This window comes from Poecile atricapillus, chromosome 15, assembly GCF_030490865.1.
Source record: "Poecile atricapillus isolate bPoeAtr1 chromosome 15, bPoeAtr1.hap1, whole genome shotgun sequence".
Lineage (NCBI taxonomy): Eukaryota > Metazoa > Chordata > Aves > Passeriformes > Paridae > Poecile > Poecile atricapillus.
In genome coordinates this window covers 5,967,939-6,109,672 of record NC_081263.1, presented here as the reverse complement: position 1 = coordinate 6,109,672, position 141,734 = coordinate 5,967,939, and the positions used below count along the sequence as shown (strand labels likewise).

At 45.6% G+C, this 141,734-nt stretch overlaps 4 protein-coding genes across 8 annotated transcripts in view; 2 read left to right on the top strand and 2 right to left on the bottom strand.

Moving 5' to 3' along the window:
- Window positions 1-10,662, bottom strand: part of ARFGAP1 (ADP ribosylation factor GTPase activating protein 1) — a 20,157-nt gene extending 9,495 nt beyond the window's left edge. For all 3 annotated transcript variants that reach the window (XM_058850440.1, XM_058850441.1, XM_058850442.1), the window contains exons 1-10: window positions 10,439-10,662; window positions 10,083-10,220; window positions 6,526-6,589; window positions 5,587-5,696; window positions 4,421-4,592; window positions 3,420-3,520; window positions 2,674-2,760; window positions 2,083-2,179; window positions 700-756; window positions 474-506 (exon numbers count right to left, since the gene is read on the bottom strand). In XM_058850440.1, coding sequence (XP_058706423.1) covers window positions 474-506; window positions 700-756; window positions 2,083-2,179; window positions 2,674-2,760; window positions 3,420-3,520; window positions 4,421-4,592; window positions 5,587-5,696; window positions 6,526-6,585 — 717 coding nt within the window. In that variant the 5' untranslated portion in view covers window positions 6,586-6,589; window positions 10,083-10,220; window positions 10,439-10,662. The remainder of the gene's footprint in view (window positions 1-473; window positions 507-699; window positions 757-2,082; window positions 2,180-2,673; window positions 2,761-3,419; window positions 3,521-4,420; window positions 4,593-5,586; window positions 5,697-6,525; window positions 6,590-10,082; window positions 10,221-10,438) is intronic.
- Window positions 10,663-20,473: 9,811 nt separating this feature from the next.
- Window positions 20,474-69,955, top strand: NKAIN4 (sodium/potassium transporting ATPase interacting 4). Of its 2 annotated transcripts, XR_009278860.1 has the most exons (8): window positions 20,474-20,819; window positions 44,915-45,052; window positions 45,545-45,625; window positions 53,864-54,061; window positions 60,711-60,771; window positions 63,823-63,907; window positions 67,640-67,712; window positions 68,163-69,955. XR_009278860.1 is itself a non-coding variant. In XM_058850792.1 (7 exons), the coding sequence occupies exons 1-7, from the start codon at window positions 20,766-20,768 to the stop codon at window positions 68,170-68,172; spliced, it is 627 nt and encodes a 208-aa protein (XP_058706775.1). In that variant the 5' UTR covers window positions 20,474-20,765; the 3' UTR covers window positions 68,173-69,955. The 2 variants fall into 2 exon arrangements, 1 of the variants encoding a protein (XP_058706775.1); XM_058850792.1 differs by lacking the exon at window positions 67,640-67,712.
- Window positions 69,956-72,442: 2,487 nt separating this feature from the next.
- Window positions 72,443-77,472, bottom strand: BIRC7 (baculoviral IAP repeat containing 7). Its single transcript, XM_058850711.1, has 7 exons — window positions 76,953-77,472; window positions 75,860-75,959; window positions 75,178-75,259; window positions 75,043-75,088; window positions 73,916-74,134; window positions 73,141-73,206; window positions 72,443-72,645 (listed from the first exon to the last, which is right to left on the bottom strand). Exons 1-7 carry the CDS (start codon window positions 77,470-77,472, stop codon window positions 72,443-72,445), a joined length of 1,236 nt encoding a protein of 411 aa, XP_058706694.1.
- A 10,052-nt stretch (window positions 77,473-87,524) lies between these two features.
- Window positions 87,525-102,670, top strand: YTHDF1 (YTH N6-methyladenosine RNA binding protein F1). 2 transcript variants are annotated; one of them, XM_058850429.1, is made up of 5 exons: window positions 87,525-87,910; window positions 88,299-88,323; window positions 89,773-89,852; window positions 93,662-95,188; window positions 101,162-102,670. In XM_058850429.1, exons 1-5 carry the CDS (start codon window positions 87,884-87,886, stop codon window positions 101,186-101,188), a joined length of 1,686 nt encoding a protein of 561 aa, XP_058706412.1. In that variant the 5' UTR covers window positions 87,525-87,883; the 3' UTR covers window positions 101,189-102,670. The 2 variants fall into 2 exon arrangements, with proteins under 2 accessions (XP_058706412.1, XP_058706411.1); XM_058850428.1 differs by having other exon boundaries at window positions 93,662-95,265.
- Window positions 102,671-141,734: the final 39,064 nt, after the last annotated feature.

Sequence of the window (141,734 nt, the reverse complement as noted above, 5' to 3'; positions counted from 1 at the left end):
AACCCCAGTTTGGTAAATTAAATCCTTGTGTCAGTGCTACTTTTTAAAACACACATAAGCAAGCTGATTTATTAATAGTATCAGGCAGTTCATATTTGTAACATCTTATTAGGCTTTAGCCATGGGAAGATGGTTTGCTTTGTATAGTATTACCAAGAAAACTACTTCAAGCTAGACCACGTTTAAGATTCACAGAAGTAAAACAGGGCTATGTTAAGTCTGCAAGCTCTGGAGCCTCTCCAATACATCCAACAGGAACAAACAGCAGAGTATCCCTGTTTATCTCTTGCTTAATTTGATCACTGCAGCTGATAGCCATTCCCATGGAATTAAAAGCTAGAATTAAACACTACTGTGCACTGTGAAGGCAAAACACACTGGTCTGTTGATGAGCAAATCTAAGACAATTGGTGCAGGCAAACACATAGCACTTAAAGACAATTAGACTGAGTAAGAGCTAAATCTATAATCACCTTTTGACTTGCTTGAGATCCAAATCTGGTAGCCTGTGAAGAGAAGCAAATACATGCACGTTTACCTGGAATAAACCCTTTGATTTTTAAAGACATGCATTTAGAAATGCTGCATGATCCTCTCCAAGGTAATGGAGATTTGACAGAATTTCACAGTGAAAAGAGAATATCCAAATCACCACTTCTAGCATTCCACTGCTAACTAAACCACATTTTATTTACTTACACCCTCTTTAGCAGCTGAGGCAATTTTGCTTGCTCCAGTTGTAAAACTGCTCCATCCCTTTAAAGAAAGCAATAAAGTTGTGAGCTACATGTGAATAATAATAGCAAATAACCAAGTTTTCATTAGAACAGATTAGCTTAAGTCAAAATGCTCTAATACAGCTTTTTCTGTAGTTGTAAGAACTACCTGCTACTGAGAAAAATTAGAGCCTCTCATTTAACTGAAATACAGAAATGAACTTTCAGTATTTGTGTGGATTTGAGCAAGCCAGAGTATGTCAGAGGTTACTCTGCTAAAAATGGCTACAAGTGCGGAGAAAAATCATCCCATGCACTGGAAGGCAAATTGTTTTCCTCACCCATGCAAGGAACTCAGCCTCCCAGAAATACAGGATTTCAGGGCACACTGCAATGTGTGTCTGTGCTCACACGAGGGCATTCCAGCCAGGACATTGAGGGAGATCCTGGTCTCAAAGAATGGCTCACAGGAACAGTGTCACCTCTCCTTGGCTGTCTTAGCTCACCTGCAATACACTGCAGATGTGCCTTCTAATCTGAACTCTCTGGCCTAAAAACTGTGAGATACCTAGAAAATATTTAGCTGATCTATACCAAGCAGCCTATGGGATCACCTGGAATACTGTGATCAACCTGTTCAAAGGCTCAGGCATTACATTTCTCTGGTAAGTTTTTTAAATAAACAGTAGAACCTGGTGTGAATATTTAGGCCAATGAGGTTCTACAGAGAGCTGTTGGCCACTAACCTTGGTAGGAGACCTTACTGCCTTTCCAAATGACTCCAAACATCAAATATTGCTCAGCACTGTGACTTTGCAGCCTGCCAGTATGGCCCAGACTGCCTCTGACTTTATTCACATTTTATTTCAACAATGCATCTTTCACTATCTCTGCTTGAATCATGACAACTGTTCAGCCATATGCTGTTATCTCTTCACACCCTGTCACAAGTATTTCAAATGTTTTCATCACTGTTCAGGGCTTCTGGCACCCACATACACACACATTTCAGTTGTTTTCCTCTGAACATTGCTAATAGGGTTAACAGATTTAAACCTACTCCCTACAGGTAATTATTTTTTTTTCCTTCAGCCCTGTTGATTATTATGTCTTAATCCTTTGCTGTATCTTCAGTTATTTCTACGAACTGATACCAGACATAATTCTTAAATTCTGCTCAAGTTTCTCCATTTTGCCTTTTAAAGTCCACCAATATCTTCTTCACTCTACGACAATACAACCAATACTCTGCATCTCTCCATATCCACCTGCAGTCTTTAGTTTCTCCTCTCCACTCATATTCCCCCATAACAGGGGCTAAACCAGAAGAAAATAGTAATTCAGAAAGCACCAAGCAATTCCTTACCGAGTACAACGAGGACATGGCATTATTCAGGAAGTCATCCTCTTTTTTTGGAGGGTTTACTGTGTTCCCAAACCCCACGTAACGATTCTCTTGGCCACTGCCACAGAAATAGGAATAAACAGCACCTGTATCAGCATGCAGCCATTAAAAACATTGAGCAAGAACTGAAAAGTATGGAAGAATGACAATTGTTTTTTCACCTGGAAAATAAAGTCCTGTAACACCCAGCACCCAAAATACAAAACTACTCACTTCATAAAAACACCAAGGATCCACTGAGGAATCCTAGCACATTACAATTTCCTCTGTGCAAGCTAATGTGGTCCTAATGATTCTCCAGGTTTAACAGATCACTGACATCAGAAAGCTGAGTAAATCCTAATAAAGTGATACATGAAAATGAGAAAAGGAATAAAAGAAGCTTTATAAATGCCTGTTTTACTCAAATCACTGTAAGGTACAACATACAATCAGAATTCCCTGGTTTGGAACCCACCACAATATCTGGAGTTACAAACTTTTTCTTCAGTGCTTCAAATATTTTGTTATGCTAGAGAGAGAGGCACTCAAAGTCAGTAAATATTGCATTACCCTTGGTAGGAGCTGACATCATCATTTAACCAGTCTTCAAAAGCCTTGTCAGAAGAGGCAGTTGCAGTCTGAGATTGTCCAGCAGAACTGAAATAAAACATTGAAGAATCAAAGCCATGTTAAGCAAAACCCACTAGCTCAGCAGTACAGCTTGATTTATATCACCATAATACAGGTTAAAAATTGATTATTTATTTCATCTATCAAGAAGGGAACTCTAATGCAACCACTAAAAGGCATGAAGCTCTTGTTCTTTTGATTTACAACTGCTTTTGCAGTTAACTTGGATCTCTAGTGCACAGAGTAACAAGCACTACATGCAAAAGCAGAACAGAATTGCTGTGGTACAGAGCTTTGATGCTCTCCTGGTAATTAGCAGCAAAAGGGAAAAGTCTGTTTCTTTTTCCCTGGCATTGAATCCTAAACTGGCACAGCACCACAGTTAAGATGAGGATGTCACACACTACCTGTGTGTAATTTCAGGTGCATTACAAGTCAGGGTAAAACAAGCATGGTTGCTTGTCCCCTGCTCTTGCTCGCTTCTCTCTGCCATGGCTTAAGGCTCAGGTGCAGGGAGTGAGAATTATTACAAAAACAAAGCCCTGTTACCTCATACTCTGTAACTTCAGCTTGTTCAGACAACCAGCACCAACAGGGTAAACCCAGCAGACATTAAACCATCAGGTTCTGATGTGTCTGTGTCTGATGCTGTATCTGTACCAACATCAGGTAAGCAGGGCACATACCGGTGAGCAGAAGACAGAGACATTTTAGGCTGAGGTGGAGTCCAGTTCCTGGCAGGAGAAGTTTCAATGGACCACTCCTTGCCTTCAGCTACTGTAGCTACCTACAAGAGGCAGAACAGTCAAGTCAGAGATTTCATACAAATTATAAACTGGTTCTGTAACATGAGGACAAGTCATTTTTCCAATTTGCTACTGGATCAACTTTTTTTCACAAGAAACCGTTTTTTTTTTCTGACTCCCAGGCTGTGATGTTGAATTGAACACTGGTTTTATTTCAGGCAACTGAAATAGAAAATTAGACAATTTCCTCAAGGAGACGGGTTTGGTTTGAAGACTGGATTAATGAAGAGATGTAAGCACTCATCAGAGTCATGGAAGAACAGAACTACATTATTGTGGTATGTTACTACATACACTAAAGATTTATAAAAAATTCACTTTGGATAGAACTGTACAGCTGAAGTAGTGAACTGCAGTGAACTGAGGACCGAGACAGCTCCACTGACTTAACAGTTGCAACAAACTGCAGCACTGAAAATCAGAGCTACCTCAGCTAAATGCAGAAATGAAAATTTCAATAGAAAACTCTTACACAACTTGGGAAGAAGCACTCTAAGACCTTTAGGGTACCAAGAGGGCAGTCCTGGACTGCCAGCTCTGAGGTACCAGACCCTTGGGATACCCTTGGGCTAAATTAGAGAGTTAACCAAAATAAGGAAGTTAGTCCAGAAAAGCTCCTGGCTGCCCAAGACACTCTTTTCTAACCCCACCTTATCTCCCTGGCAGGACAACATTCCTTTTCTCTTCTGCCGAATACTTGAGCCATGAACTCATTCAGGTTTACATTAACTCTTCCAGCATTTCACTCTCTCACATTGCTTATCAGGAACCACTGAAGTTCCAAAAATTGCAACCTTCCCTTCTTTCAAAACCAAGTGCTTACAAAGCATTTTGATATTTTCAGATCATAAGACTAAGGACACACCTAAAACTGAGCTTACCTGGTCTCTAAACAGAGCAGCAGCTTTGCTGTTGTATTTCTCTTGCATTGTCCAGCATGGATCATAATCATCTTGAGACTCCAAGAACTGTCGGAATTTGCTGTTACCTCCAGCCTTCATTTTCTCCAGCTCAATATCCTTCCACTTGTCCATGGTTACAGAACGCACAAAACTGAAAAGCAGGTTTAAAAAAAAAAATAAAATAAAAATTTAGATCACAGCTTGTTTTAATTTCCTGCTGTATCAACAGTGACAAAAAAAAAAAAAAGCTTATTAGAACCTATCTCAAAAGTTGAGAGTATAAACATGTTAGAGAACACTCTCCAAGTACAGAAAGACAGATCATCATAAGAAGGTGGGCAGATCTTCACTGAAATAAGCCAAAATCATGTCATTTATTGGCATTTAAGGGAGACAGTCAACAGAAGGCAAGTGACTGAAAAAGCATCTTCCTTCGAAGTCCAGAAACTAATCTAGACTACTATGTAACAGGAACTTTTCCCATACTTCACTCTGCAATTTTCTTTTTCTGTATATTATCATGTATTTTGATGGTTGGACTCGATGATCTTAGAGGTCTTTTCCAACCTTGGCAATTCTATGATTCTATGTCCTCATCTCAGAAATTTCACCTTTTCTTCCATGAAAGATACAGAACAGTTCCAAATGCTCATTTCCTATGCAACTCCTACTCAATAATGAGCTTCAAATCACCCCTCAAAAAGCTAAGAATGTACTTCTGAACGGCCTCTTTGCTTTGGTGATTTCCCTCCTCTCTCCTTTCCTCATTTGAGCAACTGTTCCCTGCTTTGGCCCTATTACATACACACTGAGTCTCCAGAACCCATAACAGCTCTTACTCCATAGACCCTCATCTCAGCTGAGCATGCTTCTTGGAAAACAACAAAAACTATCATTTATATTACAAAGAAAAAAGAAATGTCCTGAACAGAATAAAGCTGTGGTTTAGACTGGTTTTATACCTAGCTAGTTACAGACAAGGCACAGAGAGCAAAGGCCACTTTGGAGAGGAGCATGAAGCAAAACTGCCAGTGAAATGCTGGATTTGAGACATTCTATACATTCCAAACCAACACATGCTGCTCACAGCCATAATGAACCCTGAGGTAATGCAACTCAGTCCATGGTCTGTTGGAAAGGCTGACCTGAGGTGAACTCCCAAGCCTCGGTGTTTTCCTGAGCACTCCAGACAGATCCAAATTCCATAGGTGACACTCACCCACTGGGGGTTAAATGCACCACATTCAAAACAGACCTGTGAGAGAAAAACAGTTATCTCTGCAGTCTGCCATCACTGGCCATGGGAGTTTTCACAGCTCAAAAAGGCAAATCATGAAAACATCACACACCAAAAAAGAAAGAAGGGATCTTAGTGTTTGGAAACAACTTCCCTGACATCGTAAACTTCCTTCAGGTATTTATTTATGCTGCTTGGATTATAAAAATTACTGCACCAACTACCAAAAACCAGTGAGGAAATATGGACAAGCAAATGGAAATTACTATGCAAAGAATTAATTTTGATTTCATTTTCATTGCCTTGAAAGAAAGTAATCAAACTGAATTCTTAGGGTTTCCTTGGCAAAATAAAAATTCAGCATTTAAAGTCTGGAACACTTTTTCAGTCACACTACAGTTTGGCAGTAAATAGCAGCAGATCTAAACAGAATTTTTTCTTTAGAAGTAGCTTTATTGCTCATACAGTGCAACGACTTCAGTTTTATTATCAGATTAATCACTCAAAATTTAATGTACTGATATAAATAAAAGTGAATCTTTCCGTGGCTATCACATTTAACGTATTATCAAGCTACTTGAAATGGACCATTTTAAGTTGTGCCCCAGACACCAGTTATTGAAAAGACCCCAGGGGTTCCAGCATTACTATAACTTCTGAAACACTTGTGCCAGATATGCAGCAATGTATTGTAATGCATACATGAGATATCCAGATTTCTACATTAGCATTAGTGAGCCACAGCAGAAAGACAACAGCAGCTGTAGAAGACCCCATTGTATATTTGGAGTAGGTAAAAAGCAAATTAAATTCTACAAAACTGATCTAAAGATCATAATTTTCTCACATTGTTCTCATCTTGTGCTCTGACTTCCTTGAGGACTTTCCTTGTTCTTGGACTTGCCATGATTCTGCAAAGGGAGAAAAAGAAAAAAACTAAAAGTCATGATCACAGATTTGATTTTGGTAGGATGCTCAGTACCTCACAAGCACAGCTCTGTGACAAAGAGCCTGGAACCTATACCACTGACTCACAACCAGCTGCAGAGGAAAAACACACAAACCAAACCACCATAAACCCCACAATCTTATTTTTCCAGTTACTTTGCAGTTTTGGGGGGATTTATTCACCTTAACTCCATCAGTGGAAAGCTGTAATTCAGTCATGGCTGAAAAGTGGGTGAGGGGTGATAAACATGGGAATTCTTCTATGTCACAAGAGGTATTGAAACAGACTCTACTGGATGCTGCTCCCAGACCCATCCACTACCCTTCCTGAAAGCACTTCATAACACCCATGATTTCACAGGATCACATGCACACAACTCATCAGACCTACGCAAAAAATAGCAGAAACTCTTACACTTCAGAGCACAGAAGATGCTGCTAAAAGAACCCCTTACTAGATGATACAAGAACTTGTAATTTTCCAGAACTATTGAGTTTGTTTGTCAACTGAATTCTAAGAAATTAAGGCAATTATTTGGACCTTTTACACAAAATAGAATTGTAATTCAACAGGCATGTCTCACTGGCAGACCACATCATCTCACTCTAAATTTTATGACGCAGAAAACAGCAGGGAGCAGTGTCAAGCTATGGATAAAATTCACATTAAGACAAAAAAAGTGATTCACACACAGTACACAGCCTGGAAAAATCTGAAGTACATGAAGCACTCATGGTTTGAAGAACTATAGCATAGGGTGCAGCATAAGGCTGCAGTTTAGATTAAAAAAAAAAATCCTATTACCAACTAACAGCATCATATTTAAATTAACTTTAAATAAATAACATCTATTCTCTGTTTTAACTTCCTCTCCATCTCATCATTTCTACTCCAGAAAACAAACTTCTAAGAGGTAATAAAAGACAGAAGTCACCAAGCTGACTGTTTCTAGCTGACTAGAAACAGCACCAACTACTAAATGTCAAGATTATTGGCCAGTCAAGATACAAAGCATAAGAAAAGCAGGTGGATATTTTCACCAAACACTGGTGTGAGAAGCAAAAATGCCTTTATGCAACTCTCTAACACTGGTTCACTGTGCTATTTGACTAAATAATCAAAAGTCCTTAAAACATCAATAAAATTAACAATCTCACAATAATTTTATAAGGTGAATGATTGTTACATATGACTGTCACAGCCCTAGGTATGGAGGGAGGATGTATCTTTAAAAAGTAAAGGAAAGGTGTTTAAAAAGGTAAAATGCTACAGGTAAGGAAACATTGCATTTGTGACTGACATCAACTTCTTAAGAGATCTATAAAGCAAAGCAGTACAATAAATAGTTCTGTGCATCATCAGCTAAGATAACATGACTCAGAGAGGAAAAAAGCTCAGTGTTGTACCTACGTGTTGCCACTGCTAAAAGCAGAAGGTGTTTGCAGCAGAACTCACTGCCTTTTATCTGAAGCACTTATGCCTCTGTAAACATCTCAGTGACAAATGCTTAATTCTGTGCAATTTAAGGGGCAGTGTTTCCACTGATGTTTAGAATGTGCTACCTTTTCAGCCTTAATTACTTTGTATTAGGCAAAACCAGGTAATTGTGATGAAAGTGTTTTAGACTTAAAAGGTTACTGCAAATAGTGGTGAATAAAATCTTCCTGTCCTCCTGCATTAAAATAAAATTGAGCACAGTTATTTTTATCAATAATCTAGTAAAAATTGTGTAACTTTCAGAACAGGAGAATGAAAGTGTGGCAAACGACCCCTCATATAATGAAACACACTTTTTCCAATAACATTTCCATAACATTTAACCTTCCTTAACTTACTCATGTGCACATGAGCAGGGCAGGAGATAGCACTACATACATTTATCCTAAATAACAACCATAAACACATTTACATGGCTCCCAGTCCACGTCTTCAATTCCACTATTTGTCCCTGGTGAGATAATGGAGAATTCTTCCTCCGCAGTATAGAAATTAAGTAAATAACTCAGCAGGAATAGCCAGCCAAACAACAGTGCACCCTCTGGACTCTCCTCTCTGCCATTGCTGCTGCTTTATCTTTGCATGTCGATGCCTCTTCCACAGGAATGAATTTCCCCAGCACCTTCTTGTACATTACTGACAGCTTCCAAGGCTTCTCTCTTTGGCTGGACATCCAATCCTCTTAGCCTTACCCTTCCTTTACCATTTTTTCTCCTTTTTCAATCAGAATAACCAGCAAAGGCAGTCTACATGCAGAGGCCTTCCAGCCTCAATGGCAGATGAGCACTGCTGGAGCTGAACAGAAAATACTCTTCCCACTCCAATTCTGCATGTGCCAGGAATTGTCTACAAAGCAGAAAGTTACACCCATCCTGCAACAGCCAATATCCAGCCTTCTTCCATGTTTATACACAAGTTTCAGATCTCCAGCTCCAAGGTGAGAGAGGAAGCAATTGCTTTTGGTTCTGCCACAACTATCTTTTTTTTAAACAAAAACTGAAAGACTTTGGCCAACCGCAGTCTGAACATACATCCATTCCAAACGCACCAAGTTCCCAGCCCAAACCATCACGTCTCTCGGGTGGGAAGGCAGAGCTTCATCCACACCATGACATCCAAGAAAAGGAGGAGGTAACTAAAGGCACCAGCTTTTCACCTTGTCCTCCTCCACCAAAGCATTTGGAAATAAAGGACCAAGTAAAAATGTCATGTTCTAAGCTTTCTAATAGGTAATGTCTTTAGAGGTACCTATTTTACTTTTAATGATTTTCCCACAAAGTTTTAAGAGTTCTATTATCATTGATTACCACCAAAAAGCTAAGCTCTGGTAGCTGACTGGACATATAACCACTGTGCTGTTCAAGTTTCATGACTAAATACTGAAGAAAGAAGCCACCTTAAAGAAATATACATTGTTTTGATCTAATATAAATGGACATAAGCGTGAAAAAAATGTTCCCTTTCAAAGTATGTTTCCATTGAAGAATATAAATATTTCTGACAAGGGTTCTAAAGTGGAAAGAGACAGCTTCATACAGATCAATCTCACATTCTTATTTCCCAAACAATCTGCTCCCAGAGCAAAAACTAGATGTACACCATATGAGTTTTCTGGTTATGAAATCTGCAGTTGGCTAAACAAGCAAAAAGGCAGAACTGAACTAAAAGTGGAAATAATACGTAATAGGACTTTGCTCCTCTGATACAGCAGCAAATTCAGAGCCAAACTACAAAGGGCTTTGCAAGTTAGTACACGAAGAGTCAGTGGGTGACGTGGCCTGGTGACTTCATGGTCCTGAAGGCTCCCTGTGAGAAGCACCAGCGCAAAAAGGCCACAGAGGCTGAAGAAACCTTTGGAATCACACACTGCGCCCACTTCCACGGAGCTGGCACGGTTCTCCTTCACAAATACATCAAGACCGGTGCATACTTTCAAAGCGGCGCAGTTTCCCACTCACCCGCCTCAGCCAGCGCCTCGCAGGGCCGAGAGAGGGGCGATTCCTTCAGGCACACCTGCGGTACCCGGATCCCAGCGGCGTCCTGCAGCCTCCCTCAGAACATGGCCGGGTTCCGCCAAGCCCTCCGGCCTCTGCTTTCTGGGCAAGAAAATAACGCAGAAACAGCTGAAGTAGCGGGCAGGCAGATGCCTCCTGCCCGCCACGCCAGCCTGGCACCCGCACCCCGCCCGCCCTCGGGACCGTCCTGTGTGACAGCGCGGGGGCCGGGCCCGAGTGCCGCCACCTCAGCGCTGGCCTGGGGGGCACGGGCGGCCCCGGCACAGCGAGCCCCAGCGCGGGGAGCCACGGGAACGCACCACGACCCTGAGCAGCTGCTGGCCCTGTCTCGGTCCTGGTCCTGATCCCGATCCCGATCTCAATCCCAATCCCGGTCCCGGCCGCGGCCCGGTCCCGCCCGGCGCCGCCGACGTTGCAGAACGCGAGGCATTGTGGGCGCTCGGCTTAACCCGCTGCGGGCCGGGCCGGGCCGGGCGAGGAGCGCCGAAATCAATCATGCGGTTATAGCCAGAGCCGTGTGCTCCAGCCAGAAGTTTGAGGGATTTGTTTTAACCGAGCAAAGCTGAAATAAAGCTTTAAAGCGAACCTTGCGCGCGCGCTGCTCTCCGTGCCGTTCCAGGCTGCAAAAACGACCCCCAAGGATTGTCCCTGAGGGGAGGCTGCCCTTGGGGCTGAATGAAATGGAATTATGTGATTTTTCCGCACACACTTACTGATGTGAGCGAAGCAGGGTTAGCAGCTGATGCCCCGTGGTTGGACCCCCTGGCCTCCCCCAGCTCAATAATGAGGAAGGGTCTAGGGAAAGCCATTAGAGGAGTAGCTGAGGGGCCTTGGGTTCTTCAGCCTGAGGAGGAGACTGAGGGGAGATATTGAGGTCTGTGATTCCTCAGGAGCAGCTCCCATCTCTGCTCTCTGGTGAACAGTGATAGGACACAAGGGAATGGCTGAAGCTGGGTCAGGGGAGGTTTAGGCTGGATATTATGAAATAGTTCTTCCCCCAGAGAGTGGTTGGGTGCTGAACAGGCTCCTCAGGGAATGGTCACGGCTCCAAGGCTGCCAGAGCTCAAGGAGCTTTTGGGCAATGCTCTCAAGGATGCACGGAGTGGGATTTTGGGGTTCCCTGTGCAGGGTAACCCCAAAAAGCCCGAGTTGGACTCGATGATCCTTGTGTGTCCCTTCAACTGAGGATTTTGTTTCCAGAGATCCTCCCCAAGGTGAGATGGAAAGAGCCCCCAGAGTTGCTTTGTGGTGCTTGGAAGCACAGGCCAGGAGAGCACATTTATGCTATCGGTAACTTCTTTTTAATCATCAGCTGTAGGCACAGGGCAATGATTTAGTGTTTACATCTGAATCCCACAGAGACAATGCACCGCTCATTTCAGTACAACTCCTAGTCTGGCCTCTGTACTTAATAAGTAGGCTATTATCTGACTATCAGCGCACAGGAGATTAACAGGAGCCATTTTCATTACCATTAATGGTGGCTACACACATAATGCCCTCACATCAATGAGAAGATAATGGGCCCTTAAGTGTGCGTGTGTAAGGCTGACAGAGGAAGGGATATGAAATATAAAGCAAACTTTGCTTAAATAATTTGCTTTTCCAGTCAAGAAGAAAGTAATCTCTTCTCATAAGCACCATCATTGTCTGGTAAACGTGAACCAACAGGCAGAGAGGTTCCCATTACACAAATGCTGTGTTACAGGGCCTAATGAGCATATTAATCCTTGTTTTTCCATATAATTGGTAGATAATCCAGGGATTTGTGTTTGCGTTGGCTCTGCAGTGGTTCTGGGTGAATGTGTGTGCTCACAGCCTGAGCCAGGAGTCATCCTCAACCCCAGACACACAGTGAGAAGAAAAGACTCACCTATGTGAGGGCTGCAGGATGGGGCTGTCTGGTGTGCAGTAGGAATGAAGGGATGCCACAAACATTTGTCTTTCTCAGCAAGCAAATAAATGTGTGCCATTCCCTGGCAAGTCCAGTTTGCATCGTTGCTGGAATTTGGGATGGGTGCATAGCTCTCTCCCCATCTCTGCAATGTGTGGCAAATGTCTATTCTGAGATAATAGATAATGCCAAGAAGAAACATTTGCAAAGTCAGCCAGCGCTGCCTTCTCTACTTGTTCCCTTTATCTTCTTATGAACTGTTTCTAGCTTGAAACTAAAGGACATAAATATTTTTAGCACAATTGCCATTGTTAGAATTGTTATGCCCAATGTCAAGAACATATGAAACATGATGATAAGGAACAAATTACAGGATAAAATAATACAAGGCAGTCACAGTATCCTTGAGCTGTTTTCCATGTTGAGATTTTCCAGATAGAAATCATTTTGCTTGGCTTCAAAAGGACAATATGCAAACATGTAAAGGTCAGTCTGAGAGCATAGAAAACAGCTAGAACCAAGTTCTGCAGAGATTTCATGAATAAGTTCATCATAATTGCAGTGAAGAAGACTAATAGCAAGTAGAAACTTACTAAGATAAGCTACCTGTACAATTTTGCTTGTAAGTTAATTATTTTGTATGATGGCTTTGAAACTTCTTAGGGGGAAAAAAAATCTCTGTAATAGGATTTAAAACAAAGAGCATTCATTTTCACTTTTTCCTGTTTTACATATTTGCTAAATCCTTTCTAATCTATTAATAAGTCTAGATTTTGGTTATTAAATATTTCAGTCCCTGACATAAATGAAATGGCATTACCACTCAATTCAAATCACACAAAAATATCTGAAAAAATCTCTTCTAGAATAGCTGACAGCCTGAGCTTCAAATATTAAATGCAAAAGAGATACCACAAAACCCTGTTTGGACTTGTTTACTGATGCCTATGTGGGCTGAATTACAACCCTCACTAGTAGCAGCACTTGTCATGGACCAAGAAACTGAATTTTTATTGCCTTTTTCCCTCCCAACACACCTGAGATGAGCCACTATATCAGGATGTCACAACACTTAAATTGAGGGGGAACAAGAAGAAATGCAGATCCCTTCTTAGATAAATCTACTTAATAAATCTGAGGAGCAAGGAGCAAGGAATTGACCTGTTTGCATGATAAATGTCACCACTGGAGTTCTGTGTTGTCACTGTGTGTGACTTATGTAACTGTGTGAATAAAGTACAGCCTTGAATGTAACGTAGAACTGTGTCTGTATCACAGAGCTGTGTCTGTAACTGTGTGAATAATAATGCAACCTCAAACTCAGCTCTTCTAGCTCCAGGAGAAGTCCTGTTAGCTGATGGGACTGTGGTAGCACCCATTTCCTACAGGGATTTTTGGTACTTCTGTGTGTTGCATGCTCTGAGTAGCACCCTGGGAACTGCAGGTTGTCACCTGAGCCACCAAAAGCTTCACCTCATTTTTATCTTCACAGGCTTGATAGTTCAGAGTGACTTTGAGGAGAGTCTTATCTATGTAAATCTCAGCAGAGGATTCTTACTAATGTTATGACACATAAAAAAATACTAGAAAAATAGTATGTGAAATATTTTCTGCCACGGGATGAAATACCAGTTGTTATTAAATGTTTATTTTTATATTATTATTTATTATGCTGAATGAATAAGATTTATTTGTATTAATCATAGCACTCGGGGCTATTGATAGTCATTGCATTTGGCAGCCACAATCTAGCAAACCTAGCCAGCTACAATGAATGTTGTCATTAAGCTACAGAAATGTCACGTGTACTTAATAAAGCAGTCTCTTCCCTTTCCTTGTACAAGGGAACATTACTTTTTTCCTTCCTTTTCAGCTGAGAAACCTGTGTTTTCTGATACATTTCCTCAGTTAACTTGACACTGACACAAATCAGTAGTTCCATCTACTGACCAGCACAGCCCTGCTGGTGATCAGGCACCAGAAGCCAGAGTTTAGGCAGGGGTTTAGTCCTACAGCTAAATCACAGAGTCCTGCCTATGCCATGACCACACACCACAGGCTCCAGCACTGAATTTCATGTCCAGCTCTTCAAAGCACAGACAAGATCAGGACAGTAATCAGCCCCCATCCTTCTTCTGCATATTTATAGGGAATTTACTTCTGATTGAGCTCCTTGTGCCCACTCTGCCACACAGCTGGGAGGGCATTTTAATGTATGTATTTATATTACCCATCAGGTCACTCAGACATCCTTTCATTATATTTTTCCACCTCAGAGCTAGAGCTGAAACAAAACTTAAGCAGATACTTGTATTTATAAACCTCCCCCATCAGTCCTTCTCCCTGTGCACATTTTTTTCATTCCAAAAACAGAACAAAATTTGGAAAGCCTTATATGAGACCACAAGAAGCTTTACTCTGATATTAAAACAGCAAACAGAAAAGCAAAACCTTTTATTTTAAAAGCAGCTGTTACTCCACACAGCTTTAACTTTGTGTTAATGTCACATCCATGTGTGTCACATCACATTTTGTAACACTGCCAATCAAGGCTGTCAGAGTGGCCAGCTTGGTCCAGGAGAGGGGAAAAAGCCATGAAGTGCTGCTTGAAGCTATCTGTGGATATTCAGAATGAACTCTGGGAGGCTGGTTCAAGTGGCTTATTTCCAAGGCAATTAAGTCTTTCTTAAGTAAATGTGTGTAAAAAATGCTCTCTCAGCCTGGTGGCACCTGACACTGCTGACTTCTTAATACGCATTAGGTCTCCCTGGCTGGAACTGGAGAGAATATCACTGAAAACACAGCAGAAAAAAAGGCTGGGTTTTGTGTGTATGTGTTGGAATATCTTCAGACTGCATGTTCCATCCCCTCCTCAGGGCAGGACTCACAAACGCTGGCTCCTGACACCGCACACCCACTCCGCTGCAGATGTCCTTCAAGAGACATGCTAAAAGAAACTCTTTATTGATTTCTTCTCCATCACATCACTCGAGACTTGTTAAATTGGCTGGGGAAGTTAGTAATCATTTGAGAGGAAGAAATGATTCCTAAGCAAATGGGGAAGCAGCTTTTTTTAAATGAGAGCGCCTTAAGCCCGTGCCTGAAACTGGAGACTTCTCTCACCCTTCAGGCTCTCTTTTTTGTCCTATCATTTGAGAAATGCAACTGTTGCATGGAAACCTTGAATAATCACTTGGTATCAATACCCAGGGACCTTGGCAGCTGCACTGAATTACTCCTTGGTCACAGTGCCTAGTGAAACTGCGGCTGGAAATGTGGCTGCAATCATGCCAGCTACTCGGATTGCATGGCTGAGGTGCTGGGGTCTCAGCTGTGCTTTTCCTGCAGGGTTTAACCCTTCAGGAATTGCCTCCTCTCTGCTCCTGGCTGTGCCTGTTTTGTCAGGAATGCTGACATACAATCATAGAATATCCTAGGTTGGAAGGTACAAGGATCCGTCAAGCTCGTGGTCCCACACAGAACAATTCCTTCATGTGCCTGAGAGCATTGTCCAAACACTGTGTGAGCTCTGCCAGCCTGGGAGGCAAGACCACTTCCCTGGGGAGCTGTTCCAATGCCCAACCACCCTCTGGGGGAAAAACCTGTTCCAAATATCCAATCTAAACCTCTCCTTACTCAGCTCCATGCTGTTCCCTGGGCTCTGTCCCTGCACATGCCATCCCCAGAGCTACTGTGACACTAGTTTGAGCAGCCTTTCTCAAGTTCAGTAGTTGTTACATGTTTTTGGTCTCCAGACCAGCAAGACAGCTGCGGGATTTCAGTGGATGAGGGAGGATTTTCAGTGCTGCTGCTCGGGTGAAGTGGTCTGTGGCACAAGGCACCCCCTCAGACTAAGAAAAATTCTGGCAACTTCCAGTGTCTGTCTGTCTCCATGTTCTTCCTTTATAGCCGTGGAGAAATAGAAAAAAGAGGGTTGTGAGTGGCTGTTTGTGGGATGTTATGGCAGGATTACCACATTAGTAAAGCTGTAAAGGTGTGAATTCAAACCTTGACTCCAGTGTGGAGGTAAATGGGTGCTGCTGATGTGTTTGATCCAGGGGAAGAACGATGCCTGTCAGGTTTCCTTCATACAGGCCTAGATCACACAAACAAGGCAGCTGCATCAGCCAGATATGGACAAATTTCACTTTGGACAAAGTTCACTTTGCTGTTACTCTGACGTACCAGACAACTTGGGGAATCTGCCTTCTACCTCTGCCATCCTCTACCTGCTCATCAAAGAGTGATGAGAATTTGTTGTGCAGCTCAGCAAGTTAATATTAGAGAATTACAAATGTGAAATGCAGATGATGGTGGTGTAAAAATGGCAGAAAGCCCTGATTAGGAGCTGCTTTTCCCAGCATTGGTGAGTTCACAGGGATCAGAGAGAAAATGACAGATTTCACACACCAGTTCTGATGAATTTTACAGATCGCCCTGGGCTGCTGGGAAACCATTTCAAAGCGTAAAAGTCATTGAGAATTTTTCCTTTCTTGTGCAGTGATGAGAACAATTTTTGAAACACTGTGCTTTGCTGTCACCAGGCTGTTTTCCTCAGCAATTAATTCACCAGGCTGCAAAAGGAGGGGAAGGTCAGTGTGCGGTTCCTCTGGCCATGGCCTGCTGAGGGTGTGCCGCTGTGATGCTGCTCAGTTTGGCTTCTCTGCCTCCCTGGTCCCTCTGGAGACAAGAAGGACATGTCTGGGCTATTGCCACCTCTCTTGGGTCTTCTACAATGATGGTCTTGGCTTCAGATGACTTCAGTCCCAGAGCAGCAGTTATTAGCCCAGGGTAATGGCAGGTTTAAAAAATTACAAGTTTAAAATTAGACAGTCAAGAGTTCTTGTCCTTTTGTTCATACTGTCTTTCTAGCTGGTTCAGTAATATTTCTCTATGCTGAAAGCCTTCAATAAGACACATGGGACATATCACAGAGTCCAGTTTTTACAGCCAGAGCTGGCTGCCCAAGGTGACTGGAGGCAACCTCAGGTCACCAGCAGTTATATCCTTTCCCTGCATCCAGTGTTAGTCTTGAGAAGACAAGAGAGAACTCTTTCCTCCTCCCATGCAGGAAAATGATTTATCCTAATTCAGTTGTACACTTTAAACTTCCACATTGTCCTGTGGCAGGAAGCTTCACAGCTCATGCACCTCGCATGTAAAGACTTCCCAGTAACCATTTTGGATGTGTCTGGAGGAAATCCTGCTGTGTGCAGTGCTGAGCTGCCACCACTCAGGCCACTGGCAGTGGGGTTTATTTCTAATTGTGACATAGAAATAAGAAGTGACATGCCACCTTGGGAGGGCTGCTGTGTGCCCTGGAGTAGGGGAGTGGGCTGGCTGATTAACTCCTGGAGCACTGCTTTGCCTTTGGGGTGTGCATGGAAATGTTGGAACACTGACACCGCTGTGTTTGATCAGACATCTGCCAAGGCACCGTGACCCAGCTGCCATTATTAAAATGGAGAGGAGGTGGATGTAAATGAATTGAGTGGAATAAAGCACCCCATGGTACTGTGGGATGTAAGACCATCTCCAGCCTTCAGCAGCTGTGACAATTACAGGGTTTGGCTGTGAAGAGACACGTCCCCAGCTGATACTTTTAGCCTCTACTGCTCCTCTTGATCTGTCAGAGCGAGGAAGCTGCAGGTATTAGAGATAACAAGCTGTGGTAAGGTACTGCTGCTTTGTTTCAAGCGTGCTAACTTTGTTTCCTCATTTCTTCTAAAGTTAACCTGTGACTTCTCCCAGAAATTTGGATGTAATCAGGTGACAATAAGGTCCCAGTATCTAAGGCTAATCACCCCTGGTAATGCAGCTGGATCCATGTAACAATACATTTGGATGGGAAGAAGCTCTTGATTCAAGCACTATCTAAGAATAGGGACATTCAGCCTTTGGAGCATCATTTGAACCTGAGGCTGTTTCCCATCCCATGGGGGGATTCCATTCCCTCCATGAAGTCAGGATATGCATCAGAATGTTAAATTACAGGCACATCCTCAGGAATTAAAGGAGGATAAAAGAAACAACCAGGATCTCTTAAATATCCCTGTGGCCTGGTATTTGGAGAGGGCTGCAGTAATGACCGCTTGACCAGTTCTTTGTCCTTGGTCCTCTCCTGATGGTGAGGGATGCAGCTGCCTGTGTTTGCCCTGCTCTGTGTACACATATCCCTGTGCACCAATATCCCTACTAAGAATCCCTCAGACACCATCCAGAACCCCTTAATCAAGCAAAATCCGTCTTAATATGCAGACTGGACTATTGAAGCAACATTTCATCTGTCAAAAGCTGAGGGTGAGTTTATACTTAAGGAAATACAAAATCCAGGAACTGAGAAATTTCAGTTGTCTTTCTTTTTTTGCTAAATTAAAGTTGTAATTTGTTTTATGAATTAAACTTTCAAGGCAGATGTGTGGTCCTGCAGTACTCGTGCAGGAACTCAGATGGTCAGATACACAGATAAGAAATCATATGAATGAAGATTACAGTATCAGGCTCTGGGAGTTTTAAGTCTCTCTTTGAAATACAGGTTGTGTTATTCCTATATATGTGTTATTTAATAAGGTCTCACCCTTATTAAAAAACTCGGGAAAGTCTGTGTTTTCCTTCACATGCATGTGGAGTCCTAGCCAAGCCATGCTTGGTTTCTGCAGAGCTTACCAAGATAAAAGTGCAGGTGGAAAAAAATCCTATTTCTGTCAAACTTCTCCTTTCAGCAGCAATACCTTTCAGTCTCACACTGTGTCTCCTTTGTGGTACAACTGAGCTGGAAAATAGCAATGCCTACAGGAGGGTTTTAGAAGCAGGAGGTGGAACAAGAGATACAGAAAACCTTAAGAGCTGGCACGAAAGCCAGGTTCTGCCCTGCATGGCTGTATCCCAGTTTTCCCCTGCTGATTCCAGCAGTTTCCGGAGCATGTAACAAGTCCAGCCTAACCCCAGGCTTCTTTTGCCTGACTTGAGCTCCTGTTCTAATTCTGATGTCAGTTGCCTGACCCTACAGTGCAGAGTGAGACCTCCCTGTGCAGTTTGTAAGGAATGTTTTATCTGCATTCATGAAAAAATAAACTGATCTTTGCTCCGTTGCCTTTTCCATTCAAAATCCACCTTCTGGGGAATACGAATACTGCCAAAGCTTCCTCAGTCCACAGTTTTCTGGGTGAAATAAATTGGTTTATTCTCTGGGTGTTTTTCTTTCACCTGTAATAAAATTGTGTTTTATTGTACCTGACTGCATTAATTGATGCCTTGGTTATGCACAGTGCACAGGTCAGATAATCAATATATTTTACCATTTAAAACCAGAAGGATTTGTGATCAATTCAGAGTCTGCCTTCTAATCTCAGGTATTCAGACTTTGTTTGTTTGTTTGTTCTGTTTCTCCCTGTGGCTGATGTGAATAACAATAATGTTGTTAATATAAGGTTTTAAACATTCCTAGCACTTGAGAACCAATCCTGCTTCCTTAGGGTATAGGCAGGCAGTTTTCCTCGGGTGAAATGATAGAGCTGCTATGATTTCAGCTGCCACCTCCTTCTCACCCCACTGCAAGGAGCAGCGGGCTGTGCTTATTTAGAATGAAAGTGGAGCTGATCGCTGCTGGTGGGGAGTCACACCCGGCTTTGGAGGCAGAAATGAAACCCTGACTTGTTTCAGAGGAAGAAGGGACAGCCAGAGGCGACAGAACAAACTGTTGTGCAGACGCCAGAGCCACCGGAGGTTGCAAAGAGACGACCTTGTCACCAGATGAGGCTCTCCCAAAGCTTCTTATCCTGTTGTGCAGAGCTTAGCAGCAAGTCTGTCCCAGCCAGGGCGTGTGGTGTGTGACCTGCTCCCGAGGCTGGCATCAGCCGTGCCTTGTGGATCCTGCTTCTCCTTCGGGAGGGGTGGCAATGGGAAGGACTCGGCAAGGAAAAGCTTGTGGGTTTGCTCTGCTGTTCACAATTAAAGTCGACTGACTTGCTTTTCTACAAGTGCAGGGTACAGCGAGTGGTGCTCAAACAGAAGCACTTTTTGGAAGTAGAGCGATGCTCTCCTAGCTCCCTCTGCTCCCAGTCAGCTGGGATTTCTTCTCAAGCCTGTGTACTTTAAAATACCCACAAATGTGCATTTGAAAGAAACCCGTGTCTTATCGCCCTTTAGGAGTTTGTCTTCCATGTGCACCTTCTCTGGCAAATTTTTGGGAAAAAACACTGCATTTTAGGTTAGTTTGGGGCATCGTAACGTCCAGGGTGAACGCAGCAGGACCTGTACGGGGGAGCATTTGTGAAAGAGGAGCTCCACAGACCGTGTGTCCCGCACGCACACCTGCCCAGCACAGCCCTCTGTCCCAACACGGACCGCTCAGCCCCTCGTCCAGCCAAGAGAGAAAGGAGGGGCTGCCCGGTCCGGGGAATCGGAGCTGCCCCCGCCTCCCGGGGGAGGGCCGGCCCGGGCCCGGAGCATCCCAGCGCGCCTGCGGGGGCCCGGGGGGCGCATCCCGGCGTTGGCGGCAGCCCCCGCCCCGCCAGCCCGCCCAGCCTGCGGGACAGCAGCGCCGCCGGAGCGTTGCCCTTTTAAGCTGTGGCCCCACTCGCCTCCTCCCCGGCTCCCGGAGGGGCTCCGGCAGCCGGCACCGAGCGAGCGACACCGAGCGACCTCCGCGGGCGCGGAGCGGGCAGAGCCGAGCCCAGGGCGGCGGCGGGGCCGCGGCCACTGCCCTGCCCTGCCCCCGCTGCTCGGGGACCATGGGATGCTGCACCGGCCGCTGCACCCTCATCTTCCTCTGCACTTTGCAGCTGGTGAGTGGAGGCGCTCGGGGTCGGGGGGAGCCGCCGGGGACCTGCGGGTTCGGCTCCCCGGGACCGGGAACAAAAGCGCCTCGGTGCCCGCTGCCCCGGGCAGGGCTGCGCTCCTCCGCAACTTCGGCTCGGAGCAGCAAGGTGGAGGCATGTCGGGCTGCGCTTCGGGAACGCTCTGCTGCGCCGAGGGGGATTTACTGATGCTTAAAACTCAACAAAACGGGGGGGAAAATAGTTTTCAATTAATAAGTTTGTTCTTATAAAATACAACTGAAAAAAAAGAAGAATGTTACTCTGTGAGAGGAGTCTCGGCGGCTCGGTGGCGATGTTGCAAAGCAAACCAAACTTCATCCGTGCCAAAACATATCGGTACCTTCAGCCTCTTTCATGGAGAGGTCCGCCCGCATCCCACCCTGGTCACCCGCATCCCACCCTGCTGGGGTTTGTGTTGGCTTGGAAGGAGTTATTTCAAACCTCCTCGGGATGAAGTGCTTAGATAGAATGTGCCTATTGACGTGCATATATTTCTGTAGGAATAAACTTCCCAGTGTGTGGAGAGTGCGGTCCCTGGTGGGCACGGGTCGGTCCCTGCTGGGTGCGGGTTCCTGGTCCTTATGACATCTGCATAGATGATAAACAAAGGTCTGGTTGTTCCCTGAGTGTCTGCGCATCCAGCCTGGATCTGGAGGGTCCCCTTCTTGTCAATAGCTAATGGGCTCCAGGGCTCCTCCAGTCTTAAAAAGGAAATGACAGCATCCAGGATTTTAATTTCATTGACTTCTCCCAAATTTGCTTTATTTTGGAGCGCTAGCAGCGCGCAGGAAAGGGCACAGGCTTCCTGCAAAGTTCTTTTGAATAGTTTGCTGGTGCCAAGGGGTGAGTTAGTTAAAACTCTTTGTTTTGGAATTGGGTGCTGTGACAACGTTTCTTTTTCTGCAAAGAGCCAGGGAGCAAACACAGGACTGAAGGTGGGAGAGAGACACTGAGAACCTGCTAGTTTTGAAATTATACCCATCAGCTTAAAATTGAAAGGAAAGAGGGTGGGAATGCACCCCTGTGAACCCAGACTAGCACAAAATCGGAAGATGAGTGTGGAGGATTTGACTCATCGTTAAACAAAATACAGAATAGAAGTGATGAGGTTTTCTTGCACAAAGCGTCTTGCTCAGCATATTTATGAGTGAGTTGAATGGCTGGGGAGTGTATTTAGTCTCCTGGATTATTTCTTTTGATTTTTCACCCGTGATCACACAAGAAAGAAGCTGTACCCTGTATTACGTTAGAAATTGGCGTCTCAGCACTCACTGTCTCTTAAACCCATCACTATGTCATCCTGCTCTAAGCACACACTCACACACTGGGGGAAAAGAAAAGGGGGGAAATGAGAAAAAGAAAAAGCCATGAGCTGCTGGTGCTGTTCTGATTTCTGACAAGCGTGGGAGTTTTCTTGTATCCAAGATACAGGGACAAAGAACCCCCAGCATTTTATTTTCCTTAAGACCCTCCTCCTTGAAGAAAAGAATCAGTTTGGCTCATTCTTAAGCAAGTTTGGATGCCTCAGCTGTAGCAATTTCCCATGGCACTTGCTGGGTGAATTGGTAGAGCTGGAAAAATGTGAGCTATGGTGAGGGAATTTCTGGAGCTGTGCTCTTTTGAGGATGAGGAAAGGAGATCCTGTCCAGTTCCCAGCAAGAGCTTGGGTGAGGGTGAGATCCAGCGTGATGCTTTTTTATTTACTTTATTATTTAATGAAGCAAACTTTGTAAATCATCACATCACTTCCACATCCGCACGGCCAAGTGACGTGCAGGACTCGCTGCTGCCCAGGGTTGGCTCTGCTAAGACAAAACACTGAAGCAATCAGGCCAAGATCATCAATAAATTATAGTGACGTGAACTTCCTTTGTTCCTCTCATGTCTCTGCTCAGCTTCATTTGATACTTTGAACCCTTCACAGCCTTCCCTGTTTGTTGCCAAGCTCTGTATCTCCCACTGCCGAAGTCCCAGGGGTGAAATTCTGGCTCTCGTGTGGACGTTTTGCCTCTGACTTAAATGGGGAGAGGATTTCGGTGCTGGGATCTCCCACTTCAGTTCTGCAGCATACCCGAGATCTGCTACCCGTTCTCGTGTCTGCTCCTCAAAGCTTCATAGGGCTTTTTATATAAATGATGAATGGAAACACAAACAACCCCCCAAAAAAACTCGAATCAGGGATCTGAGTTGCAATGCTTCATATAGATTGTTTTGTTATTAGGTGCAAGTAGTTGAGTGAGTGTGTGGGGAAGTGTTTGCACACTGCAGTCAAAATGTTTCCCTGGGAAAAAAAAAAAAAAAAAAAGACAGAAAACAAACAAATTCATCATTTGCAGTGTGTGCTCCCAAAGAAAAAGTTTGTGCTCCAGCCGGAGAGCAGAACAACGTGTGAATTGAAGGAGCTGCTACACAATGCGAATACCAACGAGCTCCTCAGCCCCCCTCGGGCTGAGCTCGTGGCACAGGGAGAGGAGGAGAGCGTTTGCATCTGTCTGAAGAAAATCAGGGCTGACTCCCCAGCGGTTTGCTAATCAAGGGGGGAGGGAAGGCTGTAGTTTGAATAAATAATTTGCCGTGTTCCAATTTTAGATTATTGTTTCCTTGAGGCGTCCACGTTGGGCTCGGTGCTTTGCTGAGCGGTGCTGCAGGAAGCTGCAAGAAGGTTCTGGCTCTCCCTCCCTCTGTCCTGGTGTGCATCCCTGTCCCCAGTCCTTCCCCTTTTCCCTGTCCAGCCCTACCTCCAGCAGCAGTTTGGGTGAAAGTTGGCCGAGGTCAGGGCTACCCTGCAAAAGGGCTTATCCTCAGCAATGGATGGCATGGAGGAGGACCATCAGCAAAGTGTTGGGATGTTTTTCCAGGGTTTGTGATTCCCAAAGGGGTTGTCACCTCCCCATTCTCACTTTTTCCAAACACCTCTGCCATGCAGGAGCTGTTGTCACCTACAGCAGACCACCAGCCCTTCCTCATCCCTCCCAGCCTTTGGGCAGGTGCATATTGAGAAACAAGAGCAAAGTTTAAATGAGCCATAGGCCTCCCCAGGAAAAAAATCATGAGGTTCTCTATCAGGGAGCCTCTGTAGTGGGTTAAGGAATGCCCCTTGTAGGAATTAGAACTGACAAAGTTTTGCCAAGAGCAGGATTTCTGAACCCGAGTGGTATGAGGCTGTCACACCCACCAGTGGGCTGGGTGGGTCCTGGTGAGGAGCCACAGACCAGGGCTGGGTCTCGGGCAGGGAGATATTAAATAATCATTGATTTGCTGCTTTCCTCTTGGCCAGTGTGAGATTGCACCCAGCTGGTGAAATTTCTGGAGCAGTAAGTGCCTGTGCACCGGAGGCACTATGTGAATTTATTTCCACTGAGCATGGAAAAATTCCCTCGTTCCCTGTGCCCTGTCCCTATAAATCAAACAACTGTAGTTTCTTTACATTCTGTCCATGGATTGAGAGCTCAGATCCCAAGCAAAGCCTGGAGACAATTTTACAGATACATTATAAATCCCTCTAGAATAACAGCTTCTAATGGAAAAAGTGACTAATACTTCAAATGAGCACTGAACAAGGCACCCTGGGACGGGACTGCACATTGAGACTAACCAAAAGTAACTATATACATTTATTTATTTATTTCCTCTTGCTATCTTTCTGCCTCGCTCCTTTCTTAGTGATTCCTTTTTAATCTCTTACAGAAGAGGGTGACCAGTTCTGGAAGCTATTTGAAACCAGCACAGATCCTTCCCTAACTACTCTCTTGAAGTGGTTGTATTGGTTTGATTGAGGCATAAAATGATGCAGAGCACATGAGGAGTGAGGGCAGAAGGGGAGTGTGGCAGACTGGCAGTGGGATGCCATGGGAAGGCCAGATCTGGGCAAAAATGAAGTGTAAGTCAAAATAGTTGGAACAGGGATTTTTTACAAGGGCGTGTTGTGATAGGGCAAGGGGGAATAGTTTTAAATTGAAAGAGGATAAGCTTAGATTGGATATTGGGAAGAAATTCTCCCCTGTGAGCTTGGTGAGGCCCTGAGATGCTGTGGGTGCCCCATTCCTGGAAGTGCCCAAGGCCAGGTTGGATGGAGCTAGGAACAGCCTGGGATAGTGAAGATGTCCCTGCCGGTTGGAATGAGATGATCTTTAAGGTGTCTTCCAGCCCACACCACCCTGTGATTCTGATTCTGTCACTTGATCCATCAGCACACGTGGGCTGCAAGAGGGAGGGTGGCAGAGCATGTCCCTCTCCAGGGTAAGGAGGACACAGGATTGCAGTGTCTGGGCGCTGTAGAAATGCCTTGCTTGGCTTTCTCCTCTCCTCTCTGGGAATCGTTTGGGCTGGAGGTTGGGAGAGGAGAGCAGAACTTGTCTCTCCCCTCCTGTGCAGCTGCCTGTGGAGCCAGGGCAGAGTCAGACTGCCCTGGGGGAGCTGTGAGCCTGCACAGCTGCGGTGTGGCTGAGCACAAAGCCTTGGGGGGAAGAGCAGGTGCAAGGGGAAGCACAGCGTCCCTTTGCTCATCACGCTGCTCAGGACCCCTCCAAAATTACCTTGTGCTCTCCCCAGCTGTTTATCTTCTCCATGGCTTATGCTTAAATTCTAACCCCTCCAGGGAAAGGGCCGTCTTTGGTGGATGTGCACAGCACCCAGCTCTGTGATGGCTCCAACCTATCCTGGAGTCCTTGAACAATATTCCAGTCTAAATAATAACGTAAGACTGAAGGCTGCGTCTGACAGATGCTGTCTTCTCCGTGTCTGTTCCAGACAAAGGAAAATTAAAGCTGTACCAATAATAGAGCTCGTCAGCATTTTCCACTGAAGCTGACTTTCAGTAGAAACCTGGGGATTTGACTAAATGAATATTTTCATGAGAAGTATCTGCTTTCCATAGGCAATCCTGACTTTTTCTCCCAAGTTTTGGCCAGAATATTTTGGCGAAAAGTCAAAAATGTGCTGGCAAATGTTTGCTGTGCTGGCAAACATTTTTAATTTTGGAATGGTGGAGCTTTTCTTACAAAAAGTTAAATTTTTGTATGAGATTTTTCTTTTCTTCCCCCAGTTTTCCTGAGCAGCTGGAGTCAGTACTCTGCAGCACAAGGGAAGAACGAGGGAGGAGCAGTTTAGGGTCTGTGTTTCAGACGTGCCCAGGTCTCCTGGCTCCCCACATCCGCCTTTCCTATGATGGTGCTGGAGATTGCAGATGACTCACAGGAACTGTGTCCTCTAACCAAAGCCACTCAGACCAGGAATGAAACTTGGCCAAAGCCAAGCCAAAAAAGCAGCTGAGGGCAGGGTGGTGTTGAAGTCAACTCTCCTTGGAGAACTGGGATTTTATTTCAGCTGACACAGTGTCTTTGTCAGTGTCTCTGATTTTTCCCAGTCACTCTCTGCTCCTTTGGCTTCCCATTTTCCTCTCAGTAGAAGAAGACAAGGAGCTGATTTTCCCTGATGGGGACCCTCTCCCTCTGGCTGGTGTGGGGTTAAGGGAGCTGACGTTGCTCCATTGTGTGCTAATAATATATGGAAACTCGGATCATTTTGGCTGGGGTGCAAAGTGGAGCTCTTCCAAGAATCTGCTCCAGGGGCCCTCGAGTATGAACTCTTGGAGAACAAACTGGATAACAAAGGCCAGATTGTGATCTCTTTTCCTCCAGGAAAACCTTGGACTAGCCCATTGCTTTTTGAGCACATAAGAAAATACGTATTATCCAGTGAGCAGCAAGTGCCCCAGCTGTAGCCCTGCCTTTCCCATTAACAAAACGTTGGGTCTGAGGTCAGTAGAACTGAACCTTTCTTTCTTGTTAACCCCACCCCCCTGAAAACCAGGGATAATTTGTGATTTAATGTTCCCTTTGTCCCCACTCCTCCCGCAGTTGATGTGATGAGCACACCCAACTGCACAGGTCGTGTCTCTGCATTTCAGTTTGGTGGAAAGAGAGTTTTCTACCAAGTGGAAACTTTTGTCTCAAAAGCAGCACATTCTTCACCCCTTCCCTGTCTCAAGAACACGAGGAGGGAAAAAATGACATTTCTGGACAAAGAAAGAAGAAAATACCTTGGCATTTAGCAATGTTTGCTGAAAATGATGGGGGTGTTTATTGTGCCAAACCCCAAATATTTTGAACTTTTACAGAAGCTTGAAAACACTTCTGAAAAAAGTTGAAACGTCTCCCCAAAAGGAAGCTGGTTTGTTGTAGTTTTGTTATATTGGGGTTGTGAACCCTGGAGGTTCTCACCTTTCAAATATCTCTGACATCATCATGTCTCCCCCAGACCCAATTCATGGTGGGGTTTAAGGAGAAGGATCCTCAAAGGGAAAGCACAGGTTTGGGTGTTGCTCAGGGTGGTGCTTTGCTGCAGTGACTCATCTGCTCACAGTGGTTTGGGGTATTTTTGTTGCAGAAGGAAACTCAATGAATAAACGCCCAGTGGAAATTGGAATCTGAGATATTTCGAAATTGTTCCAGAGTCACAATATTACCTTAAAGTTCATGAGATTTCAGACTAAGAATAAACAACTTCTGCTTCATTTGTTTATTGATCTTTGGTAAGAGTCAGAATCTTATTTCACCTTCTTCTTGCCAGGGATAATAGTAGGGATTACAAAAGTATCGATTAACAGGAGTAAAAAGTTGAGAATCAGTAGTAGTAAGGTAATAATAGGAGAGAGGGTGGTAATAATAAGGAGGAGAAAAACGGAAATGATTGAAATATCTGGCAGAAATCTCTGAGATGATGTTTCAGCAGGGTTGCTGGTTCTCATCAGCATGTCAGAATTGTGTCTCACCTTGAGCGCAGAAAAGTCAATGGTGGTGTTGCTCTGGCTCCTCCTGCCTTAGCGAAGCCCTGGCCCCACATCTGAGAGTCCTTGTGAAGAAAAGAAGTTTTATTTTGTTCTGTGTTCTGAGGCTTCACAGGCTGTGGAGGAGCGAGCAGCAGATCTCTGCTGGGGCAGGATCAATATCTCCTCCCTTGACTTTGCTGTAGCTCATTAACATCAAATGTCTTTTCCAAGGGTTGGCTTTTGGTCTATTTTCCACAAGGACCTAATTGCCATTTTCCTGGTGTCGGTGGCTCGTTCTTAGCACAGCTGCGTTTGTGTCAGAATGTTGGACACAAATATGTTGTTTATCAGGGAAGCACACTTCCCAGATTTTCTCTCAAAGGTGAGAATTCATGGAAATCAGGAGCGCAGCTTTTCTGGTCCCCTTTCCCCCATCGTCCATCAGGTGCTGCTTGGGTGATTCCAGGTTTAGTAATTGAGATGTCAGATTCCCTGACACCTTTGGGCTGAAAGGATGATGAGGTGGAAGCAGTGACCTCAGCTGCCATCTGCCTGGGCCTAATGAAAATATACTGTGGGAATTGTGGCAACAGCTTGTCTCCATCACCTGCTCGAGGCGGGCAGACGTCACAACTTGCTGTGCCAGCTTCCTTTGCCACCTCTCAGCGACTGGCCAGCCCTGCAGGCAGCTTCCCACCTGCTCCCCAGGCTCTCTCTGGCTAGAAAAATATCTGCTTTCTTCCCTTTATTTTTTTTTTTTACCCTCCATTTTTCTCTCCAGTGCTCAAAACTCAGGAAAACAAGGATCCTCATCATGCTCTTTTGAACCAGCAGAGCAAGCACACAGAAGTGTGCCCAGCCCTGATGTTCAGGGGTGTGGGAGCACAGGTTGTCCCCGTTGCAGCAGCAGAGCCATCCCAGTGCCCAGCAGTGGGGTGCCCTGTCATTGTGCCATCCCTGTGACCTGGGACATCCCTGACCTGAGGTCAGAATGATACAGGACACACTCTGGCCTTCCTTGGGGAGCACTTGGCCAACTGCTCTCCTGGGCTAAGAGGAAAGAACAAGAATTGAACAGTACTGAGGATAGCTCAGTTTCATTTCTCCTGAAGTCCTAAGACCTTATAAAAATGGATTTAGGTGCTCAGATGAATACACAGTTATAGCAAATATACAAAACCTGGGAAGATGCTTCCTGTGACCCTTCTCAGGGGACCAGGACCTGTCTTGTGTCTGTGGTGACCCTGACAACAGCCTTGGACCCATGAAAGCATTTGGTGCTGATTTATATTTTCCAAGTGCAGTTCCCTGGGGATAGTTCATCTGTGAGCACCATTTCATCTGAGCAGGAAGGTGAGATAGAGGACACTAAAGAAGGGGATGGAGCATTTTATTACCCACACACAACTTATAAAATATTGAGTGTAGCCTTGCATGGTGTGCTCTGAGTGCTGTGGTCATCCATCATGGAAAAACAGGCTCCCCACAATTAATAGTTTGTCACTGTCTGTCTTCAGCTCCACCTGAACATTACCTCTGTGGTAACCAGAGCTCAATCTCAGTACCAGCATGGTTGACCTACTTGGAGATCAGGAGGAATCTTAAGTCCTGGCCCTACTCAGGTTTGTTCATATTTAGGAATCTTGGATGTTATTCTACAGTACTACAACAAGAGCATTGTCCTGCATGTTAGAAATGGCTTCTTTGAGTTGAGAGTACACTGGGTTCTACTCTAAGGTCTCCAAGCAAACTTCTTCCCTGCCTGAAGCTCAGCAGATGGATGGTGTTTTTGCAGAGGGAACATGGCAGGGTCTTTGCTTAATATTACTGCTATGGTCCAGTTACTTGGGAGAGTGTAACTCTGTGCTGTGAGGGTTGGCAGCAGCCTTTCCTTCTTTGAGAGATGCTGGATCATTGGCACTCCTTTAAGAGCTCCCATGAAAGCACCACATCCAAATGCTCCTTGAACTAGGATGTGTGAACCATGAGTATGGGCACTTAAAAAAAACCCCAAATTTCTTCTTCTTCACTGAGAACAAAGTATTGAGTGAAGCTGGCTAGAGGAAAATCTCTTTAATCAAAGATCCACCTCAGCAGGACAGGAAAGAGCTGGCCTGGCCTGACTGTCTTGGACCTTCTTTTGAGGTCATTAATTTCAAGAGAGCTTGGAAGTGGCACAGACCAGAGACAAGTGGTTGCCAGCTCACAGGTTCACAGAGACAAGGACCAGGCCCATGGGCTGATGAACCTGCTGGAGAATGACCAAGACCTGAGTCCTGAGTCTTGGGCAGACTCCCAGAACCTCCCCAGAACCCAAAACAGTTCTGAGGGCCAAGCACCTGCTGTTCACCTGCAGGGATCCCTGATCCCTGGGGGACAGTGAAGGGAACATCTGCATCTCTGGCCAGATTTGAGGACTGTGCACTTAGATAACGTGCATGAACATCTGAACTACTGGTTGCTTAGCCAACACAAACCCAGTTCCCAATTCCCCATGGCTGCTGGTAATCCCAGATTTCCATGTGGGAGATGGGAATGGGCTCTGACAGGCTGCTGGCACCCCTGGCTCCAGCAGACAACACTCTTCTTGTGCTGCCATTGTGGGAAAGGCAATACACCTGCTTGTATTGTAGATGTACAGAATTAGGGGAGAAATCTGATTATCCTAATTACTCAGAAATGCTAAATATGTGCAGAATACCGTTTGGCTAATTAGCCTGGGAGATTGCTGGCTGTTCAGCAGGGAGCAGAGCGGGTGCTGGGAGAAGTGTGATGGGAGTTCACAGGCTGTTTTGTGCCCTTTGCTGTCTAAGCATGTGGAGAAAAGTGAGCTTGGATGCTTGGAGATGTGATTGCCAACCTTAAAACAAATTAAAAAGCTGGGAAAGTGCAATTTTTTTTTCAGATATCTGGCGCTTTTTAGGATTGTGGATCTCCAAGTTTCCCATCTCATTATTTTGAGCAGAGACATCCAAGGGAAGGATGAATTTGCCTTACTGCAAACATCTGGTGAGAGCTCCTGCACAGCACCTTCTCAGAGAGGTGTGTTCTACTCCTTGTCCTGCCTTGTGCTGACACAGGCTCAGCCTCAAATGCTCCTGAAGCCTGAGGAGACCCTGATGTGGTTGGTTCTCTGAATGGTGCTGCTTTCTTTGCATTTAACAGGCTCATCTGCACCACTGAGGGGGTCTTGTGGCCCCAAATCCGGCCCGAGGGGGTCTTGTGGCCCCAAATCTGGCCTGCTTTTCCCAGAGGCATAGAGCAAGTCAGGCAGATGCTAAGCAGGTGGAGGGTGGTTCATGTTTGGATCCCAAGGTATTAATCCCCAGATATCCAGATCCAGAGAGCCAGACTGGTTCCTCCAGCTGCATGCTGGACACAGATCCCCCAAGAATACCCTGAGGCTGTTTGGGAGGGCTGCAGGGAGGCTGGGACAGGTGATGTGCACAGCTTGGTGTGTCCTACAGCCAGCACAGCGCTACCATCAGGCCGGGGCCAAACTCCAAATCTTCTGGGAATAATCAGTGCCCAAAACTCACATCCATCCATCTCTTTGTGTAACTGTGCTTCCCCATGTCGTTAAATAACCCTGCCTGGCTTTTACTCCTGACTTAGCAGAGATGAATGTCCACCTCAAGCTTTTCTGGAAAGGTTTCTCCTTCCTGCTCCTGCGAGCTTGGGGTCAGTCCAGCACAGCATTAGCTGGGCACTTCACTGGGAGAAGCTACAAAACATTTGGGCCTCCAGGGCTGCCACTGAGACAGCTTAAAGCTGAGTTGTGTGACAGCGAGAAAGAATAGATAGGGTGATAGAAAAACTGCCATGGCTTCAGACAATAAAGACTGTGTCTCCCTTGTGATGAATAATGGCTCTTTGTTTTATTCCTTAGATGACAGGGGTGTTAGAACTGCTGAGAACTATCCCAGTGCTAAATATATGGGTGTGCAATAAAGGCTCTGCAATCCATGAACTGAGACTGAATGGATACTTGAGTGAATCATTTCGAGTACGATGAATTTCTGGAGCAGCTCACAGTGACAGGAGGTGGCGGCGCAGTATCCTGTAGGATGCTTTCCTTGCATGAGATGTATCCCAGGTTTCATGGCTGCCAACTTTTTTTCCCTATGAAGCCTCCCTTGGCCCTGTAAAGTTCCTCACTCCCAGTTTTGGCCGCTAACCTCTAAACAAAGGGTATTTCAGATGGAGCTCTGGGGTTTGGTGCTGAGACACTGTCCAGATTTTTTATCGGAAATCCCAGGATCCCAATCCTGGCACACCCAGTGGGAATGAAGCAGTAAACCCCAGGTTCAGCTGTAGGCCAGGGCTGAGAGCTCATCAGAACCCATCAGAAACAGGGTCCTGCTACAATAAGGAAGGAAATGCTGCATCTTCCTGCTGCAGTGTCACCAGGCTGGAGGAAGAGGTGGTGCCCAGATGTTGTTGTCACTGTCTGGAGTCACCTCTGAGTCCTGCCAGATTAAACTTCCTTGAAATTACTAAATGTAGCAGCAAGGATTTGAATTTCCATAATGTGGATTAGCAGTTTTCAGTTTTAGCTAATCCTTGCAGTCAGACCCACAAGCAAGAACATGGGAGGATTTGGGGGTCAGAAATGGCCAGGAAGTTTGGAGTAGGAGCAAACCAAAGATGCCATTGTTCCAGGGATGAGGAATCATCTCACACCTCCACGGAGAGTTGTGGATGAAGCTTTGGTGTCACAAGCTAATAGAGGACAAGTGTTTGTCCCTTTCCATGGCTGAAGGAGCTACAAGATTCTGTGGGGGCCCCATGTGTGAGCTGCTGGTTGGGACTGAGCCCCACAGGGTCACCAAACTCTTGCCCCATGGAGATACGATCACAAAGATTTGCTGCAAGTGAACTTTGTTCTCCAGAGCTGCCAGAGTGGCATCTATTGACCAGCCTCTATTTTCAAAAGGAGGGGAAAGTGGAAAAAGAGAAGGAAAAGAGAAATTCAGCTTTGCTGTTGAATAAACCATGAGCCATTGAGGAGCTGTGAGTCTGCAGCAGGGGAGGGGCAGGGGCAGTGCAGAAATAAGGGGACAAAAATGTCATGCGAAAAATGAGGCACAGGAGGGGCCTGGCCATTGTGTGACACTCCTGGGAACTTGGAGGGTTGGTTGGTGGGAGGCCAAAAGATGTACACAATGAAAGAGAGACACTTGAGTGGACTGAAAATGCAAACAAATTGGGTAGCACAACGGAGGAGATAAATTATGCTCATAAAATAAACAATGGCTGAGTGACACTGGATAAACAGTTACATATAATAACACCACTGTTTGTCCCAGCCACCCTAATTGGGAGGCTGGGCAGCATCCGATGAAAACTCTGCGTTGCACATTTTCCCCTTTTAATGAGGAAGATTTTCCCTCCCCCCTGGAAGCCTCCTCCCCCCAGTCCCATTTAGCAGCAGACTGAAAGGCCTGGTTTCATTCCACTTTCCCACAGCAAACTCATCCTGGCAGGAACTGCATTAAGGAGGACAAGTAGAAAATGATAATAAATTGAGGACTTGCTCTTATTTCACCTTGTGACAAATCTATCCAGTGGGTGACTCAGGGAGGGTGATAAGAGCATGGACTGGGCTGCTGCTTTCCTTTTGGTGCTTGGTCATGTGGAAAATAACCCCATTCTAGCTCTCACTCAAAAGGGCTTTCCTTTAAAAATAATGCTTTTTAAAAGGCACTGAATCCCTATTTACCCTGTTGGAAAGCCAGCAGCTCGCCTCCATCAAAGTGAACGTCACGGCTCTCATTTCATCATCCACTTGGGCTGAGGAGCAAAAACAATGGGCATGCAGCACCAAAAATGAGGTGGTCAATGCTATCAGTGCCAGTGGGAGAATTCGGTGAACCTTAGTGGGTTTTCAGCATGATTCTGTATTCCTGAGAAATCCCTGATGAGAATCTTTGGTTTTGCTGAGCTCCTCTCAAACATAGCAGGAAACAAAGTGGTGCAGGAGACAGTGGGCATGAGAAAACCACAGTGACTTCCCCCACAGCCACTCTCATGCTGTGAATCCCAAAAAATCCACCCTGGAGCCCTGATTCCCAGCACTCAGACCATGTTTTGCAGCAGAGCTGTGCTCTCACCCTTCCACGACTGCCCAGAGTGGTTTGCAGTTCCCAAACTACTCTGTCACCCGTGAAAGAGGGAGGCACATCTTCAGCCTCAAATCGTGCCTAAACTTTTTGCCAGCTCCCTCTTGAGATATTTACTTGACTAATCTGTTTGAGCACTTTGTGTGTCTCTGTTTTCTTGCTTTTATGTGGGGAAAATAGAGCTGGGGTTCTGCTCTGCAGCCTGTGCTGCTCATGGGGAGGTACAGCTCAGGAAGAAGCCCAGGAGCTGCTCAGCCTTCCTCACCTCTGAGGGACCGTGCTGAGGGTGCTGGTGATTCCTGAGATGTGGGTGACAGCTCAGAACTCATCTTTGATCACATAAAATTGGCTCTGAAATGGCTGGAAAACTGGAATATCCCTCGTTTACATGCCTTGAGGGAGGCAAGGAAAGCCAGGGTTTTACCTGTAATTGCTAAGGTAACTAATCAATTGCTTAAGTGGGACTGATATTCTTCAAGAGGAGCAATCAGATGATGAAAATCAATAGTGATTGATTCATTTTCTATCCATTTCTTAGAGGGAAGTTCTTTGTGGGGATTGTGGTTATTGGAAAATTCCTGCAATACCCTGAAAGCCTCTGACAGTCCCTGTTTTGAACAAAATCATTGTTTTCCTGTTTGTTCCAATTTAAAACTCTTCCTGTCAGAAGCATTTTACTGGAACCAGAAGCTGAACTGCTAAATGCTTTTCATGCCCAAAATACTATTTTCTTCCCAGTTCTTTTTCATTTCATGCTCTGATGACAGGCCTGGAAATTTGCTGGTACATTCATTAGGGGAGACTTGGTCAGTATTTCTTCACTGATATCTATTTTTCAGCTGACAAAATGGCTACATGTTTTTTCAATCATAACTTTTCATTTTGTCCTTTTTTTTTTTTTTTAACTGATATAAACACATTTTTTGTGTTTTGGTTAGGGTTTTTTGGACAAAGCACAAACATCAGTGTTACTGGTGATGATTAAAACCCAGCTGTCACAGTATGGGTCACTTTATATGATGATAGTGTGGATGAAAAGCAAACAAACCGCTTGGCCTGTTTGCAGCCCAACTCCTAAAATACCTCCAGCTTCTCATTTGGGGGATGCAGGCATGGGAGCAGGGGGAGTTCACCTCTCTGTGCTGAGAATGTGACAGTGAAGGGAAAGCTGAGGGTTAGGGTTGGTGCTGCTGTCATTGTGGGAAGTTCCCAAGCTGCCTCTTTTTGCCACCACAGGCAGGTGGGCATCCAAAAAACCACAATGGCAGTGAAGATGCTGTTAGTGCTGAGGCAGGACTATTGCTGTGGAATGTTACAGAAGCTTTTTACAAACAGGACCCAAGTTTCCAGAATTCTCTGTGTAAAACGATGCAGTTACTCCTAATTTCACTGTTAGATGGGAAGACAGTCCCCAGTTGTGCTTGGGGGTGTAAGGAGCAGAGCAGGAGCTGCTGCCCGTGGCATTACAGGGGGCAAAAAGCATCATCTGGAGCTGTTGGCAGGTGGAAAGGGAAAGCTGCAAAATAATGGGAACTGCATCCCTTTGGCTTCATGTTGTCTCTTCCAAACACCCCCAAACTGACAGCTAGGTGATAAGAGCACTTCTCTGTGTCCTGGTGGGGTGAGAAAGCCTTGTCTATGAAAAAAAGGGTCCATTTGAACAGTAATTGCCTTGGAAGTCTCTGGGTGACTGTGCTGTGTCCCCTCCTGCTCCAGGCTGATTAGGACAAGCTTTCCTTCGAGGAGCAAAGCTGCAGCAAGACCGTGGCAGCTCCCAATTTCCTAGATTATTAATAATAACAATATCATTTTCTCTCTCCCCTATTTCTCACCCACCCTGCGCTTCCCTTTTAATGAATTCTCCTCTCTTGCTGTAGACTCTGCAGTGACACCAGCCTGATTTGTAATGTAAATAGGCAGCCCAGTGTAAAGGCGACCTGCAAGAGCACCGCAGGGCTCTAATTATAATTTTCATTAAATTCCTTCTGTTTACGAATATCCAGGCAATCTGGCATTGCAGCAGAAGCAAGAGGAAATTAAAGCACTGCTACCACTTAGCTCCAGTGTCAGGGAGCAGGGGCCCAGCTGTCGAGCAGAAACTGAAGCAAGGCTCCTACGGACAAAGTTTTGAAGAGTTATTTCAGCTTTGGCATCTTTCCTCTCCCGAGCTTTTACCCCAGTAGCAGGGCTTGCGTGTTTTTCCTTCAGAGGACCTGGCTGGTGCAAGTGTTTTACACGTGATCCATTTGTGACCTAATTAAGGGGATCAGCTGCTGGAGCTCCCAGTGCCATGTGCAGGAAGGAGCTGGGGGAGAGCGGGTGCTGAGCCGGCCGGAGCGGGGTGGGAGCTGTGGGTTCAGGCAGAGGGACAGAGCAGGGGCCTTTGGCTCACAAGGCCCTGGAGGATTCCTAAAAAAGTCCAGCAGCACAGGGAGAATTTGCCCCATGTGCTGAGAGCATCCTGTGGAGCTGTGACACAGAGCTGTACGGAGAGCAGGGCTTTGCTGGCTGTGCTCCATAGCCACCAAAAAACTCTCACCCTCATCTTCTGCTGGATGAGAAAAAGGGCTTCAGGTGGCTTTCTGCAGGTGTTTTGCCTTCTGAGAGGCATTTTTGTCTCTCAGGCAACCACTGACCCTTCCTGAAGAGGAGGTGCTGCAGGTGCCAGCCATGAACAAGACTGGCAGGGGACACCAGTGAACACTTCTGTTCGTACAGACAAAAGCAGGGGGTGGTCTCAGTGTCACTTGGTCACAGCAGGTCTTTCTTGGGCTGTGTGTGGACAGGACAGAGGGAAAACTGAGCTTGGCTTTTCGAGCCTGAAGCAAGAGCTACTGCTCCCTTGGGGAAGCTGCCAGTGGTATATTTACAGCCACAATTCAGCTTTGGGGTAAACAGCAGCGAAATAAAATTGCAGTTTGCAGTAAGTGCCTATAAAACAGCAAAGAGAGACAGAATTTTTTTCTAGACTGGGTGAGTCCAGCTGGTCTCTCGTGGGCTTTATACACACTGAGAGTTTTGGTCAAACCTCTGAATAATTTAAAGTGTTTCTGGTACACTTGAGAGTTCATGGGATCTCTGAGCTCTTCGCGCTCTGCTGCTCCCACACCCAGGAGACTCCAGAGAGCTGCTTCAGGAGAAGACAGGCTGGGCAGTGCTGGCCCAAGCAGTGTTTCAGGGCAGCCTTGTGCTTTCTGTGTCAGCCCTGTCAATAGTTTCCCTCTCTGTTAGCTAAGCAGATGATGCCTAGGATAGCAGGTCAAAAGGATATAGGTTATATTCCCTAAACACAACCCCTTGGCTAATTTTCAAGTATTTTCAGTTTTTTTCCCTGCATCCCTTTCATGGGAAGAAGCCCAAAAATCAGAAAGCCTTCATGGCTGAGCAGAGGCAGGGATCACACAATATAAAGCCCTGTTGGTAGGGAATAAATCTCTCTATTAGAAAATTAAATTCCTGCTGATCTCCAGCACTGCTCTGCCTCACAGAGTGAGGAGTGTTTAGATGGGTTCATAACTGGTAGCAGATCTCCAGAGGGAAATGGCTGCTGAGTTAATGGCACACATTTAATATGTATTATTTCATGCAACAGGGAAATTTGTGCTCCTGGTGGGAGAAGTTTTCCCCCAGAGCTGAAGCTGTCAGCCACGCCAGGATGTTGTTTGGGGGAGCAGCTGGGATGTTTGCCCAGGATCAGCAGCATGAGGTGGGATAAGATAGCTCAGCAAGTTCTTCAGCAGCTGAGGGAAAGCCAGGAGTGTGGAGCCTGAGCCTGGGCATCTGGGTGACAAAAGTGTCAGGCACTTGTTGAGGAAGCTCACAGGTTTTATGTCTGTTACAAATGCAGTAACCTCCCCTTCACCCCAGTGCCTCCTCTCTCTGTCCCAAAGCTGGAGACTCAAAGCTGAGCCATGAAACATTGGGGGGGCTTAGGAGACAACACTGTGGGCACAACAGATTAATTTAATTATGTTTGAGGAACTTAGGTGGGAGTGCTGACGTAGGTTGCAAATAAAACAAGTTTGTCATTCCCATCAGAGTGCTTTTCTGCCTAAATCACAAAGGCACCTGGTTATTAGTTGAGGCTGATTGCTGCTCTCAGCAATCAGCAATCAGAGCAGCGTGCAGGGCTGAGGGGCTGGCAGGAGCACAGGGAACAGCTCCCATACCCTGGGGCTGCATCCCTGGGCTCTGAGCCCCAAGGGGAGATGGGAGCCATAAAAACAAACAGCCTGTGAGGGGTACAGAGCACAGGCCTCATCAGACATGTGACTGACCCTGATCTGGGGGAAATTTAGGCAATCCAGAGCAATAATTTTCCTGAATCATTCCTCCTAGGAAGCAGTCTTTTTCCTGGGTGCTGGATTCTGAACACCATTCAGAACATCAGTTAATCCACTGTCCTGCTGACCACCCTGCTGAGAAGGTTGTGGACAAGAAGAGAGCACCTGTGGATGTGGCAGGGACCATGGGATGTGGTGTCTTGCTAGAAAAAGTACTGCCAGCTCCTGATGTTTTGCCAGTTCCATGGCACAGTTTAACACTTGGAGTAAAAAGCTTAAGAGGTTTGCTTGGATGTGTGCCTCAGATTGTTCCAGGGGAGGTTTAGAGTGGATATGAGGAACAATTTCTTCACCAAAAGGGCTGTTGAGCATTGGAACAGGCTGCCCAGGGCAGTGTTGGAGTTGCTGTTTGTGGGGGGATTTAAAAGATGTTAAATGTGCCACTTGGGGACATGGGTTAGTGGTGAGCTTGGCAGTGCTAAGGGGACAGTTGGACTCAATGATCTTAGAAGACTTTTCCAACCTAAAGGCATGATTCTGTGAATTGTTGTGCATGGCCCATGTCTTCAGCTGAGCAGAGCTGGTGGTTCTAAAATGCACTTAGGAAACCTCAGGCCCTCTGAAGCCAGAGCCTCAGCTCAGACACAACACAGCCTTCTGCACTGCTCAGTGCCAGCCTCATCCCTTATGTTTAGCAGGATTGTGCCTTCCCTGGAATGCTAAGCAGCATTTGGACATGTGGGACTGAATAATGACGTATCTTTGCAGCTCAGATGTTTCTGGGAGGCTTTGGCAGCAGAAAGCTCAGGGTTCAAGGTCACAGCAGTGGCAATCCTGAGAGCATCACTGCCCACACACAAAATGATGCTGGGAGGGGAGAACTCGGAGCTCAGAGGTGCCAGGCTGGGGGGAATGAGGAGGTGAGGGCTCAACCCTGGGGTGTTTAACAGCAGGACACCCCAGGCTTCAGCAGAGAAGCTGTGATGAACACGGGGAGGGTTTTACCCCTGCCCAGGCTCTGCACAGGATGGTTCTGGGCTGGGAGAAGTCCTGATCCTTGGATGTGGCACAAGGCAGCCTGAAAGTTGTGTTTGCTGGAGTGTGATGCCCAGGAGCAGCTGCAGGGAGTGACCTGGTGTGGGACAATGGTGGGGACTTCCCTGCTGCCCTGCAGTGGCAGACCCAGCACAGTGACCAGTTTTCTGCTGAAATAGAAATGACTTCAAAGTATCAGCCCTGCTGTTGGAGGCCTCTCTAATGTCTGTGTGAATAGCAGAGTTTCAGCAGCTTCTGGGGAGAGAACACAGCAGAGGAGCAGAGAATGGGGCACATTGTACACAGTGGCCAGAGTGGCCAGAGATGCCTGAGAGAGCAAGTGACAGAGACCTCCTGTGCAATTAGTCTCTTGACCTCTGTGGTGGGGAGAGGGATGCTGGGAAAGGAGCTGTGGATCACCAGGCCCCAAGGAAGGTTTCCTTGACAACACTTACTGAAGAAAAATGAGATTTTGTGAATGCAGCGGCTGTGAGCACATGAGAGGCTGACTTTGGGAGAGACAAGGACGTGGCACCTCGCAGAACGAGCCCCTCCATTTGGGGATGGGAAGCAATGGTTCACTGAGCTGCTTTTTCAGATAAACTTAATTAAAGAGCTATTGCAACCATTCATATTTATTTAGAAATGCAGCCACTGTGGTAAAAGCAGTCTTACTGTTTAATTGTTTTTCTGCTCACAGAATCTTCTCCACCTTGAGTAAACACTAGCACAGAAGGGAATTTTTTGCTCACTTCTGATAGTTTCAGCACACAGCAGCTTGGGTTTAGGATTCTTTAGTTCTAGCATTGTCCCAGCATTTACAAAGTCAAAGGAATTATATAGAAAGGTGTGTAGAATTAAACATTATATTATAATAATACCAATATATTAATAATACTAAACAGCAGATAGGTGTTTAGTATTGCGAAACTTAAACCATGTGGAAAAAAGAAGATAGTTGTGTTCAAAACCTAAATAGATATATTCATCAAATTACACAGTCTGATATTTTTTAATTTCTTCCTGTTGTTTCAGGTAGCAGGATGTAAATTCCCATCCTTGCATGTTGCCTCATAGGGGCAGTAGCACTGAGACTTTGCCCTGAGCTCGAGCCATCACATCTCATGGCCAAAATACCTCAGGAAACCAGTGCAGGTTTTTCCTCAAGAAAAGGCCCGTGACCTTTTCCAGTGAAAGCTCCGATGGTGTTTGCACAGCAGACAAAGGAAGAGCATCTTCTTAAAAAGCGAAGCCACTTGGCAGGAAATCAAACCCTGGATCAGGGAGTTGGGATCAGCCAGGAGCCCAGAACATCACCCCAGCAGGGCAGTGGGGACCCAGGGCTGCAGCTGAGGCTCCTGCTGGGTTCAGGCTGGAGAGGAGGGACAGACAGGGGGTTAAGTGGTAAATTTTGACCCAGCTGAAGCTGGGGGAGGAGCGGGAGCTGGAGCAGCCTGTGAGGCTGTGTCCTCACAGCACTGAGAGACAAGGAGTGGCAAAGGAGTTTTCAGGTTGTTTTCTTATAGGTCAAGTGGAAAATTGCCTGGGTTTCTCAGTAAAACATTTTTTCTTCGCTTTTTTGTTGGGTTTTTGTTTTTTTGTTTCTGTTTTTTCTTTCAGCAGTAGGATCAGCCTTTCCCATTGGTTCCCTTTATTGCACACTTGGATATTTATTTCTGACATTTAATTTTGAAAATAAATCTCTTATTAAAGCTGAGCTTGGAAAGGTTAAAAGCAGGTTTGTTTACAGAAACAAAATGGATGTGTGACTGTACCTGTTATGGGGTTTTCTGAGCACCTTTCCTGTGTCTGTATGAGTCACATCAACATGTCTTGAGACTGATATTTTTTCATTTGTGTCCAAATTGATTTCAGAAATGCAGTTAAAGACACAGATACAAACCAAATAAGATTAAAGGCTTTAAAAGCTTAATAAATTAAGAAGAGCAAATCTGGCTGATAACATGGCTTTGATAGTCGGCTATAAAGGACAGGGAGTTAAGGAATTACAGGTACCTGACAGCATCCCTTCCTCCTCAGCAGTATGGGGGCACAGGGGAGCAGGTTGGACTCTCCAGATTATCAGCAGGAGAGGAGCAACAGAAGACAATGCTGAGGGGATCTAAAAGATTTGAGGGACTAGAATTTAAACAAGCACCCCCAGCCCATGCTGAACCAGCTTGGAGTGTCCTGCTGGCAGTGACACCTGCCAGTGACACTGTCCTGCCAGAGCCATTGGAAAAACAACTGGAACGGTTTGAAACCCCAATGAGAAGCTTCATTTGAAACATTGAGGTGTTTTCTAGGACTTTTTTTCCTATTTTCTATGTCCTTTTCTCTGGACACTCCTCCAGCTGAGGGGCAGCTTCCCTCTCTGGTGAAGTTTTATGGTGTGCTGCCCCTGAGCATGTCCGGAGCTCTCTGAGCTCCCTGTGTGTGGGCCATGGGATGGGCTCCATGAGATGCAGAACATCCCTCTGCCTTTCATCTCTTCCCCAGCTGTATAAATGAATGATGGCCCAAGAGAGAACTTTGGCTTGGGTTGTTTGCCTGGCTAACAATTGCTTCACGTGGTTATTTGCTACTCCGGTTTCACTCAGATCAGCAGAAATGTGGTTTATTTCAGGAGAGAAAATTCTGCCACAACTCTTGATTTTAGTGCTGCAATGAATCATTTGATTTAAAGAATGAAAGGTAAAAGTATACTATGGGTTAGAGAAGCAGAAGGAGGAGAAGGAATCCTGGTTTTAATAAGAACAGTCATAAAGAAGAAAAATTTGTCCTCCCTGATGGAAAGGTCCTGTCAGCTTTGAGTGGGTTGAAACCTGTGCCACAATCTGTGACATTTCTCTTTACAACCAGTATCTCTGGAATATAATAGGCTTTCTCAATAGGACAGTGTGAATCATTGTAAGGAACACCACAGTGAGGATATTGCTCTGCACAGCCCTGGCAGCAGTAGAGAAAGATGGCATTTCCCTGCTCAGCACGAGGCTCCCAGAGAGGTTCAGTACCAGGGGACAGATAGATCAGGGCAAACCCTGACCCTGCCTTCTCTGAGCAGGACTGGAGGGACCAGGACTGAAGGGCACCGAGACATTCTTCACATCCCAGCCCCAAACCAAGGCCAGCTTAGCCCCAACGTCAGCCCTGCTTGCCTGCAAATCCCAGCAGCATTTTGTGGGTAAGCTGTGCACACAGACTGCAGTGTAATGAGTGAAATGGTTGCTTATCAATTTGTTTTCAGCAAATACTTCCTTAATTATGGTAAGTTCCTGTGGGGACAGGGGGAAGCCCAGGATAACTTGAGGCTGCATTTCCAATGGCTGGATCGCAGCACAGACTCACTCCCTGCCTGTCACTAACACAGCGTTGGAGTTTCATCAGTAGCATTTGCTTGTCACCAACATGTTCTACAGAAAATCGTAATTTTATTTTTATAAATGAGGAAACAGCTTGTGTGAGCTCGCACATCCCACATCCCCTCTCCTTCCCTGGGCCAGCAGATGGGCACAGCCCATCTCTGGACCAGCTGAGTCATGCCTGAAGCTCCCAGGTTCACAAAAACAGTTTAATAATGCTGGGAAAGTGGCATAAGAAAGTAAATCAGGATGGAAAGAACCTGGAGACAAGGTGAGGGAGAAGGAAGTATGGTGTGAAGTAATTTTTGAGGTTGTGGGGAAAAATCCAGAGACTTCTCAAGGAGCTGTGCCCAAATCTGAAGCCGTGTAGATTGGCAGGTCCATCTCCAGGGTGGTTGTTTATCCCTCATTTCACAGCCCAATCTCTTTCCTGGTGCAAACAAACAAGGAAACATCACAAGGCCGTGGAAGGACAAGCTTTCCCCTCTTTATGCAGCCCTAGTGACAAATACTGGTGGAGTAGAATGAGGAAAGCACTCCTCCAGACATGGATTGCCCTGGTTCTGGAGTGGGAGAGCTCGCAGCAGAAGGCAGGGGTAGGAGGGATCTGTGTTTATCCTGATTTTCAGAACCTGAGGGCAAGAGGGGAGGCTGGGCAGGGGTCAGCTCAGCCAACACCCCGTTGTGTCCCCAGGCTGGCTGGGGCTCTGGGGGCACACGCTGCTCCTGGAACACACAAAGCCAATTAAATGCCTGATTGGATGAAGGGGCACAGTCCAGCAGCCCACTGCCAGCCAGTCAGGATCCCAAATGTCCCAATGTCGTTAAGGTATGTGTGTTAATCCCCTCCTGCAGGATTAAGCGTTTAACCTGTGGCTGGTGTTTCTGAGGAGAGTGACAAACCTGCTGTGCTGGGGGGAGCACAGCCCCCTGTGTGGCCACAGCATCTTCCAGGTGCTTCAGGGGGCTCAGACTGCACATAAGGAAAGATTATTTGGCAAAAGAGAGAGATTTAGTGACTGCCTCCATTCCTTCCCTGCTCTCTGTCCTTCTTTCCTTGGGAATAAGATACTTTAGAGGGAAAGCTGCCTACCCCCTCCCTGACTGATTGCCCTTAACCGCAGATTTCTTTGAAATACAGATTTTTATTGAACTTTCAAAGTTGTGTTGGGAATTGCAATACCTTCCTAGCCCAAGAGAGGTGTGAAGGCAATTTCCTCACTGAGCCAGGAAGAAGGAGGAATAAGGGGCATTTAATAGATGTGGCTTTTCTCATCATGGGGCTTGAGAGGAACCTGAGCCACTCACATCTTTAAATGCTTTAAACCATCACAGAAGCCCTGGTGCTTAGATCCCAGCCAGGAAAAGATGTCACATAGCTGATTACACACAGCAGACCAGAATTACTCATGGTTAACGCCTGATTAGGAGTTAAATTAATATTGACAGCCTATGGTAAACTGTAATGATTTATTTAGCCAAAAATAAATATGAAATGTCATAACACAATCCCAGTGGCCCACTGTGATAATTAAACATACTTTAAAATCTTGTACTGACAGGGAAGACACAAGTCCATGGAGGGGCTTGCACTGTGTTAATAAAGACAAAAAAAGAGATCTCTCCATGCAAGGCTGGGCACAGGAGAAAAACCTGCATTAACAGTTTTGCCCCCCACACTCACAATATTTCTCCTGTAAATACATTATTTAAAGGCCGTGGGCATGCAAAGGCCAGCAGGCAATTGCATTTCCAGCTTTCAGCTGCACAGAGGCTCAGGGCCAGGGGACCAGATGTTGTCCAATACACAGACGATGGCTACAGGTAAAAAGCACATCTTTATGTGGATACGGTTTGCAAATCAGCCCCAGCACTCCAGCAGTAATGGAGTTTTATGTCTAGAACACAGTACTAGCCTTGAACCGTGTTATTAGTGCCGGAGAGGAACACAGCCTGTCCTGGAAAACTGATGTGCTGGCAGAATTTCCTTTCCTGGTGGCAGCATTTTCTGAGGGGCGAAGGTGGAGGAGAGAGTTTCCTCCTCTCCCTCACTTTGATGGATGTGTGCTGGAGAGCAGAAACACAGGAGGTGTCAGGAGTGATGGAGTGATGCTGAAGGCTCTGACAAATGAGCTCTAGAAAGTTACACTGACATCTTTGTGAATGTATTTCACGTTCAACATTTAAGATGTTCCCATCCCGCTGCTCCCCTCTGTCCTCTGCCAGAGCCCCAGGGTGCACAGCACAGAGGAATGCCCCACACAGCCCTGGAGCTCAGCCATCAGAGGAGCTGGGATGAGACCAGAGGGGAAGGGGGATGTGTAAACAAGCCTTGTGTCCTACTGACCTGGTTCAGAGGCAGAAAATTGCTTTGGGAACAGAGTCCCACCTTCAGCTGCCGCGGGGATTTGCTCAGTGAGCGTGTCAAAACCTTGAGAACAAACACTATGGGTGCAGAAGCTGTAACTCTCCTTTTCCTTCTCCCTTCCAGCTTGCTGCGCTAGAGAGGCAAGTGTTCGACTTCCTGGGATACCAGTGGGCCCCTATCCTCGCCAACTTCCTGCACATCATCATCGTTATCCTGGGGCTGTTCGGCACCATCCAGTACAGACCTCGCTACATCGTGGTGGTGAGTGACACACACCAGAGCCTGTCCAAGCCTGTGCTCCAGGGATGTGGCTGGCAGCAGGGACACTGCAAAGCCCCTGGGAGATCAGGCACGAGCCCTGCACACTGTTCTAGCAGGAGATGCCTGGCTGTGCTCAGGAATCCCCTGTTCAGTGAGCTGTGCTTGTGCTAAACTCAGAAGGTTTCAGATAATTCTTCAGCCCAAACGCTGCCCAGCAGAGAGGGAGGGCGAGGGGCTGGACAAATGCAGCACAGAAGCTTTTCCAGCCCTTCAGACTCCTGCCCCTGTGTGTGTCTTATCAGGCAAGAGAGCATCTGAATATGGAAAACAGAGGAAGAGAAAAAGGATTTCGGTGCTGACTCAGGGCATTCCACTGTCCCCAGCTAGAGCACACATACATCAATATAAATATAGATATATGTATATACTCACTAATTCCAGTGACTTCCTCATGTTTATTGCTTCTCTCTCCCCAACCCCATTCCTTCCCAGTATGCCATCTGGACTGCAGTCTGGGTCACCTGGAACATCTTCATCATCTGCTTTTACTTAGAAGTGGGAGGGCTCTCAAAGGTGAGTGCCCAGGCTCTCACACAGGGGATGGAGCTGGGTGGGGAGGGGAGGGCTGCCATGGGTGAGGTGAGGGGTGGGGGCTGCCTGGGTCCTGCCCTCCTGCCTGTGGAGAGGGCTGCTTTATCAAGGATGGGGAATGCTGCTGCTTGTGTGGGGAGCTGAGGAGCCACTCCTGATTTCTGGAGCTCTCAGTCGGTGCAGTTGGTGCTGGAATAAACCCTGCCCTCACAGCAGGCAGAGAGGTGACAGCAGGCCTGGCAGCAGAGCCACACAGAGGAGAGAGGGGGTTTGAGGGCCAATTCCCAGCAGTGATGCTGAGGAGGGCTAGGAGATAACCAGACTGCAGCTGATCCTCTTGGGGAGTGAGACCACCTTGGCAAGAAGGTGTGTGGTGGAGGGGAGGCCCCTCGAGCAGCTCTGAGAGTGGCCTTTCTGCCAGCCTGTCCCAGGGAAGGGCTGCTGCAGGGTCTGCCTGGACTTTGCTGGAACTCTACACCTGACCAGCTCTTGGTATTTTTGTGCCTCCCAGTCCTGCTGAAGACTTACTGCACTTCAGCAGCAGGGATAAATACCTGGTTGTTGCCACACCAGGCAAAATATTTCCTGTTGTACCTTTGGGGAGAGGCTCCTCTGTCTGCTGAACAGAGAACATCCCTCCCCAGAGGGATCTGGCTCCTCTCCTTGGGATGTGGCTTCCCTGCCTTAATTCTTCCTTCTCAAGCACGGTGGTAGTTACTCCTGGCTGCTGGCCAGGGTGTTGTGAGTTAATATGCAAAGCTCTTTGAAGACTAGATTAGCTGAGTATTGCTGTCTGCCTAATGAGGGGTGAGTCAGAAATAATAAAAATGGGAGGCAGGCCCTAAATTAAGTCTGGGCTGTAAGCAATGAATTATGAGTGTTGCTGTAGCACAGCACTCAGAGTGATTGTGGGATGCAGGTTCATTTCAGAGCACTCCACATCTGGCCTAAATTCCCAGGTCATGCACTGGAGTTGCAGTCATAATTAGAATTGCCCTGTGGTTTTATCAGGCCCACAGCAAGTCAGGAGTGGCAGCCTAAATCCTTTGCAGATAAGAAAATGTAACTTCCTAATGTCTCAATTCATCTTCATTTTCCTTCTCAATTATCTCCATAAACTTTGAGGGAGTTCTCGCCCAAAACAGTGATTATTCATAGTCTGAAATCTCAGCCTGGGATGATCTCGATGTTGGCTGCGACCAACTGATAAAAAAGGGAATTTTATGTAACTGTTTAAATGCTCCCTCCTGCAGAGAAAATGTTGGCTTGATAAGCTGCTCTGGGAGCTTCTCAGAGCCAGTGTTTGCTTCCAGCCAGATGGATACTCGTGTTTGCTAATCCCAACCTGCACTGCAACACGTCAGGTTGCTGTTCTGCAATTCAAACAGCACCTCAAACTCCTTTTTTTGTGCCACAGAGGAGCTTCACCTGGTAACCTTGCTCTGTGCTGGGGCTCATTTTAGCCAAGCCAGCACACAGAGAGGCTTTATTTAGCCTACAGGGTGACACTTGTGACTGGGGACATTTTTATAGAATTGGGCTGCAGTGTAAGTTGTTACTGACTCAGTGGACTTTCCTCTTGGGCTGCAATGAGAAATTAGTTCATTTAATGGCAGCCAGCAAAATCAAGAGAGAATTTGTGCTTGTTTGGCTGCAAAGTAGTTGACAGCCTTGCCTCTGTTCTTAATGAGTTATTCTCACTTTAAAAAGCTGTTTTGTAAGGAAAGCTAATGATGCTGCTTTCCATCCTCCTCCACTTTCACTGAAGTAATTTGGGTCTTTGTAGTGGCAAAACAAATCTGTGCTTCACAAGAGACCAAAAGATCCACCTGAAGCAGGAGCTGAGGTTTCTGTAGGACACTTCCCAGGCTGGGCTCTCCTGCTGCATCTCTGGAAACCTGATCCAAGGCCAGCTGGTGCTTTATTGGGTCAGTGCTGGGATCAGGCCCCAGAAGGACATCTGGGCTTGGCTGTACAGGTGCTGGGCAGTGTGCAGCAGGGCTGCAGGTACCTCTGTGTGCCCCAGGGCCCACGGGAGGAGGCTGCCCTCTAGTCCTGACAAGAAGTCAAAGCTCATCGTGAGCCTGGCAGTAGGCAGGGAAATTGCAAATATTGGAAGAAGAGCTTTGCTGGAGGGAGAGGCTGATGGAGCTGGTCTGATAAACAATAACTCATTAACTACTAGACTTAGCATGAACACACTGGGGAGTGCTTGGACAGGGTTGTGCAAGTCCCTTAAGGGACTGAGAGCTCTGCAGGGCTTCAGGGTGCTGTTTCCTCTGTGATTGCTGGTGAGCCTGGGGAGAGTGGCATTCCTGCCAGCCCTGCACTGACCCTGCTGGGTTCTGACAAGGGCAGCCTGCCAGGGCAGGCTCTGTCAGCAGCTTGTTTACAGTGAGGGAATGCAGAAAGGGCAGGGAAATCGAGAGAATGGAGTTTGTTCACTTGGTGCCTGGTAATGACAGTCCAGTGCCACTGAGAGAGGTGATAACTCAGGTGGGGTGAGAAAAGGATAGGATAGAAAGGGTTCAAGTGTTTCCGATGTAACAGACTTAAGAAAAGCCCAGGGAATTGAAAAGTTGAGGAAACAGTTATGTGCACTCATTGCAAACAATTCTTTATGCTCTGCTGCCTAGATCTGATTTCACAGTGGTGAAGGAATACAGGATGGGAGCAGCAAAGTGCTGTTCACAAGAACAGGGACGTTGTTCTTGTGCCCCCCTTGCTCTGGGTGCCTGGCTGATTTAATGAACAGAAACCAGGGAGCCCACAGTCCATGTCAGCCCATGAGTAATTTGGCAAAGGGGTTGAGACAATCTCTCAGTTATAAACTTTAGGTGATCAGTAGAACAAGGGCTGATAGGTACAATTTGCCTGTTGCTTTCCATTACCAAGGAATTGTTCTCTGCTGCATCTTTCCTCCACTCTGTTGTCTGCCACCACTTCTCACCCTCTCTTTCCTCGTGTTTTTCACATTTCTTGAAGTGCTCCTTTATCCTCCAGGTTATTCCAGCATGTCCATTCCATGTCTCCTGGCCATGGAATTGCTGAGGATGCTGTTCTGGTCAGCCCTGCTCAGGGGAGTTACAACTAATTACTAACCAACTACCAATCACTAGTTACACTGAATTTTGTATTGGAAAGGAAAATACATTTTACTGAACACTGAATCTATTCCTTGCTTCTCGGAAGAGCTAAACTGACTTGATTTCTGTCTTTCTATCCTGACAGGGTCTTTTATCTTGGAATCTTTTCTTAGCAGGAGTAAGAGTGTGAAATATGGCCCAGCAGAGCTTCCTTGGGTGGCCAGAGCCAGGTGGATCAGCACAAGTGTCTAAGGAAGCACTTCCCTTGCTGCTGGAAGGGCCTCCCCAAGCACACAGCCCATGCCAGCTTTCCTGCAAGTGCTCTGCCAGTGAGCAGCCGAGTGCTGGAGCAACCTGGATTTGCAGGGCTGCTTCTCAGCACTGGCAGGGAGGTGGTGATGTGTCTCTGAGCAGCTTCTGGCAGCATTGCCTTGCTGACTTGCTCTGCTCATACTCCTGAGCACACTTGCAGCTCCAAGTGCTGTGTCCCTGCTCTGTGCTGGGGCTCACAGCCCAATTTCCAGGTTGCTGTTCCTCTTCCTGTCCCATCTCCCTCTTTTCCCCGTGTCCATCTGGCTGTTTGGGTAGGTGAATTGCTGGGAGCTAGCTCTGAAGTTTCCAGGCTGTGTTTGCAATAATATGTTAAGCTTCTCCCTGTTTACTCAAGCATGAAATTCATCCCTCCTGCAACCCCTCAGTCTGAGTTAATTATTAAAATCCTGCTGTTAAGACATATGAGCATCTGTCTGTCCAGCTGCCACACTGACTGACTCTTCATCATGAACTTGAGAAATGTTCAGAGAGGTTTGAGGAACTGCTGTCCTGTATTTCAATGTATTTCAATGTATTCCTTTGTCTTTTCCCTCTGGAATTATTCTTCTTGAATGGTGACTTCTAATTTTTTTTTTTTTTTATCCTTCCTTTATATTCTCTTGTCTATGCACTGCTTTGATCTGAATCCAGAGCCCTGGTGGTCTAAATATCCTCCTGAAATGGAAGCAGCCCTTTTGTGTCAAATGGGGGTTATTTGTATTTCGGAGAACCTGGATGGCATCTTGGGATGACTTTGTACCTGGTTAAAATAGCAGGAGGATGGATAAATTCATGTGTACGTAAAACTGTCCCTCAACTCCTTCTAAATTTAGAACTTGGAAGCCTGGGATTTGGCTTTTAAATGCTGTGGCACTGTCAGCAAACCCACTGAGAGACACGGGGAGTGTTCCTCTCTGTCTCAAGGTGATGCAGCTACTCCCAGCACAGGACTGAAAGTTGAACATTGCATTTCCTATTTTAATAAGAAATGTTTCCATCTACAAAGATTTACAATGATTCTGCTGTCAATCTCTGGCAGTTCCCAAACGAGGTTCAGTTTGTTCCAGAGTGGTTTTGCCTGATAATTAAGGAAATTTGAGGGAGGCAGTTCAGAAGACTGTTAACAGCAAAAAAATAAAACCATCTCTGATAGTGTCCCTTTAGAAAATAATTTCAGAACAGCTTTCAGGAAGCTATTTTAGCAAAGGAGCGCAGCTGGCTCCGTGGGTGTTGGAGGTAGGTGTGAGTTTCCCGTGGGACACGCTGGGGAAAGCAGGCTCTGTGCAGTTTTTGGTGCTGTTGCCTTCCCTCTTGCCCTGGTGGCAAACAGGTCACAGCCAGGTGCTGCAGCAGGTCAGAGGAAGATGTGATTTTTTGGCTGGCCTTCAAGGTGCTCCTGAGAAGGAGCTTGGCTCGCCCTGGCTCGTGTTTCCCTGCAGGCTGGAGGACAGAGGCAGTGACAGCCCTGCTGGGGCTGGGCACACACTGACCCCTCTCCCTGCAGCAGGCCTGGTCACTGCTGGCACTGGTTAACATCTCCCAACCCACATTCCTGGGAGCATTCCAGTGTGTTTAGATTTCAAATGCATCGCAGAAAGCTTTTGGGAGACAGCTGTTCCCTAAACCTTCTTAAAACTGGCTCTTTTCTCCTGATTTTTGCGTGCTGTTCTGTCTAATTCATGGTTTCGCTTCTCTCCGACTGTATTCTCACAAATGAAGCTGGCAAACCACAGGAGACATCCTGGAGTTGTTTTCACAGTCTCCAAGCAAGCTCTGAGCAACGGGAGGTCAATTAAGGGATTTTCTTGAGTGCTCTTTTTATTGTGCCCCATCACACAGGTATCCCCCGAGGGCATCCAGCCAGGGACAGGGCAAAGCAACAGCTCTGCCTTGCATGTTGAGACCCTCTGGTTCGTGCTGCCCTCTGCCCCAGGCAGGTGCTGGTTCAGAAGGGTGGCTCTGAACACAGTGACATTTCCTGATCCCAGTGTGCAATCAGTATTCACTTTACATCTCTGAGATGGATGGCTCATGAGTTCGAGGCATTGTGGCGTTTTTAGAATCCAAATGTGCTCAGTTTTGCCAATTTGCCCTTCACTGATGTGTAACTTTATTTTTTTGGGTTTTTTTTTCCTTTTACCTCAGAGCTGGAGTATGACTGTGGGCAAAAGGCAGTGAGTGCTGGTTTGGACCTCCTGTTCCTCCACCTGCCCACCTCCAGCCACACCTGTTCTGCTTTTTCAGGCTGAATTTACAAGCAAGTTCAGTGAAGTTAAGCCAGAGCCAAATCTCTGAAAGCTGACAAAGGGGAGATTCTGGAAGGAGAGCAGCCTGTTTCTTACTTTGCCAAACACACACTGACTCCTCTGTAAGGAGCAGAGAGGACACTGAGGGGTCTGTCTGCATCAGTGAGGCAGAAGGTTTGGGAAAGCACCATCTGTGAGCTGGGAGAGGGAAGCCCTGGGGACTGAGGTTGAGAGAAGATCCTGTGGTGCCCTGGGGAACAGCTTTGGTTCAGTGCTAATGCGGGGAGCCCTGGGCAAAGAAACAGGAATTCACTTTGGGGGGTTTCTTGGTTGTTTTGGAGGTTTCTTGCTTTCTGTTTGTTTGTTTCTGGGGGTTTGTTTTGTTTTTTGAGAAAGAGAATTGCTTCTTTCCCCAACCAAAGCAGAGTGGCTTGTGAGAGGGAGGAGAGCCCAGCCACTTGGAGGCCTGGCTTTGGCTGGGGGAAATCCATGAGCCTCAGAACATGCAAACTTGGGGGAAAAAGAACAAGCTTTGCAGAAAAGCTGTGATTTGGTGCCTTTCTGAGCTTTGTGTGGGCCACTGAAGGGTGAAGCCCAGGAGAGGGCTAAACTTCCAGCTGTTAATGGAGTTTTCCCCATTGTCTTTGCTGTTCCGGCTGCCTTTGCCCCAGTGCCACGCTGCATCTCCGTGCCCTCCTCCATCCCCTGTAAAGCACATGCCATCTGCTGTGGTGATTATGTCAGGAGCTTGGCAGCTGTCTTCTCACTTAATTGTCCACATTTCTCAACACGTGCTTCCTGCAGCAGGTTTGAGTGCTGGCTCTGCAGGCTGGCTCGGGGTGGCTGTGGTGGAGGGAGGGTCCCCACACAAGGTGCAGAGCAGGGCACCTGGGGACTGTTCCCTGCTGCTCTGGCTGGCATTCAGATTCCTGCCCCTGTGACTCGAGTTTTGCCCTGGATGTGCTTTTCTGTGTCTGTGTTTTATATCTGCAGGACTGCCTGGCTTGGCTCCTGTGTTGGCTGTGGAGACAGGCCCTCTCTCCAGAGGGTAATTTGGAGCAGGGGCTTGGATAAGCTGCTCTGAATCTGTTTTTCCTTTTCACTCTACAGGGAGCTGACACAAAGGAGCTGCCATGTGAGGTTTTCCATGTTGGGAAGTGTGAATACCCCAAGCTCTGACTGCTGCTGTTCTGGGAGCCACAGCTTTCCTCCTGGGACTGTAGGACCCTGGCACCAGCAGTGTGAAATAGTTTACGGATAGGTGCTAAAACCTTTAGTAATGGGTGTATATCCAGCATCCATCCCTCTCTGCAGAGATACAGATTCTCTGCCTTCAAATTTTTTAATCTATTCTTCGGAATAAAACTTCCAACCCCTTGCCTTGTTTTGTGGTCAAAAGGGATTGCTGATAAAAGTGACCTGAGAGGACTTCAGGGGTAGCCAGCACTTGGCACTCATCCATGAAGGGTTGCAGCTGTTCAGCCAGTCCTGAGTTTGTCTTTCACCTGCAGGAGTGCTTTGCCATGTCCTGCAAGCTCAAAATCCCAAAGCTTCTCCGTGTATTCCTGTAAATACTGCACTTTTCTCAAGTGTGAGGAAAGTGTGGTCATTTTTAAACAAGCACGTGGCTGCACACCAAAGGCCTGCACTGCTTGTGTGGCATAACCCCCTGAACTGGTTTAAAGTATTTACCTAGCAAAGACAAGGCAGTAAAACAAAAAGCCTCTCGAGGTAAAGTTGGTAAGAAATTGCAAGGGGAGATGTTTCCAAGAAGCTGCAGTTCAGCACTGTGGGGTCAGTTCGGCTGGGTAGGCTGACCTGGGGCTGACAGGAGATGCAGAAGCACCAGATGTGAAGAGTGTGGAAGGAAATCAGGCAAAAATGGTCCAGCATCTTGTCAGATGTGTTAAAAGCTAGGAACAGAGGAAGATCTGTTGGGTTTTGAAACTCGCTTTGGGGTTATGAAGTTCATATTTTTCAGCTGCTTGGGTTGATTCCTGTGCTGAGAAGAGCCTGGCAGGACACTTAGTGCCACATTTTTCCTCTAGAGTTACATGGTTCATCTCCCAAACCCAAAACTTGAGGGTTCTTTTCTGGGTGAAGATACCACTAGCAAAATGTTCTTGGGTCTGCAGCCTGCATTGCAACTGTGCTACAGGATGGTGAAATAGATTTGTTGCAGGGCTGCCTCAGGAATGGTTCTCACCACAGCAGCTTGCCTGGGAAATATGTTTACATTAGACAATAGGAGGAAATTCTCCCCTGTGAGGGTGCTGAGGCCCTGGAACAGGTTGCCCAGAGAAGCTGTGGCTGCTCCATCCCTGCAGGTGTTCAAGGCCAGGCTGAATGGGGCTTGGAGCAACCTGGATTAGGTTCTTCAAGGTCCCTTCCAAACTAAACCATTCCATGATTCTATGAAGGAATATCAACCCAATGTGCTTTGATCTGTGCTAGCATTTCTGAGGAGTGGGGATCTCAGAAACTAAGTTTTCCACTGATTTAATACAACCTCCATCTGACAGCATGTCTGACACTCTCAGAGTAAACAGAGATCTCCTTGTGACTTTTCCCTTTAGGACAGCGAACTCCTGACATTCAACATCTCCCGGCACCAATCCTGGTGGAGTGAAAATGGCCCTGGCTGTGTAAGGAAGGAGGCTTCAATGTCTGGCCTCAAGGGGCTGGATAACCATTCCTACATCTCTGTCATCGGCTGTGCCCTGGAGTACCGCTACATCGAGGTCATGCACAGCTCCTTCCAGATCCTCATCGCGGTGAGTGCCTCCCCGGGGGCGAGCAATTCCTGAGGAAATGCTGCTTGGTTTGGGGTTTTTTCCAGCCACAGGGCTTGGCCTGTATTTTCCAGCACTTCTTGTATCACCTGATTGCAAAAGCCTCTGTGAATGTGTTCTGTTTGATTGTTCTGCTGTTCTCTTGTACAAAAAATACTCCTTGAAACAGTTGGGAATGGGTATCAGCAACCTGATGCCTGAAGTAATGCATCTTTGCAACCATGCAGTAACAAAGGGTTCTGAATCCCTGTTGGGATGTGGGAATTCATGTTTTTACAAGGACAGAGACCTTTCTGGAGGAGGGTCAAAAGAAAGAGTTTTGACTGGACAAGAGGAAATTACATCAAATTGCACTGGGGAGGTTTAATTTGGATACTGGGGACAATTTCTGCATAGAAGGGGTGGTAAAGCACTGGAGCAGACTGTTCAGGGAAGTGGTGGAGCCACCATACCTGGAAGTGTTCAGAAAATGTGTGGATGTTGCACTTTGAGGACATGGTTTAGTGATGAACGTGGCGGTGATGCTGGGTTGATGACTGACTTGATCTTAAAAGGCTTCTTCCAGCCTTAATTCCATGCTTCTATGAGTGATGATATTCTCTGTACATCTGCAAAACACCACTAAGGGCCAAATGGGGAGACAAGAGGGAAATACAAGAGAAAACAGGATTTAGGGAAATACTTTCTTGCTCTTTCTCTCTGGGATTTAAGGTGCAATAAATTGTTGAGTCCTAAACCCTGGAAAAGGGGTTAAAATATGTGTAGGCAAGAAACCCATATGGGCTGAACTATGCATTGAACCAAATTTCAACTTGTCCTGTAATAAAAGCAGAGTATTGAAGCCCCAGATCTGTAACTGCTGCTGGCTCTGAAATGCTCATGTAATTTTGTCATGTAGTGGGAGGAATGGAGCTTTTCCCCTTTTCTTTGAGGTCAGGCAAAAAGCAAGTCTTCTTTCTCCCTCATACCTTGCCTGAAAGCAGTCACACAGTTCTCTCCCTTTTTACTCTCTGAGGGTCAAACTCTTTGATCCCTGCCAGTATCTTTTTCTGTTCTCTTTATCTCACTTTGAGGCAGGTTTTATTGCGGGCAGCTGTCCCCAGAGTGCTGGCAGGTACAGTGCTGCAGACAGGCAGGGACACAGATCAATAGCACAAAAACACAACCAGCAACTTGAAGGCTCAGGGGATGCAGCAAGAGACATGACCTAGTTCCCTCCTTGTCTGAGACCAGAATTGTCAGTTCCCTGTTAGGAAGGGCAAGGGACAGGCAAAATTGTGCTTTCAATAGTTCGGTTTTGCTTTGTCTAACTGTTTTTAGAAGTTGTGGGGTGGGGGGATTTGGTTTGGTTTTCACCCCAGATACAGCACTGTGAAACTCATGCTGTTTAAATATGCAGTGCCCAACTGCAAGCACTTTATTTTATTTTTCTGGAAGTTCCAATTCCTTGAGACTACTGAGGGACTTGAGTCCTGAGGGAATGTACTGTGGTGTTGTGTACTTGGGGCAAGGCTCCCTGAATTCAGTCTTGCATGCCAAAGGAGAGGGAAAGCAAACCTGGCCCCATATGGTGAGCACAGTGTTGGCTGTCAGCTTGACTCCTGCTGATTATATCATCCTGCTCCTGGGCATACATTTGAGGATACATAAGGTCTCAGTCTGCTTTTGCTCAGAGCTTGTCTGTACTCCTTGAAGGCAAAAGCAATTCCTTTAATCTGGAATGCAATCAAACTTGGGCATATTAGTCACCACACATGATACAAGTTGCTGTAGGGTCCAGTGTGAAAATTTTTCCTCAGTGCTCTAGCACAAAACACATCAGAGGTAAAAGCTCATTGTGGCAACATCTAAAAGTCTGTCCTGGTGTAGAAATGAATTGCAAAGATAATCCTACCAACCCAGGTAGGAAATGCAGCAGCAACTACTTTGTCAAGATGAGAATCCGCTTTGCTTTTGCCTCAGCAAGGATTCATCTTGCACGTCCCCAGCTCGCCAGCCAGCAGGGAGGGGAGCGATTCCCAGTTCTGAAATACCTGGCATAGCTCTGGGCTGTCCATATGGTACTTCTGGGAGTGGGGAGGGTTGGGCTTTTCCTGAGGCTCCACTGAATGGGGTAGAAATTGGAAATGTCTTCCCAGCCGCCAGAACTCGCTGCCTGCCTGTCTGTTGTTTTCACTCAGACTGACAGGTTGGAAGGTTCCCAGGGAGGCAGCAAGGCAAGCCTTGACAGCAGATGTTATGTGAGAACCAGTGCACAAGAGATGCCTTGCTCTTGGCAGAAGGTAGATTTTCAGTGGTTGTAATTGCATCCAAAGAGTAAAGAAGGTCAAGGAATTAAAGGATTTTGATTGCCTCTCTTTGGCTATCTGGTCACAATAGCTCTTTCACAGGCTGGATTTTTGCTTTCTCATAGCAGAATTCCCTTCATTTTTCCCTCTTGCACTGATGTCAGTGTGCACCTTTTGTTAGCTCTGATTAGAAGTAAAACCTAGAATGCATCTACCCTAAAAGAAAAGGCTTTTCACCTCTTCTCTGTGCTGGAAAAAGCAGTGGCAAGTTTGTCTATTGTGAGAAGAGCTGGAGAATCTTCGCTAGGACAGAGGGAGACTAAAGCTAAGATCTTACACAAGTAACAGTAACACCTAAAATTTGCCTTCCCATCCTTTGTGTATTTTGCACACTTGCAGCCAGCTGGTCCCTTTCTCCAGGTTTTTCTCTGATTAGCTCTTTCTGGCTCCCGTGCCTTCATTCAACGCTGCTGTTTTATGAACAGCTTTCAACTCTCTATTAAAAAAGTTAACTTCAGAGGACTGAGGGGCAGGGGGATGCTCAGCCATATGTTTCCCTCATTCCCTTGGGGCACACTTGTCTCTTCCTGTCTTTCCCACTCTCTTTGCCTGCAGAGTGCTTGGGGCAGCCCAGCTCCATCCTCTCTTGTGGGGCAGAGTGTGTGTTCCCGGGCTGACAGAACACACCTGCCCTCAACATGTGTTCCTAATAAAAAGCTTAATCGGATCCTTCTGCAGCTTGGAGAAAGCTGGTACTGCACATGCAGAACAAGCAGAGAAACAGCAGCACAGGCTAAAGCCCTAGAACATTCTTGGGGGAATTAGAGCAGTGGCTTAGTGTCATTTTACATCGCTGACGTTTTCCCTCCTCTTCCACCTCCCCGATGTAATTTGCAAAGATCCAAGAATTTCCCTGGGATACAGAGCTTAAACCCCTCCTGTGTATTGAAAGCAGCAGCCAGGATGGCACTTGGAGCACGGATGGAATTATTCCAAATTGTTGGCTTCTCTGAAGCTTCCTGTTCTGTGTTAATTGCTGATAAACTGGGTGGTGTGTGGGGGCTCAACACATCGTTATCAAAGATGAAGTCAGAAGGGAATTTTGGGTGTTTCTTGGAGTCTGCTCATTCCACACTCCAGCAGGCTTTTCCAGGGGAAACACTGGACAACAGGAGCAGCATTTCTCCTCCTTAGCTGTGTTTCATTTATAATTTATTCCAAAGGTGAGACATGGGGATTCCCGTGAGTTCAGTTAATTCTTGAGATTATTTAATTTGAGGTTATTTAATTACAGATGAATGCTTTGGAGTATTTAATTACAGTTTAGGTCAGCACAGGAAAAAATGGAATTCATATTTATGTTGTACATCTCTTCCCCCCTTGCCACTGAAACTCCTGCTCTGGTCAGATCACAAGAAAAAGCTTCTTTGAATAAAAAGTTCCATTAAATAAACAAGGTTTTTTATTGCTGAAACACGTGTAAAGAAGGAATGGACTATAATGTCAATATAAAGTAAATATTAAACACTAAGCAGATGATTTTGAAACACAGCCAGGAGATGGATGGAATCAAAAATTAAAGTCCTCCACTGCAATGGAGCTGGAATTAGAGATTTAGGGAAGTTCTCTTAATTCACTGGTTTTTGATTGCTTGGTTCTTCTGAATGCAAAAAAAAGTCACCTTAGTCATAAAGTGAAAAATGTATGGGGTGAGCAGAATGATGGTTGAGGGTTATGGGGCATTAATTTCTGTGCAAAACAAACTTCCCAAGTCAATCACATTGCTTGGTGCTTCTGAACCGTGAAAAATGTCCAGCACTTTATCAGATTTGCTGTGACAGTACAGCTGATAATCGCTCCCAACTCTGCTCAGAAACTGGGCAGGTAAATCATTTTCATTGTTAATTCTATCAAGAGTTTCCTGACACAGGTACCACATAAGATTTGCGTCTGTGTGTTTAGAGTATAATAGCAGGCAGTGGATTTAGGGCTGCCACTTTGCATGGCTGTTAACCCAATGATGGGAAATCTGAGGAGGGAGAAAACCGGCCTAGAGTTCCCTTGGAATCAGGGTGTGTATTCAGGATGCATCTTTCCTGCCTGGATATTTGTGTGTGTGTGTAAATTGTGTGATTTGACCTGATGTAAGAGGCTGGATCTTACAACTATAAAAATGCTTGAGCAGGTACAGAGGACACTCTGAATTTGTTACTTGAGTTCAAATGTCTTTATGCTGGAGATCAGGGTGCAGAAGGGTGGTTGGACATCCCTTGGAGTTCTGGGATGTGCAGGAAGCGCTCTGTTTATGCGAGAAAAGCTGGGCCAGATCCCGCAGCCCAGGGATGAGCGGGTGGCTCCCGGGAGCGGCCCCGGGGCTTCAGCACCACGGCCAGAGCCCGGGCCGGGCCGGGGCTCCTGCAGTCCTTTGGGCTGGGAAAGCTGCCCAAGACCCTGCAGCTCCCCCAGCACTGCCGAGCCCACCACTAAAGCTGTCCCCAAGTGCCACATCTGCTTCTCTTTTAAATCCCTCCAGGGATGGTCACTCCACCACTGCCCTGGGCAGCTGTGCCAGGGCTGGATAACCCTTTTAATTATGAAATATTCCCCAATATCCAATCTAAACCTCCCCTGGCACAACTTGAGAACATTGACAATTTGACAACGTTTCCTGTTGTCTGATTGTTTTTTGGGAGAAGAGAGAGACCCGTACCTGGCTACAACCTCCTTCCAGGGAGTCACAGGGAGCATTAAGGTCCTTCCTCAGCCTCCTTTTTGCCTGAGCTCCCTCAGCCATTCCTTATCAAACTTGTGCTCCAGACCCCTCCCCAGATTTGTTGCTCTGATCTGCCCAAAAACTGCCACAAACTTCAGGAAAAAAACAACAAGTTCCAGATTTTATTGTGTTACACTACAAGCAATAGGGGAGAAGAAAAATCTCTGATATTGTTTGGTTTTCATTTGTCCACCTTAAACAGTAATAGTTCTATTCTGAGACAATTCTAGAAGGCAGCAGGTACAATTAGATTGGCCATTGCATGTGGCCAGAGGATTTATGTTTCCCAGTAGCTCACAGGAGCTTAGCCTGAAGCAGTCTTGGTTTCAGAAATGCAGAGGAATGAGGGAGTCCCCAGAGCTCCCCTTCCTCCACTGAGCTTCCGGGATGTGCTCCCATAAGGCTCACCCAAGAGGAAAGGAGCGAGCTGCCTTCTCTTTCAGATGATTATAGAAAAATCTTCAAGGAAAAACAGGGTTTAGTGATTCTACAAAAACATTCCATTTCCTCCCAACACAGCGTGTTTTGTCAGGGAGAGCTGGAGAAACCACAAACGTTGTATAACTCCCCAGCAGAAATCTCATTATCCTGCCTTTTGTTTTCGGGTGTGATGTATTTTTCTGTCATGTTAAAAATGAATGGACTCTACTTTTCAAGCCCTCCCATGCATCATTCTGTCTGCACTTGGAGTGAGTCACTGTGTGTTACAGGCTGACTCCTGTTCCCAGGAATTGAGCTCACAGTGGAAAACAATTATGCCTCACAATAACTTTACTAACACAGTTACTGTCAACCAAGATCTCGCTAAGTGGGGTGTTTCGTAAAGATGTAAAATGAAGGATGGAGAGGATATTTGATTAACAGAGAGAAGGCAAAGCAAAATAAGACCCTGATGCATCTGGAATGCTTAACTCCCATAGTACCTGAAGTTTGTCTCTCTGTTTAGGCTGAGGAACACCTTGATAGTGAAGGAGTAGTGAGTGCCTGAAGGAGGCAGCTCTGATGCTTTAGAGCTTCTAGAAACTCCTGAGTTACTGAACATTTTGGTGTCTCTGAACATTTCTGCCAGTACAGCACCATTCTTAGGGTTAACTAATTTTCTATCTCATCTGCATAAAAACTACTCACCTCTAATTGGTAATTTACCCCATATGGCAGGAATGCTGAGCTGATGAGTTGTTGTCATTGAAACTCTGTGTCTCCTGTACATTTCTGTTTGTCCCACAAGGCCCTCTCCTGTGTCCCCATCACTTCTTACTGAGAGTTAGCACAGGAGTTTCAGTTGCAACAAAGCCAACCCATGTTCTTGCCAATCTTTCAAGCGACTGAAGGTGCTACTCTGAAGGTGAGGATGGGTCTTACAAGTTTTCCTTCCTTGGGTGTGCTCCATCAGTGCCTTCCCTGACACCCACACCTGCCCCGATCCCTACAGCAGACATGACTTGGCTCCACAGTCACAGAAATGCTGCCAAGCTGACTGTAAATAGTGCCTGTTGAAGTTGTGCCCAGTGGGTTCTGACCAGGCTCACACTGGCTGATGCTAAAATGATTTATTCTCTCTCTTTTCCAGCTGGTGGGCTTTGTGTATGCCTGTTACGTGGTTAGTGTTTTTACAGAAGAAGAAGACAGCTGTAAGTATTTATCAACAGATCCCTTGGCAAAGGTTTTAGTAAATTTTATTTATCTCTCAGATATTTGTCTGTCAGGTCTGAGCTGCCATCAGACCTCTTTCTGTCTCTGTCTCTGTGTGTTATGGCACTAACTGCCCTTCAAGGATCAGCTATTTTTACTGGGAGGGTTCTTTTCCCTGTGTCACTCTGTGTTAGATGCTGTAATTCTGCTACACTTAGAGCACAAAAAGAGCTTGGTTTTGGCTTCTCATCTGGACTAAGCCTTAGAGAAACTGGGAAGCTGCTTCTGTTCTCAGGCTCATATAGCCTGAGAATAATGGTTCTGAAATATTACTGCTGCGATTAAAAGCACCTACAACAAAGCTTTCAGCCCAGGGCTCAAGTGGGAGACCTGCTGAGTCTCATGTGCCACAAGCTGAGGATGAAGCAGATCATGAGAGTTCTTGCCAAGAACCAATCTGACCACTCAATTTAAGAGCAGAGGAAATGCTGTATTTGAATTACAAGGAGGAAGGAGCCAGCTCCCTCGTGTTGGGTGCACAAATCTCTTCAGTGACAGGCAGTCACTGTGACGCGTGTCAGGGTAAAGACTCACAGCTCTGTGGGACCTGTGCAGGTACCCAGCTGGTCCTGGAGTGCTTTGTCCCTCTAAAACACCCTTTGGGACCAGTAATTTTACAAACAGAGAAATGGATGCATGGAGTTAAAGTAAATGCAAAGTTAGGTTTGTTTGGCAATGTGTTGGGTCTAGGCCAGTTTACTCCAGCAAAGGATTTCATCCAAAGGTTTTACATCCAAGTATCAATTCTTTTAAGGCATTGATTAGGTTTGTGCGAGTAGCTTTGTTGTTTTAAAGAGCAGCTGGCATGGAGGAGAGCTGGAAAACAACAGCTTTGAACTGAATATTTGAAAGTATGTGAAGAATGTGTTTTCATAGGAGCAAGAGGAGATGCATTACTTATCTGCCTTGTCCTTATGTTTTTTTCTTCCTTCCTTCCTGGCTGAACTCATTCTCCTGGCTTTATTGATCATTTCTTTAGAGCTTGGCAATGCACTTAGAGAAGGTGCTACATTATAGTAATATCTTTTAAATTAGGCTATACTCTTCTATTAGCTAAATAGCTGCAGTTCTGAGCCCCTGCTGAATATTGTAAAGCAATAACTTGACAGAACTCATTTTTATAGTAGGGATCTGTTACGAGAGCAACAACATGGAAGGCAGCTTTATCTAGGAAACACAGAGCTGGTAATTTCAGGATATGTATTTTTTTCCCCCCACTAACAAATTCACTTTCACTCCCAGTTTCTCAGCTTGGAGTTAAAATGCCAGCTTGAATAATTAACAATGACAAACCATCAATATTTCACACTCACAGGGGTAGATCCTTCCAGTGACCTGAATAAATTTGAGCTGCGTTTTAATTTTCTCTTCCATTTGTGGTTTCCTTTAAATGTTGCTTTGATATGCAGCATGAAGTAATTATAAGTGCTGAGGCACATTAATCAGGAAGCTCATGCTAACGTGATTTTCATGAGAAAACACAGCAGTAGGGACCTACTAATGCTGAATTGTGGGCAAGAATATTTTAGATGTGCTAATGCAATGTATTGAATCACAAGGAACCACACTTAAGATTTTTTCTTTTTTAAGTGCCTTGGATTTTGAGTGCCCTCATGCTTGCATGTTCAGATGATAAGACTTGTGTTTGTTCAAGGTACTCAATAGTTTCTGAAAATTGCTGTTCTTTAAAGTTTCCCAATTTAGGCATTCCACAACTGAGGTAATAAAGTTAAAATCTTGTTTATATTTTTTTTTAAATGGCAGCTTGTTTTGATTTTAGAATACTCAAAACACTTTCAAAAGTGGCTGAGAAAAGGTAGTTTCACTGAAACTATTTGGGAATTATCCCCACAATTAACTTAGAACTCTACAGATTTTACCCATTACCTCTCAGTTGTCCCAAAATCTCAGTACCAGCGTGAAGCTCTCCATCAAGATGGAATTTGTCAGAATCTGTTATCCTTAGGTTTCTAAATATATTTTAAGAAGTTTTGGGTTTTTTCACATCAAATATATTAGTAAATATTTTTTCTATTGTTTGATCAGCAAAAAACCTCAAACCTCTTCAGCTTAAATTTAAAATAATAGTGCCACCTTCAGGAAAGAAAAATAATCAGGCACTGAAACAGTTAATAAAACTCTCCAGTTATTTTTAAATGGCACTTGGACAGGATGGTTTTCACACTTCCATACAAAATGTACTAACTTGGCACCAAAAAATGATCCAAGCTGGGTCTGTTTTAAAGGGTTTTACAAGGCCTGCGAGGTCAGTCACAAATCAGAGCAGCTCACACCCCTCCTGCCCTGGCTGTGCTGACCAGCTCTGTGCTGCAGGCTTGGCCTGAAGTCCAGGGAACTGAGACAGCCTTGGAAAATTCTTCCCTGGTTACTAAGGGAATTGTCACTTAGAACTCTCCCTGCTGAGTTACGCTGCCCTTCCGTGAGCACTGGAGAAGAGAAGCTTTGTTCCTGTTTGGGCACAATTAAAAGAAATTGAGTTGGCAGAGGGGACACGAAAAATACCAGAGCTGGAGATAATGAGGTGGTTGCAGTTTTCCAAAGCTGCTGTTGTCTTGCAGGAGAGACAAGTGGGGCAAGAAAATTCCCACTTCCCTGTGTACCCTTGCCGGGGAGGGTTGTGCTGCCAGCTTCTCCCTGGCATTCGCTCAGGAGCCGTTCCCCAGCTTCCTCTCCTCGGCTCCAGCTTTGTCTGCTCCTCTCACGTGCAGTCACAGCGTGGTGGTAATACCCAAGGAGGCTTTTCTGGAGTCCTTTGTTAGTTCTGCTTTAAGTTTTGTGTTAGCTGAAATCTCTTTGGCACACTTGCCCACCCCAGGAGATTCCAGGAAATCCATACCTGAAAAAATCACTTTTCTGTTCTGTCACTAATTTTTGTGTTTATGCCATGACATGCACCAAGCCTTTCTTTCATTTCCTTTCAACTTTCTGGCCATGTTTGTTTGTTTATTTGAGTTTTGATTTTTTTTCAGTTGATTTCATTGGTGGATTTGATCCATTTCCTCTCTACCATGTCAATGAAAAACCCACCAACCTTTTGTTCAAGCAGACATACCTGTAAGTATCATCTGTGCTAAGAGACTCCACGTGCTTCTTGGTTTCATGGCTCAAGGGTACCACAGGTTTGGGGTTTTTCCTCCTTGTAGGTTGATTTCTCCAACAGGCTTTTCAGGCATGGAAATAATGAAGAAATGGAGACCAGAAGGGGTGAAGCTGCCCTTTCTCAGCTCCAAAATCATTTTAAATTCTGTTGCCACCAAGAACTGAGCCTTCCACATGTGGGGCAGCCCAAGAGTTCAGCTGAGAGCAGAAAGGGGAGTTGTCCACAGCAGCTTCTCTCCTACCAATAATGAAGGGCCACTCTTGAATTCCCATTTCTGCCCCCTGAGGCACCAGATCCCAATTTCGCTCTGTCCACTTAAAAGCTGGCTCTTAATGAGATCCTCAAACACAAAGGCCAATTCTGCCTGTTTAAAGCAGCAGAGATCTGATTTTATATTCTTTAAATTGATCTGCAAGAGGCAGTTCAACACATGGAAGGTTTTTACAGCAGCTGCTGAGGGAGGCTGTTTTTCAGGAACAATGTTACCAGAATCCTGCCAAAAAGAAGGATGTGACGATGGTGGAAAAGAGTGGGGCTGAGGGAAGAAAAACTTGCCTGAGGTAGATTGGTAGATGTGCCCCTCTAATTTCATAAGGACTTACTGCCTACTTTGTCACTGCAGCACAAGATCAGGAATACAAGTAATTTTTGCAAAGCCATTGAATTCCCTGTAACTTTGGGGGGTTCTATGGTGTTATTACAAGGGATGCTACAGGAGATTAAATATTGATTTCTCTCTCATTTTGTCACAGTGGGGTGGAATTTTTCATAGTCTGCAGAACTGTGCAGCTTTAAGCAGCTCCCTGATTTACTAGCTGGATGCAGCAGCAGGCTGAAGAAGCATCACATTTTCACAGTGCAGGGGTTGGGCTTCTTTTTTCTTAAAATGACCAGTTCTGCTTGTGAAAGAAGCTATCACTTCTAAATGAAGACTCCTATATGGAGAGATTGCAATTTGAAGAGAAGTTAGCAATGTAAAACTTTCTTCCAGGGCCTCAGTAAGAGGGGAAGTTGCTGCTCAAGTCCACAGATAATTTTGTTGTTCCTCCCTCCCATTCTTTAGCCCATCACTTCTGTTTATATTTTCTACCAGCACAAAATAATATTTTTTTCAGGCTAAGAGGAGGTGAGAACAACTGCTGAGCTGTAGATAATGTGACCCTCTATAAATTTCAACTGCCACCAAATAGCAATTTTTATTTATTTATTTATTTCAGCCTATTGCCTTTTTTCCATGTGTGTGAATGGGAGTGAGGGGAGGAAGGGAGAAGTGATTCCCAGGTGCCATGGAGTGCTGCAGATGCCCTTGTCCTGCTGTGAAAATCATTTAGTGATGACTTGAAGGAATTTATTTTTCCATATCCTATTCAAGAAGATGTGAAACAACAAATACATCCAACGTATTTGGAATTAAGTTTAGAGAAGAGCTAAGGATCAGGAACTTGGGTTTCTTGTTTGAACTCCTTTTTGTTGATGGAAATGCTGAATGAAACCAAATTTATTCTACAACTGATCACTTGGAACTGACTGCAAGCAGGAACTTTCATTTTAGGATGGCATCACCCCCTTGGCTGCAGTCAGATGCATTTTCTGGGCTCCACACTTCCCTAACAGGATCTCTCCTTCATTCCCTAATGGAATTATCCTATTCACTCCAGTTTTACCTTTCCTTTTCTCATGAGATCACACTTCCCTCCCACTGTGCCCATTCCTGCATTTTTCTCTAGTCTCTCCTCTTCATATCTCTGAATTTATGAGTTTTTAGAGACCTGAGACCCCACAGAACAATGACATGAGCTGCTAAATTCAGTATTCAAACTGTGCACCCCAGTTCTGGCCCTCAGCTTCCAGCCACAGCAGTGAAAGAAGTTCTGAAATACCTTTGTCTCCTGCTAGGAGGAAAAAACACGTCCTCAAACAGTTACTTTAGGTACTTCCATGCCATAATTCAGTTACATCCCAGCTTTATCATAATGATCTCAGCTGCAAACCTACAGTTAGTGGAAAACCACAGATTATTCAAGTCAGGTATTATTTTTCTCTTTGCAAAAAAAGCCAGCAACAACAATAAACCATCATTTTGTACTGTTTTTACAAAGGCAAGATATAAGAGTGCTCATCTCAAACCACTAACACAGCAAATAATATTTTTAGTATTCTAAAAATAAAGTTATTTCTGTTTCAGGTTCCACAACTGCTTTTTCTCCACATTTCATTGACTCCAGGGGAGTTTGATTATGATAGTTACTGTTTGAAGTTGCAGCCTTAAGTAAAAGAGGCTCAAATTATCTTGAAAAAAATTCTTCTGGAAGTTTACTATGCAAAAGAACTGCCCTTAATCTCACTGCTGGTTGCCAATCAAGGCATCATACTAATTATTTAATAATAATAATATAATAGCACTCTTGATAGAAGATATGTTAAAATCTTCACTGCCCGAGTTTCTGTGTCAAAGTACTTATCCAAATCACTTCTGGAAAGACAAAGTTGTTCACCTGAGGCTAAAAGAGAGGATTTCCAGTGAGTTTTTAGGCAGAAAATGTTGAACTCTTTCTCCTCCCTCAAGCACAAGTTCAGGTTGTGCCTGCTGGCACCACTGTCTCCCCTTGTGCTGCACAGCACAGGACCTCAGCTCTGGGCTGCTTTTCTTCTTGTCTGTTCATTTGTAGTAACAGAATTCTCATCACTTGAGGCAAAAAAGCCACATTTTTGCACCAATAACTGTGGAAGTGCTGGCCAAGCTGGCTTTGACATTTCTCACTCAAGCTGTTCTCTCCAAGCCCCTGCACTACCTGCCAAGTACCCAGAGCATCCTGAGAATTTGTCAGCACCTCCTGCCTGCTGAATCCTTTCAGTTTCCTGACATCACTCTCTGAATTTGTTTTGGAAAGCAGCACTGTGCAATCTCAATTATAAAGCAGAATAGCCTCAAATGTGTGATTTTGTACACAGGGTAGTGCTAAATCAAGAACCTGCTGGATGACAGGAGATGCCCTCTGTTTATTTAAAAGGTACAGGTAGATCTTCTGGCCTTTTAAGACCGTATTTATAAGGCCAAGCAGTGAACTGCACCTTTGTGCACTCTAACACTCCTCTGGCACCTCAAGTACTACATCACATTACAGGCTTAAGAGCTTTAATTTGAGTTGTGTAGCCAGATTTTATGGACTTCCCTTTCCTCAGAAATAGCAGTGGAAAGGGCCCTGTGTTGACCCAGGGTGTGACTTTTATGAGATGGAGACCTCAGTATTGACAGGGCAGCAACAGGAGGTATTGGTTAATTGAGGGATCTGAGGCTCCAGTTGGTGATTGCTCATTTTAATGATCCCAGATTAATCTTTTTTTGGGGCACTGTCTGCTGGCCACAGGCACGAAGCAGCTGTGAGGATTAAAGGACTTGTCCCCATACAACCATCATCCCTTACTGGCTTAAAGTGGGTTCTTCAATACACCAATATGTACAAGCACACAAATAACATTAAGTCAAAAAGTCAGAATCCAAGACTGAAACACTGGAATAAGAAGAAGGGGAAGGAAAACTTCTTTAGAATTGTTTTCCCACCTGTCTTCTCCAAACTTTAACAAACAGAATAATTTACAAAGGAAACTTAAACAGGAAAAAAAACACACTTTGTTCTGAGGAGAGAAAAAAACACAAAACAAAACACTTCTGCTTCTCTTTCTAGGTAGACTTTTTCCCAAACAAACAACATGAATTTGCAAACTCTTTTGATCATCCTGAAGCTGCATGCATAAGAGGTGATGTTTCAGCCAAAAGCATTCACTCACCTTTACTGCTGGCTCCAAAAGTAGATCTGCTTATCCTGCTGCACTACACAAAAAGCACATCACTGCAGTTTCAAGCAGCTCTTTATCCTAGAGATGACCCTTAGCTTTTTAAGTTCCTAACCAAATTTTATGCAGCTCCAAACGCTGAGGATACATAGATCTAACACTTGAGCCTAACTGCAACATATTCAGGTCTGACATATGCATAGCATTCTTTCCAGGCTTGAAGACTACTTAACTACATTACTTCTGAGCTCTCAATCCTATTCCTCATCTGTAGTCAATCATATTTGAAAGACCAGAAGAGGAAAGAAAAAATTGTCCTCATTATTTTCACACCATTTCTGTTTCATAAAGAAAGCAATTGAGTACTTGCTCCACACTCACATCCTGCCTTCACCTTTTTCCCCCCTTTTATAGGCCTGCGTAAGTGAAGAGGAGCCAGAGGATGGATAAACCTTGCACTCCACCAAAGGTGCTGCAGGAAACAGTCCCCTGGGGCCTGGATCTTTGGCAGAGGAAATGCAGGATGGTGAACTCCATTCCATTTTTTTGTTCCTTGTCTTCTTTTCAAACGCAATGAATGTACATCAAAGAATGGCCACGCAGTTGGTTTTTAATTAATTCTCCAAGTGCCCTGACGAACCTTTCCTACCACAGTCTGCTGGTACTGGCCCAGAAATGGCACAGGCCTAAAGACCTCTGGCAGAACAAGTTCACCAAGAGCCTCTCTCAAGAGCTACAGTTGAAGTTGGAGCTGCTTCCTTGCACCGTGGATCCTGAAGGAAGGAAGCAGCGTGTAACATCCTGGGACATTTCGTATGTTCTGTAGTTAGTTTCCTCCCCTTTTTCTGAACAGAGCCTAAATCCCCTAACACAACTTCATCTCCTCCCTGCCTGTATAAAATGAGGTGGGGGCTCTTCACACTTGAGTTCCTTAGGCATTGTTGGGTTCTGAGTTATAGACGAGAACTTTTCCCTTCTTCGTCCCGCCCGTGCAGGACCCCTTGCTCGTTCTCCGTAGGCATGGCACTAGGCATTTGTCCTGAGTTCAGTCTCTGTGGCCTAACTCCTGAACAGCTGAAAACTAGTCCAGCCATCATCTCTTCACTCAGCATGCAGCTTCACCCCGTTTCGACCAGCTGAGCCATTCTTGGAGCAGCTGTAGCTTACTCTGGGTCTGCCCAGCTACATGAAATTAACCCTGGTGTAGCTGAATCCTGCTGCAGGCTGCTGGAAAAGGCCCAGTTCCTCATGGATCAGAGGTGGGGTTGCACCTGCCTTCTCCACCCTGAGCCACACCTACTCCATGGTAACAGCCTGATGGAACAGTTTCCTTTGTGACAGGCTTTTCGAGGGGAGGGAAAGGGCTGAAGAGGGAATGAGAGCATAATTAAATTGCATTAATGAGCTGCAGCAATTAATTAATAAGAAGAAGAAAACCAAGTCAGTTTTGTTAGCTGTGTCTCCCAGCATGTTAAGTGTCAAAAGCAGAGGAGGAGCAATTGTCAGCCAGCCCTGGCATTTTTGGGCTGGTACTTCAAGTGCTGTTGTAATTCATTATTGTCTTGCCTAATTTGTTTGGAATTACTTGGCATTTTTTGAGAAATGCTTTTCAGAAGGGTCAAGCTTGACGCCATGCTAGGGGGAAGTGTGAGGGAAGAATTAAAAAAAAAAAGAAAATAAAAATATTAAGTGCTAAATCAAAGACAGAATGATGCAGGTTTTTTTGTCTCATTCCAGAGGGCCCCAGAAGAAATATCCTATTTTATAAACTCAGATGTATAAGTGCTGAGTATTTTTTGCTTCTGTGTGACTTCTATTCCAGATACCCAGACATCCTGAGCTCTGCTTGGGTGCAGCTGCAAGTAAAAATGTTGTTTTCTGTAGGGTGTTTTTCCCCTTCTTTTAGCCACCAAAAGCCACAGCTTCTGACTGTGCAAAACAACAACTAGTTTCATCCTAGTTTAATACCTTTAGATGGTAAGAGGAGGGAACTTCTGGAATTGAGGTCTGCATGTTTTTAACACTACACCTCTCCACCTGACCAAGCTCTGATGCCACTTTCAGCAATAAAACTGGTCAAAACCACTTGCCAAGAACTCTAAAGAGATAAAGCACCAAACTATGCACTTAACAGCATTGCCCCTTGGTTTTAATACACACTGGTAAAGATCAATGAAATAAAAGTGTGATGACTGAGTCACTTCAGAACTACCACTCAGTTGCCTGTGTCCATTGTAGCATAAAGCACCAATTAATAGAAATAAAATACCAAGCCCATATTCAGGTAAGCCTATAATATTCAGCATCAATGACTGCCATTAATCATAAGGGAAAAAAAACTAACAATCAGTCTGAGAAGAAACAAAGCTACTAAGGCTCATATTCCACACTTAATTATCTCCTCCGGGTTTCATTAGCAAAGCCATTGCTCCTCATGCCCTGAGAACGCCTCTCGCGGTCTGCTTGTGCCAGACCCACTCTGAGAGGCACAAGGTGACCCAGTGACCCTGCTCTGCGAGGGCAGGGACTGTCCATTCACCCCATCCCATCCCCAGCCTGATCCAGGAGCAGCTGGAGGTGGTGGCTTCCCTTATCTCCAGTTTTGGAGTGCCCTCTGTTGGGGACAGACATCGCTAGAGATGCTTCTCGCCAAAGAACAACCTGTTTCTGAAAGGGCATTTCCCCACAGGAAAACAAACCAGCTCCTCCCTTCCTGGTGTGGAAAAACCACCATTTTCACTCTGTTCAGCGGGAGAAGCCCCAGAAATAGCTGGTGCATTTCCAGCCTCGCTTAGGTTCCAAGTCACACTGAGATGAGTTTGGGAGGAAATAACACTGTTCCAACACCGAGCTGGTGTTTTCCCTTCTCATATTAGCACTTCCATTTAAACTACAAGTTTTTGCTGTATTTATAGATGCAAAACAAAGCCAGTGATATGTTGAACCCAACAACACCTAATTTGGTGTGGTGGTGACATTCTGTTCCCTAGGAAAGCTGCTGTCTGGCAGACACACAACCAATTCCTCCAAAAGTTGGAGAGTTTAAACCAGTCAAGCTGCACTTTCTCTCATCTTTGCCAAGAGCTGCACTAATATTCCTTTCTTCTGAAGGCAAGGATGAAGAGAGCTGTCCTCCCATGGGATGCACAGATAACTGACACCTTAAAATTACTCACAGGGAAACCCCTAAGCTGTTCAGTAAAACCAGAGCTGGAACCAAAGAGATGCAGTTCCAGAGCCACAAATACACAAAAGACCCACCTACCAAAATTCTACAAGTTCAGAATAGAATTATTCTTCATTTGTACAGCTTAATGTATCAGATCTTTATTCTCCATCCTTATCCCTTCTTCTGCAGTTTAAGAGAATCTTGAGGAGCCAGATTCTTCCCTGTGAGGGAGGGGAGGCCCTGGCACTGGGTGCTCAGAGAAGCTGTGGCTGCCCCATCCCTGGAAGTGTCCAAGGCCAGGTTGGATGGGGTTTGGAGCAACCTGGGATAGTGGAAGGTGTCCCTGCCCATGGATGGGGTATAGAATGAGATGAGCTTTAAGGTCCCTTCCAACCCAAACTGTTCTAAGGCTCTGTGACCCACGTGCTGTCTGGTAAATTCCAAAGGAAACCAATGGATGGTACTTACTGGTACTTACTGGATGGTATTTTCTTACTCATGCCCATGTAGCACTGAAGGACAGATGTGATTTACTACCTGATGTCATTCTCACATCTTTGAACACCACCACACCCCTCCCCCAGCAGGGAATTGTACTACAATCAGATACTCAGACCTCTAAGTTAAACAAAGGAAAACATTTATTCCATGAAAAAAAAAAACAGTTCATTTTTAAAAACATATTTCCTTTCCCTTCACTTAACAAGGGATAGTGTGGATGAAACTTTTTGGCTACATGATGGAATATTTCACTTTAAATAAGAATCATGAGTTTAGCCAGCAAACAGATGCTCTAAAAAGCTATGTTTCCAGAGCTGTTTTCTAGTAGGATAATACCCAACAGCCAGGGAAGAAGCTTCCAGGAGACCATCCAGTGACCCTGAGCAAAAAGCCTTCCACCTGGGGAGGTCAGCTGAAAGCAAGGAGGTTGGAGAGCCAGGCCAGGCTTTTCCACTTAGTTATGCAAATTTTAGCATTACTGAAACATTTCATCAGTTGTTGAAAACTCAACAAAAAGGGGAGAAAAGGGTAGATTCTCCCTCCCCCACAACACACTGCTGCTGAGTATTCTAGTCTCAATGGAATGCATTTTGTACAAAAAATACTCCCATTTTCAATCAAACTTCCTGAAGGAATCCCTAGCAGAATAATCTCTAGACAACTGCTGAGTCAGAAAGAACCAGAGTCTGCTGTAAACAGTCTTTGATTTCAACACAAAAAGCAAAGATTCACTTGAAAACAAAAAAATGTTAAGAAGGAGAATCTCTGTCAATAAAAGCCTCATTTTGGAGGACAAAAGAACTCAGCAGAGTTTTCCTGGAGCAGTCTTAAAGCAAGAGTAGGTTAAACCAGAAGTCCTTCCTAGAAACACTGTGCCTGGGAGACACATTTAGTGAGTTTTTACACTTATGCCAAGCTACCCTGCAAATAAGATTGCTCCAGCAAGCTATTTATTTATTTTCTCCCTCTGCTGAGTTACGAATGAGCTGTGCAGACTTATCTTTCCCCTTGGGTGCATCATGGCTCAGGACATGAAAGCTCTCACACTCCCCTGGATGACAGCTCTGCAGATGGGACACAGCCTCAAGTTGAGGGCACATTCTCCACAAGCTACCAGGTGGCCACAGGGAACAAACACAACAGACACATCTTTGTCCATGCACACTTTGCACATCCTCTCCTCTTGCAGGCGGCGGAGCTGTTCTTCTGTGCTCAGCTGAGACTCATCTTTACCAAAAGAAGAAAAAAACAAACAAAAGCCCAAGCTGTTAGTGCTGTCACAGCTCCAGAGTGCCAGTTGTGACAGCTTAGGAAGTCACACTGCAACTTGCCCATTGCTTTGTTCAGAGACTGTAAAGATGGCAAAAGTACCTCTCAGGCAAGTTTCATTTAAGCTGAAAAACTACAGCTATTGTAGACTGGCTTATCTACACAAGATTGAGCTTATCTACACATGTTGGACAGAGCAGGGACACAGCTCAACAGCATTTACTGTTGTACATAAATTAGCCCCATAAACTAGATTTTTTTTGTAGCAGCTGCTTCACAGGGGCACTTTAATCCCTGCATAAGGGTTCCTGTGCTCAGGTGCCACTAAACTAGCACATAGTCCCCTTCAAAATCAAAGAAATGAGTTAGCATAATGACTACTGATACTGTTATTTTAGAATTCCTCTCAGTTATGGTTAAGCTCAATTCCCCACCACTGCCAGCCCAGAGCACCTGATTCCTTTTGCCGCACAGATCGCGTTTCTTGTCTCAATGTTCCAGTCTCCCTTGGAACAGCACCTGTTTAACCAGAAAAGAAGATGGTTTTCAATGCTACCCCTTCTCCTGACAGTGCTGTGTGAAAAGATGAAATACCCTGGAGCTCAGAAGCATTTGGTTAAAATTTTAACAACTCAGCCTGGTGTGGCTGATGTCCTCTGTGGTGCTTCAGTTGCTGTGTAAGCTCACCTCCTTGCCAAGGCCCTTCTGTCCACATCACAGTCTCTCCTCAAAGTTGATTTATCTGTCACATAGGGTTAGGGTCATTCCAGCTCCTATGCTACTGTTTAATCAAAATTCCAGTTTTGTGGATTTCTTTTTTGCTATGTTAGATACAGAAATGGCAAACCATGCAGTGGAGGCAGGAGCTTCATCTTCAAGTAACCTTCACTGCACTTAAACTTCTGTCTGGATCAGCTGTGAAATTGTGCATTTGGAGCTGCCGGTTACTGCAGGTCTGAGGGCAGCAGGAAACACCAAGGATATCCCCACCACATCCCAGTGCAGGAAGATACAGCCACTGACATCCCAGTAACCACAGCTTCTCCAGGTTTCTTTAAATCAGAACCTCATTTCTCAGTCTCCCAGGAAAAGCAGGCTTGAGGGCATGACCCCTCTTAATGCCAGCCCAGGCAGAGTGAAGGCAGACCCTCAGGACACTCCCAGCAGTGCTCCAGGTGCAGTGAGGAAGAGGTTAAACACCCCCAGGCCAGCTGTGAGTCAGGCCTACCTCTGTGTCCTCCTGCACTGCTGCTGGCCCCCCAGCCTGACTGCAGCAGCTCTGAAATCAGCTCCGACTCAGACCGGTAGAAAGTCCCAGTCAGCACAAATTTATTCTCTACCAGGTTTGCCACCCAGGTGGGGTCAAAGCCCATCTGCAGGACATTCTGCACTATGAGACTCTGATCCTCAGAAGGATGAGCCAGCAATTTCCAATCCCTCAGAGGATCTGTAAAGCAGTGAACAGGTAATTTACAAAAAAGGCAGAACTTTGGGCAAGAACTGCCACTCCTTAATGGTGTTCTACATAAAATGGCATTAATATATCCTAGAACACTCCTCAAGATATCCATATAGCTAGATTAACTTCCACAGTTATTTTTTACTTCAAATCATAATTCACAAAAAAGTTAATCAAAGCAAATTTCATAAAAGCCCAGACACTCATTTTGGATGGCTTATTTCACTTTATCAGTGAACAGTCTCCTGTGTTTGGCATCAGTCCAGAAGCCTTATCTCTGTTTTCGCATCCCAGAACAGAAACCTCAGAACTGCTTCCATGAACATCAAGTGTAACATCCCAATTGAAGCCTCTCCTACCTCAACCATTCATCAGTAACAGCAGAAGCAGGAAATTCAGCTGGCAGTCTCTTCAAAGGCTCAAGTCTTACTTAAGCTTATGGGAGCCAAATTTCAACTACTTACTTTCTGGGAGCAACTGATAAATGGGACTAAACCCCAAGATCAACATTTTCATGAACATCTAGACCCTGTACTGTTCTCTGGTTTCTTATCAAGCATGTTTAAAATGTTGTTGTGAAGGACTATACAGACAGACATCAACAGCAAGAGCATGCAAAAGTCAAAGATAAGTTCGGTAAACACTCAAAGCTCACATGAATATCCAGGCTAGCTAGGTGTCTCTGGCCTTAGACTACAAGGTCTCACAAGAACAAGTAATTTTGTTTCTTTAGCTAGAAGCCATTTCCTAAAACCAAAGTGAAACAGCTTCTAGAGTATCAAAACATCTCACAAGCACCATATCTACAGAGGGCAGAATGGCTGAGCTGGGCTGGTGGAACTCAGACTACACCACGTTCACCAGAAGACAAAACACCATGGAATTACAGCACTGACCTTGGGAAGGAAAGGAGTCTTGCTCAGTTTGATCCCAGGAATGTCTCTGAAAATGATACAGAAAGAGAAGCCTGTGCTTAAAACTCTCCCATCTACCAAACCCAATCCACTACACACAAAATATTAATGACTCACTGGAGCCAGCAGGGTGGTAGAAAAGGTCGCCTGAACACTGTTAACAAATTCTCTCCCCTTTGAGTGCAGTAAAAACTCACACCTATGAGCAGAAAAGTTTAAATACATTAGTACAGGATCTCCCAAGTGAGAGTAAAGTGGCAGTCTGACTTTAGAGGCAAAGGGTGTTATGGGCAATGAACAAACAGCTGTATATCCATTAAAGACAGGGTATCACGTGTTTCACCTGCCCACCTCTTGCACAAAGGCTGACAGTAAGAGGATCATGAACCCTCCCCTTAATTCAGTCTTCATTTTGGCCCAAGATGAGCTCAGTTGTAACCTGCTTTAGAATACACCACAGGGACTGATGAGAAAGCAGTTCACAGGAAAGAAACAAGAACTGCTGCAGAAACCCAAGGCTTACAATACATTTCTTCTTGTACCTCAGAGTAGGAGTAATGAAAGCTCTTCTTTGATGCCAAAGAAAGTTATTTTAATTAAACTCCTAGATAGTGAACTCTAGGTCAAATTAGAGAATCTCAGGTCTGAACTGTGCCATTCCATCTGAGCTTAAACATTTTCTTTTGCTTTTAAGGTGAAAGGATATAAATATTTCTATCCTCTGAAAGAAAAGCATCAGAGTGAAATGCATGACCTATCTTTTGGCCTTGCAATGAGGGGTATTTGTTAACCGACTTACTCTGGGTACCATTTGGCATGTTCCCTCCAAGGATCATCTCCAAAGGACCAGCTCCTCACGCCTCCATCACAGTAAAAACACCTCACTACATCTCCTTGTCCTGAAGGGGAGATCAAGAGATTATTAGATACCTGAGACACTACAAGCCCTACACTAACCCCAGGTGAGACCTTGGGGCAAGACTCAGCACAAAACACAGGCTTTGGACAGAAAAGATGAACACATGACAATTCACCAACACAGTGCTGATGGTACAGGGGCAGGAACTCAGTCTGAGCTCCCAGAGCTGCAGCTGGTTGAGCTGATTCCAGAAGGGGGTCAACAAGCAGCACCTATGGGAGCAGCTGAGCTCCCATACACAACCCCCCAGCCAATCCCCCTGCCTGCCTTTGGAGCAGAGCTGTAATTAGTTACACCTATCAACACACTGCTCACTAACCACAATCTGCCACGGTGCAGGTATTTCCCTCTGACTGGGCAATTTAGAGAGGAGTATTTCTTCAAACCTGTTACCTAACCAGCAAAGCATTCTCAAAGGGAATTATATTGATAGTCACATGCATGCAATTACAAGAAATATTGCCAACTTTCCGCACCAAAAAAAAGTATCTAATCTCTGTATTTCAAATGAAGAGTCCCTAGAGAAACAAGCCACAGCAACAACCAGATGGGCTGACTCCATACAGCTGTGACTCAGATCTGGAGTTTTGAGATGAAAAGACTTCAGTACAAGACATAGCCTATCAAAACATGACACACCATGATCTTCAAGTCCTTTTAAAAGTGCAAGGAATAAATACGTTCAATTGATCTTAAAACACAGAACTTTCTGTCAGTAAAGTATATGTTTAAAACACAACACCTTTTCCTCTCCTGCTGGCAAGGAGGTATTTACTAGTGGACCCCCTCAGTACCCAAACAGGGGTTAAATGTTGAAATGAATTCTGCACAAGAAACAGCACAGGCAGAAGGAAGGATGTGGTTTTTTAAGTACAATACACATACACACAAGTATTTCTAAGAGCAATAAAACAGTGAAACTTTCAAAAGTTAAGTTGAATGAGAATTAAGGACATTTCCCCAGAGAACCTACCTGTGTAAAAGAACCCTGCTCTAGCCAGTTGATCTGGATGCACGTTGGAATTTTGCGGCCAGTTGTCAAACGTAGACAATCTCATCTCCTCCGTCACCATCTCGGGGTACTCTGGCTCGTTGGGCAGGGCTGTCTGCTCACTGACTATCCCCTGCAAGACACTCAGGAACTGCCCATCCACAGTGTCAAAGATCTCCTGCAGGGACAGCCTCTCCTGGTTCCCAACATCCTCACCGCAAAGGTATTCACAGGAAGGGAAGAAATTCAGATGCTCTGTCATGGGGCAATCACCAGGTCTCCAGTCCTTCAGGACACCACCACAGCAGAAACACTGCACTTCATCCCTGGGGCCCACATAGAAAAATCCAGCCTCAACCAGGTCCCGGGCAGACACAGGGGCAGTGTGGGGCCAGTGCTGGAAAGTCCTGAGCCTCCTGGCCACGCTCCTCATGCTGGAATCGAAGAGCTGGCAGTGAGCAGCCCTGGGCTCAGGCTGCTCTGCTGGTGCTGCATCCCCCATGGCTGTGCTCTGAAAGAGAGGATGAGGGAGCCCAGAGCAGTCAGCTGCATTCCCAGCGCCAGGCAGCACTCACCCCGTGTTATTATTCCCCGTCCCCATGCACATTCCAGAAAGCTCCTGCTCGCAACAAAGCCGAGCTTGTTTCAGAATCGCAGCCCAGTCACAGATCTGGTGTTTCTGTACTTTGCTGTTGAACTTTTGCTGAGCCCTCACTGGTGTCTGATGGGAAGAGTCCAGCGCTTTCCAAGGCCAAATTCACAGGAAAGATGGAACAGAGAGAAGAGGGCAAAACCTGTGCTGCCTCCCAAGCTGAACCAAGCCCACCTTTGGCATCTGATCTGCAAGACAAATCCCCAACCATTTTGCTAAGCCTTTAAACTAGCATTGAAAAGGCTCTGCTTTTTATTCCCCAAACCAGGCATGTCATAACGAAACAGAGAACAGCCACACCCAAACAATGTCTCAATCTCCCATTTACAGTCAAACACCACACAAAACATCACATTTCTCATGTCTTCATTGTCATGATTATTAAGCAGAGATTATCTAGAAATAGCTCTATTAAAAAGAACTTTTCCAAGCCATAGCCTTAAGTAATTAGGTACAGTTTCTATGAGGTGGTATCCTTAAATCAAGGATTTTCTAGCCTTTGTCATATTCTTCCCGTGCTACTTCTGTGCAAAAGTGAAATTACACAAGTTACCAAGTGCCTGATTCTCCAAGCTTTCATCCTGCTTAAGGTAACAGCCCTTCCCTGGGTGATTAAGCTGAACAGCAACTCAGCCACTGCTTCCAACACTTTCCCTACAGCTGCCAGAAACGCTTTCCAAAGGCCCCACAATGACACAGCTGAGAACCAGGAACAACTTAATTCCTTTGGAGTGAAGCCCTTACACAATGGGACTTCATGAAAGGTGCAATCAAACCCCTTTTTTTTTAATTAAGGGCCCTCAAAATCCCTTCCACACCCAACTCAATAGGCAAGTTCGACCCAAGGAAGTGAAACTTCCTATCTACTCGTTATCAGGGCTAAGCATTGTTAGCACAGAGACCCCAAAATGTCACAGAGGAAAATAGTAAATCAAGGGGAAAAAATATAAATGCACACCTTTAAAAGCTACAATTTTTCAAGGCTGGTACAACACATTAAAATAACAGACAACTACAGCAGTGCACAGTAAAATACTAACAAGTGGAGAGCATAGATGCAGCAGCAACTCCGCAGCAAACACCATCACAGAGATGCTGAGGAGGCTTAAGAAACACTCAGGCCAGTAGCATCGCTGAAGAACTACTTCTCTTAATTAAGAGCTGCAACATATTTAAGGAGGAAAAAAAGCTAACAGATCATTTTAGTCACAAAATCAACAGCTGTCCTCCATAGGTATTATACATTTAGTGAGATTTTAAAAGCAAAATCAAACTTACTCAACCACATGCCTCTCATATGAAAAGGTAGAAAGGAAGAAAAAGTTCATTAGCAACCAGCATTTCCCTCTATAATGACAGAGACCAGGGCTAGAAGAAAAGGCTCCAAAAGTCTCTTCCAGAAACTGTGTGTTATTTAATACAATAAAGAAGTTACTCAAGATCTATGTCGCTGGAATAAGGAAAAGCCCATTGAGAAAGAAGGCTCCAAAGCCATTAGTCACTGATGGCCAGCAGAATTTGCAAGCTAAGCAAACTGAGGAAAGGCAGATTGTTTGCTTTCACAGCAGATTTTGCTCCCAGAACACAGAAGCTTGTTCATCAGGCACAGCTCCACAATCAGTGCTCTCATCTTCAGGCATTAACAAAGCAAAAGCTGTAACTCAAGCTACACCAAATTTTGGGTTTTACAGAGATGATGGCCAGATTATCTTAGCTTTCCTCTATTCCAGAAAGCACTTGAGAGCAAGCTTCACAGCTTTGGCTTTGTATCTTCAAAAAAGAAAATTATTTCCTCCACAAAAGACTTTTTTTAATAAGAGGTGTAACATAGGAGAACAAATATATTTATCTTTTGTTTATTAAGAAGCCCATTATGGTTTACCTGCATATTCATATGCACTGCAAAAGGTTCATTAACTCTGCTAATGAAACTCCTCAAACCAAATTAAAATTTTAAATTGCTATAACACCACTAAAAACCAGTATTCTACCACAACCCACTACTTACATAGCAATGAAAAACAACATTACAGCTCATACCAACAATTAGCACTATAAAAATAAAATTACTTAAAAAAAACAAACAACTTCACCTGAAACATGTTAACTAAACCCCAGAAAGCTTCCATAATTTAAAACTCTCTCAACACCACAAGCTTCACACAAAAATCTTTTCTCCTCCAGTGTCTCTCCCAAAGCAGAAACACTGCCAAGGAGTAAGTGATACCACCTGCCTCAGAGGCCATTTATAAAGCTTAGTTGCCCCCAATTGGTTGGGATGGGCTGAAGTTCTCTATTGGCTGATGAGTTCAAATTGCATCTTTATAAAAAGGAGTCACAAGGCAAAGGTATAAAGTTAAGCTCAAATTTTCTTCAGAAAATAACAGATCTTGTTAAAACCTAGTCTAGTGCCAGGTGTGACATCCTGATATAATCCTATGATATAATGGCTGTCACCTCCCTATTTTGCTGTGACTCTATTAACAGTATTTCTGCATCTTTTTCAGCTTGTTTTCACATGTATTTTGCACCTTACATTTCTTAAGAAAATGTACTGTAAAATTAGCAGATAAATAGCAACAAGAATTTTCTCCAGACAGCTTGAACAGATTGCATTGCCTTTACTTTGGGAATCAAGTCTTCTACATTGCATCTTCACAACCTGAAATCCTGCTATTCCTTTGCCTTCCTATGGTCACAATTCCACAAAGTGAAAGATTTTATGGACAGTTCTGAAAGGTGTAATTACTTGAATATGTATTTTCTTTTACCACTGCCTGAGAAGATGCATAAAGCTTCTCCTAAACTCTTGACAAAATATCAGTTCTCCATGTAAACATAAGAACATGGGTGGTTTATGTTTCTTAGAAATGATAAATTAGCATTTTTCTTTCAATAAAAAGATCCAAAGAAAAGATTTCTTTTACAGGCAAGCCCATAACAATCATTCTCATTAAAAAAAGTGTTGGGTTTTTGCTAATTAAATACTTGTTAATGAAAGCCCCTGAGCAGTAGAGGGCAGTGCTTTTATATGACATTTACAGAATCTTGTAACAAGAGAATGTGCTGGGGAGGTTTGTCCTTAGTGAATTTCCATGTAATAAAATACATATGAAGATAATCACACGTTATTTTCCACTCCATGGATCCTGTCCTTTCTAAGTCTATGCAGATTTTTGAAGAATACATCCTAAAAATCCAAGGGACAGAATTAACAGAATCCCTCTAGCAGAGGCTATTTGGGGTCTGCTGATGGGTTGTAGCAAATCAATAAAAGTGATTGATAATTATGATTTGATCAAGCATTTTACAAGTAATGATCTCATCTTCTACTGCTTATAACCACCTGGCTTCCCAAAGGTGAGCACAATTCCACCTGTTTTAGGGGAAGCTCCAGCCTAATTGTTAAAGAGGGAAGAATAGTATAAATCTTGAGGAGCTCAAAAGCAGCTTCTAAGTTAATTGACAACATTTGTCTGCTTCTGTTATTTGCTTTTGGGTTTTTTCTTGTATACATAACATTCTTCTATCATAAAAACTTCAGGACAGGTTTAAGGTTGATTATCTGTGGGGATACACTCATGTGGTTTTGGGATGAACATTTCACCAACAGAGGAAAGCTGAGGAGGATCAGTGAGATGACTGTAGCAGAAAGAGATGAAATGCACACACCAATGGTGCTGAGAGCGAGAAAAAACAAGTCACCACGTATGAATGATAGGGTTTTATTCCAGCACACCAAAATTTGGGAAGCAAATAACATATTCAGTAGTGTGTTGTATGCAACTTATACTGATCTTTTTTAGCAAGTCATACTTTTTCAGTTTATTTTCAGAGCATTAAGATGTCCTGCTGAACTTCTGAATGCTTCTTAAAATGAGGAGTCTCATGAGCTAGTGATCAGCAAATGTGGGAATCAGCAAACATCAATCAGGAGTCCAGGACAGATCAGCGATAATGATCAACAGTGTCATCACTAGACAGTGATTGGAAACACTCGATGAAGAAAGTAATATAAACATAATTAATCAAAAATCTGCTTGCTGCTATCAACCTGATTTGGAAGGAAAACAATCAATAAATACAAGGGCCAGAGAATATCTGGAGAGAGCATAATGAAGAGCTTGAAAGCACTGAAGTGACTGGAACCCCTGGAAAAACTCCAGCAGAATTCAGCACCTCTACCCTCGTGGTGCTACACAGCTGTAAGGGGCTGAAGCTGCTCTGTGTGGCTTAGCTCGAGGAACACTATTGTGCTTTCATCAATAAATTAAGAGTTTACTGAGGAAAGAGGCTTTTATAACAGGAGATAAAAAAGGGTGTCAGTTGGCATTGGTGAAGAAATTAAGAGTCTGGAACACAAAAGGAGATACCATAGCTTGCCACTGCAACTGATATCTAAAGGGACTGGGTATCGAGCAAATTTATGGCAGAGTTCCCATTTCCACTTGCTCAGATGTTAGCCACTATTAAGATGTGGATCCATTTTTCAGAATGAAACATTCAGACCCTGTGATATAACTGCTTTGCAGCCTGAAGCATGGTAGACAAAATCATTACACCTAAAGCCCTAGACACAGATGACTGCTGCTGTTTCTCCACTTAGGAGCTCTCTTTTCCTCTTCTGGCTGCCTCTTCTTTGCGTGCTGTCCTCCCCCTTCCCTCCCACTGCAGGGCCTGCTGCTCTGGTGCTGCAGCACAGCACCTGCACTGCTGCTCCCTGGGGAGCTCCTGCCACAGGAACACCCCTGAGGGAGCCCATCTGCTCAGCTGCTCCCAGGGCAGCCCTCAGGGACCAAGGCACACTGCTGGATGTTGACACAGAGCTCCACAGCATCCATAAAACAAATCCACTGTGGACAGGAAACAGGATTCAACTCAGTGAATAGTGACAAGACACACTGAAAAGTGACTGGTCACCCCTGGGACAAACACAGAGCCATTTCCTCAGGGTAGGGCAAAGCTCAGAAGTCTCACTTTGCTGTTTCATTCAGCTCAAGTTTTTCTTTTCCCATAACAAGTTCTGCTATACATCTACAGGGATCTTCTCTGCCTATCAACAGCTTCCTTGCTCTACTTCCCTCAGTGGACCTTTCAATAATTATGAAAATAAAAAAAACCAACAAAACTAACACATTAATAATAATAAATGGTTTATTTCTCCACACATTAACAATCATTCATTCAGGAAGCCTGGAAAGTGTTCCTATGAAGTAAATAATAGAGTCCCAGAATGGGATTGGAAGGGATCTTAAAGTTCATCTCATTGCAACTTCTGCCATGGGCAGGGACACCTTCCACTACCCCAGGCTGCTCCAAGGCCTGTCCAACCTGGCCTTGGACACTTCCAGAGATGAGGCAGCCACAGCTTCCCTGGGTAACCTGTGCCAGGGCCTCCCCACCATCTGAGTAAAGAACTTCTTCCTAATATCAAACCTAAACCTCTCCTCCTTTAGTTAAAACCATTCTCTCTTATCATATCACCGCATGCCCTTATAAAGTATACATACTATACATAGAGACTGCTGGAACTAATGCACAGGTGAGTAACAAATACTTGTTTTGTGATTTCCTAGGGATTCAAATCTTTTCATCTCCTGCCCTAATTCTTTCCCCAAGCCCCCACTACCACAGCATTTGATTGCCTCAAAACTTTAGGTATTGTAATAGTTAGGAATAGCTAAATGTAGCTTGCAACATGATTCATGAAAGTGCTTCAAATCAAATCCTATTAATATCCCAGCCCACAGAACAGAACACAGTACATATGAAAAGGAAAATCTGCAAAGCACAGCAGATACTCAAAAAATCAGTAGAGGAACTGGCCTTAAAATCTAAAAAACTTCATGGTTCCATTGCCCAGCCTATTAAAAAAATTATTGCTGCTATTGAAGAGTAGGTTGACCACTGTTCACTTCTTTTTCAAAGGAAAGTGTTTTTAGAAAATAGCTTCTCTTTTATTTTTCTAAGTGTCTTTTGGAGCTGAAAAATGTGAGTTTCTTTTTCACGGATAATTTTTTCTCTTCATTGAGTTTTCTAGCCCTTCTTGCCCTTGCCAGTGAACCCAATAATTATGAGGGGAAAAAAAAAAAAAATAAATAGAGAACAACCCCAAACCCTATCCATTATTTGTTGTCTTTTTTTTGTTTCCCATAACATTCTGAATATTTGAAAAAAATCTGTAAAAATTCACTGCTGCTTCAAATTGAATGGACAATTTTCAGTTTTCAGTAGATTACAATCCATGACCCAAAGAGCGCACAGAATTTTTAGAGGCCTGAGCAGCAGCACAGGGATTGGGAATCCAAATTAAACTGTAGGGCTAAGTACATTCCCACAGTGAGTACAGAAAATATAAATTATATTCCCTTGCTTTTTTCCTTCCTAAGTAATACCTGGTAGGTTTCCCCAAAGATGAATTGCACTTCTTCCTCTCCCTCTGAATGACTTTGATCATTTCCCAATTCATTCTGATTCTGACATGGAGGAGCCTCACATTTCTCACATTTGGGCTCTATTCCCTTTACCTACTCTAAGACAGGAGATACAGGAACAGAAGACCTGGAGCCTCATGTAAACTGAGTGGCATTGCAACTCCAAATTAAATCACGTATAAAAATGTCACATATTAAACTAACAGTTCCTAAGAAGAGATTCTTACCCACTTGTGGCCACAGTTCCACCATTCAGCCATTAAATTACCTGTAAAGCAGGATTTGTCAGGCATTGTTGTGATTCTAATGGAGCTCATCCTACTTTATAATTGACAGAAAATCAGCCACCAACAATCATAGAACATCTGATTTTCCAATTAAATCCTGCTATAGTTTGGATTGTGTTTTTATTGCAGAGAATGTGCCTGGCTGCCTGAATATTGCTTGGGCAACAGGCAGAAATATCTATTCTTGAGCTATTCACACTACAATCATCTGCTTTTATCCATGCAAATTGGCTTGGAATGAATTTATTTTCTCTTTGAATCAATAATCAATAGCCAGATTGAAAGACAAGGAAGAAAGACAACAGAGCAACCTGAAGTCACTGCAAAGAGCTGAAGGGAAAAATGCACAACAAAGAAACCAAAGACAGACTGACCTTACAATTTGATTTAATGGAAACCCCACGACAGCAGCAAGATGGAGTTGCCAAGGATGAAGATCAAGAAGGAGACAGGGGAGAGTCCCTGTGCTCAGTTGTTGCTCCGTTGAGCTCCTTGCCACAGCTTTCCAAGGAAGTTGTCTTTCAGGGAACAGCATGTGTGATGCTGATGTCAGATGGGATCTGTTCACAGGCCACACTCTTTGCATATGATTTCCCTCCTCATGTTTTCACAAACAATGTGTCAGTGACATGAGAAACAGGAGAGGAGAACAGATACAATTTCTCTGTGTGTCTGCTTTTATTTTTCACCCTAAAATGATGAAAGTGAATGTTGGATCCTTGGTTTGGGAACATTCCACGGGGGTGTAGGGTGAAGGAGGGAGATGATGGCAATATTTGATTTTCTCCCATGCTCATAACAGAGGGGGCTGCATAAAATTCCTGTAAAACCTACATTAATAACAAATAATAAAAACACCAACAAAAGTGTGCTGTAGCTTACACATGAACTCTTCTGAGATTTCAGAGTGTTAGCAAAGGACAAAAAAGATAAGTACAACTTTTTCTTAAACTAGAAGAACACATTTCATTCAACTAAGACAAAACCAAACCCTGTGTTTCCCCCTGGGTTACAGTGTTACACTCCAAGAGTATCCCAAGTTATATATCAAAATATGAATATTACCTTATCCATATCTTTCAACTGAGACTTTTCATCTTACTGGCTTTATTTCTAAAATACAATGCACTTCTCAATGGATAGACGAGATCATTCTTAGCATTACAAGGAATTAAAAATATCGGATTTTCCAAATGCAACAGAAAAAAAATAAAGACTTAGATGTGTACATGCATGTATATATGTGCCATGCTGCCTTTGGGTGTAATCTAACAGGTACAGCCTAAGAGCAGCCCCCTGTACGTTGGGATGCTGAAGCAGAGAGAGCTCTACCATTCTGCCCACATGCTCTCCTGGTGAGGATGATTCATAGTCACATCGTTTCTATATCGAGATGTGAACATACACAATCACATGGACTTCGGAGCAGTGCCCATCACCCAGGCATCCAGCCTTTCCCTTCTCCTTCTACACACGTTCCTCCCCACAGCCACGCTGATCACTTTTTTTTGGTCCTGTTTTTTGAAGCTCTGTTCTTTGGACAGACTTTTCCAGCTCAGGGACTGCCCACTGCAGGGATTTACTAACTTACTCCATAATTACACCAAGGGAAAACAGAATTGGAACAGGCCAGGTTGGACAGGGCTTGGAGAAACCTGGTCCAGTGGGAGGTGTCCCTGCCCACGGCAGGGATTGGAACATGATGATCTCTGAGGTGTCGTCCAACCCAAATCATTCTGGGATTCTAGGAAAATACCAATTATTACTTACTACATAATTCAAACAGAGAATCCAAAACATGTCCAGGTGCTGAGGATTAAAGCACCACTCTTTCTTCCTCATCTCTGGATGTCTAATCAGAAAAAATACGAAAGTAGACTCTTCATTTCAGATATTTTATTAGAGTGGTAAGTACAAACTCAAACTAGCAAGTTCCAAACATGTGAACACAGAGAAGACTCTGTTTTTAACTGTGTCTAAAGGAAGGCATGACTGTGTTGCTTGACGTATTTCACAGCGACCAGAATTTGCCACTTTTGCCTGCATGGAGATGTTCTAAGACTTGATAAACTGCAGGACTTAGATCTTGGCTCTGATGAAATCAACAAAAACTGAGTTATGGGGCCGACAATTCCACCCAGGTTCTGCAAAACAGATGGAAGGGAAGAAAAACTGAATTAATCTGATAAAAACCCATATTAAGGGCTGCTGCTGCCAGTGGCTGTGATCCTCTGCCAGGGCATCGAGGCCATGGCCACGGGTGCCAGGTCATAGGTTGGACTTGATGGTCTCAGAGGTCTTTTCCAACGTAAGTCATTCAGTGATCCTGGGTCACTTCAAACTCAGGAAGCTCAGTGGTTCTGTCTCAGTGATCCAGTGATCTTGTGATCCTGCACAGCCGAACCTGTGGGCAAAGAGTCCTCGCAAAGGCTGAGAGCAATTGAGAAAGGACAGAATATTCTGAGCTGGAAGAGATGCACAAGGATCATCAAGTCCAAATCCTGACGCTGCACAGGACACCCAAGAATCCCTCCATGTGCCGTTGGAAAACATTTTTTACAGAAAGAGTGATCAAGTGTTGGAATTGTCTGCCTGGGGTGGTGGTGAAGCCACCATCCCTGGAAGCGTTTAAAAAAAGACTGGATATGGCACTAGTGCCATGGTATGGTTGAAGTGTTAGGGCATGTGTTGGACTCAGTGATCTTAAAGGTCTCTTCCAACCTTGTGATTCTGGGTGACTCTGTGAGCCATCAGGCTCGGTGCTGTGACCACATCCCTGGGGAGCCCGTCCCCGTGCCGGACCACCCTCCGGGAGAAGAACCCCGTCCTCCCGAGGAAGTTGCACACAGCCATGAGCAGTGCCCTCAGCCTCCCGTTGCCCAGGTCGGTCAGCCCAAGTGGCCTGTGCGGCGGGACGTGGTGGGATGCGGTGCGGTGCTGTAGCTGCCATGCGCTCCCTCATTGCTCTAATTACCCTCACTGCCCTAATTACCCTCACTGCCCTAATTACCCTCACTGCCCTCATTACCCTCACAGCCCTGCCCTCACTCCCCTCACGGCCCTCTCCCCTCAGCGCTCCCGCGCACGCGCAGAGGCGCCGCCGCCCCGCGCGCCTTTCCCCCGCTCCCCGCCCCGTGCGCTCCCGGCGCGCCCCGCGCGCGCTCGGCGCTGACGTCACCGCAGCCCGGCGCCCGCCGCCATTGGAGTCGGCGGCCGCCGCTGCCCCGCTCGCTGCGGCCCCAGGCCCGGCCCGCGGGCATGTGAGAGACCGGGCCGGCACCGGCACCGGCAGCGCGACGGCCGAGCCGCGCCACCGCCGCCTGCAGCGCCGTCCCCTGAGGAGGCGCCTCGAGGAGGCGCCAGGCGGCCCCTTTCCCTCCCCCTCGGCCCCGGCCCCTTCCCCGCCCGGCCGCCGCCTGAGGGGAGAGGAGGCGCCGCCGCCGCCCCTCCGTCAGGCCCCGGAGCTCCGCGCCGCGCCGAGCGGCCCTGCCTCGTCCTCCGGCGCTCTCTGCTGAACCACGGCGGCCCTGTGTATGAATTATGTCTGCCACAAGCGTTGACCCTCAGGTGAGTGAGTGGCGAGGCGGCCCGTGGGCGGGGGGATTCCTGGGCCTGCAGCGGGCAGGCCCCGCGAGGCTTTTCTTCTCCCCCTTGGCTGCTTTAGACCTCCATCGTTCTCTTTAACTTCCCCTGTGGGCACAGCACGTTCCCGCCTCCTCTCCGGAGCCGGGGCCATTTCTCAGGAAGGCCGGTGCTGAGTGATACGTGGAACACGCTGCTCCAGCCCCAGTCCAAACAAACCTTGAGATGCTGCTGGCCATTTTTATAAGTCCCTTCCCCGTCTTCGGAAGCTGTGGGGTTTGCAGTGCTATGAAAATATAAGCGTTTTTCTAAAATTAACTTTTTTATTTCCCTTTTTTTTTTTTCCCCGTAATCACGTGCTGTGGCTTCCCAGAGACCGAAAGGACAGGATAATAAAGGTGAGAAATCTGATCGCTTATATTGTTATTTTAACAGTTCAATTACACAGATACCTGTAGGTGAGCAGAAATGTATCGCTGTTTCTCTGCAAGGAAAACATCTGGTAATGAGGGAATGTGTGCTTTGTTTCAAAAATAACATCGACTGCCATTCATCCAAGCTTGCCTGCATCCCACTTAATGCTGCTGGATTTGCAGTGGGAAGAACTGTGTGTTGGTACTAAATAATTCTCCTCGTTTAATAGGAAGCAGGTTGCTACGTAAAGGCTCAAGGATATCCCTGTTCAATATATGTATTTTTACCTACTTTTGCATGCTCTGTGAATGCAGTTGTATTTCTGCTGTGCTGTTGGATGAGATATTTACTTAAGCCCATAAACCTAATAATTTAGGGAACTTAAAAGGTGTGTAACTTCTGATGAGATAATAGACATTTTTATAACTCTTCTGCTTTATCTGAAATTAAACTCAGTAACAAGTCATCTAAAAAATACCTTCATTCTTACTGTGATTGCTAACAAGTACGTAACAGTTAAGACTTAGAAAGTAATAACATCCAACTTATAAATGCTTTTTAATACATCTTGCCTTGAAAATTCAGCTCCTTCTAGTTGAAGAAACACCTTCCCTGTGTTTGTAAACACTCTTACCTCTACTCCCCTTGACAAACTTTGCAGAAATATTCTGCTAAATTCCCAAACTTGTTTGCTAAACATTTTATTTGGTGTAGTATTATATTTTGTTCAGCTTTTCTATGAAATAAATAAATACAGCAACTATCACAGTATGTATTTGACCTTGTTTTTTCAACTTTAAAGTAAACAGGAAATTATTTGAAGGCACCTAGTAGCCATTTTGGTTTGTATATCATTCATTAATGGCTTTCAAATGCTTATCAGCCATTCTTTTATGCTGAAGTAGGACTTTATGGCAGATATCTTTATTTTACAGATGAGAACGTTGAAACTTAAGTTTTCCTGAAAATATCAGGATACCAAAGTACTTAGCAGTCTTCATTTCATAATTAAATGTAACCTCACCTCATCTTATTTTAGCCAGCTTAAGCAGTGAATAACACACGCTGGGAGAACTGTGAGTTTCTGTGTTCTAATTATGGGCCAGAACAATAGATGTTGTTTTCCAATCTTTTTTCACAAAATTGTTCTCAATAATGATTTTTTGTTTGGAGTTAATTCACATGAGTTCTTTGCTCACTCTCAGCTGTAGAATTTTTAATTGCTAATTAATTAAGTTTACTCAAACTTTGTTTTATAAGTAGTAATATAAAGAGAAACTATCTGGGGGTGGGAAATTTCATCCCTTGGTCTTTATATGAGTCTTCTTGATTTGCAGAAGAGATATGGCTTTTCCTAAAGTAGCATAGGGTGAAATATCATTCCTGCACTGCTGCTGCTGGGATTATAATGTGCTGTAACCCTTTTTTTGTAGTACAAAATGGTTCGTTACATCAGAAGGACACAGTTCATGACAACGATTTTGAACCTTACCTTTCTGGGCAGTCAAATCAGGTTAGTGTATTTTTAACTTATTTTTTTTTTTCTTAGGCATGCTGTTGACACTTCATTCATAGGATTGTGTGGAGGGAGCAAATGCCTTAAATAGAAACGGAAAAATAAATGACAGCATATTGTGTTACTTGGTGATAGAACCAGCATTTGTGTTCCGAAAGCTGATATTACTCTGCATCTCCAGATGGCCACAAGTGAAAAGTTAATGCTCCAAGGAGCTGGAGCAGATTCCTCCTCCCCTTGCAGGTTATTGATGTGGCTGGACTATGACAGACTGATCTTGCAGTTCTTTGATAGGCGAGTTGCCTGTGGGAGTCTGAAAATTCTGCTTTTGGGCTCTCCTGATTTCTATTATTTATATAATCATAGAAATTAATGTAGTTGAGATTTGGGTTGGATGTTGTCTAGGTATTTTGTAGAGTTGTCCCATTTTTTACACTTCAGCAAGTGTCGTTGTTCTTTCATGTCCACTGATACATTTTAAGAACTAAAGATGTGTTACTTAAGAATAAGGAATTGTAGTGTAAACTCTCATTATAATGTACATTAAATCAGCATCCATGCCTAAAATACCATTATAATTGACAGTATTCTCTGAGGTAATTTTTGGCTTCTCATTCAAATCTTTAAGGGAACAAAATGTTTAGAAACTGGACAAGCAAAATGTTTTCATTCACAAGTATGAAACACTTTTTCAGAGGGAAACACTTACCAAAGGTCTATGATAGGAAAGCTAAGTGTTACATTTTAAAAGGGGAATTTATAATTCAGCCTAAAGCTGTCAGATGCCAGTGTTAATATTGATGACATCGCTGAGCTTGCAGCATTGACATGTTCCCCAGACCTAAAATAATTTAATGGGAGGCATTCCTTCTTTTGGAGTTAAAGTGCTGTGGAAGGTAGAAAAGAAAAAGGAAGTAAAATCTTAATTTTTAATGCAAAATTAATTATAAAAAAAATTGAGGCCTCACTCTGTTTTTTCTAAATTGTGCTTTGGCACATTTGTATGTAATTTTTAATTAATTAAAACTAAACTGTGAAACATACTGAATATTCACATAATAAAAATAGACCCATCTCTTATAGTTTCACTTCAGGAAATTTGTGTTTGCTGTCAACAAGCCTCAGTTATTAGGATTAAATAGAAAAATTGCTACGGCTGTTAGAATTTCCATAATTATAATAAAAGTTTTCTTTATGGAAGTGTAGTTCCATTGACAAATTTATTTATGCTGCAGTGAAAAATTGGCATGGCACAAGAAACAATTGTGTAGTTCCTCTTACAATTTTAAGTGGAAAGTGACAGTAGCATTAATTAGGACTCTGAGATTTTTGTACTGAAGACAACCATGTTGCTGAACAAAGCCTTATTATCCAGTTATCCAGGCAGATTTATTCAGCCTTTGAAAATTACTGTAAAGTACAGATGACTTAAAAAAAAAATTGAAATCAACTGGGTATTTAAAAAAAAACTGAAGAAATTAAAGCCCCTGCTTACACAATAATATATTTGACATCAAAAATCAAATGTGGGTTAGTAATATTGTGGTAAAAGTACTTTTAAGAGCAGAGGGAACTGAGTCAAGTAGACTCTACATATACTGATTTACACTCAGCAAGTAAAGCATCCTTCTGGAAAGTCATTCAGAACCAAGAGCTTATTCCTATGGAGCAGGGGATCAGCAGCAAGTAGCATATTTTGGGGAAAAGGAGATTCTTTGCTAATTAACAGAATGGTTGAGTTGGTTTTTTTGGGGGGTTTTTAATAAGAAAGATATGGAAGAGTGCAGAAAGGTCAAGGATAAGTTTATTGAAATAAACGTTCTGCTGTTGTAGGGAAGAACTTCTGTCAGGGGTTCTTTTACACTCTGGCATAAAGCCAGTCAAAATAGATTGAATGTTTGGTAAGGATGGCTGCTGAAACTTTCCTTTAATCTTGTTAGAATCCTTGTGGAGACTTTACGGGCTGTGTGAAGAGATGACAGCTGCAGGAATTGTCTAAAATCCTTTAGCCTAAATATTTCTGAGGCAAAACGCTTGCTTTTCTCTAGGCTTACTCTTTTTGGTCTTCAAATCTAAAGTTGTAGACTATATGAGCATAAGTATCTGAGAGAACTACTTAAATCTTTTCCCTTTTATGTGTGTTGGATTTTTTTTTTAATTAACACTTTACAGTATAACACTCAGCAGTGTCAAAGTCTTTCAGAAAAATGTTTTTGTATGCTAAATATTGATTACTTTTTTTGAGCTTGGGAGGCTCAGAAAACTGTATTTTAGAGGATCGTGTCATAGGAAGGTGATTTCGGTACCTCTTGTTAGTGATAGGATTTGTGTGTAAATAAAGGCAGCTTGAACAGTGGCAGAGATAATTTCTTTTGAATCAATAACATTGGATTTAGGCTGTTTCAATCTCTGAAGTGTTTGCAGTATTGTATGGAAGTCTTGGAGGCATATTGTGGTATCATTCTGTGTATGAAACATAAGGTTATTGAATTACTCTGGCATTGGGGTGTCATGGAAAAGACATAGTTGAAAAATGAGCAGTAAAAATGATTCTGTATCAGTTGTATATTAGTCTTGTCTTCAGCAAGGATTAGAAAGCTGAGAGATAATCAGATTTTTGGAAAAATTGCTGAAATTCTGGTGCAGTTTTCCTAATTCTGCAGATATATTTTTCTTTTCAAGTTTTAGATCTAGCAGTCTGAGAGAATAGTTCCTCTTCTTAAAATAGTCTTTATGAGTAAGGAAAGGCGAGCTACTGTTTGACTCATTAACAGGAGATGTTGACCTTCCCACCCCCTCTGTGGTAATTACGGTTGGAGTGTCACTTTGGAAGATCTCCAATATATGTGCTTCAAGTTGATTTGAAGAGGAATAAAACACACTTTAGAACATCCTGGCTTTGTTCTTTTGTGTTGTTGAATATAAGAATCTTATGGAATGCTTCAAACTCAGGTGCCAGCAGTGTGTTAGTGAGAGGAAAAGCTTCTCAGCTTGGTCTAAGAAACAGTTGAAAAGGAGGGAGGAAATTTCAGAGGGGGTCTGCTAGTTTATAAATGTTTGGTCTCTTATTTCATGGGTGGGAGAGATGTCCTCTTTGGAAGGCCAGTCAGGAACACTCCTGCACAGTTGTAACTTTACTACTGAGGGAGGAAAAGACTCATGCAAAGGGCTGGAAAGGGTTTTTCTCCCAGAGTTTGGATGGTTTGTGTCATGTGCCATCTTGGCAGGATTTGTCTCTGGCACAGCAGGCCCTGTAGTGTCAGTTTGTATCTTTTACCTGTGGCAAACTTGGCATGTGTGTCAGAAGCAGCCTGTGTATGTTCTACTGCTTGAGGTGTGGGCTTTTTGTTGGAGACTGTTGGAGACCCTCAAAACAACTCCATTATGAGGATTCTAATAGTATATGTTTTATTGTATTAAGGTAATTTTAGTCTAAAGCTTCTTCCATGTAGCAATCTAGAAATGCTAAATATCCTGTAAACTAAATATTCTGTGAGCTCCAAAATATAGTTAGGTATGTTCCTTGCAATAATTTGGGGTGTTGGCTACTAAATAACCTTAGTAGTGTAAGTAAGATTACATGGTTTCAAAATCTCAAGTACTAACCTCAGTGTGAGCCCTTAGTCCTGGGGTATTGTAAATGCTCAGATACTTCATTTTAGCCCTGAATCCTTCTTGGAGTGTGAGCTAAGATCTGTCATTAGAAATTACATTACCTTGTCTCTGGTGTTCTTTTCTGTTTGGTCTTGTGGCTATTTATAAATGAAGGGTTTATTTATCTGGTGACTGTTTTTTCTCTTTAACAGAACAGTAGCTATCCATCAATGACTGATCCTTATCTGTCCAGTTATTATCCACCATCTATTGGGTTCCCCTATTCTCTCAGTGAAGCACCATGGTCTACAGGAGGAGATCCTCCTATCCCTTATCTCACCACCTATGGACAGCTCAGTAATGGGGATCATCATTTTATGCACGATGCCGTTTTTGGACAGCCTGGGGGTCTGGGAAATAATATCTATCAACACCGGTTTAACTTTTTCCCTGAAAATCCTGCCTTCTCAGCTTGGGGAACAAGTGGATCCCAAGGACAGCAGACACAAAGCTCAGCATATGGGAGCAGTTACAGCTACCCACCCAGTTCCCTGGGGGGTACCATTGTGGATGGACAAACAGGATTTCATAATGACACATTAAATAAAGCTCCTGGAATGAACAGTATTGAACAGGGAATGGTTGGACTTAAGATTGGTGGAGATGTTACAACTTCTGCAGTGAAAACAGTAGGTTCTGTTGTTAACAGTGCCGGGATGACAGGTGCCCTCTCTGGGAATGGTGGATCTAATGTAAACTTGCCAGTATCTAAACCAACCTCTTGGGCTGCTATTGCCAGCAAGCCTGCAAAACCACAGCCTAAAATGAAAACAAAATCTGGACCTGTAATCGGAGGAGCGTTGCCTCCTCCCCCTATAAAGCATAATATGGACATAGGTACTTGGGACAATAAGGGTCCTGTGGCAAAAGTTCCTGCCCCCCAACAGATACCTTCTCCTCAGTCTGTTCCACAGCCGCAGCAACCAATTGTTCAGCCTGTTCCAGCTCAGCCTCCTCCATTGACTCAGCCACAGTATCAGACCCCTCAGCAGCCACCCCAAAACCGCTGGGTAGCTCCTCGCAACAGAAATGCAGCTTTTGGCCAAAGTGGAGGAACTGGGAACGACACCAATTCAGCTGGCAGCACCCAGCCCAACCCAGTTCCGAGCGGTGAGTCCCATCCTGTCCTTGAAAAACTGAAAGCTGCTCACAGCTATAACCCTAAAGATTTCGAATGGAACCTTAAAAATGGACGTGTGTTCATAATAAAGAGCTATTCTGAGGATGATATTCATCGTTCCATTAAATATTCTATTTGGTGTAGTACGGAACACGGCAACAAACGCCTGGACAGCGCTTTTCGCTCCATGAACAGCAAGGGCCCGGTGTATTTGCTGTTCAGTGTCAACGGCAGTGGACACTTCTGTGGAGTAGCAGAGATGAAATCACCTGTGGACTATGGCACCAGTGCAGGTGTCTGGTCTCAGGACAAGTGGAAGGGGAAATTTGATGTCAAGTGGATCTTTGTGAAGGATGTGCCCAACAACCAACTGAGACACATCAGGCTGGAGAACAATGACAACAAACCCGTTACAAACTCCCGTGATACACAGGAGGTGCCCTTAGAAAAAGCAAAACAAGTGCTTAAAATTATTGCTACTTACAAGCACACGACCTCCATCTTTGATGACTTTTCTCATTATGAAAAGCGCCAGGAAGAGGAGGAGGTGGTGCGGAAGGTAAACTTATTAAAAAATTTATTTTATACACAGATATGGGGAAAATGAAATGTGAAGGCTGCTATGGTGGAAAAAATGTAAGTAGGAATTCAAAATGTTTTTAATACATCTCAACTTGATGGTTTCTTCTGTGTTTAACAACACAAATCTGATGCATATTTCTCTGTGAAAGTTTCACGAGTCAATGAGTTTCAAAGCAGAAAGCTAAGCAGTAATACGGGTAAAGGACTTTATGTCCAGTTTATTGGAGTTTGATTTATTTTTTTATCTTAAAATGGTTAATAGAAAATAGTTTCTGTTTCAGAATTGGGTTCTGCCAGTGATTGTCACTTAAGTTTTTTGCCTTAAATATGAGGTGTTTTAACACTGTTTGACTGGAACTGGGCTATCAAAATTGATACCTGTATTGGTATTTGAAATTTGTACATCACCTTTAAGAATAAGAAACCTGATTTTGTTTATTCAGTTTATCTCTCTGGAAAAGAAGTAGTTGCATAATATTTCTGGAATAGCGCTAGAAAGAGTGCATTTATGCTGCTGAAGTCACATGTATTATTTGGCTAAATAAAGGTTTTCAGTTCCCAGGTTTAATCTGTCTACTAATTCTTGAAGTTTTGAGTGAAGATGCAGTGAGAGAAGTCTGGGCAGTAACTGGGAGAGTGTTGTAAAACTTCCCATACACTTTCATGGCTCTAAGTCTAACACAAGGGATCTCTGTCCCTCTCCATCCCACAACCTCAGTTTCAAGAATGCCTTTCTCTAATTAGGCTGTCTAGAAGTAATGGCCTGGCAAAATAATAGGCGTCAGGATGTGTAGTTGCTACTGAAGTAACACTTAAATTTGCTTGGTCTTGATAGTGTTTCCTAGACCTTTTTGTATACCATTGCAAATGCAGCATTTGTTTGACTGGTTGGTTTAGTTTAGGGTAGCTCACACTTTGTTTTAAGGTGTTTTTAAAGCAAAGACTTAATGCGTGTTCCTGCAGCTTAAATTTTAAAGTTGCCATTTTAAAGTTTTCTTTGCCATTTAAAAGTATAGATAAGATTGCTTTAAGCTGTCTTCACAGATTGTACCCTTAAATTATGTGAGAAAAGGAATTCAGTGTCTTTAAAACTTTGAGGCTGAACTTTTCTTGGCCATGAGAGATCTGCATAGCTGACCTCAGCACAGCAGGGAAGGACAGCTTAAAATTGCAAGTTTTTCTTGTGTACTCCCTGTGGGGTTCCACAAGGTAAAACCTACAGGGCTTTACTTGAACACTTTATTCCTTCAGTAGATAATTAGCAATTCAATATTTAATGCTGCCTGTGTCTTGGAGAGGTGTTCCCTTATGTAGGAGACAATCTTGACAAAGTGAGGCAGCCTGGGTTCCAGTGTTTTGTGATGTAGTGGGGTGTGATTGCTTTGGGTTTTTAATTCTGTCTCCCTGTGCTCTGCTGCCAAGGCTGGAGGGGAGAACTGTGGGTGTTTAAGAAGTGAGAGCACAGGGAAAGTGATAACAGATCTGCACTTACACAGATAACTCCCTGGCCTGAGCAATATCCCAGTGGTGGTGCAAACACCAGAGTTCCTGTGCTTTGTAGGATCTCAGAGGGCTGATGTTTGGCTATTGAGCTGATCTCATCTTGGGTTGAATTAATAAACACAACTAATTCCCACTATCTGCTCAAAAATATTCTTACCCGGCTCACTGCTTTATTTATAACAGGATCAGTTTTTCAAAATAATGCATTTTCCTTCCTCATTTAAAACAGAGGCTCTGGCTTGTATTATAAATTCACAGAATTTAGTATGAAGTCTAATTTAGTATTTCTTAGATTCCACTGAATAGCTTAGAAAATGGGACACCAAACTACTCCAAGGAAGGTAATAGTGCTAGAGAGCTGAAGCAGAGCAGCAATGAAGGAATGAAAAATAAGATGCTGCTTGTCAGGTTGCAGTCTATAAAACTTGTCTGGTAGTCACTATTTTTCCCTTTTGTTGACAAAATGAATTTTAGAAGTCAAGCTGATTTCTAGAAGAGTTTGTTCTTTAACAGGATATACACGCACCTTAAATTCTTATTGTTAAGAAGTTTGTGCTTTTGAAGTTCAAACCTTCCTGTTAAAAAAGTTATTCTTCCTATGACAGTAATTTTTGAATAATCTTATTGTCAGTTAAAGTATCTTATGACCTAATTGACATTTTCAGATAGTTGTTTGTATATGTGCCATCTCAACTGGTTTTCAGATTGCTGGGTTGAACTCATTATACTCTTGTTTAGCTGTAAAATAGTTGAAATTCTGTGCTTCCATTTCATTGCTTTTGTGATTACATAGGGACACAACTCTTGGAAAGCTGTACATGGAGAGCTTAAATGATACAATTTAATTTATACATAAATATTTAGTGGAGAATAATAACTTAATCTGTCCAGGGCAAGCCACTGGCATTTCAGCTCTTTAGATGGTTTCAGTTTGTTGCTAACCAACCAGCTTTTCCATGGCTACTGTGGGCAGAGCCAGCTCCAGCTTGTGCTGCTGAGTTTAACTGATGGAGGAGCCCTCAGTGTCAGTGCCAAATCATCCAGTGGGGCTTTGGCAGGTGTAATGCTGGATTAAATTCTTTCAAGTGCTAAAGATTCATCACTTTGCAGCATTGCTAAAAGAAGATATCCCTCCAGAACTGAGAGAGGATTTGGTCATGCTGGAATATAAGTCCAGCTTTTGATTTGGCACACTGAAATACATAAACCCAGTCTGGTGACCCAGAACCTGGGAGGGGAGTAATAGAAGGGTGTTGGGGTCTGGAATGAAATAGCAAAACAGTGAGTGGCATGAATTTTCACCTGACCCTCACAGCCTTTTTCAGTCAGTTCCAGAGTTGCTACAGTGCCCACAAAAAGCTACTTCTGTCATCTAAGCTCATGCTCTGAAAACTGTAAAAAAAGTTGTGACGTTGAGGAGAGCTTCTCTTAAAGAAGAAAATAGAGTATGATGTGGTATTGGTTATTAATGTTCCCTAAAAGCATGCCATGAGAGCCTTAACAAAGTTGTCTTCCAAAGTTTAAAAGCTTGTAAAGATAAACTTGTTGCAGATCTCGGTACTTCACCGGTGACAGATGAGCTGTCAGCAGCTCATGCTCCCAGATCTGCACCACAGCAGATGGTCCCAGTTCCTCTACTGGGCTGCTGAGCTGTCACCTCTGGTCGGGGCAAGACACTGAGCTCTACACCTTGGTGTTGTGTTGGCAGAGCTGCACAGTGTCAGAAAGCTCCTGTGTCACCAAGATTACCAGTTCTGCTTTAGGTGATTAAATACTGAAAAGTGTTGGCTGGTGTGTATTGGCACCTGGAAATACTCATTTTCTCCTAGCACTGTGTGATTCCTTTCAGTGATGAGCTTTCTGTGAACACAATCACAGAATTTAAAAGGATGGAATATTATCTTTCCTCCAAAGCTCTAGTTAAAAAATGTATGTTAAGATTAATACTGTGTTCCTGAGATAAAGAAAACATTTATATTTTTGTGTCTGAAGATGAATGCTTTGATCCCACTGACTTTAACCAAGTTTAGTAGGAAAGTTGAAGCTACTTTAGCCTGAGGTGAAGAGAAAAGAAGTTTGACAGGGATGAATGTCTCCAAGATGGAAATTTCTGCAAGTTTTGTGGAAACCTATTTTCCCTGTGTCTGAAGACCATGCAGATTAGTGTCCTGAAGGAGAAGTGTGAGCTGGAGCTCTCCTGTGAGATATCAAGAGTATTCCACTGGAGAAGAGAAGCTGAAGGTTCCGGATCTTCAGAACCAAAATGAGCACAGCTTTGTTAGCTGCTTACAAAACTGTTCTCGCTTGCAGTAGTACTAAGTAGCAGTAAGGAAGAGAATTTGAAAGTTAGAACTGCTAAAAATCAGCCATGCTCCAGAGCACGAAGAATTGTTGCATCACTTTATGTGGTTTCAGACATTTGTAAAGAGGAAGACTCAGATTAGCCCCCAAGAGAGAAAGCAGAAAGCAAGGTAGGAGGAACTGCTTGGGAACTTGCTCAGTAAAGAGCACTTTTTACTGAACTACAGAGTCTGAGCTGAGTTTCTGAATGCCATGAGCACTTCAGGTGGAGGTCTCAGGTGTTAGCCTGCCTCTTTCTATGTGGGACTAGTCCATGAGAATGGGAAGTTTCCATTTCTAAAGAAAGTGTAATTAGGAAAGTCAGTTAGTGACTACACAGAAAACTAAAAATTTAAAAAGTTTACATGAGGTGGCAATGGAAAAGAATTGGGCTCATGAACATGGTAGGGCCATAAAGGGGATGTGCCACCTTGGAAATGGAAGTTAGAAATAGGATGAAACAATTACCTTTTTTTGGAAGCCTGAAAATGGAGTTTATATTATTCGGTTCTAGATACTTTGTAACCACCTTTTTGAAATGTCAGGCAAAATAAGCTCTTTTTAATAAGAACAACATGTAATGTTCTGACACTGCCATTAAGAAATGGCTTTTGCTGATAATTCATCATAGTTGAGAGTTAAAAGACAGGAGGAATATAGATTTTATAATAAATTCTACCACTTTACACAGCCTCTTTTGTTGATTTGGTGTAACAACTTTGCTATCTCTTACTTCTGTCTTAAATTACAGATTAATAATTCATTCTGGACTTTGTTGACTTAATTTTATTATGAAAATTGAAATACTAATATTCTGCCTGGAGGCAGAAATCAATATATTCAGTTTTTAAAAATCTCTTCTGATTTTATGCTGTGACCAGCTGAAACTGTAGATGCAGTCTATTACATTTACAATGGTTGGTATATTTCCAAGTAAGCTTTACATCACAACAGAAACAATTCTGAGATGAACTTTATATGAATGAGTCCACAAAACAAAATCTGAAGGTGTCAGTTCAGGAGTTGGCTGTTGGTGGTGCTTGGGCTAGTTCACAATTTCCTTTGGGCTAGGGTTTGGTGCCATATTGATGCATTTAAGTACAGAATCGAGTCTTTCCATGCCACTTCTGCACTCTAAGCAGCAAAAACAGGAAGGCTGAGCTCTTTCTGTGGGGGTGCGTTAGGTGGAGGATGCTCAGGACTAAGACCCAGCAGCCTGGTTCTGTCCTGCTGTCATTGCACCTTCTGCACTTGGGCTCCTGAAACCTTGAGTGGAGAAATGCCCTGTTCTGCTGGGCACTGCTCAGGTGTCTGTGGGAGCCCTGTGCTGCTGGCAGAGCACAGGGTCACTGATGGGGGCTCACTGCAGGCAGCCCCCAGCTGTATCCCTTGGGTGACCTTTATCTGGCTTCAGTATTTGTGATTAGCAGAAACTTTGGAAAAAGGTTCCAGGACCCTCCCAGCTTCTGTGCTGAGCACTTTGGGACACCCTTGGGTCATTCAGCCCAGCTGTGCTGGCTTTTATCAGACTATGTAGAAGCACAAAACTTTTCTTCTACCTAATGTTGTTTTTGTCTCTTACCCCCAAGTATTTCCCAGTGCTTCCCAGAGTAGTTGAACCACTAGGAAGAACTAGGGACAGAATTTCTCGACAGCTCAAATCCCTGCTTTTTCTGAATGTGACTAAACTCCAAAGTCATTCGAGTGCTTCAAAATTAGACCAGTTCTGTGGAGTTCACTAATCTGCCATCTGCTTTCTGCTCGTGTATTGGTTGTGCTACTACTGCAGTAGCTAAAATAATCCAGAAAGCAGAATATTGCAGATCCTGTTTCTCCTTAGGAGTGTTGATATTTCATACCTTTCTCTCTCTGTGACCTTGGTTTGAAGTGACTGCAGGTATTCATCCAGATGTTCCACTTGAGGCTGCACTTAAAAACATATAAGTCACTAAGTCCTTGGGTTTGTTGGGTATGAACAATATATTTATAAAATGTAGCAGCATTGTTTTAAGTGTATAATTATCTGGGATCACGTTAGTGCTGTTAAACTACTAAAAACTCTTTGCTTGTTCCTTTGACTAAAATCTTAACTTTTTTCTCTTTGCAGGAACGTCAGAATCGAAACAAACAATAAGAATAAACATATACAGTTTGATATATATACTAGAACTGATATTAAATTCGACTATGAGAAACAAAATTAAGTATAACTGGTGCTGTATCCTGGCATCAGGACAAACTAAAGCTTTCAGCTCCAATATATCTTCTCGTGCAGGGGAAATTAAGTTGTTGCATCTTTAAGTACATTGTAGTTTATTTTTGCCCAAGTGGATCTGCATTAATTTGTATCTTTTTTCTATGTAAAATTCTGTAGAAATCATTAATAAAGGTGTGTCTGTTTTTATTTTTTTAAGTTGGTAAACAGTTATATTAACCTAATGTGGACCTATACATGAGCATACTAAAGTGTCAGTGCTTCCCAAAGACTTTATTTTGGCACAAATTATGTTCCTAGCCAGATATAGAGATTATGGAGAATACATGACAAATCTTCCTTTATCCTTCTCCCAATCCCTTTTTCTTCATGGCAGAAGTAAGGAACCATGCATTGATTTTTTTTTTTTTTTTTGTCATTTGAAAAAATAAAACCTCCTAAGATACTGCACTTCAGAATTTAAAATTAAAAAAACCCTAAATTTCTGATCACTTTGTGCAGATGCTCTGCCTCTTTATTTATCTGTACAATTACTCTTTTAAAACTGCTGATGCGCCATGTTGGTTTTTTCTGTCTAGTAGAAAATCAAATTGTCAGTGGAATTGTTTCTCTGGAAAATATTTCCCTTTCACATTCTGTTAACCAGTGCTTCAGTGTGCATCTGTTATTCCATATCCTGCCGAGGGTGAGCGAGATGCTTTCTCTCAGCCATAATTCTGCTTTACGGTTTTTGTAGCTTAATTAAATAATAATGTGATGCTATCGACATTGCAGGGGTTTTAAACAATGTGTTTAAACCTTTCAGCTTTCAGGTGTTATTAGTTAATTGCAGATCATTTTTAATCCTTCCCTTCATTACTCTCTCCCAACCCCCCCAAATCCTAATGCCATTTAAAGTTTTTATACCGATAATGCTGAGCTTTAACGTAGGAACTAATAGTACGGATAATATGATGGATTATGCCTCAGATGTTTAAAATTGACAGTGTGTATGTCTAATTTTTTTTTTCTGTTGGATGAGTAAAAAAACCTGTTTTAAGAAATTGAATTTGCTGTCATGTTTTTGTGGAGTGAGGGGACCGTCGGAGAACCTGTCACCAACTGGAGTTCCAGTTAAGCATGGAAATGGTGCTCATGTCCGCTGCTCTAGCACACTGAATCTGCACGTGTTTATTGTAGAGGATCTTTTACTATATTAGAAAGCAAGTATCTTCTGAATACTATTTACTCCAAAAGGACCTCCAATTTAAATAAAGTTTAATCTGTATCATTTAGACTTGTATTTAGAACGTATAACTCTGTCTCTGGACTGTTACTGCCTGTAAGGAGTAATGGACAGCATCAGATTAACTTTTTCCTCTAGGAGAATACAAGCCTTAATAAACAATACATATTTAGCAAGCTTGATGTCATTTTCATTTTTTCCCTACATTCAATTGTCTTCCTCTGTTCCAATCACCCTTTATGCTGACTCCTCAATTAAATCTAGCTTGAGAAGGGGTTTGATGGAGTAGCTCACATGTTTTCTCTCAGCGCACCTGAATGGTTTCACAGACTCTGCAGAGGATATTTAAGCTGCTTTGACTATTCCCATTCCTCAGAGGACCTGGATCCTTGTACAGTGGCTGTCACTTGTGTTTCTCTTTCTCCTTGTATGGTGGAGAAGCTGAGGAGAGGACTGGCACCTGTGCCACGTCCTTGAGGAGGGAGCAGCACAGCCTTGGGTCAGCAGGGTAAGAAAAGAACTTCCCAAATCCAGTAACGCTCTGACCAGTTCCTTTCCCAGCACTTGACTGTGTTTCCCAGCTCTAACTGTAGTAATTTGCTTTGATATCTTTTAACTGACTTACTGAAGCAATTCTGCATTTTATAAACATGTTGCCATCCAATAAAAGCACCTGCTGTTAGTTTCAGTTGTTACATCAGAACACTTCCACTGGTTATTCTAAGCCAAAAAGAACTGCTGCATATAGACCCTCAAGAAAAATTAGTTACACAACTTCAGTACTTTTTTTTTTTTTTTTTCAGATCTAAACGCTCTTTGCTGTAATATACCTATAGACTCCAGGTAAATGTTTTCTAAAAGAAAAAATTTAAATAATTGTGAGCCTTCAGCTGGAACTAGTTTGACTGTATTAAAGTGATGATGTGTTTCAGCTGTCTGGCTTTATGGACAACAGAAAACAGCTTCATTAAGAAGGTTTGTTACTGACACTGCAGTGTTGTACAGCCCTATCAGAGATGTGGGAGAAGATTTAACAGTGGGTAAAATAATCCTGTTCATCATAAGCATGTTGGGTGCTCCCATAACTGCAGTGCTGGCTGCTGGTCCTGATTTTTCAATCCTCTGCCACTGCAATTCCAAGGGATGACTCACTTTTTGTGTTTCACAGAGTTCACATTTCACTGTGAGGGGGAAGAAGCATTCTTCCAGTGTCTCTTGAAGAATAATTTCATGTCACAAGTCTTGCTTATTCTTTATTTAGTCCAAGTAATAGTTCTAAAGGAATGTTCCTGTGTGCTTTTGGAATCAGTGCTTAAACTCACTCCTTAAATGAGCTGCTTTGCTTTAAGTTTCTGAAGTTTGGATGTGACAGTAATGGTGCTGCCTTTCACTTTTAAGCCAAATGGAGCTGGTAACACCAAATGCTGATTAGAAGTTAAATTATTTCTCTGGTTCAATTACTGTTTGGTGGTGGCAGCACATGGCACTGCTCTGAAGCTGTAATATGCATCATGAGAGGTAAAAACTTATTTGTTTGCAGGTAGTATGCCAAAATTAATAGTACTGAATAATCAAATCTTTATGGAGATTATATTTGTCACTGGGAGTGACTTGAGCTTGTAGAGAAAACAATGAAGTTAAACCTACACTGAAATGTGAGGGCAGAAACAGGCAGACAGAAATTCCAGATTACTTCTCTTCCATAGCACATCATGCTCATAAGGCCAGACTGATTTTTTACTTCTCTTTTTTGGGAGATGGAAATAGAGGATGTAAAATTTAAAATTCTACTTTTTTTTTTTTTTTTTTTTTTTTCCCCCACCCTTAACACTGCTGTTGATATTCAAAGATGTGTGTCTTCAGAAAATACTTGATATTTCTTTGGAGAACTTAAAGATATTTATGAATTTACTTGAAGGGTATTAGTGAGATCTCAGTGGAAAGGAGAGCAGTATGTGTTTCTAAGCATTAGACTGACCACAGTGCACTACAGAGCATGGATAAGTGATTTGCTTTTCCTCTTTAACAATGAGGGATTTTATTTGGCCAAAGATGGAAATTCCAATAAATGTGGCCATAAAAAAGAACTTGCATGCAGAGATAGTGCAAAACTATCAAAAGAAAACTAACTGATGTAATGTTACTGCCCTGTTCTGGTTTCTGCACTTACTGAGAAAAGAAGCTGAGAGGAGTAAGGGAGATTTAGTTAAAATAGCAGATAAATGCAAAACAAAGCACAAACATCTGAAGGAGGGAAGTGTGTTTTGATGTAATGCTCCTTTTCCTGGTCTCTCAGCTACTTTGAATTCTTTATGTTGAACAATCTGTTTCCCTTGGAAAAAGCTCTGGCTCTTGCTGACAACAGTGCTCAGCATCTGCTCATTTCAGGAGAAAGCTGTTCACTATTTTTGGGAAAGTGCAGGTTTTTAATTGGGGTTTGTGATCCTGCCCAAGAACAGAGCAAGTGTAGTTGTGGCTGTGATCACTGCCTTGGCTGTAGCCTGCCTTGTCCACAGCTCCTTTGAGAAGGAACAGCTCTTGTTCGGCCTATTTTTAGAATTAGGAGTTGAGTCAGAATGTTGAAATTACTTAATTGGGGTGTGACTTGGCAGAGGGAGATTTTGGATTTCACAAGAAACATGGTTCAGCCCAATGGACTGTTCCATAGCTGACATCATTCCCACAGTGCAACTTCCCAGGTCACATCTCTTGGTGCTTTGACCAAATGTGAGGGTGAAGGGAAATGTCCTGGGTATGAACGTTATCTATTTTGCAGCTTTCCTGTCTTCAGAAAGCTTATGTTGATTAAAAAAAGCTTTCAAATTGCCTATTGCAGAAGCAGCAGTGCATTGCACGTGCAGGTGGTGGCAGTCAGGGATGTTTCTCATTTCCCTGTCAGAGCATGAGCAGGGCAGGGCTTTAGCAATTCCAAGAACAGCTTTTGTTCCCTGGTACAATACGGAATTAATTTCCCTGTTTTATGGAGGATCATCATTTCAGGGCACCTTTGTAATCCCTTGGGAAATGCTACACACAAGAGTGCTGACTTGACTTGTGTCTCCTCATTTTGCTTCCTGTAGCATCCCTGATCTCCCTTTTGTTCACGTTCTGAGGTGAGTTTCTGCCAGCACGAGCAAGGCCTTGGAGATGTGCCTTCTTCAGCATGCAGGACTTCATGGAACTGGCATCAACACTGTCTGTTACTGAATATCCTTCAGTTTGGAGAGCGTAGGAGGTTTTATGCCATCTGTCTGTTTATAAGTTATTCAAGAAATTATTTTTACCTGGGATGTTACCATGACAACAGACAGACAGTAAAGTCTTCACCAAATGCATTTCTAATGTCCAACTGCTGCTAAATCAGTAGGATCTGGTGTTTTGCTGTGCTTTCAATAATGAAGACAGTGGGAAAGAGGTGTAAATACTTGTTTTACCAAATATACGTTCTCCAGGTATTTTTAGATTATTAATGCAGTGCCTTGGGCAGTAATACATATTGCAAGCAACTTCCTTAAATATTTTTTCCCCCTCACCATCTGGGTGTGAGAATAGGAAGAAAATAATTTTTGTCAGTAAAGGATACATTGATTTATACAGATATTATTAGGGAGCTTTTTTCATTATTTATATCTACTTTGATTTCTGTGCTTTGCTCTGTGGGTCTGCAAATTGTAACTTGAGCAATTTGATTATTGATAACATTTCAGTCTTTAGGATAGCTCAGCATCTCCCTGGAAGTTGTGTTCTGCTGCTGTCTTCTGACAACACATTTCAGCTGAAAGCACTTGATGGCAGAGAAATGGAATGTTCAGGTTCTTGCAGCTGAAGGCACTTTGCTGAAATAGTATTTAGTCATTCTGATAAAACTTTGGGGAGCTGGGAGTCATTAGGCTCAGAAGTAGCAAACCAGATCATTATCTACACCTAGAGGGAGAGTCACTTTTTCACTCAAGACTGCACATGCCCTGCTGTGGGCCCAGATTTATGAAGTTTGGAATTCAACTTGCTGGTAGAGAGTGGCTTCTTCTTCACCCCCTTTGTGGATAATCAGCCCATTCAGGGAATAATGGATTTGGAAGGTCTGGGGATTTTTGGAGACTCTGGCTTTCTGAGTCTGTTGGTGTGTATGAAAATCCGTCCTAATATAAATCTGTTTCATACAAATTCGTAAAATATCAACACTATACATTTATGTGAGCACAAATACTCTGATTTGTTGGGGGGAAAAACTCAGAGGTCTGCAAAAAATACCCAAAACTGTCAGCAGAGGCTTTTGGCCACTTGTAAAAAAGCTGATTATCCAGAGCCCTTGAAAACACTTTGGTGAAAAGACAAGGGGCTTTGATGTTTTGGCCTGTATTTCATAAATACATCGGTGACATTTGTTACCTGGCATGAAAACCCACATTTGTTAAGCGCAACTGTCTGTAAAGTTTCTAGAGCTCTGTTCCCATCTTTAACTCGTGCTCAGCTCTCTGAAAGGTGCTCTGAGATACACAAAAGCTGAGATCCTTCCCAGCTCTGCTGCTCAGGAGTGGGGTAGGACAGAGGCTGGAAGGGTAGGACTGATAACAAAACTGTGCTGTTGCAGAGGATTGTTGAACCATTTGTTTAAAGAGTGCAGGTTTAATCCTTTAAGGAGCTATTTTGTCCTTTCTCACAGGTGCTCTAAGGTAGAGCAGGGACCAGAGGTAGCAGCCAAAAAGGCTGAGCAGGGAGGCCCTGGAGGTGTCAGGAAGGAGCAGTTACTGGGAAGGACTCCATTTCTGGGACAATATTAGATTCTGAGGTATCAAAGCAGGTTTTATTTCTTAAGCCACTGGCAGATTGTTTAAATTTTTCTCATATTTTATCCTTTTTAGTCTTCACTCTGTGTCACTTTGAGATCTCCCTTTGAATCAAAATACTCAGTTGTGGCGTGCTGGAATTGAACGGTTGGCAGAAGTTGGATGGTCAGACACTTAATCACACCAAATTCAGGGCTGTTCTGCCTGTTTTTTATATGTAGTACCTGCTGAACTGAGCTAATTATTTCACAGTGTTCAGGGATTTGTGCTTTTTTTCACTATTGCTAGATCAGCCACCAGAAATTTGGAACAAAAGAACCAATTACGGAGGTGTAGCTGTGTGTTGTATCACTGGTGTGCAGCATTTCAGAAATGAAAGCAAGGGGCACTGCTTTGTGTCCTCCAGTTTTATATATTTGACCTCAGGAAAAGAGAAATTACAACTAAAACACTGTAACTGCAGTAATTCCTTGTTTGCTCTGACAAGGAACAAGAATTCCTAGTTTTAACCTGTTTGTCTCTTAAAGAACAATCTTTCAGTGTGCCTTGGCTGAGTGCTTGATTTGCAGAACTTGACAGCTCGTTCATCCACTCCGAAGCAGCAGCAAGGTTAGAAGCATGGTGGGGTTTTTTTTGGTCCAAAATCTCTGTCTTTCTGAAAATGCCACTTCAGAACCAGGGAGTCATGGTCAGTGAGCTGGGAAAGAAATAAAGAGAAATTTTTATCAACTGGGAGTAAAGACAACTGCAAAAGATTTCCTGATGCTGAGGAAAGAGCAACACTAATGAGCCCCCGAGGGAAATGCAATCTCCCCGTAGTGAGTAAAATAGTAGGTGGGGAAGAGGAGTAATTTTATGAGCCAGGTATCATTTCAGATTTTTTCCTGAACTTACTGACCTTGCTGAGGATGGGAAAACACTGCAAGTTGCTAATTCAGTTATTTCAAAGAACATGATAGTGGAAGATGAAAAGGAAGGTATTAATAAAAGACCAGCAGATGGGGTGATCTTTAGACAAATTTTTAAAAATTATTTATCCGTTCGAGTTTATTTTAAAAAATAAATACAAGCAAGTGAACCCACAGGTCACAAATTGCACAGAGATTCCTCTTGTTGAATTCCAAAAGCATTCCTGGTGAAATGAGAGTGAGTTGTGAGGCACAACCCTCCTCAGAAACATTCAGAATTGCCATTTGCTCTGGGGACTGTGACCTGTGTTGGGACTCCAGAGAACCCACAGCCCCTTTCCCTCTCACCTCCTGAAGGGCTGATGCTCCACAAAGTGGAGATGATGAAGGGAGTGAGTGAAAACATACCAGGCATTTGTGAAGCTGTGCTTTTCAGTCAGTGACCAGATGCAGGTTTTCTCTCAGAAATGCTCTGAGTAGGGAGGACATTGGCTGTGGGAAGGCTGTGCTACATGAGAGAGCCCTGCTCAGTCCTGCTGCAGGAGCAGAGAGGCACAGAGGGGGCCAGGGAAGAGAAACCTGAGCAGACAGAGGGGGGAAGGTGGCAAGTGTGAAAGCAACCCTGCGATTTTTGTTCTTATTTGTTTTTTGAAGTGTGAGGGTGTGGTTATCTCAGAGATAAATGGAAAGACAGGAGGAGGAGAGGGAAAACAAGTGGTGCACAGCATGTGCTGTGATCAGCCTCCCCAGCACACCTGCAGTGAGAAGCCCACATGGGCTTTCCTCAGAGGCTTGTGGCTGCTGCAGCATCCCTCAGTTGTGGCTCATGGAGCAATAAAGGTGGTGTTTGAATTATTCCCAGGATCCCAGCTGTGCCATTAGTCAGTCTGGTGAGGTTTGTCCAGAGGCACAAAGCATCTCTAGCCTGGTGACTGCAGCAAGCACTCAGTCTGTTTGAAACATTACTTACAGGACTCATCAGAGCACAGAGAAAAGGAGGTTTATAGGCAATACCACTCTGACACCTCTGCCCACAGGAAATGTTGTACAAACACAGGCTCAGAGTCCTGGACAGTTAAAATGGATTTTCTTTGTGATCTGATGTCATCCTTTCCAATGCAGTTGCTTTTGCAGCTTTCTGAGACTTCATTCTCCAAGGCACTTTTCATCTTCAGTAGAATAAGAGCATTCTGCATGTAAAAAGCCATTAGTTTCTCAAATAAATCACACTCTGGAATAAACACTGGGATTTTTCTGCTGTATAATAGCTTTATGTATATCAGTGTGTATTTTACATTTATGTACACACATACATGCATTTGCTTCCAAGAGGAGACGTGCACGGAGAAATAGTGATGGCTTTTTCTTCACACAAATGGGAAGGTGGTAACTATCACTGTGTGTCTGAGCTGAAGGGAATTGGCACAGCCCCAGATGCTGCTGATTTCCACTAGCTGGCAATCTCACTGTGCTTTTTATAAGAATGCATTAAAGGTATTAATGATGCTAACAAAGAGGAAAGTGGGATGATTAACAATGAAATGAAATAGCAGAGGAGGGAGGAGGTCTGGAAGGCTCAGTATACATCAGAAACTGTTCTTAGAGATGCAAACCAGGGAAAGCAACCCCTTTTTCACAGCTTTTGTCAGACAGTTGGTCTGGTGTGATGCCTGCCCAGTTACCCATGCTGTAAAAGCACATCCCACATTGGGTTGTTCCAGCCCAACAAAGGGATTCTGCAAGGGTGGGTTCTTCCTGCAAGAACTTCCCAATAAATAAAAAAGCAGTGGGTTTGGGGAGCTCTACAATTCTTTTACAGCGTAAAAGTGCTGGTAAGATAAGGATTTTATTCAGTGTTCCTTTTTCTCTGGTAGCAACACTGGCTTACAGCACAGGCTCTGTCACAGAGGGCTGCTCCCCTCCCTATTACAATCCTGCCCATACTTTGTTTTTTAATTGAACTCTAACTATAAAATCCAAAATACCTTATTTCAGTGATTGGATCTACACCCCAGGCTGCACAGTTAGCACAGCCAGTGGAGGGTAAAGGATCAGAATTAGCAAAGCTGGAGGAAATGTAATAGCAAGCTTCATGCCAAGAAGCCAACTGCAGAGATCCTGATCATCTCCATGGTGCTAATTTGGTGTAGCTGCTGTAGTTAACAGCGTTGCCATTTCAGTGGCCATCAGCAGAGCTCAGTTAGATGAGCCTAAGAGAGCTGGGCAGGGCACTGGCTCTTTCCATAGGTCCAACTGCATATTTAGGATGCCTTTGAATTAGTTTAAATGTACAGGTATATGTGGATCACTCTGAGGTCATGTGCTGTAGTTGGTAAATTGTTCCCAGATTTCTGTTGAGTGGAGAAGTGGAAATGAACTGGATTGTGGTAAATTGTATGAGTGTGCTGTCCCCTCAAAGTGCTTTGCATCCTCCTCTGGCAAACAGATCCCTTAACCTGTGTGTGCTCTGCTGCTCTCAGGTCAGGCTGGGTTTCTGTTCCCTGTGGGATGAGTGCTTCAGGAGCCAAGAATATTTTACCTCTTGTTTTATTTTCCTGAGCTTATGCCATGCTCAGCTCTGACTCCCAGATGTGACTCCCACAAGACAGGAACCTCAGACAGGGGTCTTTGCAGGGATGTGGCTTGAGCTGAGAGTCAGCCTGGCTTGTGAGAATTACATCCAAGCAGAGAATTCAAGGACTAGAGCTAAAAACTCAGCTCCATTCTTAGTCATATTGGAGTATTCTCTTCAGTCCCTGCTCTCAGGTTGCTGAATTCTGGGAACTGAGATGGTTCTTGGGTGCCATTTGCTTGGAATTCGTTTTCACGTGTGTCAGATTATTGCATTGCAAAGCTCTTACCAAAGCTGAAGGGTACAACATGAGGCTTTTCTGTTCCTCACCTGCCATTCCCATTTCTCTGCAGATTTGCAGAATGCAGGGAAGGATATATGGAATGTAACTCCCAGTTGGCACCATCTGGCATAGCTCATGCTTGGCCTTCCAAGTATAGGATGTGATCACAGCCATGCAACTGTTCCATCCCCACGTTGATGGGGCCTGTGGGTGCTGCTGGCACAGTTTGTTCTGAAAGTAGTTCCTGGTTTTGTTTTAAAAAAACAACCAAAATGCAAAATAAAAAAAAACAGACAAAAAAACCCAAAAAACAAAACAAAAATCAAAACAAAAAAAAAAAACACAAACCAAAAACAAATCCAAAAAACAAGCACTAACTTAGAGCAGAAAAAAAATATGAAAAAAAATATAAAAAAGCAAAGTTCCAGCAGCTCTGTCAAAAAATACCAAAAACCAACCAAAAAAAAAAACACCAAAAAGGAGGGAGATGTTTATTTGGCATATGAGGGGTCATGGAATATGATGTTCAGGACTGAAATGCAGCCCCCTGCCCTAGGAAGCTCTGTCCTCCCTCTCTGTCTTTTGTTCTGCTCCAGACAAGCTGGCTGCACTGCTGCATCCCTGGAATCATTTCCTTCTGACACAGAAGGCTTCCATTAATACCTTCCTGCTTGCATCTTTGTTTCTGGGCAATTTCCAGAGCATTAAGCCACAGCACATCCACTTATTCTGGGACTCCACATCTCAGTCATTAGCTTCTTTTGCAAAGCCCTGTCCACTGCATGCTGCAAACCTAATTGTGCTGTGCTGTTCCCTCCCCTTTGGCTGCTGCAGCAGTTCCAGCCTCAAAGAGCTCCACCAGATTAACCACAACTGTTCCTTGCTGAAGTCACCTTGGTCCCTATAGCTCAAGCTGTGCTTTTGCATTTGATCTTTTAAATGCTTTGTAATGCTTACCCCACCTTTACGTGAAGCTAATTGGGATGTAACTTCCTACAGCACTTCCAGATCTTTTCCTGTAACGATGCCAAAAGCTTTTCTGTCTCTGGGGCCTGCACCTGAGTGTAGCTGTGGAATGACAGGTTTCCAGGGGTAAGGCTTTGCACCAGGATTTGACAGTGTAGAGGTCTGACTCTGCTGGCTTTCACACTGGGAAAAGGGGGAGCCTTGGGTGGGAAGGGTTTGTGCTGCCAGCAGAGTTTAGAGCAGAAAACTGCCAGGCAGCCCAGGAAAACAGCCCCCATGTCCTCCTGCTTTCACTGGCCAGTCTGCAGTGCTGCTTTGCTCCATCCCAGTTCCACCTCCCTTCTCCCTGCTTTAATTTATTTGCAGGCACTTGGCTGTCAGCTCCTCGTGCCTTTTGCTCCAAGCCCACAACTTGGCTGCCCCAGAGCTGGCATCCTTGTGTCTTGCCATGAGCTCTGCACAACCTCTCCTGCTACAGGACCCCGTGGGATGGCTTTTATGAGGGTGCCACCCTACAGGTAACCCCTCTAGAATGGAAATTGCCCATTTCCAAGCACGGGATAAAAGTCCTCTCTCTGTGAGCTGACGTACAAGCTCCTGACAAGTTCTCTCACGTGCACATACCACCTCCTCCTCTCCCTTGCTTCTGCCTTTTTTTTTTTTCCCATCTGAATGCAAGGGATTTGACACATCATATTAGGTGATTTCTGTATTCATTTAAATACCACTCCTCGTTTGGAGATGCTGTTGGGGATAAGGTGGGCTAGGAGGCAGTTTCTTGTGTCATGCAATAGCTCAAATCAAGCTCAGCAGCTGCAAGCAAGCCTTTGATCACTGCTTTGCACAAAACATGAACCTCTCTGAATCAGCTGGCATTTCCATATGGGAAGGGGTACAAGATTTAATGGAATGAGGTGGGGGAAGGCTGGCTGTTACCACTGTGCAGTGAAGTGCTAGGGAGCATCCATTCTCCCTGGAGGCTACTTTAACTAGTCAGGGGCAAGGCTGGGGAAGAGGAGGCTTGTGGTGCCTCTGGGGATGAAGGGGGAGCGTGTTTGTGTGGATCTCAGCTGGGAGGCCTGTGGAAATGAGGGAAAGGAGGGAGAAATAGTTTATAGGTGAAGACTGTAACCTTCTTCCATCTTTACGGGGAGAAAGGGCTTCAGGCGGTCTGGTTTATCACAGTGCTCACTTGCAGACCTGCAGGAAAGGCTTTGCTCCTTGTACACTCCCGGCATTGGTGTTTTAGACACGAACTCTTGGCCAACATGCCCTGGCATCCAGAGGTGCTGCGTGTGAGAGAAAGGACCGGGGCAGGAGCAGATCGGCCGAGTCTGGAAGGTCCAGAGAGGGCCCGCGGGATGCAAGGCAGGAGCCGAGCGCGCATCTTCTGACAGAGCAATTCAATCCAATTCAATTCAATCCAATTCAATTCAACGCCTGCTCTGCATCCTGCATCGGCCGCCGCTTCCCGCAGCCTCTGCTGGGATGGAGAGCGAGTGCCACCGTGTGCCCAGCAGCAGCCACGGCTCCCACCCGAGCTCGGGGTCCCTTCCCTTCCCCAGCCGCCCCCCGTGCCTCGCAGAGGGGCCGGCAGCCCGGGCAGGCAGCGGGGCTGGGCACCGGGGCTGCGGAGCCCTCGCTTTCCGGACAGAGAGAGCTCACAGCAAAGCCACGGGCAGACAGGGGCCATGGGCTAAAATGTTGAGAGTGAAAGAATGTGTAAGATCCATTTATAATATAGTAGAAGATCCCTTTTGGTTGTTTTCATAAATGCGGGAGCAGGGCTCTCCGGCCTGGCAGGAAGCGGGGCTGCCTCCTCAATTCACAATGAAATTTAATTCAAGCCGCAGTCTTGAAACCAAATTCTCAGGGCGTGTGTGTGCTCGGGCTCCTGAATCATTGATGGGCGGCTCGGTGACACGGGGGCCGCCCGGGCGGGCCGGGCACCGGCGGCAGGAGCATCCCCGTGTCCCGGGGAGCAGCGCCACTGGTGCCATCCCGCGGTCACCTGGCCCTTTGCAGGGGCCACCGCAGCTTTGTCCCGCTTTTGTCTGCTCTGCGGGAGCTGCCCCTGCCCGCTTCTCCCTTTGTGCTGAAGGTGATGAAAGTTTAAAGAGGTGTTGCGTGCTCGGGCTGGGCAGCAGCTGACGGCGCGGTTACTTAGCGGGTTATGAGAGCGGGCTGTGAAAGCGATCCCTGCGCTCTCCCCGTCCTAGAGAGGCTCCACAAACAGCACAGGAAAGCTGCTGTGAGATACAGGAGAGCTCTGCAGGGAGGGAGGATGCTGTGCTGCGGGTCTCTCGCTTTCTGGTGGCAAAACTCGGGCAGCCCAGGCTGGGAAAGCTGTGCTGCAGGTGAGGTGGATTGTCCTGAAAGCGTAAAGAAATCACCTCTCCCTTCCTTTGAGGGTAGGGCATGGTTCAGGGTCCTTGAGTGGGTGTTTTGAGTCCTTCCCTGTCTGATTTTGCAAGTCCTCTGGAGAGAGAGACAGCTGCCTAATATATATATTATGTATATGACTATATATATATAATATGAATTTTCAGTTGTATAATATATATATAATCCTACACATATCAGATTATTGACGTTTTCCTCTGTTTCTGCAAATGCACCCAGGAAGGTGTGCAGTCAGTTAAAAGGGAGCTATTAGGTGACAGAAAATGACAATCCCTCTGGGATGTCACCTGAGGGTATTATACCTTGGTAATGCTCTCAATTGGTTTTGAGCTGGCTTGGGACAAACCATGTGAGGAAGTAATCCCAAATAGGATTATTTCCATAGGACTGATGAAGATGCATCCCATTTCTATCCTTTTAGTAAAAAATGATGCTTGAATTTGACCAGTTCTGTTGTGATGCCTCAACCTTGTTTTTGTATGAGGACAACAAGGCACTGCACTCTTTTATTGTCACTTGAGCAGTGGCACCCTTCTGGTCTCTGTGGAGACACAGATGAGCCCTCTGGGTTTAAGAAAAGACATGAAGATGCTTGGGAGCTCTGCCATATTTTCAGGAGAAATAGATGTGTGATGCCACCTTCTTCTTGTGGCACTTTAAGGCTGGAGGGACCAGTGCCCCCTTGGGACTCCTGCTAGGTGCTTCCCCAGCATTTTCCCTGGGTAGGAATTTCTCCTCCTTCTCAGGCTGTTCCAGTGCTTCTCTGTCCTTTCCACCATAAGGTTCTTTTCCTACTGATTCCTACCTGAATCATTCTTGCTGCAGGTTGGGCCTGTTCCTACCTACAGAGCTGTGGAAATTGTCTGGTTCTCTCTCCTTGCAGCAGCCTTTTATGATCTTCACTCTTATGCTCTTTCTTTCTTAGCTTTACCCTGATGTCATCAAAAGCCAGGCCTCTGCCCAGGCTGGTTTCTCCTTATCCTATTTACAAGTGGTGCCTGTATTTCTCAGTGTAGCTCAAACCCAAGGCCTCCCTGGCACACACGGTGGCAGCTCCATCTGCCCTGTGGTGATTTGGGAGAAAAGACAGCTATTTTTTAACCTGTCCTTAGTGGCTGATGTCAGGATTGTACAGGATGAGCCTGTCACGTGCAAAGCTGTTCCCCGAGCAGTTGTCATGTGGATGTGGAGACTGGTGCTTAGTGTACATCTACAAGGAAGAGGTGCTTAGAGGGTGGAAGGTAATGCTTCCTTCTCACCCTAACTTGGCTCCAGCCATGCTTTTCCCTGTGGGGAGGAAACTGCGTCACTCCTGAGTGTGGGGGAACTGTGCAGGGGAAATAAGGTGATGATTTCTCCTCTGTGGTGACTCTATCATACAATGGCCTGATCCAGACCCATTGTTGCAGCTCATGTTTTCCCCAAGGCTTTCCCAGCAGAAAACTGGACTAAAGGAGGATACCTGATCTTGGATAAATCTTCCTTGTGAATGTCAAGGAGGTGGTGCCTGTGACTGGAGGTGACTTGGTGGCAGTGCTGTCCTTGCTGTGTGACTAATGGTGTTGCTCTGGGGGCTTTTTTCAGCTGAGCAGCCTGTGGGATATGTGACTTCCTGGAGGAGGTGCCTCCAGCTGAACCACAGCAGAGCTGAGCCTCTGAGCCAGCCAGGAATCACTGCAGGATCACCACCAACCACGGCTAAGGAGCTGGAACTGAAGTGGGACCATATCCTCGAGGGACCTGTGAATCCACGCTGAGCAGCAAAGACGACGGAGAAAGCTGGGGAGAGCAGTTTATGGGCACACAGAGCTCTCTGTGCAGTAACTCTCTGCTCCAAGGTGACTGAGCCTTGACTTACCTAAAGAGGGGTCAGTGTAGGAGCAGGGAGCGTGCAACACGAGCCCACGGCCGGCTGCACTTCCAGCCTTCCCTGCCTGCCAGCCACAGCTGATGTGGCTCCTGCTGCCTCCCTGGGTGTCACATGGGTGACACGGGGAGCTCCTTGCAGCGTGGTGGCCCCAGAGATTGGTGGGGTTTGTGTGGCCCCCCCAGCCGTGCTGCAGCCTCTGGCTCTGCCCAGAGCAGGCATGGGGATGGCTCCTGCCGGGCACTCTGGAGCAAGAGGTGTGGTAGCACAGGACAGGGCTTTGTGTGAGGGAAGAGGGTCACATCTAAGTGATCAAACTTAATAAATCCCCTCTTGTCTAAGAAGGGAGCACACAGGAAGCCTGAGGGAGAACATTTGGGAATAGAGGCAGTCCTGTTTGCTGAGCAGTCTGTGCAACAACCTCTCTGGAGAGAGATCTGGTCCAGGATAAGCATCTGGCTTGCACCATCTTGGCACAACCCATCTTGATTCTCAATCCCAATCTGGGGACCAGGCCCAGTCTGCTCCACTGGGCCTCACACAGCCCTCACCAGTTACCTGCATTCCTTCAGAGCTGTCCTTGGCCTCTTGGTGGCTGCTGGAGGAAGCCAGCAGCTCTCCTGCTGCACTGCAGATTACCTTGGAGTGGCTCACTCCCTTCTCTCAATGTCAACTTCGGGTTTATCAGGATCTGTCTCCCTGCACCGGGGTTCTTATTCCTCCCTACCAGCTTTGCAAAGAGCCAAGAACTTCTTCAAGAGCAGAACTGCCCTGTGGCTGGAGCTCTGACCCCACAGGTTTGTATGGAAGAGACCAGGGGCGTTTCCATCCCACAGCGGTGAATCCAGTCACCGCATAGCCCAGCTAATGCTGGGGGCAAATGAGGTGAAAATGTGACATTGCAGCACACGATGGATGTGAGAGCAAGCAGGTCTCCAACACCTCAGTACCTGTGCTGATCTACTGGGAAAGAGGGAGGGGAAAAATCCAGCTTGTTTTAAGGACCTCTGTGCCCCTCGAGCCCTCCAGATGAAGCTGGGCCATCCTGGACCTCGCAGCCTCTTGCCCCAGGAGCTGCTGCAGTTACAGGGTACCTGGCCTCGCTGGAGCAGCGCTCAGGATCAGGTCCAGGAGAGGGATGGGTGGCTGCATTGCTCAATGGAGCTCTGTGGGCATCGGGTGCTTCCTCAGTCCTGTCTCCTGACAGGTTTGGAGGCATGACCCATCCACAACTGCTCAGTTGTGCAATGCCTCTGCAGCAGAACTGCCTCAGCACCACGCTCCTGTCGTCCACAGCCCGTGTCCTCTGCTTCTTGCCTTTCCCCGCTTCCCCCAGGAGACCTACCTGAAACTCCCTGCTTTTCACAGGCCAGCTTGAAGTCAAGTAATCCCACAGAGCTCGGGAAGGTTTTCCTTTCCCCCCCTCCTAAGCAAGGCGAGCATTCTGCCACTGACATTTCCACTGCAGACAAGGTCGTGTGTCCCACACAGGCACTGCGGGGCTGGAGGATGGAGACATCCGTGGCCTCGGTTCCTTGGACAGACGCAATGCTGACAAAAGTGGAGCAGAGATGAAGCGGGGAGGGGGCACAGAGAGCTGGGTGTATGCGGCTCAATCCCACTCTATGGCTTTTTGCTGCCAAATAATCAAATCTTCCCTTGCCCAAGCGCAGTCCTCAGGAGGCTCAAACTTGGGAGTCGCTATGTCTTTAGGAAGTTGAATACACGAGTCTTACAACAGAGATTTATTGAGGTCTAAAACCTAACCTGAGAACAGGTGTGGGCTACTGCATTCTCGCCGGAGACTGCGAAAGGGGATGTGTGCCCTTGCAGGCTGCGGTGACAGGGCCGGAGGTGGCACTGGGGAGGCTGCAGTGCTGCAGCCCCTCACCTTGCCAGCCCTGCTTTTGGAAAAAAAGCAGGCTGATCATTTAGTTCTGTGAATAGTTGAATTGCAGAGGGTCTCAGAGAGGCAGGACAGGACCCTGGACCTGTCTTGCGGCTCCGCAGAGCAGCGGGAGCCACATGGCCGAGCCCCCACGCGAGGGAGGAGCATTGCAGGGGCAACGGCAAAAATAAAACCAAAAAAGAGCTGCTGAAAAAACGAAGCAAAAAGCGCCCCCCTTCCTAAAATCCCCCAGAGGGGTGTTTTTCCAGGGAGCTTCTGAGCGGCACTGTGGAGGCTGAGAAGAGGGGGGTGTCCCTTTGCAGGGGAGGGGGGTCCCTCGCTCTGCAACGAGGGGCCGCTCGTCACCCCCGCCCACGCCCCGCTCCTCGGAGCGCTCCCTGCCCGCGGCCCCCCCAGCTCTGCCCGCATTGTCCTGCCGCTCCTCCTGCCCTTTGTACGCCGGGAGCCCCCGCAAGCCCCGGCGGGGCCGGAGCGGGGCCTCCCCCCGCCTCCCCCCGTGCCCCCGTTAATGCGAGGAGACAGCTGCCCCGCCGGGCGCTGGCGCATTGTTACTCCTATTTGTCAAAAGGCCGAGGATGCTCCATAGATCGCTCCGTGGCTGTTGTTAAGTGTAATTAGAGGGTTTATGTCCCCAATTTCCATGAAAATGAAGCTGTGAGGCTCCTCTCTTGGCATTCACCGCGTGCCTTAATTGTATGGACATTAAATCAAGGTCCGCTGTGAACACGCAGAGAGGGGCTCGGGCTGTCCCCGCTCGGAGCAGGGCAGGCGGCGAGCGGGGCTTGCGGGAGAGAGCGGGGGGGAGAGAAAGAGAGAGAGGCTGTCAGTGCAGGGTCCACCCCGCCGGGACCGCCGGCCGCCCTCCCCGCCGCCCGGGGCCCCTCCGCCGGGGCGGGGGCGCGGCGGGGCCGGGGGCGGCGGGGAGCGGAGGAGGGCGGCGAGGAGGGGCTGCCTTGCGGCCGGGAGCCGCTGCCGTCCTTTTCCCCCCCGCTCCTCGCCCTGCCGGAGTCGGCAGCGTCCCCCGGACCTCCTCCCAGCCTCACCGCTGCAGCGCAGCCGGGCAGATGCGGAGCGCCGGGCGCGGAGCAGCCCCGGGGGCAGAGGGGCGGACAGATGGACACATCCCGAGCTCCGGCCCTACCAGCGAGAAAAATGTGGCTGGTGGTGATGATGATGATGATAATAATTAATAATAATAATAATGGTAATAATAACAACAACAGAGCCGGTAGCGCCGAGGACATCTCGCAACAAGCCTCCGGCTGCCGGTGCAGTGCGGCGCGTCCCGGCACGGAGGCAGGAGCGGCGGCAAAGCGGCCGGAGATGCTTCACAGCCCCCCCGGGGCCGGGGCTGCGGGAGCGGCTCTCCCCTCCACGCCGGGCCGCCGCTATCCGAGCCCCGGGCAGCCGGCGGGGGATGCGGGGGACCCCCGCTCCCTCCCCAGAGCCAAAAGAAAATCCCGCTCGTGTGTTTGTCTTTGCTGGCCAGGCAAAGGAGCCGATTTCTCTCCTCTTGAAGGGAAACCGGCGGAGGTTAAACATGCGTTTCCCATCTCTCCGCTCCGCCGCGGTTGGCACAATAATCGCTTCATTTAAAAAATGAATAGCAATGCAAAAAGGAAAAAAAAATAAAAATTGAGAGGGGTCGAAAAGGGGTAAAGCAATTAAACCGGTTTCGTTGGTCGCCGTCATATTTAGAGTCGCCTTATGAATTTAGGACGATTTCTCTCTCTAGATATCGCGTCTGAAAAATTCTCACCCCCTCCCCTTCCTCCCCTCTTTTTCGTCCAAAAGCAAAAGCAAAAAAAAAAAAAAAAAAAACAAAACAACAGCAAAAAAAGAAAAACAACAAAAAAAATTTAAAAAATAACAAAAAAAAATCACAAGCCCATTAAGGTCGCTTGCACAAGGGGAGGAAAAAATCCTGATGCCGTTCCAAGTCAGCGATAGTGCCGGTCGCTCCCCGCCACTGTCGCCCGCACCCCGCGCTCACAGCCGGAGCCCCGCTCGTAGCGGATTTACCCACTCGTGGTCGCGGCGCCCGGCGGCTCCGGCGGCACAAACTCCGCTCCTCGCTCAGATCCAGTGCAAACGCCCTCCCGTGGCTCAGGACGCTTGTTTTTGTGTAGGCAAGCTGGAGATGAATAAGAAAGGCGCCTAGTCTCTCATTATCTTTGAATTTCAGACTTTTCTCTCTCTCTTTTTTTTTCCCCCTTTTCTCTCTCTCTCTCTTTTTTTTTTCCTCTTTTCTCCTCCTGCCCTGGAACAATGCAGAAGGACCTCATCAGAGTGAAAACCAGGCTCCCGCTAGGCTTTAAAGCAAGATGAACTTGGTGCACCACCCATCTTTCTCTTCTCTTCTCCGAAGCTCTTTAAAGGGGTTATGAGGCGTCTCTCTCAATTTATCCCTTTTCTCTTGATCTTCCTAGCAGAGGGGTTTGGGGTCTAGTCCTGGCTGTTTCAGCTGATCTCATCCAGTCTAAGGGATTAGAGCTTCTTCTCCGCATCCCGGCTCTCAGCACATCTGCTGATTGGGTTCAGCACAAGAGGATTACATTGGGACCCAATGACGTCACCGCTAGGACATAAGTTCTCCTCCATTAACCAAATCCTCATCAGCAAGATGTCCTTGAAACTGGAGGAGTAACATTCAGGACTCCATCGCCAGCCCGTCCCCACCTTCCTCCCGGGCGGGCTGCTGGGGCTTTCGGAAAAAATATTGTTTAAGCTTTGAGCACTTGCAGCTGCATCAATAATGCACCGCTCCGGGCTGGAGGATCGAGGCGGCACAGGAGAACGTGTACCCTATAAATAGGGTTCTGCACCTAAACTGTTAATCAGAGGAGCTTTATATATTCTGTTGCTTTTTCTTTTTTTTTTTTCTTTTTTTTTTTTTTTTTTTTTTTTTGTTGGGAAGGGAGGGGGTGGAGGGGCAGAGGGGGAGGGGAAAGCTGAATCCTACAGTTATATTTCCAAGCTCAAAAAGACATCAGCGATAATTTTCTTTAGAGCTGACATGGATGTAATTTTAAAACGTGTTTTCTTTCTTTCTTTCTTTTTTTTTTTTTTAAGTAATGTGTAGGATTTCACCCCCGTTCTCTCCGAGAAGAGACAATGTGTCCTGAGTTATATAAAGTAAGAGGCTCCCTTTAAATATACAATATGAATTTTATAATTTGGGGTTTAATGCTAGATTTTTCTTAACACTGCATGAGCTCAGATTCACAGGAGCGAGGACCTGGAAGGAAATGGGTTTGACTTCCAAGTGACAAACGGAGAGCTTTTTTTTTTTTTTTTTTTTTTTTTTTTTTTTTTTTTTTGAGTTAAAACTTCCACCCTGGAAAACGCCGAAAGCACGTAAAGATTTGCTGCCCTCACCCTGCTCTAACCTGTGCCGTGGCATGCAGGCATCTCTCCCGGCCCTCTCAGGCATCCTTTACTTGCAGTTTAGCTGGTGCTTCACTATATCCTTCCACCACATCCATTTTGAGAGCTGGGAAGCAGAGATGGGTTTGCTGCAGCTCTTGTTGGTTAAACTTACAGACCTCATCACAGGGAAGCTGCTACAATGGGAACAGGCTTTGAGATTTATTTCTTTATCTCAGGTCACCAAATTTAATCTCTGGGAAAAGAATTTATGCTTAATAACAAACAGACTATGTCCACTTAGTAGAGGTCTTGCTTAGGAGCCTTGCATATGTTTGAGGTTTTGGTAAGGACCCTGCTTCTTCAGTGCTAATTACCCATCCCTCCTTCTCCAAACACACACATCCCCCAAAAAACCTGTATACAGGCACACTCACATTTTTGTGCCAGGATGTGCAGGTCTGTGGCTTTCTACACGCCCTTATTCCCTGCCTAGAGTAACTTTTATGGCCAGCAGTGCTGTGCGTGTTCGCTGGCAGAGCTTTCAGGCAAGGATTTATTTGCCTGGGTGTATTTCCATGCACTGTGGTATTTTCCTTCATGGTAGGAAGGGTGTAAGGTGGGGGGGAAGGCAGGATACAATTATTTTGATGGAAGGTGTCTTGCTCCAGTGCTGAAGTCTCTCCCTGCCTCAGCACTATGAGCATTTCCAGGACAGCTGGGCAACAACCGCTGGAAGAGAGATCTATTCCCTTCCCCGCTGGAGCAAAACAATTGTTTTGAGGCCGTCGTTTCCCTCACTGATGGCCGTGCCATGCCAGGCCAGGCTCCGAGGGGGAAACCGCCTCCAAATAGCAGCTCGTAAAAAACTGGTGGGCCCCGTTGCCTACTGAAATACTCTGCAGGGAGGTGAAATATCACCTCCCAAACTCAAGAGCCATATTTACAAGGCAGCCACAGAACTGAGAGCCCCTGTCCCTGTTTGTGTGCCTTTTCCTCTTCCTCTTTTATAATGCTGTGGTTCATGACAAGCACAAACCAGGGACAATCAGCGTTTGACATTACACAGCAAAGGGAATTTTCCCTTCGCTTTTCATCTTCTGAAACTTTAAAAAAAAAAAAAAATTAAAAAAAAAAATCTGCTTATTTAGAGCCTGTTCCATATTGACCTATTTACTTCGCCAGACCGAGGCTCTCAATCTTTTATCGATTTAAAAGAAAACAACCTAAACAAATTAACACGGAGGAAAAGGCTCAGGTTTGCCGTTTGCACGGGGCCTGTCCCCGGGGAAGGCTCGGACCCCGCAGCCAGCCCCGAGGGTGCTGCCCCGAGCCGGGGCCGAGGGATGCGGAGGGGCTCCAGGGATGCTCGGGATGCGGGGGCCGCTGGGCAGCCCCGGGCTCCGGCTTCTCATCCTGCTCCGGCTTCTCATCCTGCCCTGGCTTCTCATCCTGCCCTGGCTTCTCCTCCTGCCCTGGCTTCTCATCCTGCTCTGGTTTCTCATCCTGCCCTGGCTTCTCCTCCTGCCCTGGCCTCTCATCCTCCCCGGAGCCCCGTTCCCGCTGCCCCGGGCTCCCCCCGGCCCCGTTTCGCTGTCCATGGTGTTGAAGGCGCGGAGCGGCAGCAGCGGAGCGGGGGCGCCCGGCTCAGCCCCGGGGGGACACAGGGGACACCCCCGCTTTGTTTCTCGCCTAAAAGCAGGCGATGTTTCGCTCCGTGCCCTTCCCGACAGGCTCGCAGCCGGCCGGAGGGCCCTGCGGGGAGCCGGCTCTGTCGGTCTGTCTGTCCCCGAGCGCTCGCTCCTCCGCCTGCCCCTGTCCCCCCGCCAATCCTCTCCGAAAACCCGAGGGGTTGATTTTGCTGTGTTCTCCCCCGGCGGAGCAGGTCGGGGTATTTTGAGCCTCCTGTCAATGCGAAGCCCCGTGGTAGCGCCTGAGCGGTGTCATATGGTGGGGAGGGGGGGCAGCGCTGCTGCTCGGCAGGCTGGCAGCAGGGTTTATTTCTCCTTTAAAACAAACCCACCATCGGCTCAGCCCCTCCAAAGTTTGCCATTAAATACCCTCACCAGCTCATCCCCTGCTTGTGCGGCCCTGTAGCCTTTTCCTGATCCCAGGCTTTGCAGGCAGGCTGGGTTTGGCTGCTATTTTACCAGCACTTCCAGTGAGACATTTTGTCTTAAGCACAGCCCTTCCTTAATCTCTAATGCAGCATTTCTCCATCCCAGAAGAAAATAGTCAGATGATTCGAAAAGGGCCGTATTTTTTTTTTTCCTTTTTCATTTCTTTCTTCTTCTCCTCCTCTGTCGCTCTCTGCCTTTTTAAACCTACCACCTACTGTTCCCCGAACAAAGAAATCCCAGAGACAAGCAACATGCCTCCACTTTCCTTCCATTTCCAAGCCCTTGCTCCACCATGCATAGATGACCACATTAGGAAAATATACAGGATTGAACCCCAAATCAACTGCGGCACAACAAACCGTGGAAAACGTGCGCTCAGCCCCGTCCTGGACAACGTGACACACACACACACACACACACAGACACCACACACGTGCTCTCTCACACAAACACATTGCAGAGCACTAAAAAACACCCCAAAATCTCATCTCCCCTCCTCATTTCTGCTGAATCAGTCAATAATAAGCAGCCTTTGTCTGTCTGCTGCCAGCGGGACGCGGCCCAGGCACCGGAGCAGCGCCGAGCGGCCGCTGCCCCTCCGCCAGCCCGAGCATCGCCTCGGAGCTGACCCACAGCCTGGAGGAGAAAACAAAATCTCTTTAAAATGAAGCCCAGATATCTTTCAAGTCTCAGACAAAGGTTTCGCGGGTTCTAGGCCTCTGGTTCCTGCCCCAGAAATCTCTCTGTGTAGGAAAGGCAGCAGCAGAGTTTGCTCCCTGGTATAATTTCAGACATTCTTCTACAATTTTTTATCTTTCTTAGAAAGCAATTCATTTTCTTAGAAAGTAATTACACTTACAAGAGGTTTGGGAATCAGATTTTTCTATCAAGTCTCCTCTCCCTCTTTTCTCTCTCTGTCTCCTTTTGGTCTTCTTAGCTGCTGCAGGGCTTTTTTTTTTTTTTTTTTTTTTCCAGATCTGTAATAAAAAAAAAAAATAAATAACCCCCCTCCCTCCCCTCTTCCCCTAGAAATATACAATTTGCTGATTTGCAAAGCCTCTTCCTATGTGGAGGAAAGCTGCCTGCTCTCCCCACGACTCGCTTTCCTGGCCTCCCAGCTCCTTGAGAAAGGAGGAGGGCCTTGTGCATTACAATTCCATTCAATCTCATTCATTCTTGCCTCTTTCTAACGGTCTTTGGACAGCAAATCCACACCAACGGGGGGTCCGAGCCCCCTCCCCAGCCCCCCCCAGCCTTAAACACACACAATAGCCGTCAGCTAACAGCACAGCAGCAACTTTGAAACATTCAAGCTTCTGAAGTGAAGAATGCCCGCAGCTCCCCAACCCCCACCCCTGCCACTTCTTCCTGGGCTTGACATTTAAAAAACATATAATGATCTTAATTTTTAAAAGGGGAAGGGGGAAAAAAAAAAAATCCTCACTTGGGTCACACTTGGTTTCTCAGGGCAGAATTCTGGTGTCAAGAATTTCCTCGGCAGGAGAGGATTGCTCCATCACATAGCTAATTACCTGCTTCCCCTCTCGGGCTCCACGCTGCAGAAAGGCTTTTTTCTTCCTTCCCCCCTTTCCCTAGAGATGTTTATTTGGTCGGATCAATCACCAGGACAGTTTCCAGCCTAATTTTTCCTGGTCACCTGGAGCAGGCACAGCCGAGGGTGGGGAGGTGCCCTGGTTATGGTGTGCCTGGGGTTTGGATGCTGCCCTGGTGTGAGGGGAGTGGGGTCTGACATCCCCCGGTGTGGGGGGAGCAGGGCCTGCCCTGGGGGGCTCCCCCATGCTGGGGTCACCCCTGTGCTGGTGTCAGGGGGTGCACAGCTCCTTCCCTGCTGAGGTGGCACAGCTGGGGTGTGGGGTTTGTGCTGGCAGGAATGGGGGACCCTCTCCTGGCCCACCCTGAGGGTGGCATTTCCTACCTCTCAGATGGGATGGGACCAGTGGGCCACCAGCCACTGCTGCCCCTGCCCTGCCCCTGCCAGCCTGGGCTGGGGAGCTCAGGCCTGGCCACTTTATCCCCATCTCCAGCCTCTGCTGGCTGCTGCTCAGAGCCAGAACAGCCTTGGACAGTTTCCCCACACCAGCACCACCAAGGTTTGAAGCCTTGTGTATTCCTCCTCTCCGCATTTTCTAAGAGAAGAGTGTTTTCATCATTTCAACCTGCTGATCTCCCCTTTCTTCCCCAAGGAGCATCCCTGATCCCAGCAATGCTCCCCCAAGCTCCAGGATATTGCCCCAGGGTGTATTTTTCCCAGGAATGGGGAGGAGAGAGGTCCCTGCATGAGACCCCACTGGGGTTCTCACTGAAATCTGGGTGGTTTTGGTTCAGGGCTCCAGTGGTGGTGGAGGGGGGGTCGCTGTGCTCAGCAGTGGTTTCACTGGGTTTCCAGGCACTGCTGACTCTCCTGGCCAAGGCTGCAGCCGCTGTTCCCTCCCTGGTGGAGGGGACAGGCCAAGTGGTGCTCCTGTCCCTCAGGGCTCAGCCTGGCTCTGCTGGCACCCCCTGACAATGGAGTTTCCTCAGAATGGGGAACAGGGCAGCAGAGAACAAAAAACAAACAAAAAAAACCCCACCAAAAGCAGAAACAAAACCTCCTGGTTTGGTTTGGCTTCAGAAAGGGAAGGAGAAATGGATGAGGGAAGGAAAAGGGGAAGGGAAGGGGTTGAAGGAAGGAAAAGGGGAAGGGATGTGCAGTGGGGCAGGGCTCTGCTGTCCTCTCTCGCTCCTGCAGTGGGATTTTGCAGCAGTACAAGCATTAGCAGGAGGGGGAGGCCACAGATTCACTGCACATATTTAAGGGAGAAGTCCAGTCCTAGAGGCAGCCTGTGGCTACTGCAATTCTTTTAGTACAATTAAAAATCAATGACACTCTGTGCACGCACACAAATAAACATCACCTCTCTGCATCCCCGCTTCCCTGCCCACCCCCTCTTGGAGCCGGTGGGGAAGGCATCTTCTCCAGAGCCTGTTCATTACTGCTCTACTTAGGTGGGGAATTGCTTAACTGGTCTTTCTCCAGTAAATCATATTAACTCCAAGCACAGCTATTTATAAAATGTTCCACAGCCCAAGAGTACGGCATCCAGATCACTCGAAGAAAATTAGGCGATTAGGCGTGCATAATCCAAGCCCAGTGCGTCTATGTACAAAGCCTCGCCAGCCGGGCTGCCTTCAGCTATTCACTGACATTAAAGAAATCACCAGGTTTATTGGAAGCCCAGCCCGGGCCTGAGTCCCAGCCAGGGACAGGGAAATAACCTTTTGCAGGGCAGAGCGTTCCCGGATGGCTTCTGATGGCTGGGAAATGAAGCCCAATCTGAAAAAGTCTCCCCTGCCCAGCCCTGCTCCTTCCCTTCCTGCAGAAGGGCCCCTCCAGACATATAAAATGCAGCACTCCAGGCTGAGTTTCTCCCCCCTCCTCCTTTTGCGACCCATTAAACGTCTTCTATACATTTCCTCTTCATCTTGTCAAGGCCAGTTGCTCTATGACTGCTGGTTTCCCAGGCAAATCACACCAATTTCTGAGTTGATGTTGAAGGTCCACATTGGCTCAGCAGGGGTCCCAGCGAAGCACTCATCCATGGAGCCGGAGGTCAGGCTCTGCCCTGCTTCGCCAGCTGAATTATTATGATTTTTTTTTTTTTAAGTCGTGTTGTTCTTTGAACATTTACAGATCTGTTGGCAACGAGGATAACAACAATAACCAAAGGAAGGGTGTCCTCGCTGCAGACGTGCTTCTGAGCCTTTCTGAGGATGCTGAGCGGGATGCAGCCCCTCCAGCTTTCTTTCTAAACTCGTAAAGAGAGATGTTTTCAGGAGGAGAATGACGAGGAGCAATGTACAACCCCCCTCAGCCACCGCAGGCCGGGCCTTTGCCCCAAGCAGCCGGCAGCTGCAGGCGCCCGCTGCACAGCCGTGCCCCTGGGGCTCTGTCCACGCATGTCCGAGCTTGCATTCACATTTTAAAAACATTGTTTGCTTAAGGGTGTCTGGCTGCATCATCTGCGCCTGGCCCGGGAGCGTGGCACACACACAGCCGTGGGCAGCCCGTGTCCCCGCAGCCTGACACGCTCTGCTGTGCAGAGGAGTGAGAGCACTGCCCCACAGCCCCAGCCCCGAGCTCAAAATAAATAAATAAATAAATAAACCTGGTTCCTGCTTTTGCACCTTTATGCTCTTTTTCCCCTCTCTCCCTTCCCCTTTGCCAGCTTTAACATTTTTAATTAAATTACAAGCCTCAATAATGTTTTCCTAACTACAGTTCCCCGCTTCCTTGTGGAGTAGTGTGTGGAAAGGTATAATTTTGCAAACAGTTTCTTTAAGAGCTGGGCCTGAAGTACCATCAGCAATGTGTGTGAATAGAAAAAGAAACACCTCCACAAAAGAAGGGATTGTTAATGGAGGACAATCCAAAGGGGGCCCACTAAGGCCTGTCCTTTACAATAAGGATGGAGGGCGATGATTTGAATGCAGGGGGCCCTACTTGCAAATCTGGACAAAAACAAAATGGTAATAAGGGTTGAATCCCTCACTGGTCAAAGCAGTGGGCAGCAACTGGTCTCTTTAACTCGCCCCCACCCCCTCCTTCCCCCAAATCAGACCCCAAACAAGAGGAACTCTCCTCCTCTTTAACTTTATTTCCTTGATTAGCTCTAAAAAAAATAATCACCCGGGTGGACTTAGGGGAAATTTTTTGAGGGCTGTTTGAAAGGAGAGGGCTCCTGTTCTGCAGGTGCTGAGGGGACGCGCCTGGCTGCGGGCAGGTAAGCACCGAGGGGCTTCTCTTTCTTAGCACGGGATTGCCGAGGCAGGAGCTGGGATGCAGCTCCGCAGGGCCCTTCCCATCGGCGCAGGCTGCGCGTACGGATGCTCCGCAGAGATGCTCTTGCCTCCCCGCCTGCCCTGCCTCCAGATGTTGCATCATTTCGCGGGGTCAGTTCATTTTATAACGCTGCTCGTAGCTTCCTCATCTCGGAGCCAATTAAACCCTCACATCTGAGGGGGGGGATGTGGGGGGAATTGATAATTACAGCGCTGTGTTTAAATACTGCTCGCCACTTATTTAACAGGGTTTCTGCAAAATGTTGGGAGATGGCTCTGGGAAGCCGGGTGCAGGCTCTGAGGGCCGTGGGAGGGGGTTCTGGCTGTGAACGGGCCCTGAATGCTGGGAAAGGGGGTGCAAGGGCTGGAGACATCCCTGGCTGATGCTGCCCCCCCACTCAAGGACCCTCACAATTCCCTGCTCCCCGCTCCATCCCTCTGACTTTTGCATTCCCCTGCATCCCCCACAACCTCAGCCCAGCTGTGGATGTTCATTCAGATGGGGAGATGCAGAAGAGGGGTAGTCAGGGTTCTCCCCATCTCTTGGAACAGCCTTTGACCCCTATTCTTTGTGCCCCTGCTCTGCTCCCCACCATCTGCTCAGGGCACCCCACAGCCAAGCACGGATCTGCCTCGGGGAGGGGAAAGCAGGAACAAATTCCCCCGTGGCTCTGGTGGGCACAGCCACAGCCCCTCTCCCACGCTGTGACACTGCCCATGTGTTGGGGCAGCTCTACAGCTCCTTCCTCACGGATGTGCTGAGCGAACTGGAGTTTATTTATATATTTATGTGACACATACCTAGTGGGGTGGCACATCTCCCTGCGTGGCCAGGCTGTGTGTGAGCTCGTGCTGTAATGCCCTGCGTGCTCCACATCGCCCCAGCTGTGTTTGTGCGGCCTGCATGGCTCACTCAGAGCCTGTAGGACACTTCTACTTCATGGGGATATTTTGCAGAATGTATCAGTAAAATCCCTACAGCTCCCGTGGGCTCTGAGCCGGGCTGGCTGTGCTGCTGTCCATCTGTCCAGACACAAGGACACATCTTGCCCTCAGAGGTGTCATTTCCCCATTTCATGTGTGAATTCTGGTGTTGTTCCCTCGGCCTCCCCTGCAGAAGTTGAGCAGCACTTTCAGCTGGGTCATTCCTCCACTGGGGAGCGGTGACTGAGCCGGGACTGAGCCAAGGCTGAGCAGGAGGGCCTCACTCAGTGGGTCTGGAGTATCCCTGTGCCCCCTCCCTTTAACCCCACACCCCTTCCCTCAGGTATCTTCGATCCTCAGTGTTTGGGAGTGCCCCCAGGTAGGCTGTGGGAAGTGCCTTTTCCTAGGAAAGAAGGTGGAAAAAGGAAAAAGCATCATATTTCTGATTGGTTTTTTTTGCTCTTAGGAAATGTGTTTATCCTGAGCCATCCCTAGGAATGTGGTCCTGGTCATGAGGGCTTTGGAGAGATTGTTTTACCCTAAGGAATGGGGGGAAAACAGAATCGGCATTGTGGGTTTCCTCTCTCTCTTACTGAATCAGCCCATCTCTAGCAAAGGTCCCAGTAAAGGGGACAGGCACCTTCCTGTGCCTGATGCCACTCTCCAAGTAGCTGCAAGTAACTGAGGGGACAAACACCCATCAGTGCTTTACTGAGCATCCCTGTCCTCCCCTTTCTTTATTTACCGAAAGCACTTCGGGAAGGGAAAAAAGATCTCCCACCCACCTCAAGTTTCACCTCTCCTTTTATATTTGCCCCCAAAAACCGAGCCCCTAATGGAGGTAGGAGCCTGTTTGTGTCCCAAACACGTTCAGCTCGTGTGAACAGCCCGGCAGCGGCTCCGGGCACTGCTCCGAGCCGCTGCAGCCGCGCCTGAGCCGCGGCATCCTGAGCTGGGGCCGCGGTGGGGAAAAGCCAGCGCAGGTACCTGCGGGTACCAGCCCGGCACACATCTCTGCCTTGCACTCCTCTGAGACAAGAGTGACAACCGCTGAGTGAAAGGAAGGCACCTCCGAGTTGATTATGACAGAGTAAAACTCCTTCATCTCGGCTGCTGCTGCGTCACCTCCGTATTTTCTCCAGCGGAGTTTCAGCGGGGGAAAACATACATTTTGTGTGCATCGAACTGCTGCTTTGGTGCTGCCTCAAACCACCAGCCCCGTGTAATTGGAATTGTGGGTAGAGGGGTTCATCTCGGGGGGTGTTTGTGCTGAGCTGGGTGCTGTAGTTTCCAGAGGGAAAAGTGTGCGTGTAAACACAAGTGCTGGTGCTGCAGGAGGGGTGTCGGGATGCCGGGGGATACTCGGGCTTGGGGCTTTGCCAGTCCCGCTCCCCCCGTGAAATGCGCTGATAATCTCACATTAATGCCGAGATCTAAGGCAGAGAAATAATGCAAAATAATTCTTTGCACGGGCAGAATTCGTATAATGGGAAATGCAAACTCCAATGTTCCTCCTTCAGACAAAACAAGACCATATTTCACAATGCCTTGTTAAAAATAAAGAGGAAATCTATTAATGTAATAACTAAATTGCTATTATAGGCATCAAAGCACCCTGATGCTTTGAGGTAACTTTATTTCCATCAGTCTTTTTAAAGAGCACAACATTAAAAAAAAAAAAAAAAATAAAATCCCCCACCATCCTGCCTCACCCAAACGCTTCCATTTTACTCATTAATTTTGTAATTAATCAGTTAAGAAGTTCTGACTTATTGGATTAAAGGGACGGGGAAATGCAATTCCGCCCAGCCTCATTTTAATAGGCGATTGTGAAATTGCTCTTTTGAGTCCCAGCCTCGGCTCCGCGCCGGGGTGAGGGGGCGGCGGCCGCGGGAGCCCCGGGGCCGGGGGGACCCTGGGGGGCACCGGGCCCCCCGCTCCGGGCTCCGGGGAGCTCTCGGGAAGCGGCTTTCTCCGCTTTGCTCTGGGAACAGCAGCGCTGGGTGGGGACAGGAGAACACCCCGTCCCTGCCGGAGGGCTGCGGGCATCCCTCCCTGCCCTCCGGAGCCACCTGCGGGCACAGCGTGGGGGTCTCCGCCGTTCCGCTGCCACTGCCCGCCCCGGTCCTCGGCCCAAAATGCAGGGACAGAGACATCATTTCCCCCCTCAGCCTCCCCCGCGCCTGTCTCTGTCTGTCCGTGCCCTGTCCTTGTCCTGTTTGTGTCCCTGTCCTTGTCCTGTTTGTGTCCCTGTCCTTTCCCTGTCCTGTCCCGCCTGTGTTGCCTCGCTCGGTGCTGCCCCGGCTGTCCCCACCTGCCCCTCCCTGCCCCTCCCTGCCCCTCCCTGCCTGTCCCTGTCCCCTCCCTGAGCCTCGGAGCTCCCCTCCGGCCCTGCCGGGGCTCCCGGGGCGCTGGGGACGGCCCCAGCTGGGTTTGGAGGGAGCTCGGCTGCAGTTTGGGGTGGATAAACTGCAAAGCCCACGCAGCCACCGAGCGCTTGGGGGTGGCTTTCCAGGGGATCCGGCCTCTCCCCATCACGCATCAAAGAACGCTTGTTTTTCTCCTTAAATCGAGCCCTGGCTGGATGTGGCTGGTGTGTCCCCAGAGTGACAGCCCTGGGTGTCACAGTGGCCCGGTGAGCTGCTCCAGGCTCTCTCCTCCGAAGATGCCGGGGTTTGTCCGCGCTGTCCCCGCGGGCAGGGCGGTGCAGGGAGCGCTGCAGCCTCGGCTGCCGGTGAGCGCCTGCCCAGCCGTGCGGACCGAGCCCCGGGCAGAGGCAGGAGCCAAAGGAAACAGCCAGGGATATTTCCTTTTAGGATTTATAAATTTATTTTACTTTTATTTTATTTTTACAATATACGTTGTGTAATTAGACACGTCTGATGGATTATTTCTCTACCTATGCCTTTGATCTTTTCAAAACTAGACAGCTTTATAAATATCATCCCTCTGTTTTCAGCCATTTTGCAGTTCTTGTACAATTAATGTACTGCAGCAATCCACTCCTTTTCTTCTTCTTCTTCCAATTCTTTCCAGGGCAAACAGGCGCTCCTGTCCACACTGTCCCAGTGAGATTTATTTCTTCTCTCTCCTTGTGTCATCACCAACACCCTAGAACAAAAAAGTACATATTTTGCTGGACAATTTTGATGGAATCAGGGATGAGGTGTAAACCCACTGCCCCTACCCTACCACACAAAGTCTGTTACTATTATTAATCTGTAAACACCACAAAACTTACATACATAAATGCATGATTTAGCTAATTATTTACTAAAGATTTTTTTTAGCAGTGCAGCAAATCTCTGGAGTTTCTGCATTTGCTTTGCACTTAAAAGAAGTTGGTGCAAATGAAATCAGCACATTAAAGTGCATCTTTCATTAGAGGACAGGGAGCAGGGAGGAAATCTGTCCCACCTGTCTCCATGCCATTTACCAGGTGGCCTTGGAGCAGTTCATTCATGTGGAGTTCTGTGCTTGGGTATTCTTATTCCTCTTATTATTATCTCCTCTTCTTTACCTCCTCGTTGCCAAAATTCCCAGCCTCTCCCAAGGTACTCAGGGAAAATCCTCAGGGTTAAAGCACTTCCCTTGGCTTTGCTGCTAGAGATGTGGGCCAGAGCTGGAAGGGGCAGGGTGAGGGGGCACAGGAATGGGAATCCACACCAGGCTCTCCAGCACTGAGGGAAATTCTGCTTCTCATTTGATGGAGGTAGTAAAAATTAAAAAAGAAAGAGTTTTTCTAGGAGAGAAGATGGGGTGGGTCGTTTAAGAGATATTGAGCAGTTTATATCCAAGTCACTGTGTTTTTGCATTAAAAAAAAGCACAGTAAACGTTGTCCCTTCTCTCACTCTGCACAGACAAGAAAGGGAGAGCTGGGGAGGTGGCTGTGGCAGGGAGCCCATGCAGGACCTGCCTGTGGAGATGTCAGGTCCAGGCTCGGCTCACTGCCAGCAGGGAAAGATTAGTTGAATGTCACCCTCCCTGGCAGTGAAACCTTTCTTTATCACTTCCAGCCCTGCCTCTTCCCCTGCTCAGCTTCTCCCGCCCTGTCCCCCTAAAGCTTTTCCATTGTCCCTTGAAAAAAGATGAGCAGACACCTTGTCCTGCCTCTTTCTTGTCTTGCTCTCTTTCCCTTGCATTGGTCTTTGCTCCTGTACTTCTCTCTGGCAGTCCCTGCTCTCTGTCCCTTTGCAAACCTTTCCTGTGAGCCAGCTGCTTTCAGTGGGCATGGAGGTGAAAATCCAGCTGGCGATGATAAAATCCACTGGCTTGGCTCTTTCTACCCCTGAAGATCTTTCCTCAGTGAGACACAAGAGAGAGAGAGAGAGAGAGAGAGAGAGATCATGAAGGCATTTTCTCACTCAGCCTAAGCCATGAATTTTAAGTCCTCAGGACAGAGACTATTTCATATTGTGTGTGTTTGTGCAGATTCAGCACAAGGCAGGGACCACACTGTTATTTTCCCCATATTTCCATTTCCCTGACTCCTACAGTGCTACTGTTTCATCTTTACTGGAGAGATGCATTTTTCACATCACTGGTTTTTTTTTTTACCCCATACATTTGTCTGCCTTGCTCTTTGGGGTTTATTGTTTAAGACATATTGTTTATTATTTATAATATTAATAACTGGTATCATCCTGCAATAGCAATTAAATAATTACAGAACCCATTCTAGTTTGGTCAGCCAGAATGCCCCATATGGCAGAAATGCACAGGGCTAAATATGAACAGAGCCAGGCACTAAATTTTAGGTTTAGCTTCCCATAAACTTAAATATGTGCATTTCTTACCCAGTAGGATCCTCCACAGACCCATAAAGCAAGTGACAGAGTGATCTCCTCTTAAGATGCCCTAAGAGCTTGGAGAAATTTGTTAAGAGTGCTACTTCTGTAGGCACTTGTTCCCATGAATCTGTGATGAGATTCATTGTTTGCCTTTACATCCACTTCTCTGGGCTTTCCCAAGCCTGCTGCAGCCTCTCCTTGGAATCAGGGCATCCATTTGTGACACTGGGTTTTGTGAGGCAGCGCCTAAAAGGATCAGGACCTTCACTCCCCAGCAGCTGATCCATTGCAAAAAGGTCCTTGTGCCACCCTGCTCCACCCCTTCACCTGCCCGAGAGTCCCTGGAACTGGGGCAGATGCCTGGGCCAACACACACCCCAGATGGTGCAGCACATGGATGTTAAACTCGGGAAGTAGTAGAGCCCAGCCTGCCTGAGAAAGCATCTCCCCACTCATCCATCCTTCACTGACTCCCTACTCGGCAGCAGATGTGATTTCATTATGGCACAAGGAGTTCCCAAGGCTCAGCGAGGCTGGCGGCGGTAGAGACCCTTCGCTGCATTGAATCACAGCCATTTGCAAATGCCAAGAGGATTTTTCTCCCTCTCAAATCAAGGAGAGAGGTTGAAGATAGTGAGAAGAAAGCCGAAGATGTGGAAGGTCTGAGGGGTGTTTTCCATGCCTGAAGGTCTGTGTTAGGTTTTAGCTGGGGTAGCCAGAGCTCCCCGTCCCTGCTTCCCCACTGCCCTTCTGATGAAGGGAGAGGAGTTGAATTTTCAGCCTCTTCAGTTTGCTCCTTTCCCATGACATGACAGTTCTAGTCCAGCAGAAGATTCATTATTTTATGGCCTGATTTAATTCCTGGACTTTTCCTTCCCCTCAGACTCTGTTGTTCTCTTGCATGTGTGATAATTCCAGATAATTGTGTATCAGCAGAGCCGAATCCTGAGCGGTGCAGAGTTGACCATGGCCATCGCTCACAGACCCTCAGAGTGAGAGGCTCGATGCAGTCACCACTGAAAACAATATTAATCACTTCCTTTCACCTTGCTGCCACTTAGCTCAGATCATAGTTAGAGCCAACCCAAGGACAAGATTAAAAACCTCACATCAGTGAACGCAGATACCAATGAAATCTGCAGAGCTGAACCAGCTCCTGTGAGCCGAGGATGGAAGGTGACACCTGGGCCACACCAATATCTCTGGGGTGTTTGATCCAAAGATTGGAAGCTTCCAGACAGGCCACAAATGGAAAAGTGATGGTTATCCATACTTTAAATATCTTTTTCTGTCTTGGTGATAGAAACCTTGAAAAGGTTAAAAAAAATAAGAAATTAGCTGGAGTCAGAATAAACAGTGACAAGAAAATGATGTTCACTTACAAAAATGTGAATATCTTTTTCCTTTTACTTCCTTTCTCCCCTTTGTGTCTGAAGAACAAAGTTTATCCAGACCCCAAAGTTTAAACTGGTAATAGCCCTGTGGAAGTAGACCATGAAATTCTAAAATTTATTTTAGGAAGGGAAAACATTATTTTTTGATGCATGATTTCAAGAAATCTAATTTCTACACCTGCATATACACCCCAAATTTCAGAGAGGTGTCTGAGAAAAGATCAGGCTTTGAATATTTTTCAGAATTCTACTGTAAGAATTTGCATGACCTGGTCAGATAGTTTTAAACACCAGTGTTGAGGAAATGAAACAAACTGTTGATGAATGTAGAATGTATACATGGAGTGAATCAGATGATATAGCTGCAAGGTCATAAATATTGTGAATATTAAAATTAATAGCAGAGCTCTTGACTTAATGAAAAGCCAGTTAGGGCAATAAACATCTAAAAGAACAGATATGAACAAACATCCATCTTAGTTCATAGAAGAAGGGCTGTTTACAGCTCTCCCAGATTTTAAGGGCAGTTCTTGCTGGAGTGGGCAGTAAATGAGTGATTCAGATGATTGTGGTACTGGAATTTCTCAGCTTGGACAACTGAGTCCAGCAGTGGGTATCCCTGGCTGGCTGCTGAGCATCCATGAAAACCAGAGATGCTTCACTCTCCTGATCCAACACGTGTGTGGCTCTATTCCTCCCCCTGACAGGATGGGCACAGCCTCAGCTCATGGGTTATACACAAGGGAGACATGAATATATCACCAAAGAGAGTCCAGCTCCAGCCCTGAAGGCAGAGCTTGAAATCTCCTCTGTGCTAATATCCAGCACTGGCCTCTCTGCACAGCTGAGTCTGTGTATTCAAATAACAGCAGGTCAGTCTAAAATATCTCTCATCCCTGCTCTTATTCCTCTCCAGCCTCTCCCTGCACATGGTTGTTTTTTTTTTTATCCAACAGAAAGCTCATGCCCAAATTCAGCATTCACCTCTGTGGGATGATGTCCACCTTGGTCACTTTGTGCTGCATCCAGGGGATGATCTGCAGGTCCCCAGGGTGCTGAATGTCACCCCAGGTACAAGTGGGGAGGGAAGAAGGCTGTGGTTTGCATTTTAAATCCTGAAAACATATTTTAAGGGCTCTGCTTCTGTCTGTTCTCTAGTTTCTGAGAAAAACTCAGCTAAGGGAAGATTTTGGTAGGAACCCAAAACTGACATTCGCCTGCCTTTTCCAGGTAATGCATATGCATGCATGCAAAACTCAGGCATTGGTTGTTTCTGCCTCAGGATTAAAAGCTATGGCATGCACAGAAATAGAAGCCCATCTTTACAAAATTGCTTTTGAAAATTCCATATGCCAGTTGCATACCCTGCAAAGATGTAGAGCTTGAGTAGTGGTACAGGGATGGGGCTGCCAGCCAGGAGCATGAGCAGTAAGCTCAGCTTCCCTGCAGGTCTGTTCTTTGTCTTTGGGTCATTTTTCCTTCCCCAGCCTGTTTTACCATCTCTGAAAGGCTGGAGGTTAATGCTAAGTATTTATTTGTGTCTCAGAAGAGTCCTCAGTGGCAACACCTTGTTTGTGGCCAGGAGATCGACCCCACGTTTGCCAAAACAACCTGAATTCCTGTGAAGGGACGTTTATGTTTAGCATGTACAAGAAATACAGGGATGGTACTGTAAAACAGTAAAACAGTAAGCAGGAAAGCTGCTACTTAAAACCCAGGTGGGTTTTAAAGAGGTAAATGGCATATCAGATTACCAGGAGTTATGTCAGAAGGTGATGTGTAGGAAATACAGGAAAAACAGGAGAGTATTTTGGAAGAGAAATAAAAGTACCCTGAACCCCTGTGCAATTCAGCCTAGAGGCAGCCCTGATTTCAGCTGTAGTTAGGAAAACAGCAAAACCCAAGTCCTGGTTGTTCTCCATCCCACTCTGAACGACTTCTGGGTAGAATAAATCTTTTCTGCTTTTAAAATAAATGAGAGAGCTTCACAATGCCAAGGCCATTTAAATTTACAGTGAAATAACGCCAGGAAACGATCCGGGCTCCCATTTGTATTCGCGATGTTTTCCTCCAGCTGAGGAGCACACAGTCACACTTTGGCTCGTGGCTTGGGGTGAGCGCCCAGCCCTGGGAGGATGATTTGAATGGAAAAGCGAGCCCGAAGGAGCCGGCTGGAGCAGGGAATGGCATTTTCCTTTCCCGGGAAGATGCAAAGGGAACGTCCTGAGCAAGGTCGTACCCTGCAAGGGGTTTGTTCCTTCCCCTGGGTGCAGGATGGGGCAGCAGGGCTGGGCTGCTGCTCCCCTCTGCCTCCCCCAACTCTTTGTTTCCCACAAAAGATGAACCTTCCCGGGAATGCTGCGAGCAGCTCAGGAAGGATTCAGCAGCTGAAAGGTTCGTGGTTTTTGTCAAGCGCAATTGAAACAAAAAAAAAAAAAACCAGCACAAAACCAAACCAGTCCCCCCTCCTGAACAAAACAAACCTGAGGAACGTTGTAGAGAAAACCTGAAATTATTTGGGTTTGAGTTTTCAGTCAGGAGGTTGGAAACAGTGGAAGGGTTTTCTCTTGCTCTTCCCTGAGCGGTGTTGCAGTATTTTGGGATATGCATTTTTCCTCTTTCCAGACTTCTGCCACAGAAAGGATTTCTTTGGGCTGATTTGGGAAGTCTGGGAATTGCCATTTTCTTTCCCTTCAAAGCTCCTATGGGAAATGTCAAGACCCTTCCTGTCCATTTTCCTCACCATTCATTAATTCATTTGATTTAGTTTTGTTTGGAGGAAAAGAGGTGTTTACCCTTCATTTCTAGCAAAATTCTCCAGTCTGCTTTTGTTGCTGTTACAGCTTTATTTTTGAAAACTCGGCTTTTAGTCTGAGAAAGCACTTTGAAGTGGCAAGTTTTTAGTATGGAAATTTGAATTTTCTATAAATGAGCTTTAAATGTGTTTGTGTGAGTCTTATTACAGAAGTTTTCTATTTCCCATAACTTTCCCGACATTTAAAGTCAATCAAAGGAAATATTCCTGAGGAGGGGTGATGGAAAATACCCTCTGTAGAAATAATTTGAAATAAGTTTAGCCTTTTTTGAAAGATTTCAGCTTTTTGGGATCTGGGTTAGAACCTGTTTCTCCTGTGATTAACTGGGGCATCCCTGTTGTCTCGATGGAAGTACCAGTGCCTTGTTGCTAAAATCTTTTGAAGTCAGTCTGGAGGTTGAATGCCCAGACAGAAATTGGTAATGTGAAGCTGCAGAATCCTGGAAAAAAAAAAAAAAAATAAAAAATTATGTTATCAGGCAGCTAAAAGAGCAACTGCCTGCTCAGGATGGTCTTGGAACAGAGATAGGTGACTGGAATGAGAATGTGGCCACCCATAAATTGAGCGTGAGGCCACGATATTTTTTGAAATATTTGTGTTTTCAGATTTGGAGCTCAAAAATGTGGTTTGAAGTTTTTGTGTCCGTTGTGAGCAGACTTAGAGAATCTCCAGGTTCCAGCAGGATATGGTCTCATCCTTTGGGTAGATAAAGTGGCAATAGAAGAGTGGCAAGGGAAGTGAAAGGCATGAAAGGAAGATACAGATTAAACAGGTTTTTCACTCTCTTCCCTCTCTCTTTCCTTGCATTGGGATGATTTTTATTTTATTTATGAATGTCGAAGAAAATAGCTTCCTTTTTTTTCTCTAATAAAAAAAACCCCAAAAACCCACCCCCAAAACCCACCGAAAGCCAGATGGAAATTAGGGCTGAATTGAGCTGAGAAATCAACATTTGAAAACTCAGCTGAACTTACCCCTTCCCCCTCCTGTCATTATTCTGCATAAGCTGGATCCATTTTTCCCCACTGCAATCAGCTGTGAAGGAGAACTTCCATCGATTTCAGCAGGAACAAGCTAGAACATGTTAGATTTAAATATTTGAATCCTCAGCTGTGCTACCCAGGCATGTCAATCTGTCTTAATACTTTATTTCAGGTTATTATATCAACAAATTTCAGTGATATGCTACAACAAAATTGCATTACATGCTCTCTCTGTGTTTTGAGCTCTCACACTCCATACACACTGGCATCCCTCCTCTGAGTGTGTGATTGTATGTGAGTCCCTAAATACCTTTCAAACATGTTACATTTTTAATTCTTCAAGGGAAAAAAACCAACAAAAAACCCTGGAACAACAACCAACCAAGCACACACTTTTCTTAGATGGTGAAAACAGATTCTCTCAATTTTTTACCTCAAACACAGGGAGAAAGAGCAAAAACTCTGGGGTTGGGTATGAGCTGCCAGACATCACAGCAAGCAGCACTACGGGATCCTCCAGCCAAAAGAGAATCCAAATTAGTGACCTATATTGGGGATAAACTGGTCATGCACCACAAACATGATGCTGTAATTAAAACCTTCCCTGCTACAGACACAATTGATGCCCAGCGTGCGCGTCGAGGCATACAAAGCAAAACAACTACTCTGGGAGAGTTAACTTTTTGAATCCAGCTCTGATGAAATGTGGAATACAGGAAGGAGCTGGGATGTGCAGGGCAGCCCCGGGATGCAGGGCTGGGACTCACGCCCGGCTGCGGGGACGGGGAAGCAAGGCAAGGAGCAAATACAAACCAGATCCCAACGTGGAGCTTAATCTCTCCATTATTTAGAGACAGAGAGTCCGTCGCTGTGCACCAGCCTCTCCCGGTGTCAGACATGCACCCCAGCTCAGAAATCCTCTTTTTCTAAAGTGGGGCTCATTCTGCAGAGCGTGTGTTAGGCTTTGGGAGCAGCCCCGGGCTCCGCTCGCCTCTGCTGGGGTGAATTCCAGCACGGATGGGGCTGCGCTGACATCAGGAGCCTTTGCTGAGTCAGGTTGTGCTGCCGCCCCACCTCGCAGCTCTGCATTTGCAGAGGGAGGGGGGGAGAAAAGTCCATTTTTAACTGCTTGAGGCGTGAGGCCAGGCTGCAGCGAGCGGCGGAGCCGGCGCTGTCTGCCGGGGACGGTCACTCGCAGCGGGCTCTGGGGAGCTTTTCTGCTCCAACACGCGATTTAACCCTCTCAGCCTCCTGACAGTTGAATAAATAGGCAAATGAAGCAGGGCTTAATCTAGTGTCCACCCCCTTCCAAAGGCCCTGCACTAAAGAACTTAAGGAACTAATTGCTTCTGTATTGCTATTGCTGCCCAGCCGCTGCTGAAAGCCTCCTGGAGGTTTGCCTTCGGTCTGTGCTCTGCGTGCCAGCCTGATTTTGTTAGAATTTACTATATTTCCATATTAAAACAGCCAGGCCGGGGGGAAAAAAAAATGGAAGAAGAAAAGGGAAAGAAAAAGAGAGACTCATTAAAACTGCATCATGTCACCCGGCTGAACTTCCCATCCCTCCACTTCCCCCCTCAATCAGCGGCAAGGATAACAATTAGATGTGATAGCTATTCCTAATAGGCAGCAGTTAGCGCTCGCTGCTCCAGCTCTGGCTAAAGCAGAGCCCTGCATCATCCCCTGCGAGATTCCGAGTGCTCCCATGGCCACACGGAGCTGTCCCAGGCTGGGGCAGGAGCCGCAGGGCTGTCCCCGCTCCGTGCCCCGGGCAGCAGCAGCATCAGCATCATCCCGGCCCCAGGCTGGGCTGAGCCCCCGGGACCCCCGGGCAGGGCGGCAGCAGCGCTCAGCAGCACTCAGCCAGAAAATTTGGTGTTAGGAGTGGGAGAAAAGGTCACCTTGGAGGATCAGAGATAGGGAGTTAAAAGAAAAGGGCTGGGAGTGGGAGAGAGGGAGGGGGACATAGGGGGAGGCTGAGGAGGGAAAGAGGGAAGGGGAAGCAGGATTTCTAAGGAGGCCTGACCCGGGAGGATAAAATATCCTGTTTTCATTGGTTCAAATGAACCATTAGGGAGAGAGTAATTTGTTGACCTTTTTGCTGCCTTATCATGAGATGAACAGCCTTAACATGAGCTTCACGTTTGCCTTAACCCCACCGTAAATCATAGAAGAATCGATTTTTTCTTTTTCCTTTCCTTTTTTTTTTTTTTTCCCCTCCCCCAAAATATATAAATAAAGAACAACAACCAAGAAACCAGCCTATATTTTGAGATGATTTAGCAGAACAAGGCCAGGTAGATCCATGCATT

Excerpts from the sequence above, each read along its gene's own strand:
- BIRC7 (XM_058850711.1), bottom strand. The coding sequence starts at position 77,472 with ATGGGGGATGCAGCACCAGCAGAGCAGCCTGAGCCCAGGGCTGCTCAC. Across the intron at positions 75,260-75,859 it reads CATGCCAAATGGTACCCAGA|GTGTGAGTTTTTACTGCACT; the intron begins GTAAGTCGGTTA and ends TTCTGCTCATAG. Across the intron at positions 75,089-75,177 it reads CTACCACCCTGCTGGCTCCA|AGACATTCCTGGGATCAAAC; the intron begins GTGAGTCATTAA and ends TATCATTTTCAG.
- YTHDF1 (XM_058850428.1), top strand. The coding sequence starts at position 87,884 with ATGTCTGCCACAAGCGTTGACCCTCAG. Across the intron at positions 87,911-88,298 it reads CCACAAGCGTTGACCCTCAG|AGACCGAAAGGACAGGATAA; the intron begins GTGAGTGAGTGG and ends GTGGCTTCCCAG. Across the intron at positions 88,324-89,772 it reads GAAAGGACAGGATAATAAAG|TACAAAATGGTTCGTTACAT; the intron begins GTGAGAAATCTG and ends CTTTTTTTGTAG.
- NKAIN4 (XM_058850792.1), top strand. The coding sequence starts at position 20,766 with ATGGGATGCTGCACCGGCCGCTGCACCCTCATCTTCCTCTGCACTTTG. Across the intron at positions 20,820-44,914 it reads TCCTCTGCACTTTGCAGCTG|CTTGCTGCGCTAGAGAGGCA; the intron begins GTGAGTGGAGGC and ends TCTCCCTTCCAG. Across the intron at positions 45,626-53,863 it reads AAGTGGGAGGGCTCTCAAAG|GACAGCGAACTCCTGACATT; the intron begins GTGAGTGCCCAG and ends TTTTCCCTTTAG.